Raw genomic sequence first — 143187 nt, 5'->3', positions numbered from 1 at the left:
CCTCTGCCTTCAAGGTGGGTAGCACCTGAAAGGCTAAGCTTCAGAATTCATAATTACTCCCCATCTGCTTCAGGCTAAACACCCCCCAATGCACAGTGTTCCTACCCACCTCTGAAAAAGCCGTGTGGTTGATGACTGAACGGTTGAGGGCTCCCAAATAGGACCCACATTCCCAGGTGGCTTGAGCAGCGTGGAGCCCCTGTGGGCCCATCACCTCCTCCCTTAGGACTCTCCATCTCTATTCCTGCCCTTGGGTATGTCCATGCCTCTGACACCATGGTGCCTGTGCTCCTCCCTCCCAGTAATTTGAGTATTCAGAACCTCTTTAGGCTTCCTTTGAGCTCCTGGAGAGTAGGCATCTCACCAAGAAACAGCCTGCATGCACAGAAAACCTCCCTATATTAAGTGGGCTTCAAGGATGCCAATTCCTGAAAATTCAATTTATCAGCAGTATAAACAGGATATCGAGCCTGGAGAGGGCAGGCTCTGAGGAGAACATCTGAAGGGGAAGAAAGGAGGCAGCAACCTGCAGAGTTAACAGTAATGTGGCCACATTCCTAGGCAGCATTAAAACCTGCTGCTAATCACAAACAGATCCCTGCACACCCAGGGCTTTTCTTTGTTCACTAGAATCTCTCTCGCCAAACACTCATACAGAGGCCACTAGGTTTCTTCTCAGTGTGCCTCAGTTTCCCTGTCTGCCATATAAAAGGATTAAACTTAGGGCTGACCAAAGGTCCTTTCTGTTGGTCTAATATCCCAGATTCCAAACTCCTCTGATCTGAAGCCCCCAAAAGTTTAGAATTCCAGAATCATAAAATGCTTGGATTTTATGAATGTAGAATTTGATAAGTTGATGATGGTGGGTTCTAAAGTACTATGACTTTAATATCCAGTGGTTCTAAGGGTCTGTCTTTAAAACTTTCTATGATTCTGAAATTCCGAGTCTCAATGATTTTAAGTGTCTGAGGCAGTGCAGTGTGCCCTAAAGCCAGATGGCCTGGGTTTGTCTACTGCCAGCCCCACCCCCACTAACCGGGTGACTTTAGGCAAATTATATGACCTTATAGTGCCTTGATTTTCACTTCTGTAAAGTAAGGATCATAACAGTTACTACCTCATACATAGAGTGGTTGTAAAGATTAAACGAGTTAATATTTGTGAATAGTGCCTGGAGCATAGTAAACAATAACTGTTTTGCTCCTGCCATTATTTTAGATTGGAAAGTTTCTATAGCCACAGAGTCTGAGATGGGTGTTTCTGGGCTGCCAAGACTTCAGGGTTAAAAGTTTCAAAGAAGCCGTTGTTCAAAGATTCAACGAAGCACCGATTCTGAAGCTGGCTGTGGACCTATGTGTTTGGTGTCCCTGTCCCAGGATCATGTGCATTTGGCAGGGCAGGCTGAGGAGCCTGGCTGACTGACCTGATCATGGCTCTCTCAGTCATCAACCCAAACAGCACGACAAGCTTGGGGCTCACAACCTCTGAGAAATGCCCTCCCCTGCCCTCAACACACATGCTCATAGAGATAACTTGACCTTCTGGCCAAAGGCTCACTGACCATTGACTAACTCCTGGAACCCATGGAGATGCAGAAAGACAGTTACCCCCATAGCTTAGAACTCCCCTTCTCAAGAACCTCCTGTGGCTCCCTACTGTCCTTCAAATCAAGTCCTATTCCTCAGGCCGGCCTTGTCCACTTCAAGGTAAGATGAGGTCATCTGGAATGGGAAAGGGAGAACTGGGATGGTTCCTTTGAAAGTTACTTTTAGGTCCATATACTTTTGTTCATTCATTTATTCACTCCACAAATATTTATTAAACATTTACTATATGCTAAGCTCTGTTCTAGGTCCTAGGGGCACAAAAGTGAATCAGGCAGACAATGTCTTTTCTCTTGGGAGCTCAGGCCCCACTCACTGTAGATAATTATGCTCAGAGGATAAGAACACAGGCCATCTTCTGGCTGTGAAACTGTAGCTATGGACCGATGCCCTGTGCTCATTTTTAAAATGGGCCAATAACACCACCTACTATATAGGGTTATTGTAAAAATTAAAAGAGAGAGCGATGGCGAAGAACTCGGCACAATGTCTGTCACACAGCAAGTCTGCAATCTATGGAAGCTACTATTAGCATTGTTATAATTTGATTTTTTATCCCCACTCCCTTCAGAGCACAGAATATATGGGTTAAAAGCAAATAGGTCTGGGCTCAAGTCCTAGGATGTAAAAAAAGATATAATCATAGTGCCTCTTCCCAGAACTAACTGCCTGGCATCTTGAGCATACCCAGCCAGGGCTCAGATAGTCACAAGAATGTATTCTCACTTCCTTCCAGCTCTCTCCGAGAACTCATCCCAACCTGCCTCACTACCTGCATCCGTTCTCACACATTCTAAAACCTCACAACTTCCTTTCTCTTCCACATAGAACCTGAGGAAAATAAGCTCTAAGACATAGGCTGAGACTTTGGGACATGATACAGAAGGCAATAGGGAGCCAAGTCTAGCTCTGGAGAGAGAAAGTCTCCAGATGAAGAGCCCTGTCTTCCAGTGGCTCCTCTGTACCCTTTGCATTTTGTCCTCATAGCTGCCAGGGCCTCCCACCAACTGATGGCCATGAGTCCCTACTGTGTCTTGGGGTTAGGTTATTTTTTCATTAAGTTTACAATTATTAAAAAAATGCAAGTCAAATTGTGACATGCTGAGCTGAGCAGGCTGGAGGTTAAAGCTTTTTCCCTGCCTGCGGCCCGCTGGGCCCCCACCCTATTCTGAGTAAAGGGGAACATTTTCGGGGAAATAAACAAGGAGGCCTTGATCATTTGGGGACTTTATGAACTTGACCCTACCCTCACTCTATACCCCACCCCGTTAACAGGCTTGGGTCCTCTCCCTGTTAATTAAAGGGAAGACTAGTTTCCAGGGCAATTTCAGCTCTGGCCAGGACTGTGCCCACATCCTTGACAGGGAGGCCATGGTGATTGGGTGGCTGGTGGCCTCAGAGGTAACAATTTGCCCCGAGATGGAATTCACTCCCCAAAATAAAGGGACTTTGTATTCTCTTTGTTTCTCATAGCCCCCTGGATTTCAAGGAGGGAGTTATTAGAGAGGAAACAGCTGTGGTTCCCCAAGAAAAAGGACTATCATGGTAGGCAGCTTGAGACCCGCTGCCTGGACCAGCAAGACTCTATCACTGCCCCTTAGCCTCCATCTGTGTCCTCAGAGCTCCTGCCTTCTCAAAGAAACTTGTGCATTCATGCAATCACTCATTCATTCACTTGTTCATGCAACACCTCTTTATTGAGCATCTAATGTACCAGGCAATATTCTAGGCACTGGGCATAGAGAATAGAAAAAGGAAAACTCCCATCATGGAGCTTACATTCTAGTGAGTAGACAGACACTAAAGATGAATTAGTCAATAGATGATCCATTGCTAGGCAGTCAGGTGACGACAAATAAAGCAAAGGTAGTAGGTAGGAGATGGCAGGTGGTCGTGTCCTCTCTGAGGAGTGATGTCTGAGCAGAGACCTGCAGATAGGGAGGAGCTGTGGGGACAGTGTTACATGTGGCCAGGGACAGACTGGCCTTGCACATCCACCTTTCTTTTCCACCTCCAGGCTTTTGCTAAGACTTCCTGGATTGCCCTTCTCTCTGCTCTTCTTAATGCAATGACTTATCTAGATTTTCCTTAATATAATTTGTTATTTCATTAACTGTGTCAAATACACTTGTAAAAGCAGAACCCAAAGCCATCTGGGTTATTATACAGACTGTCCAGCAAGTTATGAAACCCACATTGCTGACACACTTCTGATCAATATCATGATGCTTTTACCATTTAAAACTCTAATGAGAGGGTATTTTTAAGATGGCAGACTATAGACATTTTTACTCTCTGTCTCTTGTTTAAAAATGTTCCCCAAAACAAGAAACAGGAACACAAACTCTTTGAGAAAACTTGGTAGATATTGTAACCCTGAACCACAATATACAAACAAAATAAATGAGTAAAGAAATAGTCAGTTACTTAGCAAAGAAGAATAAAGTCAAACCTACATACCTGGAATAGATAGTGTCTATGTGGATGGATTGCTCCAAAGATACAGGCTGATTTGCCTGAAAGCCTCAAAAAGTGGAGATGCCAAGTATCATGGAAGGTGCTAGTGAGGCAGGGATTGAAAGCAGGGGAATAGTTTGGAATTCTGTACAAGGAGCATCAATTCCCTGGGTCATAACCCCTGCCCTTCCCAGCCAACCAATAGCCCCTCTCACATCCAGGCCAGCAAAAGGAGGTTTATTACTTGGAGAAAGGGAACCAAAGAGGCTCTGAAGGCAGAAACTCCTGGACCAGAGAAGATGAGATCCTTAGCTCCGTTCATCTGTCTAGTTCCAGAATGTCATTGGGTGGGCTTATGCCCTCCCTTTACCTCCAGGCAAAAAATTATCTAGAGAACCACTTCTAAGACAAAGACCTACAGATATGACAATTTGGGGGAGAGGGAGAACAGTCTACAAAATTAACTAGCAAGCCACCTGATCACACAGATGCCCACCAGTCCATCATCCCCGCTCACAACTTCCAATCAGATTGTTAATACCAATGGACAGCCAAGAATCACTATGTATTTAAAGGAATTTCCAACACGAAAGACCAAAGCGAACCATGGGGGTGAAGGGAAAAAACTTAAAAAGGGAATGCAGAATACAAAACAAAACTTAAAAATACATCCTACAATTAATATCCTTTGAGAGATGAAGATATTGCATCCATAAAACATGAACTGAAAACTATTAAAAAGGAACAGATAATACAGTGGAATTAAAAATATATGTGGTAGATTGTACAAATGGCCTCAAGTTCCTTTCATCTCAGAAAGCCTGCCCCTTTGCCCCTCAGGAGATGGAGTCTGATTACCTATTGTATTGCTGTGGGCTAAAGTTAGCTAATTTTGTAGGTTAGAAACTCAGAGAGGGCTGGCCTGGGTGATTATTCTGTTCTACCTTGTGCTGATGGAGGTCACTTGTGTTTTTCAACTGGTGGATAGGCTGGTCTCTGGCATTCAGGATGGTGGCATTCAGGATGGCTGGAGGGCTGAGCTCAATTGGTACTGTTGACTGGTTACACGTGGCCTTTCCAGAGGAGAAATGGGTTTAATAGAATTAAAATCCTTCCTCTTTTATAACAGACAATCAACGTCTGTCTAAAATCAATACGTCAAGGGATAGCTGTATATTTTTAAGATTTAGAAATATGGAAATCAATACCAGAAGACATAGCTAAATACATTTGGATCAAGTGAGGTAATGGTTACATCCTGAAAAAAAGAGAGGTAAACTTAGAATTTCACTACATCGCTCAAGGGCCCTGTAGATGCCAGACTCCTGATTGTGCCACCCTGTGCAGTGCTCAGACTTTTAGAACCGCCTTGGTCCTCCATTCTTGAGCAGGATTAAAGACATCCCATGTGTTCCCAATGGCTCCCATATGGGCTTTATGAAGGACAATTACATCTTCATCACTGTATTTTGGGGTCCGCCTAAACTGAGTTGAATTTAGTCTACCCTTCAGTTTCACACAAGAGACTAGAGCTCTGAGAACGTATTTGATCAAGGGGATGGTGAGGCCCTGGTGTGGTACGGTTGACAGAGAGAAGTGCCGGGCCCACCAGTCTTGAGTTCTAGTCCCTGCTTTGCTGCTTACTTGGTTGTGTGGCCTGGAACCCCTAACCTCTGTGAGACTCAGTTTCTTCATCTGTGACATGGGATAATACATGTGGTCCATAGGGTTATTGTGAAGGTTAAATAAATATATCAATATATTTAATATATTATAAAGTAAAAACATAGATCACTGTGCCAACATATCATTACTTTATACCCATAAAAGGAAAAATTTTTTAAAAGATAAGATTTTTGAAAATTACTAATTATTTAGTAATAAATAATGAGTAGTACATAACAGGGGCTTCTGTTCAAGTTTTGCCCCCAACTTTTAAAAAATTAGGTTCTTTATCATTGATATATTCGATATATGAGTCTTTTATCAGAGAGCTTTTTTCAAATATCTTGTTCCAGTACATGAGTTTAGTTTTTGTTCTCTTGATGATATCTTTGGATAATTAGAATTCTTAACTTTGATGTGATCTATCACTTTCTTCTTTTGTGATCATGTTTTCTGTGTTCTGTGTAAGATATATTGCAATTGCCAAAGTTATTAAAATATTTGCTTATGTTTTCTTCTAGAAAAAGTTCATTAGGTCCAAGGGGATTTATTATTATCACACCTATAAGTAATCTGTGGTCCCAGGGTGGGTTCGGAGGGTCAATAATATCATTGAATTCTCAGGCTCCTTTGATCTTTCAATTTACCACCCTCAGCATGTAGTGAGGATGTTCTCTCATGGACACAGGATGGCTGCCATAGCTCCAAACATTATATCCTCACATGACAATATCCAAAAGCAGGGATAAGGGGAGTTAGGGAGATAAGACAGAAACCCTCACAGCTTTACTCATCTTTTTGTCTCATTGGCCAAAACTGGGGCATAAGGGAGGCTGAGAAGTATCTGCATTTCCAGCCTTGAAAGACGAGCTCAACCAACATAAGAGAAGGGGAGCGGGGAGAAGAATAATGTCTGATTGGCAATTACAATATCTGCTACAGAGAATCAGTAACAAAGAGTATCCAGATTTTTCATTCAAAGTAGGGTAACCAATTATCCTGGTTTGCCCTGGACATGAGACTTTTACAGCTAAAACCAAGAAAGTCCCAAGCAAACTAGGACATGTTAGTCACCCTACCTCAAGGAGCTTTCACTTAGCCTGAAGTCAGGGGTAGACTAGACCTTGTCTCAAACTTGGATGGAGAGAGTTATTCAGATAAGGTGCTAGGAAGGGTGTGAAGCTTGTCTGCTTTAAGTTTCCTCCAACCTTAGACTCAAGCCCCTGACACTCCACCATTGCTAAACTTTAGCCAGTCATTCTGGTTAAAAACCTTTATGAGTACCTGCAACATGCTGGGCTCTGTGCTAAGTGCCGGCAATTCTGAGATGCATTAAACACGGTTACTGTCCAGAACTCTCAGACCAATGAGAAAGATGGTCAAATAAAATCATAAATTAGGGCTGCATTGGAGGGGGCATGATGGGAGGATTGTGTAGCCTGGCAGTGCTTTCTGGAGGAGACATAGCGCCCTTGGGGAGGTGCAGGAGCCTGCCAGATAGAGAAGTGAAGAGGTCATCCCAGGCATGAGCCCTGTTCTCTCTCCGGTCTTCTTTGAACAATGCTGGGCAGCTCCTTCTTGAAAATTTTATTTTTCCCTTAATAAAATTTTATTTCCTCCTTAAAAAGAATGGCCACTCCATTTGCACAGGACTCCCTGCAAAGCCCTTTCACATCCACTCTTAGTTGACCTTCACAATGGCATTATGTGGGTGCAGGGCTGCAAAGATGGCTATTATCATTTTATTAAGGAGGAAAACCAATCCCCACCCGAAGAGGAGGAGTCATGTGGCTGCTGCCTAAGGTCACGTGACTATGAAGTGCCAGAGTGGACATTTCATCTCAGTTCCATTTCCCTCCAGCTGCCTGCCTCTGGCCAGGGCCAAGGTTGCCCTAGTACTTGGGAGGAGAAGTCAGATCTCCTCATGGCAGATACCTCCCAGAGTTCTGTGGTGTCCCCTAGCAGGAGTATCATTAGAGAAGATGGGGGCCAATGTATAGATGTGGCCCCAGGACCTTCCCACTCAACACCAGCTAGCCATAGGGGAGGCCTGCCTTGTCCCCACCCCTGGAGCCCAGTTTAGCATGCTTGGAAATGGAGTCTTCCTCCCACTCTCAGAAATATGGTGGGTTTGAGGGTCCAGGAGAGAGGGCAGTGAAGTCCCATGGGACCTGGCAGAGTTGCTGAAGTGACTAGTCACTTTACCAGATAACATAAAAATAAACACCCTCAGGGAGGGATGAGGTGGCTCCAGGCTGTCCCTGATCTCATGAGAGTGGCTCCTAGTACCAGCAGGGTCTGTGACGTGGGGACAGAGGCCTGCTCTTTTCTCCAAAATCCAAACCCTGAAAGCCCCCCAATCAGCTCTGCAAATGGAGCATCATCACCCTCAGATCTCATAAGGAGCTAGCATAGATTCACTCATTCACTTACTCATTCATTCATTCCTTCATCTATCCAAAAGCAATTTTTTGAGCGCACTTCGCCTCAAGGGGCCTCTTAATTTTAATGTAGCCCAGTGTATCTTTGCTTTTATGATAGTGTCCTATTTATGGAGCTTGGGAGACAATGTGGATCAGGCTACCTCACGGAGGTGATGGTTGAGGGAGAGGGACCTTAAACAGTTATTGCCATCGGTAAAATGCAATTTGGGTGTAATACTAAAAGGAGCAATGTACAGACATACAAAACCAGATGGTCATGCTTTATTTGGGAGGTGGGGGAGGGTAGCTCACTATGAGCCCCTGGTACTCTTATTTTAAAAAACAAATCAAATTATATCAAATATTTTTAAATGCACCCACATTAAATATATTTTTAGCTACAAAGTTATTTGCAATTTTTCAAAATTTACCTTATAAATATTGCCTATGAGTAGTTTAATAAACAATTGTCTAGACTTCATGCCAATTGGCATGCATCCTTGTGAATGCTTGCAAAATGAAAAAAAATAGAACCCACTGAAGGTTTTCACTTCTACCTTGAGATGTTGAATGGACTGGGCTTCTGAGTAGGATTTTATTTGAGCAGAATTCTGTGTCTAAAATACTTTAGAACCTCTTCTTCCCGGGGTCCACCCCATGCACCAGGATTATAGGATTGGGCTGGGTGGGAAAGTTGGTATAAGACAGTCTAGAGTGGTGGGGACAGCACTAGAAGCCTGAGGCCAGTGTGACTGAGTGTGGGGGAGCAGGGGAAGGGTCTCCGTAGTTCTAGAGCAAGGTTCAGCATCCAGGGGATGCAATGGGCAAAAGGGGCTCCTCTGGGCTGGGGAATGGAGAAATGCTGAGGGAGTAGTAACTGTAGGACTAGGGCTGGCTCTCTGAGCAGGCCACAGTCTTGGCCTGGGTCACCTCCGACCTGCAGCCTATGACAACAGCTGCAGGCCCCTGGGAGCAACAGGAGGCATTTTTCTGCCCCCTCCTGCAGCAAAGACTGTGAGGGGTAGGCCTCTGGCTACCATCAGAGAGGGCATCCCAAACCCTGAGACCCAGATGAGTTTTGGGAAGCAATCCTCCTGAAAGTGCGAAAGACATCAGGATTTTTTTTTTTAAAATCATTATCATTGTGATCAAGAGCTACAGGGCTAAACTTAAACCATTCAGTTATTTAAAAAAATAAACTTCCAAATTTGTTTAAGGAAAGAAAATCATTATCAAAATTTAATAAAAAGGAAACCCAATGACTCTTAAACATAGTAGCAAATGCTTCCCATCACTCACAATTAAATTCGCATTTTAACTGTACGATGGATTTGACAAGGACAGATACTTAATAGGTAAAGATATTAAAGTATATCCCTAAAAATTAACTATGAAAGGAAAAGTAATAACTTTATAGAGGAGTAATTGCATTCCACCTTACCTAAGTGATCAAAATTAACACTATTAAAGGGACAAACCAACATCATGTGCCTCCTGATCTAATGCACTGAGAAGGACTCAGCGTCATTTCTAAGGCATTTCTGGCAAAAGGGCATTACCCAAGTTTAATCATTAGAGATCATCACACAAACCCAAATTGAAGAACGTGACATTCTATAAAACAACATATATATATTCTTTAAAAAATATCAGTGTCACAAGGGAAACAAAAGAAAAAAATAAACAAATGAGATTACATCAAACTAAAAAAGTTTTTGTACAGCAAGGGAAACCATCAACAAAACAAAAAGATAACTGACTGTCTAGAAGAAGATATTCAATAATGATACATCTGATAAGGGATTAATATTCAAAATTTATAAATAACTTATACAACTCAACAGCAAAAAAACCCCAGACAATCCAATTAAAAAATGAGCAGAATACCTGAACAGATACGTCTCCAAAGAGGAAATACAGATGCCTAACAGATATATAAAAAGATTCTCAAGATCGCTACTCATCAGAGAAATGCAAATTAAAACCACAATGAGATAACACCCCACACATGTCAGAATGGCTATCATCAATAAATCAAAAAACAAGTGTTGGCGAGGATGCAGAGAAAAGGGAGCCCTCATATCTTGTTGGTGGGATTGCAAATTGGTATAGCCGCTATGGAAAACAGTATGGAGGTTCCTCAAAAAATTAAAAATGGATATACCTTTGACCCAGCAATTGCACTCCTGGGTATTTATCTGAAGAAAACCAAAACAATAATTCGTAAAGATCTATGCACTCTAATATTCATGGCAGCACAATTTACAATAGCCAAGACATAGAAGCAACCTAAATGCCCATCAACAGATGATTGGATAAAGAAATTATAGTTCATATATACAATGGAATATTATTCAGCCATTAAAAAAAAATGAAATCCTACCCTTTGCAATGACATGGATGGACCTAGAGATTCTTATGCTGAGTGAAATATGTCAGACCGAGAAAGATAAATACCATATGATTTCACTTATAAGTAGTATCTAAGGAACAAAAAGAACAAACTAATCAAAGACAGACTCACAAATATAGTGGACAATTTGGTGACTAACAGAGGGGAGGGGATTAGGAGGCTGAGAGAATGGGGTGAAGGGTTAAAGAAGTACAAATTAGTAGTTGATAGTTGGTCACAGGGATGGGGAGCATGGCAGAGGGAATGCAGTTAGCATTAACATGATAGTTAAGTGGAGGGCTAGTGGAGGGAGGGAGCAACTGGGGAGATCATTTTATGAACATTATAGATGCCTAACCAATGTACTGTATACTTGAAACTAATTTAAACAAATAAATTTATTTTTTAAAAAATCAGTGTCATGAAGGACAAGGAAAGGTCACAAACTGTTCTAGGTTGAAGGAAACTAAAGAAACAGGACAGATGATGCCATATGTGATCCTGGACTGCATTCTGCACTGGAAAAAAAAATTCTGTAAGGGACATTGTTGGAATAGTTGAAAAATTGGAATATAGACAGCAGATTAGATGAAGTACTAAGTGGCTGGCCAGTGGGGAATAGGCTTTCTGTTGTACTGGTTGGAGTATCGGGCCATTTGGTACTATCTACCTGGTTACAGACACATATCTCTTTTGCCCACTAATTCTACTTTTAGGCATTTATTCTGCACATATACATATTTGCAAAACAACATCTGCATAAGACCAGGCATTGCAGCCTTGTGGTGATAGCAAATGGCAGGAAACAACCTAATCACCCATCAACAGCACATCAATTAAATGTGATGGCACATCTAAACCATGGTGAAGAATAATGTCCCAAGTTGTGTTGCAATAGTTAAGTGCATAACACTGAGTACTGTGCCATCATTTGGCAAAGAAAAAAAGGGAAAGAGAGAATGTATGTGCATGTGCTTTAAATGCATAAACCACTTCTGAGTTGCTGCTTCCTTGAAGGGGAGCTGGGTAGCTGGGGGACTGGTGGGAGGGAGAATTGCCTTCCCCAGTATACAGTTTTGGACTATTTGTGTTTGCACAATATATGTCAATTATCTGTTCCTTTAAAAGAAGAAGAAAGGAAGGAGAAAGAGGAAGAGGAAGAAGTAGAATAAAGGGAGGAGGAGAAGGAAGGAGAGAAAGAGGAACGGAAAAGAAGGAAGAGAAGAAATAATAAGAGAGGGAAAGAAAGAAATAGAAAAGGTGAGGGGGAGGGAGGAAAGAAGAATTCTTTAACAAAAATGTTTAACTATTGTCGGTTTATACCTGCTGTCCTGAAGCAACGTTGGAAACACAAAAAAGAGACAGGTGAAATGGGGCTGTTCAATCCATCTTCCACTGACTAAAGGCGGAGACCCCTTCACTCCCAGAGGAGGAAGCAGAAAGGCCTGGAAGTCCTAAGAGGAGCACCCAGGCTTCCTGACCCCTGCTGCCCACCGAGCTACCACCACCCCAGCAGGCAGGTTTTTCATTTGCACTGTGCTTCAGTGTCCCCAAACTCCAGTTATCCCATTCTGCCCCCCACCACGTCCACCCATGTTCCGGGGTGTAGATTTCTATGCTTGTGTCTTGGTTAGTATGTTTTCATCATTTCCTTAGCTGTCTGTTTCACCACCAAACTGTAAAATACTGGTTCAGAATCTGAAATCAGACAGACCTGAGTTCGGCCCCCCATGCACCAAGTTTCTTCTCTCTGGGTCGTAGGAGCAGGAGCTGATGCCTGCAAACGCTATGCAAGGTGGTGGCGGTGGTGGGAGAGTCGCACCACGGAAGCTGCATTTTCATGGAACATGAGCGCTATCTGCCAAACCCCCAACTCCCATAAAAGCCTCAGCCAAAGCCTGAAGAAACCCAAAAACACAGATGGGACACGGAGTCTGAAACAGCAGCATGCAACCTGCTCAGCAATCCTCTTTCTTTCATCTTATCTTGTGAAACTCCCTGGGTACACGGTGAAGGCAAGGCGTTTGTTCACACACACTGGCTATGTTGATTTATTTTAAAATTATAATTATCCAACTCACATATGTAGAATACAAATGATACATTCTCTTTGAAATTAGTTGAACTATACAGAAATATATCGAAAAAGTAAAAATAATGAAACGCATAAACAGAACGTTGCATGAAAACAGCCAAACACAAATTTGTGTTTACCTTGTGATCCCATTTACATCAAGTTCAAAAACTGGCCCAATGAATCTAAGGTGATAAAGGTGATAGAAAGGAGGTGACAACTATCTTTGAGAGTGTAATGAACAGGCTACTGGTATACTGGCAATATTCTCTTCATTCGAGCGCTGGTTGCAAGGGTGTATACAGTTTGTGAAAATTTATTAACTTTTGTACCTATCTGTGTTCATTTTAAATGTACGTTATACTTCAATGGAATCTGGAAGTAAAAATAGCCCTTTGCACACTTCCTTGTTTATTATTTCCTTCAGAACCTACCACTATCAACAGTTCGGTGTTTTCCTCCAAAATGTTTTTCTATTTGTTTACATTGATAGATTGATATAAATGGATGGATGGATGGATGGATGGATGGATGGATTAGACAGACGACGGACGAACGGACAGACAGACAAATATCTATTACATACTGTTGTTCTGTGACTTGTTATTTTCTTTTATACGTTTTAGAGATCGAACCGTATCGGTATCATAGATTTGTTCTTGTTCTTTTTAAGAAGCACACGTAATATTCCATTCTGAAGGTAACCAACCCTTACTTAATCACTTCAGTATTGTTGGGCTTTTAGATTATTTCCAAACTTTACCACTTAAACAATGCTGCAATGAACATTCTTCTATCCCTTTCTTTGAGATTTGTGTATTTCTTCTGAGTAGATGGCTAAAAGAGAGATTTCTAACTTAGTGAATGTGCATTTAAAATTCTAATGGATGTTGCCAAATCACCTGCCAAAAAATGTGACACCATTTTACGTGCTATCTCTTTGTTCATTCACTCAATCATGCTCTTAATAAATATTTGTTGTGAACTTACTCTGTGTTGAGCACAGTGTTCTAGGTGCTGGTAATTCCACAGTGAGCAGAAGATAGTTCTTACCCTCATGATAGTAATAAAAATAGCCCCAAACAAATAAATACATCAACATATACATATTATAAGAATATATATACACATATGTGTGTGTGTGTGTGTGTATACTATAGCAGGTGATGAGAAGTTCTAAAAGAAGTAAAGGTGTCTGAACATGCCTATTTCCCCATACTTTCACCAATACTGGCATTACTCATTCTTTTGATATTTTGCTGATTTGATAGCTATTTCATCTCTTGTGAATTCTAATGTGAATTGTGTCTTTATTTCTCTTTGCCCACTTTCTGATGGAGCGCTTTATCTTTTTCTCATTGACTTGTATGAGCTCTTGATTTATTATGGACTTTAATCCTCTGATTTATATACATTGCAACTATTTTCTCCAGTCTGTTCCTTATCTTTTGTCTTTGCCACCGGTGTTTCTTATGATGGAGAACCACAGGGAATTTATTTTGGACTTTTATTCTAGGAAAAGTTGAGTTTCTTCTCAGGAACCGGTTTGTGGTCCCTTGCCCCACGCCTTAACACCCCCACTGCCCCCTCCACCCCCCTCCCCCATGAATCCATGTAATTGTGTTTCTTTTTCTTGCAGTGGCTGCAAGGAAGCTCAAAACAAACTTTTCTTTTCAAGTCTAGCAACAGTCCAGAACCTCTCAGCAGGCATTTAGTAACCTGATCTCATCTTTGAATTCACATTCTTTTCCTTTCTCACAATTTCATTGTATTTCTTTTCTTATTCTCTGGTTTTATAATGTCTGTAAGCTACCTAAAATCATTTTTGCAACAACATGGAGCATACATAAATGACTATTTCCTGTTCATAGCAGCCCATTTCACAGACGATGAAACTAAAGTCCACAGAGGGGCAATGACCTGAACCAGGGCTACAGAGTCAGCAGAGAAGCCCAGACTCCCACTCAGCCTTTCCACAACTGCTACACTCCTTCCCTGTTCTGTCTGTTTCTAAAGAGGAAGACTGTCTCTAATTTGCTGACTGTATTAATCATAATTCTTTCAGTTGCCTATGACAGAAATCCTGTTAAACAAAGAAAATTTATTGATTCACATGAATTGCAAATCCAATAGTCCGCAGGTATGGCTGGATCCGGGAACACAGGCAATATTTGGAGGCCTCCCTCCACACTCAAATTTGTTTTTCTCTGTCTCTCTGCTTGGTAGCATCATCCTTTCCTGCTTCAGAAAGCTTCACACATGTGGCATAAATATAGCACTAACAGTCCCAAGATTACATTCTGATAGCCCAAAGAGGGAAACCCTCCCCCATAGCTTTGACCAAAAGAAAAGAGTCCGAGTGATCCCACCTGAAAAGCATATTCTCCTTATAGCCAGGGTGACAGGCATCTTGATTGACACCTCCATCCAGGCTCCTGGAATTAGGGCAGAGTTCCCCAGAGACAGAGTAAAAGGGAAAAGAAAGTGTGTTGGACAAACAAACTCTGTGCTGACCAATACCAGTTGCCTCAGGGAAGCAGAGATTTCCCCAGTGAGGGAGGAAAGAGATGCTCACCCCAAGAACAAATCAGCCAATAAGTGACTTTTGTCTTTCTTTAATGGAAAATCATGTTTTCCCCTCCTGCTCTTGAGGTCCCAGTGGCTTTGGGGACTGATCTACCACCATAACCTCCAACCACAGCATCTTTCAGGTCAGTCCTGACTACACGCACTGGATTTTGCTGTTTCTACCTCCTGAATGCCCACCTCTTACCATCTAACCAAATCTTAGCCCCTTTTTTTCTAGGGATCGTTCCTTGAAGACCCCACCCCAGGAGATGTCTCTCTCTTCTGAACATCCCACCCCATTCAAAGACATGTTTTTACAGCAATGGCTTTGCGCTTAGCCTAATGTGGAGAGACAAAGATGTGCCAGAGTAATAGAGTGTATCCAATTTGACCTAAAATATTATTTCAGAGAGGTGACTAGATGGTTTGTAAAAGACTGTAGAGTTTATGCTGGAGAAAGTGAGCAACACTCCTACCATGGTCCCCAAGGTTGTTTTGGAGACTAAGCAAGAAATGGGAAGAGAAGGCAGTGAACACATGCTATGGCAGGTTTTTTATATAGATGATCTAGTTGAGATCTTCCTAAATCTCTGCCAGGTAAATGTTAATTTACAGCTAAGGAAACTGGTGCTCAGAGAGGTAAAGTGACACACTCAAGATCGTACAACCAGTAAATGACTTGCGCAACTCAGATTTGAATAGTCCAACTGTTCTGTCCTTTTTCCACCATTCTCTAATAAATACCCCCCCCCCTTATTAACTGATGACTAACACTATAGAAACATCTCCTAATTAAATCTGAAAATAGAAAAAGCATTTGGAAAGTACTCTGAGGAGGCTAGCCTTAGCAGAATTACTTCCATACCATGAATTCGTTCCCCAGCTATGTAGCAGCTGGATTTTTTTTTTGCATTTCTTAATGTTTCCAATGATTGGAATGTAAGAAGTGCAGAAAATGACAATTTCCACCCCTCACTTTCTTCCTAAGTTGTTTCAAATCCTTTGTACAATAGAAATGTAGAAGTCAACCAATTACTCAATTAAGAAACCTATTGATGAATTAATAAATTCCCACTTTTACCAGATATGCTTGTTTAGGGACAGTTATTGACTCAGAGTGGACACAGTGAAGTCTTAGGCTCCATCCCCCCAAAACACAATGACAATCAGTGGAGAAAGTCAGTTGTTTTACAGCCAATAATCTGAGAACACACATGTTGTCAAGCTCCAAGTCAAGTCACCAGAATTGTGGGGGATATTATGGGCTCTTTCCCTATCCTACCCTGAAGAGCAGTAGTAAAACATAAGCTGAGTTTGACTATCTCCGCTTCATTCTCTCCAAGCCAAGTGACCTGAAGGACGAACCTTCTCAGAGCCTCTGTTTTCTCACCAATAGAATGGCGGGTTGTGCCAGGTCATTGTGAAGGTTTCCTCCAGAATTAGCCAAGAATCTCTCACACTGAGTCCAGCACCCAGCAGGAAATCAAACAACTTTTTGAAAGATTTAATTGAATAGAACGAAAAGGTAGAATATGGGCAAATCTGGTGCCACCTTATGACCTCTCTGAGCTTTGACTTCCTCTTCTGTATAATGGAGTTGAGGATGCCAGCTTTAGAAAGTGATGAAGATGGAATGGGCTAAAGTATGTGGACAGTGCTTAATAATGTTTGGCGCTTTTCCTTTTTTACCTGGCAAACAACAGACCTATCTTCTATGGGAGATACAGACTCAGCCTCCTAAGCCTCCATCCCCTGCACCAGCTTCAATTGCAGTAGTGAAAGCCACTGCACTGGGTAGTTGAAGAAGAGATCAGGGAGTACTGATACTCAGAGCTCTGTGGCTCCTTCCCTGGAAGATGAGAGATCCCTCTACTATTGGGGAAACTGTTGGCCGACTCACTTGAAATAAAATCCATTTATGGTGACCAATAAGGCCTGATGTCATCTGGCCCTATTTGGCCTCTTCATCTTCTATTTTCCTTTCCTCCCACTGCTTCATTCACACCAGCCTGCTCGCTGATCCTCAGGACCTTTGCATAGTCATTCCCCCTGCCTGGGATGCTCTTCTCCCATGTTGTCACAGGGCTTGCTTCCTCAGTTTCTTTAGGGTTCTGCTCAAATGTCATCTTGTCAGAGAGGACTTCTCTGGCTACCATCTTGCCTTAGTTAATTCTCTATTTTGCTTTTCTTCACAGCATTTATGCCTCATGTACAGTGTGCATTTATTTGTTTGTTGTCTGCCTCCCACAAGCAAAATGTGAGCTCTGTGGAGCAGGACTTAATTTAGCTCAAAGTCACATCTCAGTCCCTGGAAGTATGACTGAGTCTGGTATGCTCTCGTAACTATCAAATAAATGGTAGTTGGATGGACACATAGACAGACAGACAGATGGACAGACAGATGGACGGACAGACGGACAAATGGATGGATGGATGGATGGATGGATGGATGGATGGATGGATGGATGAATGGATGGATGGATGGTTGAGAGGATGGGTGGATAAGAGGATAGATGGATCAGAGGATGGCTGAATGGGAGTATGGGAGGATGGGTTATTATAGGATGGTGGATGGGAGGATGGGTCTATGGATCACTGGATCAACGGGTCAATGGGTCAATAAGTAGAGTGGAAAGAACACTGTCTTTGGGAAATAACCTAGATTTTTCTCAATCTTCTTCCCACTCCCTAGGTAACCTTAACTGAGTTACTCATGCCTTCCACATTTGCAAAATATACAAAATGAATTCTGCCTCACTGCACTTCTGCAAAAACCAAGTAATAAAATGAATTTTTTCTTTGGTTCTTGAGTTGTTCACTATTTCATTAAAATAAGAGCATTTCATTTGATAATCTTAAGGCCATGTTAGCCACGACATTCTATAATTTTGAACATCTTTTCCTTGCTTCTCTTACAGCAATGGTATTGAATGCTCTTTGCATCATGTGGCTTGCAATTACTATATACGAAGTTCAATGCCAAATACCTTACAACACAATGTCCTTTAACCCCCTCAATGGCCCAGAGATGAGGAGGCTGAGGCCAAAGGAAAAAGACCTGAGCTTACCATGGACACATGTCAGCAAAGACCAAGCAGGAACTCAAGCAGTTCACCTGACATCAAGATCCAGATGTATGTGAATGTAGAAAACTGAATAAAGGAGATTATATCTTTATTTGTTGATTATTAGGAAAAGGACTTGACCAGGAATTGTCATTATGATGCTTTGAGGTGCTTTTGGGGCCTTCCTATGGCTCTGGGATTATCCTTTGCATCTCTAACTTCCAAAAGAATGACCAGAGGAGAGCTGAGGGCACACCAGGTGGGTAAAATCAAGGAACATTAGCAGAAAGCATTGCTCCCTCTGACTTTGTCTCCAGGTGGGAGACCAGATGGCAAAGATAAGACTGAAGCAGCAGGGATGGAAGGGAGGCGAGGAAGGCAGTAAAAATGTTGGGAGGAGGCTAGATAGGACCAGTTACTCACTTGGTAGAGAGTGTAAGAAAGGATGGAGCCTTCACATAGATCTGGCAACTGGGGGAAAGGTTAGAGGAGGTCTAAATCAAGCCAAAATGATTCTGGGTCCCTAGCCATAGATCATTCGCTGGAGTGCTGTGATGATTCCAAGAGGCATCCCACTAGTTAGGAGTAAAGCTTTGGAACCAGAGGGACCTGAGTTCAAGTTCTATCTCTGTCCCTGACTTGCGCAACTTGCTTCCTCTTTCTGAGCTCTGGTTTTCTCAGCATTTCTGAGCTGATGCATGTGAAGAACTTAGCACTGCACTGTTAAGTACTTGGTGGTAGTATCATTGGCTTCATTATCACTCTTTTAGGTGCATTTTATAGGGGTTTATGTAAATCACCCATATGTCAAGTCTGCAAATAAAAATTCATTTAAGTAGTTAATGTATGTTTTCAACCCAGTTTTGCAGATAAGGTTATTGAGGCTCAGCGAGGTGAAGCAACCTTGCTTCTGTTCTGCCTGACTGCAAAGTCCACATTATATGCTTTCAATGGGTGGTGAAGTTTCACACAGAACATCAGGATGAGTGTCTAGCAGGGAGGGAGGTTGCAGAGAAAAAGTAGATCTCATGACAGAGAAGGACTGGTCCCTGCTGAGTGAACTAAGAGCAGGGAGTGGAGAGGCCACATCTCTAAAGGGGATGAAGAGAGAAGAGAATGAGAAAGCAGCCACACATGTAGGCAGAACTTCTAAAATGTTTCCTAATGAAAGGTAGAAATGGAGTGAAGATCAGAGCAAAGGAGAGATGGAGAAGACAGAGACTGTACGCAGATGGAAGGAGGAGACAGGGAAGGCCTGGCTGGACACTCTGAAGGAAGGAGGGTACTAACGGAGAGTGTGGGTCCTAACGGTGGAATTCAGGATCATTCAGAACTATGATAAGCCATCCCTCTGCCTCACACAAAGAAGAACCAAGAAAGGGACATGCAGAAAACAGGGAAGTGGAGCCAGTGGCTTCCCAGTGACACCTGAGGCAATGACCACTGAGCATCCCCTATATACAAACTCCCTTTCTCTTGGATAGAGGATTTCCTCTGACTTTTAGCTGAGCACATGGCTTCCCTGAAGAATATCATATGTCTCAGCTCCCCTTGTGGTTGTATGTGGCCATGTGGTTTTGAGCTATCCAATCCCATCAGATGGAATATGCATCTGTTGGGGGCTACCTCAGGCAGCACCCATAGGAGCTGTGGGGCTACCAGATGAGAAGAGTCCTGTGCTGTGCAGACATTCCACTAGGCTGCTGTAGTCACATCTGGGCTGCTGTGGGAGAGTTAAACCTGCACCTTTTTAAAAATCAACCTCATCCCAGTTTTCTGTTCTTAAACAAAACATAGTCACTCAAGTGAGCATGGCTTCTCACTTCCACCGGCTGGTCACTCTCTTCCCCAGTGCTTTTCCTTTGTGGCATTTTCCACAATTGGTCCACTATCTACCTTCCTCCCTCAGCCCCTGTCCAACCAGGCTATCAACTCCAGCTAAACACTGATGAGAAGTGGGATGTTTGGATTGTGTGGTCAAGGAAGGCCTCTCTGAGGAGGTAACATTCCAGCTGAGAACAGGAAGACAAGAATGAGCTCAACAGGGAGATCTGGGGAGTGCTCCAGGCAGAGGTAACAGCAAATGCAAAGGCCCCAAGAGAGTAATGAGCAGGTGTGTTTGAAGAACAGGAAGGTGACCAGTATGGCCTGTGGCAGAGACGTGAATGGGGCAACAGAGCCAGATCCTGTAAACCTTGTGGGCGATGATAAGGGGTAACAAGGCAAACACCGACAGGTTTTAAACAGGGGAAATAGATGACCCAGGTTTCTTTACATCAAGATCCCTTTGGCTTCTTGTGGTGGGTAAGAATGAGGAGCTTGTACTAAGCAGGCAGTCACAGAAGTCATGGAGAGAAAGGGCTTCATTTGAGAGCTATTTTGCAGGTGAAATTGACTAGGTGTGGTGATTATCTTAGCAGATGTGGAAATAAGAATTCAAGTCCAAACTGGTTACTTAGGAGCGGATTCCAAAAAGCACCAGAAAGCAAGGAAGTAAAGAAAGACAAAAAAGAAAGAAAAAAGCAAGTATAATGAGCGGTGAGAATCAAGTTAGGCAACTGGGCTTCCATCCCACTGGGAACTCTGGAGACAGTGTTGTCGCACCAAGGGGTGAGGGAGCTGAGGAGCTCATCCACCAGCTTCCAGCATCAACGGTTGGGGGCTGCTCCTGGGGGTTGTTAACTCACCAGCACTCCCAGCCTACTCCGAGGGTGGTTGGAGCCTTGGGTTCTGGCCAGCAAGTGTCCAAATGGTGAATACCAAGTTGGATGTGAGCAGGGTACCTACTGATAATGCTGGAGAAATGACAAGAGGGGGAGACGTGGGACTGAACACTTTTGGCAGGAACTCTTATGAGCTGAACTGATCAGAAGTTATGAGGGATTAGAAGAAGGTAGTGGGGGCTCCCAAGAAGGGACTGGTCCTGGGATTAAGAGACTGAAGAGGACTAGAGGGTTGGTGCCTATCACTTCCTCTTTAGTCCAATTTTGGCTGAGTTGTCCAGGAAGAAGGCGGCTGTGGACTTGGTGAGCTGGGGGAGGCTGTGGGTCCTGAGAGGTCTTCAGCACTGGGAGGCAGAGACAAGAGAAGATGGGGAGGAGTTCAGGGAGCCAGGGTTTGGGAGCTGGAGGCAGCCATATCTGTGTCCTCTCAGTGTGACTCTCTGGGACATCCATGTCCTCACCCGTGAAACAGGTTGTTGTAAGAACTAAGGAGAGAGTGCGGAAGGACCCAGAACCCCAGCCTTTCTAATACTGGGATCTCATCTTGTCCCTCCCCTGTCAGATATTTTACTCAATGGCTTTCAGAAAAGATTGGAAACCCCAACCTTTCCCTAGGCAAGAAGGGTCCCTTCCCATCCATCCTGGCCCAGCTCTCTGGAATCAGCCCCATAGTCGTCTGAGCACCTACACCTTCCTACCTCCTTAGGAATGCACTCAGACAAGGCCATATATGCCCCAACCCTACCACCTCTACTGTGGCTCTGCTCCTGTTCCTACACACCTCCTCACTTCCTTCACTCCAGCCACTCTACTTCCCTTCACTGCCATGACCCAAGTTCATGCCTACCTCTGGGCCTTTGCATCTGCTGTTCCTGCTGCCTGGCTTGGTCTCTCCTGATTTCCACACCATTCGCTCCTTCAGTGCACTCAGGTCTCTGTTTAGCATCACCTCTCAGAGAAGCCTTCTCTGACCACCTTCATCATTCTCTATCCCCTCACCCAGTTCTAGTTCTCTTCTCAGCACTCACCATCACCAATGTTATATTCTATGTGTACATGTTTCTTTATTGTTCCTTGTCTCCCCCACTGGACTGTCAGCTCCAGGAGGGCCAGAGTTGGACCTGTTGTGTTGTTAGTTGAGTCCTTGGCTGTGGACTCAACCAACTCAGTAAATATTTGTTGAATGAATGAGTATTTAACTCCTGTGAGTCCTTCAGGACTTGGCTCAGACATCAGTTCCTGGCCTCTCTCCAGCACCTCCCTTGGACTCCTACAGCCCCTCCTACAAGCCTAGATTTCAGAATTTATTCAACTTTATTGTGATCTCCCGCTTTCCTTCTGTCTCCTCAATGGGCTGTGAGGGCTTTGTGTCTTTTAACTTTCACCACTTCCTGGCGCACAGTTGGTATTTGGCAATAAATAAATTTAATGGATTAATCAATTAATTCACTGCTAATGGCCAGAATTGGGATGGGGCAAGAAAATGTGGGGGCTTAGGGTCCTGTACTGCACCTCATGTGAGGTAATTTTTCTATTCTGCAACCTGAACATAGTAGGAATGCACAAAATATTTTTGAACAAATAATAATAGATAACACTTGTTAGGCACTTACTATGTGCCAGACACAGTTCTCAGTGCTTTCCATGTATTAACTCATTCAATCCACACAATAACTTGATTACCATCCTCATTTTACATATGAGGAAACTGAGACTCAGAGAGGTTCAGCAACTTGCCTGAGGTTACATAAATAGTAATGGTAGGGCCAGGGTTTGAACCCAGACAAACTGACTCTGATCTCCATGTACCAGGAAGCTCTACTGCCTCTCAGCTGACAAACACAGATACAAACAACAATGGCAGCAACTACTGTTACTTACACCTGCTCAGTGTGCGGCCTTGTGCTGGGTGCTTTGCAGCCACCTTGTCTTTTGATCTCCAATGCCCTCCTTGGACAGGCATTATTGTCTCCATTTCATAGATGAGAAAAGTAAGGCTCGGCGTTAAGGGTGCACAGCAAATAAGAGGCTCCAGGTCTTGGCTCCTTCCAGAGTGGAAACCTTTGGCAGCCTGAACCTTGGCTTTTCTCCTCCACCTTCCTGCACTCAGTTCTCCATTTCTGCACCTCCATTGCCACTCCAATGTAGACACAGAGCTTAAGCTGGCCCCCAAACCCCTACCCCCAGCCCACCAGAGACCTGCTGTCCTCTCACTATGCAAACTTCTCTTCTTCCCTCCCTTCTCTCCTCCAGCCAATTATCACGAGATCAACATGATTGTGAACATATTTTGGAAATATTTTTACTGTTGTTTTTAAATTTTTTCCTTTGTTTGAAAGAGTGTTATAACTTCAACCACAAGGGGAAGAAAATCCGTACTCCAGCCGACCAAGACTACGATTCTAAAACCATAAATGACTATATTAAATAATCAGAACTGAAAAGCACCCAAACAATAAAATTCCTCAGAGTTCTGGTATCATGAGGATTTGGGTCTTTGAGGCTGCCCTAGGTTGGGGTTGGGGGTTTGCAAACATAGGAGAGGAAATGAGATTTTGCTCCCTGTAAGGGGTTGTAAATCCTGCTCCGATACCTGAGCCTTCTCCAAAGGCTGCTGAGAAGTTTTCTTTTCTACCATTTTCTGGGTGATAAACTAAAACTTGGGGAAAATGGACAACTGGGTAGATGTAGCAGATCCAGGACAAGGCTAGAGGTGGAGTTCTAAATTAATGGCCCCATTGTGGGCTCCATCTGAGGCCAGAGCTAAGGCTTAGTATGGAACCAGGATCATGAGTTGATATGGGACCAGGATTCTGACTCAGTCTATAACAAGGATCAGAGCTTAATATGCCACAGGGTCAGGATCATGGCTCAGTATGAGGTTGGAGTCAGGGCCTAGTTTGAAACAACATTCAGAGTTCTGATTGAAACCAAAATGGTGGCTTAGTCTTGGGTTCAGTCTACAATCAAAAACGGGGTCAGAGCCCCACCTGGGACAAGGATTATGAGTTGGTCTAAGATCAGGGTCAAATTTCAGTGCATGATGAAGGATCAGGGCTCAGTCTATGATGGGAATTAGAGTTCAGTTTGTTACCATGATCCAGATTCATCCTGAGTCCTCAAATCACCAAAAACGAGTCTATCACTTTCTGAGACCATGGATGAGTCAGTTTACCTACTAGGCCTCAGTTTCCTCTTCTGTTAGCTAGGGATAATCATAACCCCTGTCGCAAATTTTCCATAGTTAAATGTCAGGCCAAATGAAATAACAAATGCCAGCAAGCTTTGCAAACTGCATGGTGTTGGGCAGATGTTTTTATGAACACCCCACAAAAAAACCCAAAGGAGGCTCATTGTGGAAAGTCCAAATGTCACTAAGCCTCCTACTCCATCTTCTTTCCTAGTTTCTCTTCCGCCTGTAAAACTAATAATAGCTAACAGTTACACAGCAGGGCCTTGTGCCAGGCACTGTTCTAAGAGCTTCATGTAAATTTAATTTAATACTCAAACAGCCTTATGAAGTAGATACTAATATTATTTCTTTTTTCAGAGGGAAAAACTGAGGCAGAGATTGGTTAAGTAATTCGCTTGAAGCCACATTCAATACATAGGAAATCTCCGATTCTGATTCAAATGCAAGAGGTTTGACTCCAAAGTCTACACTCAGTGTAGAAACTAGGGGTGGAGAATGAGTCTGGGGGATTCTTCATGGAGCAGCCAGACAGAGGTGAAAAGTACAGGTAAGTGATGGACCTAGAGATATTCCCATGGCTCCCAGCAGCCAGCCTTTGCCCAGGAGGCCAAGTCTCTCAGCAGATCCCACTCCTACCCAGGGATGGACATAAAAGCCTAGGGGAGGAATTGGCGGAGGCATTAAGGCATCTCTTTAAACTTGTTTGTTTATGGAAAGAAATTTCAGGCCAGCTGCTGAAAACCTGTATTTTATGGGTAATTTTTCAATTTATTTCACGCTGGCATTAAAAACAATAACCTAACCCACCATGGAGGCTGTGATTCCACTGGGATTACTGAGGGAGGGGTAGCTGGCTTGAAGCAGCTCCTTTGTTTGTCTGAGCATCCAGGGACAAGGCTGCTCTCCTTCCCTTGGGAAAAAACAGACAAAGCAAAGAATGGAGACAGGGTTGCAGACATTGTGCTTTAAGAAAACAAGATGAAGCCCAGTAGAGAAAGGTGTGTGTGTGGGGTGGGGGGCAGGGATCAGTACCTCCCTTTTATAGATGACAAAACTGAGGCACAGACAATGAAAATTATTAGTGAGAATTTACTCTGAATTAGGCATTGTTTTTTCACCTATACAACCTCATAGAGGGTCATGATAACTAATAAAATACTGTCTTGGTTTGGGGTTGCTAAGAAGCAGACTCTGAGACAAAGATTTAAGTTCAAGAAGGTTATTTGAGAATTGATCCTGGGAAACATGGGGCTGAATATACAGTGTGAAACAGGATGGGAAGGCAGTCCATGATGGATGGGTCACTGGGACAGTTACCACTAGAGACAACTGGAGCTCAATCTTGCTAGGGGTTCTGGGAGACGGTAAACAAACCTCAAGCTCTCCCACTGACTGAAGAAGGGAGTTGAGATATTTGTCCATCACTGGATATCTTCATTCTTCTATTAAGTCCATCAACAAGTTTTTTTGTCTTCGATTAATTATTGTATTAGAAAGTTTTATAATTTATATTTGGTGCTTTTTTTAACTCATGTTTTTGCTGTGATTTTCTATGTTTCCACTTGTTTTCAGAGAATTTTAATTTCTTGTCAAAGCATTTTTATGATGGCTGCTTTAAAACCTTTTTCAGATAATTCCAACATCTGAATCATCTAGATATTAGCATTGGTTGGTTGTCCTTTTTCATCAAAATTATGGTTTTCTGGTTCTTGGTGTGACAGGTAATTTCCTATATACCCTCAAAATTTGGGCTATTATATTAGGAAACTTCAGGTCTTAGTTAAAGCTTTCATTTCAGCAGGCAGTCTCACTTGTTTAGGTGTAAAGTATAGGTTCTCACCTACTTTGGGTGGCTGTGGTTGCAATGACAGTTTAGTTTTTAGAGTCCTCACAATGACATGTTGGTTTGCTTTGTTCTTCTTGTGCTAATATTATCCTGATACCAAAACCAGACAAAGGCAATACAAAAAAATTAGAGAGACCAATATCCTTCATGACTATAGATGCCAAAATTCTTAACAAAATATCATCAAATATAATTCAACAAATATAAAAAGAATTATATTCCATGGCCACACAGGACTTATTCTAAGGAGAGAAGGTTGGTTCCATATTTGAAAATCAATCAATGTGATGCATCGTATCAACAAGCTAAAGAAGAAAAATCACATGATTTTATCAATAGATGCAAAAGAAAGTATATGACGAAATTCAATGCCCATTCATAATAAAAAAAGAAACCTTCTGAAAAATAGCAATAGAGAGGAACTTCTTCAACTTGACAAAGGGCAAAAAACCTATAGCTAACATCCTACTTAATGGTGAAAAACTGAACGCGTCCCACTAAGATTGAGAACAAGGCAAGGGCATCTGCTGTCATCACTGTTATTCTGCATAATGTTGGAAGTTCTAGCCAAAGGAAATAAAAGGCACATAAATAAGAAAGTAAATAAGGAAGGAAGGAAGGAAGGGAGGGAGGGAGGGAGGGAGGGAGGGAGGGAGGGAGAGAGGGAGGAAGGAAAGAAGGAAGAAAGGAAGAAAAATAAAAAAAGAAAATTGTCTCTCTACTTGCAGGTGACATGATTGTCTCTGTTGGAAAACCCTCAAAATCTACATAAACTCTTCTAGAACTAATAAGTGAAATTAGCAAGGTGGCAGGATACAAGATCAGTACAAAAAATCAGTTATATTTTTATATACTAGGAATGAACACATAGGCAGCAAAATTAAAAACACAATACCATTTATAATTGTTTTTTTTAAAAAGTAAAAAGAAGAAATACTTAGTTGCAAATTTAATTTTAAAAAAATATACAGTACTTGTATGCTAGAAATGAAAAAACACTGATTAAAAAAAATCAAAGAAGATCTAAATAAATGGAGGGGCATACCATGTTCATGGATTGGAAGGCGCAATATAATTAAGATGTCAATTCTCCCCAAGCTGATATACACATTTAATGCAATTCTGATCAGATTCCCAGCAAGATATTTTTAGATATAGACAAAATTATTATAAAATTTATATTGAAAGGCAAAGAAGCTAGTTAAACCAATTTTGAAAATATAAAGTGTGAAGGGTCAATCAATCAAGAGTGATTATAGAGCTGCAGTAATCAAGACAGTATGGAATTGGCGAACAGAACAATACATAGTCCATGGAGCAGAATAGATAACCCAGAAATAGATGCACACGAATATGCCCAATTGATTTTTGACAAAGAAATAAATGTAATTCTATGGAGGTAGGATAGCCTTTTCAGCCAATCATACTGGAGCAATTGAATATCCATAGACAAAAACAAACCTTGACCTACAGCTCAGCCTTTATATAAAAGTTAATTCAAAATGGATCATGGACTTGAATGTAAAATTATATAACTTCTAGAAAAAAATAAGAGAAGATCTTAGAGATTTAGGACTAGGCAAATGTTATACAACTTGACACCAAAAACACAATCCATAAAGGAAGATATTGATAAAGTGGACCTCTTCAAAATTAATAACCTTCACTCTGTGAAAGATGCTAGTAAGAGGCTGAAAGGACAAAATACAGACCAGGAGAAAATATGAGCTAGTCACATACCCAATAAAAGACTTCTGCGTGGAATAAAGAACTCTTAAAATGCAAAAGTAAAACAAAAAAAATACAATTAAAATGTGCAAAAGACATGCACAGACATTTTGTCAAAGAGGATTTACAGAAACTTGTACACAAATGTCCATAGTGGCTCTATTCTTAACAGCCAAAATCTGGAAATTATCCAAATGTCTTTCAATGGGTGAATGGCTAAATAAACTATAGCACATCCCTACTGTGGAATACTTACTCAGCAGTAGAAAGCAACTATTAACACATACAACTTGGATGAATCTCAAGGAAATTATGGTTAAAAAAAAAAAAAGCCAACCTCAAAAGAATACATACTGCATGATTTCATTATATAATATTTGTGTAACAACATTAATTATAGAGATGGAGAACTGATTAGTGTTTGCCAGGGGTTAAGGTAGAGGGAAGGGTGTGAGTGAAATAAAGAGGTAGCATAAGGGAGTCTTGTGGTGGTTCAGTTAAATGTCTTAATGTGACCGTGGTTACACAAAGCTATACACAAGATAAAATTGCATCCCAGGAAACTCTTCAATCCCTGGCAAACCAGGACAGTTGGTTACTCTAGTAGGGTCCATCCTGCAACCTTTGCAGCTCTGAGGAGTTTGAAATTCACTTAGAAGAAAATCCAGGTCTTCTATCTCCTTAGGAAGAAGAGCTTGTAGGCATCAGAGCCAACATAGGAAGGAGCTACTGCATCGTGTGGGGCAAGAATGAGAGCGGCCCAATGTGGCAGACTGGCCAGATAGTCACCAAACGTTTTGGTTTTCTTCCCTGAGCACATGGCTAGACTAACTTTCCCAGCTGCCCTTACAGGTAAATGTGACTGAGCTCTGGCTAATGGGATTGGGGGGGACACGCTCTGTCCAGCCCACAGGTGATCCTACATGACTGGTCTTTTCCACAGTGAATTTTAAGCCATGTACTGAAGAATGTAGAGCACAAGCTGTAGAGGACCTGATTTCCTGCTATCCTGATAGGAGGATTTACTGATCAGGAATACACACTGTAAGCATAACGTATTGCGGCCATTATACCCGTTTTCATCTATGCTGGTGCCCAGTGGTTCTTTAACTGATGCCCCTAATGTGCATTCTACCTGGAGAGACCATCAGTACCACTGGCCTCATTGTCCTCCCTGGGTACCCATATCAGGGGAGGAGAATCAGAACATACTGGGATTCCCGGACAGCCCCTTATGGCTACACAGAACCCAAGACCCTCTGAGTATCTCGAGGTTGCCTGGGGTTCTGAGTTCTGGACTTTAGCACCCTAGAAATATCAGATTCTGAAAGGATTGGAAGGGCTCTCAGACAACACAAAATCTTATCTGTGCCATTGAACAAATGGAGAAAATGAGCCCACGAGAGCAGGTAGTACTTAAGGTGCTACAATGAATCAAGGGATGAGTGAGTGATCATTCATTCATTCTTTTGTTCATTCCACAAATATTTATTAAGCACCTTATGTGTCAGACACGAGGATAAAATAGAAGATTACTGCCCTCGTGGAACTCACAAACGAGTTACAAACATGAAGAAGCTGGGTGGTGCTTGGTACTAGGGAGAATAAAGCAGATTAAGGGACACTGGGAAATGGGTGTTCTATTTTATGCGAAGTGGTCAGAGAGGGCTTCTCTCGTAGCTGGAGCAGAGGGAGTGAGGGAAGAAGGAAGGAGAGACTACAGCCTGCAGAGCTGGGGAGCTGTCAAATAGCCCTTGCCTCCGCATGACTCCCGATGTACATTACTCTTCCTCGGCTCTGCTCACCTGGGGGCTGTCCTGCTCTGGACTTTGGAGACTTTGGAATCGGGGGTAGTTGGGTAGGATCTGACTTCTAACTTTCTAAAGCTTGATCTTCTAGGGTCACTCCAAGTACCTGAATTTCAAATATAAACGAGGAGACTCCAGTACCTAGAGAACTCATTCATTCATTCAACAAACATGCTGAGCACCTGTTCTGTGTTTGGCATGTGTTAGACTCTAGGGACCCAGATATGACCTCATCCTGGTCCCAGAGAGTTGACAATTTGGTGGAAGGGACAGACATGCCCCAAGTTACCACCTGGTGGATCAAAGCTATGATAAAGAGATTGTGGGAGCCCAGAGAAGGCACTGGATTTGGACTGAGAATCAGGGAAGTCTTCCTGGGTGAGGACATATCCAAGGCTGGGTCCTGAACGAGTCAGTGGAGACGGGGGATATGATGTTGGCGGGCATTCCATGGAGAGGTCACACATGAAAGGCTCAGAAGTATGAGACGCCTGGAGATATTTGTAAAAAACTGCAAGGAGTTGAGATCTCTGAGATTTAAAGGGGTGTGGGGCAGGAGTAGTGGGGAAGACTGGGATCAGAGAAGTCAGGACAAGGCCTTTTAGGCCATGGTGGAGGGGATCATGCTGAGGCCCCAGAGCCCCACCGCACCTCTGTCCTAGGCTCCCTGGCCTGCCTGAACTGGGCACTCCAAGTCCAGAGACCTCAGTGGCCCCATCTGTGAAATGGAGCCATTTGGGTGGGATGGCTCTTTAGAATGTCGTCTGCCAGTGTTTGTGGAGCCCCACAGAAGAATAGCCAGGCCAGAGCTACCTCATTCTCCGTGTGTTTCCCGCCCCGTGACATGTCCTTAAATGTCCTCATCGTACTGGGGTACTTGCTAAGGATGAGGAGAAGTGGCTGTAGAAGGAGACACCAGCATTTACCTTCCTTTTCTTTCATATCAAACTACACACATAAGAAAAAGGAAAGACAATTGTTCAGCAAGAGCATGTCAAGGATAAGTTTTTCTGTGTCCCAAGTAGTGGCTAAGAGGGCAGGCAGGCACTGAACCTAAATAGACTGCTGACCTGCTGTGTGGCCTTAGGGAAGTCACTGGGCCTCTCTGAACTTCTCTTTCCTCTTCCCGTAAAGTGAAGCTAATCAGGCTAGAACCACTCTGAGTTGTTTTGAAGATTATATTATGTGCAAAGCGCTTAACATAAAGCCAAGCACATAGGCCTCAAAAATGATAGTTAACATTATTATTACTGGTATTGTTTTTAGTAGGTAAGGCAACAGGAGACAGGAGGAGTGTACTGTTTGTTGGGTGGGAGGAGGGATTTGGATCTGAAAGGGTTAAAATCAGACTAACTTCTCCTAGTCCCATAGATAAGGTTGGAGGAAACACAGTCCAGGTCCCCAGCCCCTTCACTATAGAATTTATGAGGTGCTGGTTACTCTGAGTCAAAGATTAGAGGATTCCACCAGGCTGTGCAGGAAAAATTCAGGGTCAGTGGTCAGAAAGGACTCAGGACTCTGTTGAAAGAGACAGAGCAGAGAGAAACAGGGCTTGGCTGCAGGGAGCCCCCCACACACCTCCACCCTGCGAGTGGACAGCAGAGAGATGGGTGCGAAGAAAGAGACAGAAAAAGGCAGCGCCAGAGGCCAGCCAAGTGGAAACAGAGAGACAGTGAGCCCAAGTAAAGAGAGCGTTAGCAGGAGAGAAATTAAGGAACAGACAGGGGGATGGGGGTGGGAGGGGGGCCTGTATGTGTGTGAGCGCGCGCGCGCGGTTGGGAGGGAGGCTTGAGAGAAGAGGCTGCAGAGATGGAGAAAATGAGACAGACAGACAGAAAAACAGAGGAAGTACAGGAGTGGCTTTAACGGGCCAGGAGCAGGAGAAAGAAAGAAAATTAGAGGCGGGGAGTGAGGCGGGAGGAGGTGCTAAGAGCGAAGGGATGGGGGCCACTGGGCGTCCGTGTGTCTGTACCTGTGCATGTGTGTTCCCGTGTCTGGCTGCCAGTAGGTACGTGAGTAGGGCAGTAAAGGGGGCGGGAACGACGCCAGACTGTGGACTACGGGACGGACCGACCTCCTGGACCCTGGCCTGGCGCCCCCCGCTCCCCGCCCCCCCCCGCCGCCCCCCACCGAGCGCGCGAGCCGGGAGCGGGTTCATGCACCGCCCCGCCGTCGGCTCCTCCCCGCCGGGGCAGTGTCCCGGTTCTGCCGACGCCTTCACTCGACCTGGAGGCCGGCCCCTGGGCTGACGGTGGGTCCCTGGCGGTGGGACCGACCCCGTGTCCTGCGGATGCGCCAGGAGAGTCCAGAGAAGCCCCCGCGCGCGCCGCGCCGCCGGGTCGCCGCTGGGCCGTCAAGCCTGGGTGCCAGGAGCCCCGCTCCCGCCCGGACCAGGCTGCCCAGATGCGGGTGCCACTCTGCCTGTTGCTGCTCGTCTGCCATGCCGCGGACATGCTCCCCCTGAACCGAAGGAAAAAGCAAGGTGCGAGAGAGACGGTGGGGCGGGGTAGCCTGGCGGGCGCAGCCAGCGGGGCAGATAGGAAGGCAGCCCTCGGGGCATCAGCGGGGCAGATAGGAAGGCGGCCTTCGGGGCATCGGGTGGGTGCCCTGGGCCATTGACCCCTCCAGACAACTGTTAATCCCATTTTAAAGTTGGGAGACTGAAGCCCCAGGGCACCTGTTGCATGAAGCTGGACCAAGGAGGCTCTCCAGAGAGGGAAGCCACTGCCAGGGCTCTCTCACTGCCTCCACTCCCTGTAGTAGGAGCATCGCTAGAAGGAAAGAGGGGGGCTCATGCAAAGACCCGAAGCCTGGGTGCCAGGCTAGAGGGCACTGGGACTAGGGGATGGAGTTGGTTGCTTAGAAGCCATCCCAAGCATCCACAATGTGCCAGGAGGTGACATAAAGAGCCCTGGGCGGGGAGTCCAGATGTCCCCAATCCCATCACCTACCCTGACTTACGGTCACCTCCGAGAATTCAATGAATCTTGGTGGGCCCCCTTCAGTAGAGCTGCGTGAGCTCAGGGAGACTTGAGACCTGAGTTTGAGTCCGTTTATTCTGGGGATGACTTGGAAGAAGTCAAACCCTTCCAAGAGCTTCAGTTTTTCCATCTGGACCTCCTAGGGTCACTAGGAAGATGAACCAAGGTTCTGACTAAAAATATTCGTGTGGCACAAAACCAGGGGCCCCTTGCACACCCACCTCAGGGTCCTGTGCCATCACTCCTCACTGCAAGAGTTAGAACATCCTCAGGAGGTGGATTTGAGGCTGACCCTGCAAACCCGTGTTGGCAGAGGCCATGAGTGGAGGAGGGCAAGCAAACCAGCAAGCTTATGCCTGAGCCAGGCACTCCTTGAACCTCCTGCTGCCAGTCTGAGAATCAAAAGTCAAATGCCAGGTATTTTCCACACATCAGGGAAATCCTACTACATCCTCACAACATACATAGCCATCATCCCACTTTTAAAAGCTGGATGCCAAGTTTCAAACAGGTTAAGTAACTTTGCTAAGTTGTCCAGCAGGTGAGTGGAAGACCCAATGTCTTCTTCCTTTCCAGCTCTGGTGTTAGGTCTGAGCAAGCCTACAAGAGTAAGAGAACTAGAGTCTGCCTCTAGGGGCATCTTATCTGTTTGAGTGAACTGCCCTACATATGGACAGGATCACTTCTGGAGTGGAGCAGGAAGCAAGGAGGAGCCATGGGAGAACTGGGAGGTGGGATTAGGTGGGGCAGGGATATTGTGATCCAAGGTTTCCAACCCTTAGTGTGACCCAAGGAGTGGAAGGACCCAAGGAGTGGAGAGGTGAGTGGGCTTCTGGTGAGCTGGGGATATTAGAGATCTCCTGGGGACACTCCTCTGTAAATTTTCCTGATATTGTTGTTAAGTGCATGGGCTCTGAAGTCATTCCACCTAGGTTCAAAACCCAGCTTCCCCAGTAACCATCTGCGTGACCTTGGAGAAGTTATCTTGCCTCTCCGAGCCTTGGTTTACCCTCTGAAGGTCTTTTAGGAGATCTCTAAGATCTTTCTCAGTTCTAGAAGAGAGCAAAAAAATAACTTTCTCTTCATTGACTCCTCTTTAAAATAGGAATCGATGTTAAGTACGCAACTGACAGGGCAGATGTGGGTAAGACTAAATGAGTTAGTGAGTATGTCAGGTGAGTAGCTGAGTGCACAGACTTTTAGTGGACACTTGTAAGTATTAGTCATTCTCATTTCCTGCCCATTGTGTCCTTGGCTACTCACGAAAGCCTGGCAGAGGGGGAGGGAGATGCTTAATTTCTGGATGAGGAAACTGAGATTTAGAGAGGGAAACCAAGGTTGCACGGCAGGTAAGCAGAATGGCAGGCTAGAATCTCAATCCATTTGACAGGACGTTGAGATGTCCCCTGAACCATGTTGGTCTCCTCTTCTCAGAGCCTCAGTTTCCCCTTCTGAAGAGCTGGTTTAGATCTTTAAGATCCTTCTCAGCTCTAAAAAGACACACTAAAAAAGTGAATAAAGAAAAATTCTAATCCTTCTCTATTCCTAGTTTGCTCAGTGAGGAGGTCGGGCATGGCTCCTCCTGACTGCCCTGGTTTGGTGACAGGGCTCCTAGTAGCCCTCTCCACGGTAGTTGATCTCTTGTGTCTGGGACACATGCATGCCCAGCCCAGCATCTTCAGAGAAAGGCTGTGACTCCACTTATAAGCCAGGTGCAATGGAGATAGCCTTAGATTTCAATCCCATCCCTGAACCCTTTGTAATGGGTGACCTTGAATGTGTGGATTCTTCCCATCACCCACAGCTTCATTTTCCCCATTGGCACCAGAGTCGGGGTGGGAGGTAAAGAACCCTTCCTGTAGTATGGACCGCATTGTGGTAATAGGAATCCTGGCCAAATAGGTTTGGAAAATGTTAAGTTTAGCAGGTATCTTGACTGTGGGACTTATCAGAGCATTCATGGTGAAGAGGTGAAGATAAAGTGTAGTTTCCCAAACAAATTACACCTCAGATACCATTTTCTATAAGACAGAGACTTGGAAATTCCCACACGAGATCCCTGAGGATCTTACCAGCTTTGACATTCTGGTTTAACTGGCAAGAGAATGTGTCCTGAAGACACCTGGGTATTGGCAGTGCTTCATTCATTCATTCATTCATCCATTCATTACTTGTTCATTCAGCAAATGTTATAGAGCAGCCTCTGTGCCAGGCTCTCTGTTGAGACTCTTGAGGATGCCAATGTGAACAGACCTGGCCTTGAGGAGCTGCCAATGTGCCTCTCCCCTACCTTTCCCCAGCCTCCCATCCATGCTGAATCCTTGGCTCCAGCCTTCTGCCCATTCTACAAGATCAGGAGGAATGACTCGCTGGGCCCAGCAGCTAATCAGTCTGAGCCGTCACCCTCCGAGCTGGCTCCCACAGACCCACACTTTCTCAGGCTTCGCCGTCACTGTTTCTTGATGAAACCCGATTTTTCTGTTTCTAAGACAAGAAAGAATGAAAGAGAAGCCTTGAGAAAGTTTCTTGGATCTCAAGTGTCTATTACAAAACAACATTTCGATTAATTAAATATAAACGAATCAGAACCAGATGCGGAGATTTCTCTTGAAACATGCTTGGGCGTCCTGGCAATAGGACAATTAGACAGGGGGTGGGGGCTCTGGTCTGCACCCCCAACCCTGACACAGGCGATGAGGAGACCACAGACTGTGACCGACTTTCCCGAATGTCCAAGGTCTGCTAGGGAGGGGGCTTGGTGGAGGTGAGAGTTCCCAACATGCTCGTTGTGCTTTTAGATCCTTCTAGACCTGAGGCAGCAAGGGGCAGAGTAGGAGCTCTGAAAGTCAGATAGCTCTGGGTTCAAATCCTGAGCCTTTTCTGCCCTAATGTGTGACCTTGAGCAGGCCATGTGCCTTCTCCTACCCAGAGTTCCCCATCTGTGAAATGGGAAATTGTACCTAGCTCTTCAGCAGTTGGGAAGATTCACCACAGTCCCAGAGGGAAGATGCTTGAAGATGCTTCATAAGGATTCAACCACTTCCCCCTCTCATTTTTCAGCAGACAGGATGTTTTCTTGACTGGGGGAAAGGAGTCTTTTGTGGGTTGAATATCATCTCCGACCCTTCTCTTCTCTGAGCTTCTTTTCCTTTATTTGTAAAAGAACTGTACCAGCACCCATTCTTGTTAGGTGGACTGAATAGAATACTTTGTAAACTTCAAAGCTCTATCTGGATGGCCAGGCCACCCATTTCTTGTCTCCAGATCAGGGCCATGACTGAGCACAGAATAAGAACTGTCCCACTACATGCTGGCATCCAGGTGAAACCAAGTGAAGATGCATGTCAGGGGCAGTTCTGGAAGAAGGAAACAGACTCCTACAGGGCAGAGTGAAGGGTGATAACTGCACATGGCCGTGCGTGCGTCAGTAGAATGCTATCTGGGCAAGTCCCTCTGCACCTCTGGGCATGATTTTCCTCGCAAAATAGGGGCTGGTTGAGAAAAGCAGAATACTTGGCACAGAGCAGGTGCTCAATAAACTGAGCTCTGCTCACCTGCCCTCTTCCCCTGCAGCCAGTTCTGAGGGCAAGAAACTTAGGGCTCAAGGGAGATGCCATTTTCACCTCGCCTGGCCTCCAAAGGAGACTCTTGAGACCACTTAGTGGGGGCCTGCCATGTGTGGGAGCTCTGCATATGGGTTGTGAATCTTCATCACAAGACTGCCTGTACTATACCTATTTCCTAAACAAGAAAACTGAGTCTCAGAAAGAGGCAGTGACCTTCCCAGGAGCTTCCAACAGCTGAGATGAGAAGCAGAAGTATTGGAAGCTCCAAAGCCTATGCATAGAAATAGAAATGAATCCTGTTAGTTACTTGCCATGGGCTGCGCAGCAAAGACATCCGAAAAGGAGCCTCATCAGAGGGACAGGATTGAGCATTTTGTCAGGCAAAGGTGGCAGCAGGGTAGGGACTGGGGACACAAGAGGAGGGGTGGCTCTGGCTAGGTGGAAAGCGTTCAAGGAGCTGCGTGGCCAGAGAAAGTAGAGGTTGGATTGCAGTGAGGGCCAGAGTCAACCACGAAGGGCCAAGAATGCCACTCTCTTGTCACCATCATCACAAAGAAAGATTTCTTGAGCCTTTCCTCTGGGCCGGGCCCTGGACTAGGTGTTGATAAGGACAGCAGAGATATGCTCCACCATCTCTGCTGTCAGAGTGCCTAGTGTCTCTTTGAGATGCTAGGAAAGGATCCATCAGAAAGAATGACATGGAAAGGATCCTGCTGCTCCTCAGCCCAGCCTAAAAGGCAGGTGGGTGGTGGTCCCAGTCTCAACTGAGGAATCTGAGACTCAAAGATGGGACATTGCTTGCCTTAGATGCCACGTGGATAAAGTGACCTTATTCATTTTGTTACCCTGCCTCTTCTTGTCTATCAGTCCACTGTTTATTCATCTGTCTTTCCATCCTTCCATCAAGGGAAAAAACAGAAGCTTGCATTAATTCAGTTTTTCAAACTGAGGTTTGTAACCCATCAGCAGATCAGAGAAATAAATTTAGTAAAGCACAGCCAGCATTTTTTAATGAAATGGAGTGGAATGGAATGAAACAGAACAGAACAGAATAGAATAGAATAAAACGGAGTGGGATTGGAAAACATTTTTGTAAAGGGCCAAATACTTAAGATCTTAGGCTTTGAAACCGCATGTGATCTGTCACATTCTTTTCTTCCTTTTTTTTTTTTTTTTAACAATACTTTGAAAATATTAAACCATTAGCTTACAGGCTATACAAAAACAGTCTGTGGGCCATATTTGGCCCGTGGGCTATAGTTTTAAGAATCCTTTTTAAGAATATGCCAGAGTACATTGCAAGTGTTAAGATGAATTAGTATTTTGAGAATGTGTTAGAGTTCACATACATATGTGAATGTGTGTGCAAGTGTGGATGTGTGAATGAATGTGTGTGTGCTCTGTGTACTGTGTTAACTGCTATAAAAATGTAAAATTTCACCACCGTCAAAAAAGTATGGAGGCTACTGTACCAGCTGAGCCAATGCAGTCCTCACGGCATCTGGAGGAGTCAGGTTCTAGGGAGATCCCGATGTTGTCGATGGGGATACTAAGGCCAAGTGGGTCACACAGCAATAGGTGTGTGACCTCATGAGGCCTGGCTCTGGAGCAACAAAGCTGATGTCCAAGTTGCAGAAATTGCCCCCAACACATTTTGCAAGTCCTTAGTTCATGTGCTTGTTTCTAATGGCCCTGAATCTGGAGGCCCCATCTTTCCAAAGGTATGTAGATTTTTAGCCCTGGAAGGTGTAACATCTTCCTGCATCAGATACCCCTGAGCAGCCAGCAAGCACTAGCCACTGTCCGCTTCTTCCCCACTGATTCTCACCAAACCTGTTGGGGGTTGTTCGGGGTGGGGGGTGGGAATGGGGGACAGGGTGGGGAGGGCATTGTTGAGGAAGAGGAGGGTTGGTGCAGAGAGGGGAACTAGCTTGTCCAAGGTCACCTAGCACATGTGTGTGAGTGTGACCAGGGTCTGCCAGATTCCAGAATCACAGAAAGAAATTCTGCCTACCATAGACTTCTCCAGGAAACCCATCTAACGCTGCCGTTAACCAGCCTCTTGTTTATATAGCACTTTACAGTTTACAGTGCAGTTCAGCTTTCATTTTCTCTCTGGAGTTCTGGGAAAAGGTTATGAATAATGGAATAATAGAATAATGGTTGGGGCCAAAAAGGCCAATTGAGACCCTTGAGACCAACCAACACTTATAAATTGGAGCCTTGAGGGCAATAGCGCCTCAGCCAAGGCCCACCAGCTGAGGTGGAACTGAGGGTGCAAGAGAGATAGGGGTGAGGGTGGCTTTGGGAAGGAAGAGGAAGGCAGCTTGACCCAGGCATGGAAAGTTTGGTTTAGAACTTCTCAGAACCTCAGTTTCCCCAGGCATGACTTGGGAGTGCCTGAGTACTTTGCCTTTCTCCCAGATCTAAGGACAAATGTCAGCTGAGAAGATGGAATCAAGAGACAGTTCTTAAGAACCAGAGGCCAGCCCAGGGCCAGGAGCCTCAAAGGGCCTCTGGAGTCCCCTGAGTGCCGCGTAGGGTCTGTGGCTTGGTTGCGTGGTTCCGTGAGAGGGGTCTGGAGGAGGTCATGGCCTTGGATCAGTCCTTCCCTCAGAGCCTTGGGTCATGGGCAGTGTAGGACACAGAATGGCTGTGGGCTTGGATGACACCCAGGAGCACAATCCTCACCTATATATCCAAGCACACACGTATATTCCTAAAAACATACTGTTTTTCTTTAAAAATACTTGATTTTCACTGGCATCAAAGATTTAGAAAAGTTTTTTTTTGGTTTGGTTTTCTGGTCGGGCATTTATCTAAGCTAGATGTTACCTGTGTTATTTTATTTAACAATGTCAAGCACTGTTCTAAATACTTTATACATATGAATTGATTAAATTCTCCCAATAAATCTGTGAGGTGGGTACTATTATTATCCCTATTTTACAGATGAGAAAACTTAGGCCCAGAGAGGTTAAGTAACTTACCCATGTCACACAGCCGAGGTTCAAATCCTGCCCCCTCTCAGAGCCCAAGCTCTAACTACTGAGCTCAGTAGCCTCCTAGCCTTATTTAATCCTCACAGCAACTTATAAGAGAACTGTTATTATTATTCACATCTTACAGAGGATGAAACTACATTGAGAAGAGCATTAGTTAAAAGATATGAAATTGCCATTGTTGTAGGTCAAAAATAGCCAAATATTAGCAATTTCATATGATTCAGTCCAATAGCTTGGTAAGTAAGTTTGGCAAAGCCAGGATTTAAACCCGGATAATTAATTCTGAAGCTTGGCTGCATAGTCATCTTGCCAGGGCTTCTCCCAGTTCGCCCACATGATAGCCTATGAGTTTGTTTGATCTTATTATTCTACAAAGGAGGCCCTCCAAGCTCAGAGAGGAGAGTCGACTTGCCAAAGGCACACAGTCAGGATGGAGAGAGGTTGGGATGTGCCCCCACGTCTCCAAGGCCAGAGCCCCCTTCTTAGCCCTATAAGGCAGACATCACCCTCCAGGACACACACATCCTCAGCTCTACCCTTGGGGATTCCTCCAGGTCCCACAGAGAATGGTCTGGTCCCCATGAAGCTAACTCCTCTTGGGAACTGCTACCTCCAGCCGGGCCATCACCGCCTGTCCTGGAATGAGTTTTTTGTAGTAATGCCATGTGCTTCATAGGACCCTGCTCCGCGGCCCATGGGCGGGGGGTGGGGGGGGACGGGGGCGGAGCGGCTACGGTGTACCATTGCAGAGGAGGATGGCAGGGGTCTGTTTCACCAGCTCAAAAGAAAGGCATTGCCGAGCCTGGGGGACCCAGACCACATGCGGAAACCACTCCCTTTCACCAGAAGCCTCCACTTTCCCTGAAGCCTGGCAGTGGTGCCCACATCTGCAGGGGTGGAGACGAATGAGAAAGAATGTCACGAGTGCCCTTCCGGAGCCTGCTCTGGGGTTGGCAAATGGGCAAGCTGTCTCTAGCAAGCCCCAGATGAGCAGCGGAGGCCGGCAGGTTGTCATGAAGGCCACGGGCTCTGCCGCTCACTAGCTAAGTGATCTTGGGCAGGTCATCTCTCTCCTCTATGCCTCTGTTGGGTCATAAAACACATTCCTAGCACATAGGGAGTGCTCAGTTAATGACTATGAAGAGTGTCCAGTGCCAGGCATGAGGGGTGGGATTTGGACTGTGACAGTCCTGGGCTCAGCTCCCAACTCTGCTACCGCCATGCTTGGGTGAAAATATTTCCCTCCTGAGTCTCAGTGTTGTCTATTGGTACAATGAGGACAAAAATAGCATCTACATCATATAGTTGTTTTAAAGATGAAGATTATGCATGTAACCCACCTGGGAGACAGGTGCCTAATAAATGATAATGGTCATGTGTCACGGGGGTTGGCTTATTCTAGTGTTCAGAATGGTCCAATCTCATGTTAGATACGTCTCTGCCTCTGTCTTAAAGTCCTTGGCAGATCTAACTCATCACAGAAAGGTTACTTTGAGGAGCCCAGATTCAGAGGGTAGGGTGGTCCTAAGTGCTGTGTGTCTACGGCACAGACTCACCCTCTCTGAGCCTCTGCTCACTCCTCTGTTAAAGCAGACCTCAGAGGACAGCAGTAAGAAAGGAAACATATGTGAGTGTGTGTGTATGTGTGTGTATGTATGTGAGTGTGTGTGTATGGTGCCAGCACATCATCAATGTATAAATGATGACGTTTTGTGGATGAGGCCGTGGTGAGGCCTGTCGGCCTACCCCCTGCGCACAGCAGGCTGAAAAAACCCCAGTCAGATGCTGCCTTTCAGACATGTTTTTCCTTTCTCCTCCCTTCTTGCCCGCCTTCTGGCAGACATTCGAGTCATTCAGACTCCTTAATTCGGAGCACATTATCAGCATCAGTCATGCAAGACCCTGTTCTTGTTTTGTATTTTATTTTTCTCCTATTTTTTTTAAATTGTTACAAACTTCTGATTTTTTTGTTTCACTCGTAAAATTTATTTTATTTATTTTTAAATTTTCTATTTGTATTTTATTTAAACACTTTATTTTTAAAGTTTTTAGTTTTAATTTTAATGTAATTTGTTCCACTTGCAAACTTTTCATTTTATTCTGACATTTTATCTTTCTGTTTTTTATCTTATCATTTAATTTAGTTTTAAATTGCTATTTTATTTTAAATTTTAAAATTAATTTTAGTTAATTTATTCAATTTTATTCTCTTTATTTTAAATTTTTTATTTTACTTTTTAGTTTTTTTCAGTTTTTTATTAGGTTGTATTTTTATTTCCCCCACTTTTTTATTGGATTTCCTGAATTTTTCTTGTCAATTTACAGGACTTCCTTATATTACCTAGATTAATATCCGCTGCTGATTTTGACGTGGAAGATATTTTTCTTTAGTCTGACACTTATCTGTTAACTTCGCATGTCCTTTAGAGAATAGAAATCATTTATGATGATATCGTTTATGTGATCAAATCTATTTAGGGTTTTTGGAGAGGAGCGGGTCCTCATGCTTCATGGTCTGGTCTTTTTGGTCTTACAAAAAGTCCTATACAAAAGTCTCATAGGAAGGGCATGAACGCCCAATTCTCTGCCCTTGAGCAGACCATCCTTACACCTTCACAGACCACCTTCCTGTGAGCGATTCTTCCATAACAAGTGTGGCAAGTCCAGATGCAGCAGTCCTCAGCCCTTCCCGAGGACAGTACTGGAACTCTCAAATGCAGGTGACACATCTCTGTTCACCTTTGTTCCTGAATGTTCCCTGGGTCACTGCAATCCAGTCAGCACACAACTATTGAACACTTGCTGTCAGCAAGATCCTATCTTTGGAGGCCCCAGACTGATGGAGGAGGCAGGTCCAATAGAGTGAGTCTCAATGTAAGGGTAGGAGAGATGTCAGCTGGAGCTCCTGCCCCGGGGCCAGGTGAAGCTGGCTTGAAGTCCTTCCCACAGACTGAGCATCCCCTGCCAATGGTGGACATTTTCCCAGGGCTTCATTTTGTGCATCATCTTATTCTCTTGCGTCGACAACCTCCCCTGCCTTTCTACCCCAAGGAAAAAGCAGACACTCAAGACATTTGTGTATAAAGCTAACTTTGTTGAAGGTCTGGGGTGTGTTGCTAGGGGCAGACAGTTGCAGATAGGAAATGATCAAGTTATTCTTACAGCCTCCTCTCTCCTCCTGTCTGGAGTAACTCTTTTTGCTCCTGTGTGTCCCCACAAACAGCTCAGGGCCCTTCTCTGGGAGGTCCTGGGCTCTGAGACATATGGCTTTCAATAGCATTTCTCTGCTTTTGGAGAATCACTGGCTAAGAGTCAGCAGGGAAGGGCCAATAGGCCACCAAGGAGTCGTGGCCCCCCAGCAATTAGGAGCTTGGGTTCTGGTTTTCCTCCTACCTAACTCCTCACCGTAAGTTTCTAGGTCAACCATTTCATTTCTCTGAGCCTCAGTTTTCTCATCCACAGAACTGCAGGTAGGTAAAGTATAGCCTAGCTTCGTAGGCCTGTGGTGGGTGTGAAATGATTTTACACAAGGACGTGGGTGGCACAGGGTCCTGCATGTGACAGACACTCAGTCAGTGTTAGCCTGGCTCTGCCCATTTGCAGTCCTGGTCCCTGTAAGGATCTGATGACGCCCAGAAAGACCTCATCTCCAGTTGTGGCTGCCCATCTTGGTTCCAGCCCTTAATCCTGGTTTTAACTAGACAAGAAGGATATGGTTCCCATTTTGTAGATGAGGAAACTGAGGCCCACTGACAGTGGGTGTAGAATTTCCAAGCCCGAGAAGCCTAGGTCCCTCCAACTGCCTGGGTTTCTGTTTGATGGAGACAGTGCCCAGAGACCAGGCAATTACTTACTCTGCCAGGTCCTAGGACATAAACAAGCAGAAACAGGCTTGCCTTGGGGAAATTGGATTTGTGCATGTGTGTGTGTGTGCATGCGCGCGCACCTGAGCTAAGATCTCTTGAGTGCCTACTATGTACCAGGCACTGTTTTGAACATAATGTATTTGATCCTTAAAATAGCTCCATGAGGTAGATACAGAAGAAAAAACTAAGACACAGGATATTTCAAGGCCACACAAATACACAGCAAACCTAGCCCAATAACACAAAAAGTAAAAGAACTGCCTTCTCAATACTATTTTTGAAAGAATGGCAATGTCACATACCCAACAATTTCATGACAGTTTCACTTATAGGACAATTGCAAGACAATTTCTTACAGAATTTCACGTACTTGACAACCTCATGACACTTTCACCACAAGACAGTTTTGTGCCAATTCCAACAGAGACAGATTTGGTGATAGTTTTGCACTCAGGGAAACTTTGTGACAATTCTGGGTTCGTCAATAACAGGAACCTGAGCTCCTGGGAGTTGGGTCCCTGAGAAGCCAGCTGGAGAATGACTTCCTCCCCCCGCCCTTCATCCCGGCCTCAGCCGGCTGCTCCTACCCCTAGTGTAGCCTGCCTAATGATAAGAGATCCAATAACAATTCTTATCTTTAAAAAAACTACGATTTTCTGAAGGTGTCTGGAGGTGTCTCCAGGCTGCTCAGCATCCCCAGGGCTCCCACCAGGAACACCAATGTGACTGCTCTTAATGAATGGCTAACAAAAGGGAGAACACATCTGGTGCGTCCAGAATGGGACATTAACGGGCAGGGAAGCAGAGACTTGGTGTGGTGGGGGAAGGATGACTGTTCTGGACTGTGTCCACCCCCACCCCCACCCCCCACCTAGCAGGAGGGCCAGGCTGGGTCAGCATGGGGTAAGGCCTTCTTCATGCTTCAGCCCCTAGGCACTAGAATCCTTTGGATGTGGGTCTCATCTGTCAACACACACCCGCCGCTGTCCCAGAGGCACACACAAGCCCAGCCCCTTCCCTCTCCGGCATTCAGAGTTTAGCAGAGACTATTTCCAACTTGGGCCATTTGGGAAAATACCCCTCCTATGAGTGGTGAGCAGTAGAGTTTGGGACTCGGTCTAGCTCTGCCACTTACAGTTGCTGGCCCTTGGGCCTTTGTTTTCTCACCTGTAAAATGAAGAGTGATAATAGCACTCATCCTCCTGCTTCTTAAAATGAGGCCTGGGAACCAGCATCATCAGTATCCTCCGGGCAGCTTTGTAGAAAAGCAGAATCTCAGGCCCCACACAAACCTTTAGCATCAAAATCTACTTTGAAACCTAGATCCCTGGGCACTGTGTGTGCACAGTACAGTTTGGGAAGCCCTGGTTTTGAAGATCACACAGGTTCATACACGGACGACACCAGGCACACCATAATATTGAGAGGTGGGTGCTACTTCAGGTATGGTAGTCGGGGAGGCCTCGCAAGGAAGGGGACGTTCCAGCTGAGAACTGAGGGGGTGAGCTTTATGGATGAATGCGGGAAGGGATTCCATGTAGAGGGAAGAGTGAGAGCAAAGGCCCTGGGGTAGGAGTGGTCTTGGCGTGTTTGAGGTACAGCAAGGATGAGGCCAGCATGGCTGGAGCAGGGTGAGTGATTGGGAGGGGAGGGGAGAAGGTGTCAGTGCCGGGTCGGTGCAGGAGCATTACAGGGTGATGGTGGCATGGACGGGAGGAGGGTGACAGCGTCGGAAGTGGGGAGAAGTGGTCGGATCGTAGACATATCGCAGAGTTGGAACTGACCGATTTCTGATAGATTGCACATGGGATATGAGGGAAAGAGAACAGGCAGGACAACTTCGAGGCTTTTGACTGTAAATGGACTAGCCATTGACTAAGGAGATGTATATATGGAGGGCAAAGGGCAAAATGTGTCCATTTTGGATGTGTGCCTATTATCATATTCTGAGGATCTTATCCATGAACCCCTTAGAGGTCGTATATTGACACCTTAGCAGAGGTTTGCTATCTGCTCCTTGCCTAAGCTCCCTCTCTGCCGCCAACTCACATATCATCTTGTACTCACCTCTCTCAAAAACCTTTCCTCCGCCTCTACAAACTGGTCCTGCTCCTGTCTCCACATCCGCCTCTCCAGAAAATATCCCTGCTGAATCCAGTCTCTGAGCCCAGCCTCACTCTCCTGGGTCCTTCACTTAGCTCTGAGCTCCGCTGGGCAGACACCATCGGGTTTCTTTGCACTATAAGATCCTGGTCCTCCCGACTACACTGCAGGCTTTCTAAGAATGGTTTTTGAGAACATGTATTAAGCCACCATTCATTCATTCATTCATTTAAGAAATAGTGGCCACCTACAATATTCAAGGCTATGGACATTTGAAGGAGAACAAGCCAAGCTGGGCCCCAGCCCTTGAGGGAGCATTTCAGTGTGACCCCCAAGCATCTACCATGAATTGAGTAGTAAAATAGTGCTCATTCATCTGCCACGAGCTGTACAAAACACTTTACATGGATGAGCTCACATCATCCTCACAGGTGCCTGGGAGGTGATTGCTACTGTGGTCTCCATTTTGCCGAAGAAAAGACTGAGGTTCAGAGTAGTGAAGGCATTTGCCTTAGATCACCCAGTCAGGAAGTGCTGGTTTGTCAGGTCCCAAAGCCAAGACCACCTCAACATTCTGCTGAACGTGAGATGCTCCAGGTTCTCTCCTGGGTACTGAGAAGGGTCTGGTGGGCTGCGCACCTCTAGCCTGGCAGTCCCCTGGAGTCTCGAAGCCAGGAGCCATCTCCAGGGCTCATCCCTTGCTGAGGATGGTGCAGTCTTCTGCCCAGGCTGTAAAGTGGTGGGGGCTCCTCTGAGCCATCCACTAGTGTCAGTGACTGCCTCCCATATGTGGCGGCTAAGTGGGCAGGCAGGAGCCCATGTGTTGTTTATTTCCTCTGGTCATCAGTGACATGTGTCCCCCACTGCAAGGCAGAGATCAAAGGATGCACTACCCAGCACTCTCTGTGTGGGGTACCCCCTACATGTTTTTGGATCCTTCCCAAGGACAGAGCAGGCCCAGAGCAGGGCCTGGACCTCCTCGGGTTTCACTGCCTCGGAGCAGAGGGCAGTGGTCTCTTTCTTTCCTTCTCCATTCTTCTCACCACCAGGGGATCCTTCAGGACAGCTGTGTTAAATCCTCTGTCCACTGTGACACATGATGTTCTCATGCAAGACACACTTCTCTGGGCACACCCCAATTGTGAAGAAACTCTACCTCCCCAAAAATGTTGACATCAAAATAAAAAGTTCTGCACTGGCTGCCGAAGCAAGTCCAGGATCGCAAACACCCATGGAGACGTGGCAGGTGGTGATAGTAATGTTACTGAGACCCTGGAAAGTGTCAGGCTTGCCCAGGTCCTGATAGTATTATCTGTGAGGTCAGCCAGTATGATTCCTATTACACAGATGGGAAAACTGCAGCACTGAGAGGTTAAGGCATTAGTTCAAGGCCACGTGGGCAAGGATAAGGAGTGGAGCTGGGATTTGAACCTAAGTAGTCTGGCTCTTAACCCGAGCCCACTCTTAAAATGTGGTCCCAGGGCCAGCAGGCTCAGTGTCACCTGGGAACCCTTTAGTAATGCACAGTCTCAGACCCTGTCCAGACTCACTGAATCAGCAACTCTAAGGGGAGGCCCAGCCACCTGTGTGTTAACAAGCCCTCCAGGTGACTCTAATGCCTGCCCAAGAGTGAGAACCCCTGCTCTACATGGTCTTCTAACATGGGAAAGTGATGTGGATGTAAGAGAAAGAGCAGCTCAAGGATAATAATACACAGCAGCTGATCTTTGCCCTCAGTGTAAGGGATTAATACTAAGGGAGTGGTGGGGACTATGGCAAACTGGGGCTCATGTGCCCCATCTATGTAACTCCAACCTATCATTGCCCTGGGAATGCAGGCCCAGTGTTGGCAAATAGTCTGACTTTTTCCAGAGAAGCCCCGATTCCAGTGTTTTATGTGAAATTTGATTTTGATTTTTTAAATGTTGGCAATCTATCCAAATTATTGAGGGGGAGGTGTTTTGTTTTTTGTTTGTTTGTTTGTTTTTAAGTGTGAGGCAAAAGTTCTTTACTTGAGTTTTTAGGATTTTTCAGTGACAGACTCGCTATGGCAATGAACCTGTCCAGGAGCATGTATACTTTTCGGGGTCTTGGATGTCACCCTGTGCCTTTTGACCCCCTCAAGGAAAGCTCTCAGAGTGAAGGTGGGTGGGAGGCACGATATTGCAGAAATGACCCTGAATCCACCCCAAATCCCCAAATGGAACAAATATAGAGATCACTTGCAAACACTGAGCCACTGACTCCTATCACAACAAGGTGCTTGGGGTGTTCTCAGGATGTAGGTCACCGTGAGGTTGGGAACCCTGGTTTGAAGAACAGGTCATTCCCCGATCCCAACAGAAGAAATAAACAGCCCTCCACCCAAGACCAAAGCTGCCTCCTCATGTCTCTGCCCTGAGCTCTTCACCATCTCGAGGGAGAAAGACCATCTCCCTGGAGGTGGTAGTTGGTAGTTGCTGTCTAGCAAAGCCTCTGGCCTCCGTTTTCTCACCTGTGAAAGGAAAGGAGGCTAAATATGGGTTTACAATCCCCCCATGTGTCGTGACAGTGGGGGAAGAGGAAAGAAACTTACATTTATGGAGAAGCACTTACTATGTGCCAACTGTTTACTGTTTCTTCACACACACCTCAAAACCAGGCCCAAGGGGGTAGGAATTGTGGCCACAATTTTTCAGATGGGAAAACTCAGGCCCAAAAAGATGACAATACTGTCTACGGTCACTCAGTAAGAGCCAGGATTTGGGCATCTGCACCATAGCACGTGTCCTTAGATATCTGAGGGCAGAAAACATGTCATCTGCTTTAATTTAATAACATTACTTCGGCTTATCGAGGGCCTGCTCTGTGCCAGGCTCTAAGCTAAAAGATTTTTATGCACCATCTCAACAACACTGCAAGATAAGCTTCATTACGCCTTTTCACAGCTAGAATAACTGGGGCTCAGAAAGTTAAAGTACTTTGCCCCCCAGTCATAATCATCAAGCTCCTAGTACTGGACCTGATGCAAACTAAGGGCTCAGTAACTACTTGTTGAATGAATAGATGGATGAATGAATGAATGAATGAATGAATGAATCACTCAATCCTGGATAATGCATGCATTCAGAGTTGTTTTAAGCCTGCATCCCTTTGTAAACTGCCAAACCCAACATAATGAATTCCACTGTCATTTTCCATAAATCGGACACCTAAGTTGCAACTCATTTCCTGGGTAGTAGGAATGGCAAAGTGACTCAGATATTATTTCAAGCCTCGCCACCCCCCACCCCTAGCTGCTGGAGTAACACAGGGCCATATTTCTTGGGCCAACTGGCATTTTGGCTGGGGAAGAATGGTCTCTATTACGAGAAACTGTTGTTAAGGGAAATCACAAGTGGTGACTCAAGAAAACTTGGGGAGGTTGCGATTAGAGCTCCAATACTTTCAGTTAGAAACATGCACCTGAGCTGGGAGAGGGCAGCGATGAAGGCCAGAATCCAGTTGAAGTGTAAAGGAATTTTCAAAGTGTGCTCCCTGGAACCCCAGGGCCCTTGGGGCACTAGGCTGGGTGGGTGGTACTCCAGGCCCCTCATCCACAGCTGCTCTATCATGATCTGTTGCCTATCTGGCGAGCTACATCATTTTGATTATAAGTTGACAGGAAGAGGGCTAGCTCGGGTGAAAGAGCCACTTTCTTTGGAGCTATGGGGTGAGCCAAGCCTTAGGGGGACTAGAATCTGGATATGGAAGATAGTCAAAAATTCTATCTTTTGGAGCCCATGAGGTTTATGGTTTCTGTTCTCTCTCTGCATCTGATTTGTTCATTTTTCTCTTTCTGCTTCTGTATTGGTCAGGAGTCTTGTGGTTGCAAGTGACAGAAAAACTAATTCAAAGTGACTTGAGGAAAGAAGAAAATTTATGGACCCCTCCCCCCACACACACAAGAGATTGCACAGACTGTCTCTTGGTTCTGCCACCACTGCGTGACCTTTATTCTTGGGAAATTCTCCCCTCATGTGGTGCCCACCAGTTCTGGTCTACATCTTTTCAAATCCAAGTAGAGCAGACCGAACACACACACACACACACACACACACACACACATGACAACTCAAAAAAAAATTTTAAGACTAACTCTTGTGTCTGAACCCATCATGTAGTCGAGGGGACTTGATGCTCTATTGGCCAATCCCAGGTTAAATACATCTGGGTGGAGATGGCTCCACATGAACCTCAGACTCAGAAAGTGCAGAGGGATGGGACGTCCCTCTGTTAGCAAATAGAAGGTCACGGATGCTAGTGACCTTGAAAGCTTGTCACACATGTACATCAGAACAGGCTACTCTGCCCTCCTGCAAATGTTCTTAGGTTAAGAATGCATCCTAGACCATCATCTGTCCATCCAGAGTCCAAATTCTCAAGAGAGACAGTCTAATTGGCCCACTTTGCCTGAGCTGTTTATCTTGGTTCAGTTGTCCACCAGGGAACAGGGTCATGCAGTACAAATATGGTTGTCAGAGCCAGTTCTCAGGGAAAGGAGATTGTGATCAAGGAAGACATTTCCAAAATGCCTATTACATTTATTTTGAACTTGTTAAAATGTATATTCCTGGGCCCACACCAGACACTTTACAAGACTCCCTGGCGATTCTTATGTGCTGGCAAATTTAAAAACCATCAAGTTCGTATCTTTCAAAAGCAGCATTATATAAACTCTAGTTGTCCACTTATTATTCATAAAATTATCATTTGCATCTCTACACCTATGACCTTGGAGATGGAGGAAAATAGTATTGCTGTTTTTAACGAGTTACAGAGATGTGATGAAAAGCCAGAGAGACCATCAGAAGTCAAAAAGTCAGAGGTGCCATTACAATATGGAGGCACTAGAGGGCACCCTAGCCAACTGCCAGGACCAAAGCAGAGCTACCTCTCTTCAAAGACCTGGGATTAAAAGATGCTAGTTGAGCTCCACCGCGTGCTCTTGTACACATACACACATGTGGGCGCCTGCGCGCGCGCGCGCACACACACACCACACACACACACACACACACACACACACACACACACACACACACACACAGTCCCAGGTCATTGTCAGGTTCTTCTGTCTTCGGGATGTTGAAATATCACTCTACAAATATAACTGCTATAGCTCTAATTGGGGCTTCTTTGCCATTGTCTGTCTGACCTTGAAGAAAGTTCCATCCCTCTGGCCTCAGGGTCCCCTGTGAGACTGCAGGGGTTTGGCTGAATGATCTCTAAGCTCTTCCAAGAGACAATGGTTAGTAAGAATTTTGCTGTATCCCCATCTGTGTTGCTATCAGTCACTTCTGCAGGCTTCATTTGTCCCATGAGGTCCTGTAATGGCAGGGCCATGTGTGGTTCACGCCAGGCTCTGCCTGACACAGAGGAGGCCCTAAACAAATGCTCCAAGAGGACAGTGTAGGGTCTACTACTCTGGTCCCTCCCCCCATTGATTCTGCGGGACCCTGACAGTGTCATTTCACCTCTCTGCACCTGTTTTCTCAGCTGCAAAATGGGTGACGATGCCCATGCTGGAGTGTGAGTCCCAGTCCACGAACTCAGTTTACAGGAAATATCATTTTGTTTTTCTGTAAGAGAATATAACTACTAATTTGAACTTCTGTTCTGCCAGATGACCGAGATAACCTCAAGCCAACTGAGGGTCCCTTTGCCCTTAGTTGGCAGAGTGGCATCTCAAGTCCAGTGGGCTTACATAGTGCTGAGGCACCGAAGAGGGGCATCCAGGTCTCCACTGACATCACTCTGTGCCCACCCACATGACTGAAGATCCGACATCAGCAGTCGTTATCATGTAGGCACCCCTATCTGTCAGAAAGCCTCAGTGGCCTCAATGAGAGGGATGACACATTCCTCTCTCTCCTATAAAAGAATCTCAGGTAGACAGTCCTGGGTTAGTGGTATGTGGTATAGTATGGCCATACCACAGTGTCTGTCAGTTCCTTCTGCTACCTATCCCTCAAAGAAAGAAGGAGAGAAGAATCACCTTGCATTTCTTTTGAAGGGTATTTCCTGGGTGTGGCACAGGACACTCTCACTTAAATCCATTGGACGGAACTTAGACACATGACCAGATACAGCTGCAAAGTAGCCTGGGAAATGTTGTTGTTATTCTTGGAAGACAAAAACTCTGCTATAATTTAAGGTTCCAACACTGAGGAGGTGGGGGACAATGCTCAGGTGGGCAATTAGCATAGTGCTCAGACTCAGGTCTCCACTGCTTTGAGAATTATTGTCACCTACCCCTGCCCAAGACCTCATCTGGGAGAATAGAAAGAATATAGTCCCTTCCCCTTCCTCCATCCCTCAGGACACCATAGAAGCTAAATCCTTTTTTTTCTTTAAATATATTTTCACTGTGAAATATTTAAAATCTACAATCAAGAATAAAAACATGATGTAATGAACATTTGTGTACCTGCCAGCCACCTTTATCATATCTTACCACTTTCATATTTGCTTCAGATTTTAAGAAATAAAATATCACAGATACAAATTAAGTCCCCAGTCTTCTTCCCCAATTCCTTTTCCCATTTCTCACCTCAGAAGTATTACATCCCAAATTCAGTGTTTATCAGTCCCTTACATGTCTTTTAACACAAATTTATGTATCATAAATGTTACCAAGTATTATTTTGAAGGTTAATATAAATGGCTTCTTACACCTTCTTATGATTCATTTTGCAACTTGCATTGTCTTTGAGCTGTAGCCACAATGACAACTGTAACCCCACCTCTATCATTCATCATGGCTGGGTCATATGTTTGGTTCCTGGCTCTGTTGTATGACGATACCACAATATGTTTACCTAGTCTTTGAGAGATGGTTACTTTTCGGAATTGTTTGTTATTGAATAATGCTGCAATAAGCCACTTTGTGAATGTCTCTTTTTGCACATACACAAGAATTTCTCTAAGCCAGTGTTTCTGACACTGTGTGTCCTGGACCAGCAGCATCTCAGCATCACCTGCACACCTATTAGAAAATCAAACTCTCATGCCCCCACCTCGGACCTACAGAATCAGATACCCCTAGGTGTAACTCAGCAATCTGTTGTTACAAGGAGATGCTGGTACCTGCTAGAGTTTGAGAGCCACTGCTCTATGGTTTATACCAGAAGCCAAATTGCTGTGTTCAGAAAAGGTACATCTTTATGCCTTAAACTAATACAATGTTATATATCACTTATGTTTCAATAAAACTGTGAAAAATATAGATAGATAGATAGATAGATAGATAGATAGATAGATAGATAGATAGATATAGACAGACAGGCAGATAGATGATAGGTAGATGACAGATAGATGAAAGACAGACAGAAAGATAGATACAATTTAAGAAAGAAAAGGCCCGTCTTCAAATTTACTAGATGCTGCCAGATTTTTCTCCAAAGTTTACACTCCTATCAGAAGGGAAAGTTTCCTCTCATTCTTGCAAACCCTTGGTATATCAGAACTTAAATTTTTCTACCAATTGGGCAGGAAGTTTGAACTCTGTTCACTTCTTAGTCGATATTTCTCTGGCCCTGAAATCCATCACACTTTCTCCCTGACCCCAGGTCCCTGCCTGGTCTACAGCTTTGGAAACACACAAACCTTTACTCTGCTCCCTGTGGCAGTTTCTCTTCCCAGGGGCATCGTTATGAGCCCACTGAGCCCACTGGATGAGTCAAGGGTCTCAGTTGTAAGCAACAGCAATGAGAGGTATCAGCAGGATATGCGGGGCTTGCAGAGTCCAGAGAGCTGAGAGCGGGCTTGGTACTCATCCCAGAGCAGGAGGGAAGGAAAGGAGGCATCTTTGCCGAGGCTGTTCTGGGCAGAGTCAGCTGTGCCTCCGCTATGAACCTCATCCCCTCATTCTTTGTGTCCAACTCCCAGGACCAACGTTACAAGAGTATCTGATTGGCCAGGTTTTGATAGATGCCCACTTACTGCTGACTCGAAGAAGGCTGGGCCTCCTTGATTTCTGTTCCAGGGAGCAGGCACCATGATCTGCCCTTCCCCAGAACTTCACACAATGGGGAATTCCTCTAACAGCAAAATGGGGTACCAATAGGAAAGGGTGAGGGCAGCAGGGGCTGGGAGCTGAAGAGTCGAGAATGGGTGAGCTGAGTAGTCATGGGCTCAGGTAAGCCAAGATGTTAACTGGCTTATTAACAGTCTGACCTTGAGGGGTCATAACATATGAAACAGTTTAATGTTTCCCTGATCCCTGCCTCTAAAAATCTGTCCAGCTCTTTCTTGTCCCTCAATCACACTGGGTCACTTACTGACTGACTCTCCGCAGCTCCGACCCCCAATGGTTTAGCTTGCTGCCTCTTGCTGGGGCACCTGCCAACATCTAGCCTTCTTGAGTGAGGCAGCAGCAACAGTGCTTAAGACTGGCTACTTCTAGGGGGCCATTGCTACTGATGCTTGCCGTGAAGGATGTGCAGATTTCTCTGCTGCCCTGCCCCCTCGCAGCTTTGCCTTCTCTCTTCTGGTCTCTTTTCTGTGCTCAGAGAAAAGGGGCCAATCTGCAGGGCCGCAACACAAGTTAATGTCTGACCAGGACTTGAAATGCCCGTCACCCCTTCTTTCAGGGACCCCTGTATCTGTGAGGGGTAGCCTTGCACCTCCCCTTATTTGATTTTTTTGGGTGTTGGAAACAGAAAGACACAGCACCGCCCCGCTTCTCCAGTCCGACAACTCCTAATTCCCATGAGTCCTTCTCTCTAAGCAGTCGACTTAAGCGGGTGATGTTCAGGTTGGCAGAGACTGCCTACACGCCTTAGAGAGGCTCTCTTTGGATTCTAAGGTATTCTCCCCCTCTTTTATTCCAGCTTTGGGGTCCTGGTTGCCAGTTCTGGGGCAGCAATAAAGTTCCTTTTCCTCAACTTGCTATAGTTAATGATACTGGGAACCCTTCATGGTAGTGACAGTGAGGAAGGGGATATTGTTCAGAAACCAAGCAGGAAGGTGAGGGTTCCCCATACTCTTACCTGTAACATGCACGTGTGCTTCATACACACTCAGAAATACTCACTATTTTAGTAAATATTAAGTTTGTGAGCAATAGAGAATTCTAAATAATAGTGGTTTAAACAAAATAAATATAGATTTCTCTTTCATATAACAGCCCACACAAGCTGACCAGGGTTGGTACAGCAGTTCTATCTTCCTCAGGGACCAGGGCTCTTTTTAATCTTATTTCTTTACCATCCTAAACACACAGTTTCTACCTCATGATACAAAATCACTGCTTGTGTTCCAGCCATCATGCTCACATTCCACCCAACAGGAAGGATGAGGAGATGGCAAAGGGTACACCCTCTCCCTTTAAGGTAGCTTTCTTGAAGTTGCACACACTGCTTTACCTCATACCCCTTGGCCAGATTTTAGTCACATTACCATATCTAATTGCAAGGGAAGCTGGGAAATATAGTCATTTGTCTGGTGGCCATGTGTTCGGTTAATATCTGGATGAGACAATCTGACCTGCTCACACACGTGGTTTTGACCATCTCTCTCCCTTTCCTCCATCTTGATCTGGCTGACAGTGGGCATTGGTCTGGGGGAAAACTGCACAGGCTGTGTCATCTGCTCAGAAGAAAACGGCTGCTCCACCTGCCAGCAGAGGCTCTTCCTGTTTATCCGCCGAGAAGGTATCCGCCAGTACGGCAAGTGTATGCATGACTGTCCCCCCGGCTATTTCGGCGTCCGTGGCCAGGAGGTCAACAGGTGCAAAAGTACGTGGCTTCTCCCTTGTCCTGTGTTACTTCTGGGCTCCTGGGCACCTCTGCCCCATATCCCACCTCTTACTCCAACATGGTCACAGGGATTGAGTATATGAACCAGGCTCAGACACTTACTTGGTTTCAGTCTGGCTCTGAAGCCCTAGGCAAATCGGTGCCTTCTCTGGGCTCAGCAGGGACCCTTCACCTCCATCCCAGTTTGCTGTGTGGCTGTGGGCATGATACGCATCCTCTCTGAGCCTAGCTCAAATGGGAAAAGGAGTCCTAACTCCTAACTCTAATTTTCACTATGACCTGGGGTGAATCCTGACCATCTCTGGGCCTGGATAGCAATGGAACAGGAAGCCCTCTTTCCCAGCCAGATTTGCCCTGTGACCTCAGTCAAATCACCTGCCCTTTCTGAGTCTCAGCTCAAATGAGAATGGCGATCTTGAGCTTTAAATCCATATAACCATGGATTTAACCTTGGACATGTCCCCTTCCCCCAGCAAGCCTCGGTTGAAATGAGAAAGGGAGTTCTTCTTGAATGCAGCCCAGTTTGATCCTGGAGAAGTCCGGTCTTCACAGGAGACACAGAATTGTGACCCCAGTGCTCTAGAACTTGGGACTGCTCCAAGGCCCTCCCACCTCCAGCAGGCCCAGAGGTCCCCTTGCCAGGGTAGCTGCCCTCACCGAGGGTGGCCCTGGCTGTGTTATAGAATGTGGGGCTACATGCGAGAGCTGCTTCAGCCAGGACTTCTGCATCCAGTGCAAGAGGCGGTTTTACCTGTACAAAGGAAAGTGTCTGCCCACCTGCCCACCAGGCACCGCGGCCCAGCAGAGCACACGGGAGTGCCAAGGTGAGTGAGGGCCTGCTCGCCCTGCCCTTTCCCATCTCTCCCAGAAGCAGGGTTTGGTGAGGGGTGTCAGGAGACCTAGAAGAAATCATAGTAACATGTCACGTGGTAATGGGAGGCCCAACACCACCATGTCAGGTACACATTATAACTCTTCAGTATGCTAGAACCATTGTAAACACCGTTATTGTGATAACTATTACAGCGAGCACTGGCATCATTATTATTACCAAGGAAGGAAGCTGAGTACAGAAGAGCCCTGATTTCGAAATAAAACAGACTTGGGTTTAAATCTTAGCTCTAAAATTTCCATTAGTGACCTCGAACAAGTTACTTAAGCTCTCTGTTTCTCAGTTTCTCCAAATGGAGAAAAAATAAAAAGTTACCATGGAACATAGAACCTACCTCATGGAGGAGGCTTGTTATGAGGATTAAATTAATGAATACAATTTAAAGTACTTAATACAGTAACTAGCACACAGTAAGTGCCCAACACATGTCATTATTTCACATGTTATATCAGCTGTCAATCACTGCTGTTTTCCCACTACTATTTTTCAGACTCCTGTGTGAGCTCCTCTTCTGTGATCTGTCCTTACATGAGGCTGTTCTGTTGTGTTCTCACCTGAATCATGTATCTCTGCCCACACATTCTGCCTGGTCTCACATTCACGATCATTCCAAAATCTGATTGCTCGTGACTCACTGTCCCTGGCCAAATCCCTCCCTGGACAGCAGACCACATCCCCGCCTGCCCTCAGGATGCCTCATTCCCTCCCTCCCGGTCCCCAGCCTGGTGCATCCCCTCGGTAACCAGCTCCACGGCCCATGCTGGCCATGCTGGAAACATGGGCATCACTGCTCACTCTTCTCTCTCGTCCTCCATCCAGTCCAATCTGCTTGTTCATTCACCAAGAAATATTTGCTAGAGCATCCGCAATGCACCAGGCAATTTCCAAGGTGCCAGAGACATATTAGTGAACAAAACGAACAAAACCTCTGCCCTTGTGGATGTGACGTTTTCCCGGGGAGATGGAAGAAACACACAAGAGCAAATACAGGTGTCAGGTGGCAAAAAGAACTTTGGGGAGAAAAATGAAGCGGAAGAAAGCTCCCAAATTCACCCCACCCCTGCCTTCCTCTTTCTCCCCATCCCGGGCCTACACATCCCTTTTCCCCCACACTCTGCCAATCACTGGGATCACGGCCACAGCCTTCTGCCTGTCTACTTGCCTCAGGTCTCACTACCTCCAGCCCATGTGGCTCTCATCCCAGGAGCCAGAGTGATTATTTCAAAATGACAATCTTATCAGGTTTCTCTTCTACTCAGTCTGGTTTCCACCTACCCATCTGTCCCATCATTTTTTTCCTCCCCATTTGAGTTCGTACCCCAGTTTCCCCAGTTCTGGGTCAGTGTCAAGGCCAAATCCTCCCAAGGAGGACTTGGGTTAGTTCTTCCATCCCGAGCACTTCTCTCTCCTGCCCCTTGCTGAGCCTGGCTGACCTCCCAACCCCACTTTGAGATTCAGATCAGAGTCTACTCTATGAGGAAGCCTTCCTAGTCCCCACGGCTGGGACCCACGCCTCCTCTGGGATCCCACAGCTGCCTATGCTCCCCCTCATTACTGCGTGAGCACCCTTCCCTTCCAGCCTGGCACCTCAGCATGGTGAGCTCCGGGAGGCAGCCTTGCACCTCAGCACCCATCACAGCATCTGGCATGCAGTAGGTGCTCAGTTGTTGCTTGTCAGATGAATGCATCTAGCAGGAGGATCATTGCTCTAAGGTCTAGAGATCAGTTTCTGGACCCAACTGGATCTTAAACCTGCTGTGTTCTGTGTTCCTTGTGAGCCCCTTCTCTGTTCTCTTAGCAGGCCCTGCTCTAAACCTCGGTGTTCTAATCTGCAAAATGGGGGTGTTGATAGCTGCCCTATTCTCAGGGACTCTTAAAAGCATGAAACAGGAAAGAATTCATATATATTTATATATTTTTTAGTTACTTCCTAGTAAGAACTTTAATGTCCATGACCTCATTTTTTCTCACAACAGCCCTGGGTAGTTTCTGCCTTCTGTAGCTGATCAAAGACACAAGATCAAGTTCAAAACCTGCGTTCAGGCCCTGAGGGCCATTCAGCTAGACTTCTGGCCCTCCCCTCACAGATCTTCACACCTGCCTCACACTAGCTGCCCTGCCCCTCAAGCGCAGTGTGCGGGGCCCCAGGGCTGTGCCTGCCTGCCCGGAGTGTGCTTCCTTCCCTCTCTTCCCAGTGAATTCCTCTCTCTCCCCTTAGCGCCTGTGTCTTCTGCCCCTTTAAAAACAAAAAGTTGGTCATCCTGGCTTCTGGCTCACAGCAGCTTGTCCATGCTTTAGATAGCTATCATTCCAGGCTTTCATAAGCAGCTATTTAAATGTCACCCCTCTGCTCCTGGTATAGCCTGAGTCCCTTACATGTAGAGATGGAGTCTTCAGGGAACTGAACCCTTCAGACCCTGCCTTCAGATCTGAAGGACACTCCAAGCTGACCCACCTGTCTATCTGTCCGTCTCTCCCTCCTCCCCACAGAGGAGTGTGAGCTGGGACCCTGGGGCAGCTGGAGCCCCTGCACACACAACGGGAAGACTTGCGGCTCGGCCTGGGGTCTGGAGACCCGGGTCCGAGAGGCTGGCCGGACTGGGCAGGAGGAAGGAGCAACCTGCCAGGTGCTCTCCGAGTCAAGGAAATGTCCCATGCAGAGGCCCTGCCCAGGAGGTGAGCACCAGGCCAGGCATGTGGGGCTACGGCGGGCAGAGCCCATGGGTTGTTTAGAGTGGCCTCAGGACACAGGCCGCATAAAGAGTCATGTTAGGCTGCCTGAAAGCCCACCACAGCCATACCTTCATGTGGGTTAAGCACTGCCCTCCATGGTGTCCTTTCAAAGGGGTCTCCCTTGCTGGGGTCAGTCCTAGACAGTCAGGAAGATTGAGCTGTACTTTAGGTTCTCTATGCCTTCACACTCACTACCTCCCTTTTAATCACAAGGATTTTGGAACGCCTTCTTTATTACTCAAATAAAATCCATGCCTTTTGTAACCTACTTGCACAGGTCATTAAAAAACAAACAAAAACAAAAAACAAAAAACACCAGCATAGCGTCCTAACCATAATATAAAAGAGAAACAAAATAAATTTCATTATGGCAGTGTTCAGGCCCAAAACACCAGAGACTACCCAGTGAGGGAGAATCGTGGCAAAGATGATGGCCAAGGTCAGGGCTCAGGTGCATGACTGCGTTGCTGTTGGAGTTCTGATTTCCCTAATGATAACCAGCTCTTAGTAAAGTCAACAAAACGGTCTGACCTCTTGAGTGACACCACACTGGCAGCCCAAGACTAGTCCGTGAACATGACAAGTGTTCGAATGCCCTTGGCATTCACATGCGAGAGGGAGTTCAGCTCTGAGTAAGCAGATTTCTTAGCTACATGAGGATTGGATGGTATGTGAACAACTCTTCTTTGTAAGGGACTGTCCCACGCTGCATCCCCGATCCCTGTCCACTGAATGCCACTGAGACCCCCTTCTTTGTGACAGATAAGATCACCATGCAGATTTCCAAAACACCCCTGGGGGCTCTTAAGAAACACTGGTGTATAAAAGAGAGGCCGCAGAGTGTAGTCAGTAAGATGAGAATGGTGAACAGTAATAAGATGGAATTAGCTAACGTGAACTGTGCAGGACACTATGCTAATTCTTTGTGCTCACTGAGTCATTTAATCTGCACAATGACATACTTGCTAGGTAAGTATTGTTATTTATTCCCATTTTACAGATATGGATATTGAGCCCCAGAAAGGTTAAGTCACTTGCCCAAAGTTCACACAGCTAGGGAAGTGTGGACCTGGAATTTAAATGTAGGTCTGTGAACAAATAAGGGTCTAAAGTCATGCTGAAGGGTGAGGGGCGTGAGGCCAGGTGACTTGGGGCATACAGTCGGGACATGGTAGAGCCAAGGCTTGAACCCAGGGATACCCCTGGATTCAGAAGGACTTGTGATGTGTGGATTGAGAGTGCAGATAACAGAGATAGGGACCTCTGGGAGTCATGGTGGGTAGTTAGGGACAGAGGGTTAGACCAGAGACACTAAGAGAGCCCAGATCCAGAGAATACCCAGACAGTTTCCTATAGCCCTTGTTACTGCGGCCACACCTCTTATGGCATCTGAAAGCTGGTGGCTGATTGGTTATAGAGACATCAAGAGAAGAAAGCTCTTACCCTCAGCTAATAATAATAATAAGAAGAAAAACAATAGCAGTGGCAAACATTCATAAAGCACTTACCATGTGCTAAGTGCCTAGCAATTATAACTTCTTTAATTCTCACAGCAACCCTACTGTGGGCTCCTTGAATCATTCAAGTCTCAGCTCGAATGTCTCCTCAGGGCTTCCATGAGCTTCCCCCTACCGAGAGTCCCTTTCCATCACACCACATCACAGCGCTTACATCGTTCTGCAAGGATGGTGCTCATTCTTGTGTGTGCTTATTCAGTGTCTGTGGTCTCCAGTTAAAGCAGGCTCTTCGTCTGCCTTGTTCATGGCTGACTCTTTAGTGCCTAGAACAGGTTCTGGCACATAGTAGGTGCTCAGTTAACATTTGTTGGATATGTGGATGGGTGGGGGGATGGGAGGGTAGGTAGGTAGGTGGCTGGGTAGGTGGCGAATAGGTGTGTGGGTGGATAGGCAGACATCAGGCAGACATACTTCCACCTCCAAAGCTAGCAAGGACCACTCCTCCTGTCCCCCAGATGCTGATGCAGTCAGCCCCAGAGCTTAGAGTGGGACCCTGGCCTCGGTCCCCTCCGAGGGCTTAAGAGTGGGCATAGGGAGACCCAGAAGTGGGCAGCCTGGTCTGAAGGGATGATCCTGAACCTTCCCTGAGCAGAAAGGAGCCCCGACTCCTAAGGAGATGGGCACACAGTTGACATTCAAGAAATTAAATTGCCTTCCCCTTGCCGCTCCCAGCTCTCTCATTCCTTGCTGTGCGACCTTGGGAAACGACTTCCTGAGCCTTCGTTTCTTCACGTACATGCAGGGGACACAGCTCCCTTTGGAGAACAGTGTGAGGGCCAACAATGTATAAAAAAGGCCTGGATGTGGAGACACGCTGTGAACCAAAAATTTAGGGCTGGCCTTGCTCCCAACCACACCTGTCTTCTCATCTGTTGATCATAACAACAAGTGGGAAGAGCATCCCAGGTGGAGGGCACAGGCAGTGCAGAGAGGTGGAGGTGGCGTCGACCCATCTGTGTGGGAGGGAGGGCGAGGAGGCCAGTGACTAGGGCCACATGAGCAAGGAGGAGGGATGAGAGGGGGCAGGCAGTTCAAAGAGAGGACTCGGTCTTCTCCTCCAAGAATTCTGGGAGCCACTTGAAAATGACTCCAGGAACCCCAGCCCAAGCTGTGCCCCTGAGCAAGTGAGGCCCCTGCTGGGCTTCAGACATCTCCTCTGAGACACAGAACTAGTCAGGTGTTTGTCTTAGGAAGTCACCCCAGCTCCACAGGTGTGGTGAGCACAATGAGGTCAAGATTCTGATTCAGGTCTGGGCTTTGTATCTCAGCCCTGCTCTCCCCACAGTGGGAACTAGGTGGGGTACAGGCCCAGCGATACCCGTCATACGTGCCTGCCTTCCACAGCTATAGAGCATTCAGAACATGCCCTAGCTAAATACTGCTGTTTTTGTTGTCGTTTTGAGAGACAGAGCTGGGGCCAGGAAGTGAGTGGGGAAGTTGGTGCAGGGACCTGAGTAAAACATGAGTCTCCAGAAAAGAGCTCTGTACACCAGGAAATGAGTGCCCAGGGGAGGGTCATGAACAAGGCCACCCAAATCCATGCTGGAGAGACCGTGTGAACCTCCAGACCCTGGGGTGCCCTCAGCAAGTCAGTGCGTCTCCTCGCCTGCTAAGAACTAGAAGCATTCTGCTGGGCTAAGTTATCCCGCAGTCCAGACTCTGAAAAGGAGTGATGGATTGCCAGGTCAGCACCCAAATGTTACTCTGGGCCCTGCCGTGGGGTGGGGTGGGGGGGACCACCTTTCCTTTCAGGATCGAGGGGCCTCCCAGAGCCCATCTGGCCTCAGAAATAACACCCTATGCTCCCGTTGCAGAGAGAAACCCCAGCCAGAAGAAGGGCCGGAGAGACCGGCGGCCACGCAAGGACAGGAAACTGGACCGAAAGCTGGATGTGAGGCCCCGCCGGCCACAGCCCTGAGGAGCCGGGGCAGGCGGCCCCGGCACACTCTTCCAAGCCGGCTTGCTTAACTCCTCATCCCTTCGCTTTCTTGCTTCTGCTGCTGCTTTTTTTTTGTTCCCCTGTGATCTTTCTCTCCTTGTCTCCCACCTCTTCCCTCTTTTTCCTGTGTCAATCTACCTTTTTCTCTCCTTTATTTCCTGTATTTCTTCCATCTCTATTTCCCTCTCCTTCCTCCTCCCCTTCTGTCCTCCCTCTCTCTCTCTTTTCCTTTCTCTTCTTTCTTGCTTTCCTTTTATTTATCTCTTTTCCTTTCCTCCCGTTTTTCCTCCTATTCTTCACTGTGTTTGCTCCCTCCCGGCCCTCCCTCTCCACACACACACACTTTAAATGACCAAATGCCTGTGCCCTGTCTCCCAGCTACTCTTTATCTACTCCTTAAAGAAACCAAACATCTTTTCCTAGGCCTTTCCCCGATCCTGTCCTGACCCCACCTTGCAGAGACAGAGTGTGCAAGGGCGGGGCCTGGGCCACAGCACAGCCAGGCTTGTTGGGTCTGGAGAGCCCTCTTTTGTTCTAGAGGAAACCCCAGACCCCAGACCCCAGGGCTGCGAGCACCTCCTTCTCTGGCCAGTATCTGGAGGCCATTTCCACAGCCCTCTGCCACCAGCTCCCCTAGGAAGCCTTGGGAAGAGGCCCTGGGGCCTCTTGTTGCCCAGTTGGCTGCGAGAAAGGCATGATTGGGCCTCCAGTCTGGTGTCCACCCATGGCAGCTGGGTCCGCCCTCCTGGAAGCTGCTGCTGCACCCTCAACACCCTTCTCTTCCCAAGCCGACTACACGCCTATGTTCTTCAAGAAGCCAAGTGCTGCATCAGGTGGGGCTGTCGCCCCTGAGGGAACAGGCTCAGCCCAGAAGAGACAAATGAAGCTGAAAGGAACGTGGAGATTATCCAGACCACTCTGTTCCCCACTCTGAAGCCTCCTGCCCGTTGTATCCATGGGGAAACTGAGGCCTGAGAAAAAAGGGACTGGCCTAAGGTCACGCAGGAAACCCAGGGACTGTGCCTTCCGCCCGTCAGTTGCCCTGCTCAGCATGTCCACAGCTGAGAGATTTCAGGGGACTTTCGGGAGGCAATGAAGGAAGTTGTTGGTTTAGGAGCAAGAGAAGATTTCCTGACACACACACCGCCGCTGGCACCCTGGGCATTGTGTTTCACCGTTCTACCCCACATGCCAGGCAGGAAGAACCGTGGGAGGAGTCTCAGGCTAGAGCCAGCTTAGAAGTAGGTTTGTTCTCACTGGCTGTCGCTCCATCATCATGAGATCCCCCTCCTTCTTTGTTCCCCTGAATCCTCAGGAAGGGGTGCCCCTGATTGCATTGGCATTACTGGCTGGCTTGAACTCAGAGGATTCAGCAGCTAGGAGCAGGAAGAATCTGAGAACTGAGGGGTCCAGGGCGGCTGGGGAAAGAAGTGTCAGCAGGCTAGGGGAGGCTAGGTGATAAAATATCACTCCTCCATCCCGAGAGTGGCCAGCCTCAGGCCTCCTTATGCCTGGCACGTGGAGATCCCCTGACCCTCTAAAGCCCACCCTCACCTGCTCACTTTCCCCTCTAGCCTTTCTAAGGACAACTAGAGCCCCCCGCCCTTCGCCTGGCCAGACCACCAGCTTCTGCAAAAACTTTGTGCTTTTGAAATGCTCTGTTGTTGTTTCAAGACTCCAACTTTTTTTTTTTTTTAATAAAAGGAAAAGAAAAAAGAAACTTGCAAATGCTTCTTGGGCATCCAAAGAGTATTACAAAACCATGATGCTGATGAGTTTGGAGTAGCTGAATCTAAACCATGTGGGTGGTTTTCACTGGAATGCTCAGGGCTGAGCGAGCCAGGGTGTGTCAGGGACTGGGGGAGGAGGGGCTTCAGCCCTCAGCCCCTCCAGACCCTTCTCAAGAAGGGGCATCCTCCAGAGACAGAAGAGAAAAATGCTGTGCTCCCCTCGCCCACGGTGCCTCTCAGCCCAATGACCACAGAAGTAGCCCTAGGAACCCATCTGTGCTCTGCTCAAGTCTGAGGGGCCAGGGACACCTAAGAGGTGTGACAATCCCACGGAACCATCTAAACGCTGTGGGTTACTGATGAGAGTCCGCTCAGCAGTTGGAGGCACAGGTTCGAGTCCCAATCTGTCATCAGCAGCCTATAAGGCCAAAGCCAAATCATTTCCTCTTTCTGGACATCAGTTTCCCCACTTGATAGATGAAGAGAAGGTACAACTGGATTAAATCCATTGCCCAAATCTGGGTAGCAAAACAGCATTTTCTGAGGTGCTTTTTAAAAATTCGGATTCCAGGGCCCTATCCTAGACTTACTAAATATGAGGAAGTTTAGGAGAAGTCAGCTTACTCACTCCAGGACAAGCTCAGGGGAGAGGGCGGCTCTCACATGACCTCCGGCCCCAGAATGCTGGAGTCTAAATTGGAGGGGCCGCAATGCTGATTCTGATCTCAAGACTCAACAGTCTGATTCTATAGTTTAGTATATGTGTTCTACACAGAGTTTTGCAATAAGATTCAAACGCTAGGACACTGAAGTTTCTAAATTCCACAATTCTAAGAGACCAAGATAGGAACAGAAGTTTCCCACCTTGCAGTCCCCTGGCCATGTTCTTTCCCTCAGAGGAACTGATCAGCTGTCCCCAACTGGGGTCCTCAGACAAAACTATTCTTTAGGAGTTGAGGTCTCTTCAGGGCCTAAGCCCATTCCTTCCCCTCCAGCTCCTTCCTAATCCTTTCAAGTCCCACCCTCTCCCACATTTCTCTGGAAGACTGAGACGTTTCACTGGAAAGGAGAGCCTCCCATGTAACTGCCCCTTACATGAGAAGCTCAGAGAGAAGCTCAGAATCTGGCCCAGGTCACCCAGCCAGAGAGGGCTGTGGACAGAGCCCAGAGGGAGGTTCCGGCTGCCAGCCACTTGGATGCTATTCCAGTGCCAGAGGACAAAGGTTTGGCCCGAGTAGAGTGGACTCTGCCCAATTCCCCCCTCTCCCACCTCAGAAGGGGCCACACCGGAGCCCCACTGGAGTCCCCACCGGAGCCCCCTTCGCAGCCCTTTCCCCACCCTGCGCTCACTAGGTCTCCATCCATCCTAGCTGAACTCCAAGGCCCTTGTGTGGTTCTGGCCTCTTATCAGTAGAGGGCGCCGCTCACCCAGAAACAGGGCAACAGCTCAGCTTGTACTGGACGCTTTTCTGAAAGCCACGGATCTGTTTAACTTTTCTCTCCTGGCAGGACCTGGAAGGAGTGGGGAGGCTGTCTCCTGCCTCAGGCTAAAAGACCTGAGCTGTGATGGTGGCTTGGCTGATGGCATCAGAGGACCTGAGCCCAACATTCCACAGCCAGTAATCATGACTGTGCCAGGTACTGACCTCCTGCCAAGACATCATGGGCAGGGCACAGGCCCAGGGGCTCCTGGAGCATTATTTCTCCATTAACACAGGAAAATTTCAAACCAACCTATGTGATCTTTCTGACTCAGAAAATATGCAGTCTTATAATAACAAAAATAATGGTAATCATGATAATGATGATTAATAACAATGCTGTATATGAATTGAGCACCTACTATGTGCCAGATGGTGCTAAATGTTTTAGAGGCAATATTTCATTTCTTTTGCTTTTCTCTACTCAATATAACTCCTGTTTTGCTGACTTCCTTTCATGTGTGAGCATTTTCACATCCTTTTCTCCCACCACCCTCGCAGAAACCCTGCAAGCAACTCAGAAGAGAGAACTGAGGCTCGAGTTAAGAGGATTCGAAATTCATCAATCTCAATTCCCCAATCTTTCAATAAATATACGAAGTGCCTGCTGTGTGCCCGGTACTGTGCTGAGTGCTGGTGACAGAGACCCAGGTGTTGTCCCTGGAGCTGGCAATCTATAGACGAGTTGGTTACCGTGATGTGATAAGGCCTTCCACAGAGGACAGGATCTTGGAGGAGGAACAGCACATCCATCGACAGCCTACAGCCAGATACCCAGGCTGACAACCGAAAAATGAGGCGGCTTTAATGAGATGGGTGGGGAGGGATCTCAGCTATAGATCACAGCATTGCAAAGCCTTGGAGAAGCGGCTCATGGGGGTGCCAACTCCAGAATTTCCAAGCCTCCTGGGCTGCCAGATTCTGGAACACAGGGACTCACCTCTGGGGACTGCTGGCTCCCCTACCTCCACCCTATCCTTCAGGATTCCCAGCCTCACCTATAGTCTTGCATGCAACCTGCCTCAAACAAGGTAGAATAGATAGGCCAGCCAGACCCGCGACTAAAGAAGCCATATCGGTCCTCCAGTTCCAGCTTCTCCAGCCCCCAGCTGTAGAGTTTTCCCAGCTAAGGACCCAGCAAAGATGAGTTCGCTCCACTCAGCCCCGTCTGAACTCATGTTCCTAAAACCCACTAGCATAATAAAATGGTTTTTGCCTTGTGTTTCTCCTATTAGGGAGGTTTGTTTTGCAGCTATAGACCATAGGAAAAGGGGTTTCTAGGGGTTAGAAGTGGCACAGCTCTTCTAGGGTAGAGGGGCAGGAAAGTGGGGCAGGTAAGATCCAGACAGCAAGGCCACAAAGCCCATCTCCTAGTCAGGATACAGTACTCTCTGCCTCAGTTTCCTCCTCTGTAAAGGGGATAATGAGATTATCCCTCATGGTGTCGCTGTGAAGTTTAAATAAGTACATGAGAAACGGTTTAGATACACAAAAAGTGCTCAATAATAGTTTTTATTATATATATTTCATTTATTTATTCAACAACCATTTCTTAAGCACTAACTCTAAGACAGGAGGAACTGTACCAGGCACTTCCCATTAACATTTTAAACCCATCCTCCCCGGAGCCCTCTGAAGTGCATTTTATTATTATTCCTACTTTTCAGACAAGTCTGAGGCTCAGAAAGTAAGTACAATAAGGAAGTAAGTGGGAACTCAAAACTCTGCCCTCCCCCAGGCGGCCACTGGGTGCACAGGTGCCTTCGGGGCTCCTCCCACTCAGCGTGGGGAGATGAGCGTCACATGGAGGAAACGTACCCAGAGCTCCACTGCTGTCTCCCACGCAGCATTTAGAAAAGAAACTCTAAATGGTTTTTACACACCGGAAAAGAAGCCAGCCTCACTCAAACTAAATGATAATAATGTCACCCGGAATTACCATTTTTCACCTCCCTGATTGGCAAGGAGTCAAAATTCTAAACTTCAGGGGCTTGGCCGGGCTGTAGGTGAGCTGACGCTCCCTCCTACCTTCCTAGGGGAAGGGACGTGGCCCAGCCTTTATGGAAGGCTAGTTGGCAACATCTGTCAAAGTTACAGTGCATGTGTTTCCTGACCAGCAATCCATTTCTAGGGATTTAGCTTCTCCCATTTACGAGATGACAAGTATACATGGTACCTGGCTGTTCCCTGCAGCCTGCGTGTGATTAAAAAAAAAAAAAAAACTGAAAATGTCCCAAATGTCTGTAGGAGATCTAGTTACCTTGATCATCTTAAAGGTCTCAGCTCTGACTCTCCCTGCTCCTGGGAGCCTTCCTTGGCAGGTGCCTTCTCACTACCTTTGCACCGACATGCCTGTGTTGCCCCGGACTCTATGCGTCTGTCTCGCCCCTAGACTGGGAGCCTCATGAGGGTAAGGCCTGGGTCTGACTGGTCTCTGGGTCCCAGTGCCCGCTCCCAGTCTGGCACAAGGGTGGGACCCAGTCACTGTTGAATGGTTGAACGATTGGCCCCAAAGTGGCTCTGGGTAAGAGTGATAAATGATATTACCTGGCCAGCAGTAGCCACTGCCCATGCCATCCAATAAGCATCAGATCAGCGTCCAGCCACTGCCCCAAGACTACAGCAAACAGCCTCCAGTCTGGTCATCTAACACCCACTTTCCACTCCCCACTCACCCTTCGAAGTCCTGCCCTCACTCTCACACTATAAGGGTGAACTAATAAACCAGTACAACCTCTATCTCTGTGGGCATTTGGAAAGAGCTATCAGTCAGGTAAACACCACCACGATCACGATCTAGAACAGTTCCAGCGCCCCCAAAAGTTTCATGCCCCTCGGCAGTTGATCTCATCTCCCTCCTCCCTCTGGCAAACGCTAACAGGTTGCTTTCTGCCATGTGGCTTTGCCTCTTCCAGAAGGTCATGTAGGTGGAATATACAGGATGCAGCCTTTTGAGTCTGGCGTCTTTCGCTCTACCTTGTCCCTTCAAGATGTTTCTGTATTTTTGTGTGTATCTATAGTTCATTCTTTTTTATTGGCAAATAGTATTCCAAAATTTATCCATTCACTTGTTGGATGACTATTGTTTCCAGTTTTTGATAATTATGAGAAAAGCTGCTACGAACATTTGTGCACGGTTTTTCACAATTGTCACTGCTCTTAGGTAAATAAATAGCAGTAGGATTGCTAGGCCGTATGGTAAGGATATGTATAATTTTATTTTTAAAAATGACCAGATTGTTTTCCCCAGTTTCAGTTGCTACGTCCCCTCACCATCACTTGGTATTATCGGTTGTTTTTAGTTAGGCATTCTAATAGGTGTGTAGTGATATCTCACTGTGGCTCTCATTAGCATTTGCAGATAATACTGAGTAGCTTTTCTTGGGCTTATTTGCCATCAATATCTATATTTTAGCAAAGTATCATTTTAAATCTTTTGTCCATTTTCACTGGATTATTTTTCTTATTATTGAATTATGAAGTCTCTTTAAACACACTCTGAATGCCAGCCTTTGATCAGATATGACTTTTGCAAGTATTTTCTCCCAGTCTGCGCTTTGTCTTTTCATTTTCTTAACAAAGTCATTAGGAGAGTTTTTAATTCTGATTCAGTCAAATTTATCATTTATTTTCCTCTATGGTCATACTTTTGTGTCTTGTCTGAAATATCTTCACCCGACCAAAGATCAAAAAGATTTTCTCCTATGTTTTATCTGGATGTCTTATAGGTTAAGGTTTGACATTTAGATCTATGGTCCATTTAAAGTTAATTTTTGTGTATTGTGTGAGGTATGGGTTCAAGTATTTTCTTTTTACATATTGATGTTGAATGCAATTTCACCTCTAGAAAATTATCCTATTTCTATCCTCCCACATATGTACAAAACAGATATTCATTGCAACCTTGACCGAAAAAGTAAAACATTAGGAAGAGCCTAAGCGCCAGCACTTGAAGACGGATTAAGTACCTGCGGGCACATCCACGCACTGAAAACCCTGCGCAGACGCAGAGCTGGCGCCAGCCCTGGCACCCGACAGCTGAAGGGGTTATGCACGCGCTGGTCAGTGTCCACGCCGAACAGCTGTGTGATGTTTTGAATGTCATATTGTTCAGGTGTCAAAAAGAATTGGGTGCTCTTTATGGAACTATCTCTAAAGTCTGTTGTTAAATCATAAAAGGACAGTGCAGAATAGTGGGCGAGGTTTGCCATCACTGGGTAAAGAACTATGTGGATTTTCTTGCATGTGGTGACAGAGGTTGCCTTGGGGAAGGGGGCTCTGGTGTCTGGAGGACAGGAGCGAGAGAGAGAGGGAGACTCACTTTCACTAGCCCCTCTTTTGTACCTTTGACATGTTGTGCTATGGATATGTATTATGCATTCAGAAAATAAATACAGAGAGAATTAAAGCAAACAAACAGAAAAGTTCTATTTCCGCAGGGGCTCCTGGGAGATTCCGTTCGGCGCACGCAGCCCTCCGCAGTTTGAGAGACCCTCTCGGGTTCCTCCCCAGGCTTCCTGGCACACAGCAGTCCTGCCAGGCCAGCTTGATGGAGCGTGCCTGTTTTTCAGATGGGGAAACTGAGGCTCTGAGCAAGGCTGACGTGCTCGAGGTCACCTGGCCCAAACTCAGGTACCTTCTTAGGTATTTACTAGGGCCAGAGGAGTTGAGGGGTTGAGAGCCAGGGAAACGGCCTGCAGTCCTGCCCTGCTGGGACCCAGGCTGAGTCGCTTAAGGTACCAAGAGCCCATCTGGAAGCTATCGCTGCGCCCCGCCTGTCCCCCCAGACTGGAGGAGGGGTGTGTGGATGGAAGTCCCGACTCTGTGTAGGTCTGTTTTTCATCAAGGCTCATGCTCTAGACCAGGCTCTAGCCCTGAAATCCCATTTCCCAGCCAGGCCAAGCCACCCTCACACCAGCCACCCTCCCCACTGGGACCTGAACATGTCAGGAGAATATGTCAGGGGGAACAGACCTGAGATCCAGACTGGAATGTCTCTTTACCTCTCAGAACTTCAGTTATAAGGATTAAATAAACTAATTCATGCAAAACACTCAGCACCGTCAGTGTTCAACAAATAATAGCTATTCCTGTCTCTCTCCTGTGAGCCTTCTCTTTCTCATTATCATACTGTAGGTGCCCAAGTAATAATGCCAACAGTTAATGTGCCCAGCACTGTTTAAGCACTGAATACATACTAACTCATCCAAACATTCTAACAGCCTTCTGGGCTAAATGCTCCTACTTAGCTCGGCTTTCCTTATGACCCAGCTGATGCTCAGAGATGCTGAATAACTTGCCCAAAGTCATACAGCCAGCAAAGGACATAGTGAGGATTCGAACCTGGGCCAGAACCTCAACTCCAAAGCTCTCCCTGCATTGCCTCAGTGGACCGGAACCTCTTCCCCATTGATCCCTGATTCCTGCAGGTGCCTGCGGCATTGTCCTCTGAGACAGATCTCAACCAGTGTTGGTTGGCTGAGAGACAAACACCAACAGCACAGCCAGGAGACTTAGCTCCCTAGTCGCCATGAATGAGACAAGAAAACTAGGTAGGCAAGCAGGCTGGGGACTGCCGGGATGGAAGATTGGGAGTAACAGCCACCCTCAAACAAGAGCTGGGGGCACTGAGTGTGCAAGTCTAGAACAGCCTGCTGGGGAGGTGGGATTTGGCGACACCCCCACACAGGAAGAGCACATACCCACCATCGGCCTCACGTGCAGGGATCTGCCTTAGAGAGACAGTGGCTTTCCCTACAGCCCTGTAAGAAACAGAAGAAACTGGGCAGCCCAGAGGTCCAGCAAGGGCCCTGGCTCCACAGACAGGGTGGCCCAGCCAGGAGATGGTAAATTATGCAGTGATGAAAAAGCCTGAGGCAGGCCTCATGAGCAGATGGGGCTCCAGCCAAACCCCACTATGCAGAGGACAAAGGGAGCTACAAGGTCACTTGTGCAGGGGCACCCTGGGGAGCTGTCTGTGCGTAGAGAGCCCAGGGAGGGGCTGGAAGGGAGCCCAGACACAATTTTAACTCTTTAGATTTTCTTTCACTGAATCGTGATTGTTTTATCAGAAAAAGAAAAGAAAGCAGCACGCAGCACTGTGCCCAGCACATAGAGGGGGCGCACCTGAATTTGATAAAGGCATTTTGAACTCCTGTGACTGCTTTGTGCCAGCGTAGCGCTCTGAGGGCGCAGTCAGGGACCCCTTCCCTGGGCTGTGACTTCAGGTGCCTGACTGAGGGCAGTTTCAGAGGGGGGAGCTGAGATGAAGGAACAGCGGGAGCCTGAGAGCTAACGTCTTAGAGAGGATTTATCAAGCGCCTATAGTGGGCCAGCCACCATTCTAAGCACAAAATCTTCCCTTATCATTCCCATGGTGCAGATGAGGAAACTGACGCCTGGGATGTGACCAAGGGGTCTCCCACCTCGCCCTCCACTCCTGCTTCTCTCGCACAGTCTGAGCACTGCAGCAGGAGCCTGAAGCCCAGCTTGTGATTCCCTCCGGCTACTGCTCCCTCATCCCGGAATCCCGTCCAGTGTTGAATAAGGGCAGCCAGCAGCCATGTGCACTCAGCCAAGGAGGCTGAAAGTGATTAGGGCTTAGCCATGTTTCTTGGACAGAGGTGCCTTCTGCATTTTAATCAAACGGGGCAAGAAAAGAGCAGCCCAAGTTGCTGCTCTCCAGTGGGGCTGTGGCAGGACTAGGGGAGAAGGGGCATCCTCTCAGGAAAGGGGTTCTGAAGTGCTGGGGGGTGGGCCTGGAACCAGCATGGGTGAGGAAGCATAAAGAGTGTGGGAGAACCCTGTCCCCAGCATGCAGCCCCATCTTCTTGGAGGTAGTAAATGCTTGAGGCTCCATTTCCTCCCTCATTCCTTCGTCCTCCCTCTAGTCTGTCTCTCTGTCTGTCTGTCTGTCTCTCTCTCCCCACCCGCCCCTCAAAAAAAAAAAATCCGTTTAGATCTAAGGATGATTTCTGGTCCTGGCTTCTCCACCTGGTGGACATGATCTTTTTCAGGGGAGTAAAGCTTGGGTTCCTGCAGAAAGGAGTGAGACAAGGAGAGCTGCAAGGCTGGACCAGGCAGGGCGAAGTGGGGTCCATCTTAGGGAGGGGAGCTCAGCCCCATTCCCCACCTCCGCTCTGGACAGAGCATCAGCAGGTAGGTGGATACTGCCCCTCCACACTGGCAGAGGGGCGGAGGGACAGGCAACAACCAAACCGATCTGAAAGCCAGAAAAGACCTCGGGAATCTGCAAAAGTAACAATAGCAGATGAATGGTAAAATAATAATAATAACAGCAATTCCTAGCAGTTACTGAGTACTGGTCACTGTACATCTAATTCTCACCATAACCCTGTGGACTGGGCCATCCCCATTGTGCCAATATGCAGATGAGGAAATCGAGGCACAGAGAGGTCAAATAACTTGTCAAAGGACAGACAGCTGGAAAACAGTGGAGCCAGACCAGCACCTCCTCCTTAAATGGAGGAAAAAGAGAGGCCCAGAGATAGATAGACAGTGGCCTGCCCCAGGTTACACAGCAAGTTGGAGGCAGAGCAGGGGCTGTGAGGGCCTTACCTCTCAGGGCCGTCTGTCCCTTTCCTCCATAATACCGCAGGCTCTTCAGGATCCAGGAATGTGCCAGGTCATTCCAAGGGCCTGTGCATTCAAGCTTGGGCCTCATTCTCCCAAGGGATCCAGCCTCTTCTTGTGCCAAGAAGGGGGATGGGGGAGAGAGAGAGAGAGAGAGAGAGAGAGAGAGAGAGAGAGAGAGAGAGAATTAGTTCAGGTGGAGGGGGTAGATAAATTTGGACTGAGATCCCTGTCTTCTCTCCTGCTCAGTTTTGCAATTTACCACAGAAACAAAGCCCAGTGTCCAAGAACAGCAAATCAGTTAAGAAAATCCCAGCAGGGCCCCAGCAGAGGCTTTTGCCACCATTAAACATGTGCTTCTAGCAGACTCTCCTGCTGAGAAAAGTAATTCATAATATAGTGTGAAGTAGAAAAATCAGACTATAAAATACACGTACTGTTTCACAGCCATCGAATTGCCACCAAAGGAAAGCGAACAATAATACCAGGGACCGCAGGACGTGGAACAATGGAAATGCAGGGCTCTGACGGTGGGAGGCAACTGGTCACTTGGAAGCACGACTGGGCTGAGGAGCCTGGCACGGCACATACTCCCCGTCCCGGGAGGAGGGCTCCTCCGTTTAGTACCCAAGGGAGAACTCTGGACATGGGCACAAGGGCACACGTGTAAGACAGCCACAGCAGCCTTGTCAGGAATAACAGCAGAAGGGAAGCAGCTCAAACGTCCATTCTCTGGGGGCTGGATAAAGAGGGGTGTAAGAGGCAACGCCGCACAGCAGTGGAAAGAAAAGGACCCTTGTCACAAAATCTACATCTGGAATTTGGATAAACCTGAAAAACATTCTGCGCAAGCAGGACATTGCTTACAGCTTAATGGCATATATTTAAGTAAACGCAAAAATAATATACATTATTTATCAAAACATACATGTACATAGGGGCCTATGGGCAGGAAGGGAGAGAAAGTGAGACTGACTGGAAAGGAGGGTGTGAGAGATGCCAACCTTACCTCTAATAAGATTTCATGTCGTTAAAAATCTGGGACAAATTTACAAAATGTTAACATGCAAGATGTTGACATGTGCTCATTTGGAGTGATGGGTATGTGAGGTTATATTATATTATCCTGTGCACTTTTCTGTTTCCTTTTCTTCAAAAGGTAAATCTGAAATAAGTAAAAATTTTTAAGTTTAGAGAACATTCTTTCAGTTTTTCTAGAAAACTCATCTCAAAATATATGCCTCTGTATAGAGAGGGACGTGATTGGGAAGAAAATACTCCAAAATATTAGCTGTGGATTTTGCCTCCGGCTAATGAGAGCACAAGCAATATTTATTTTTTCCCTCTTGCTAATGTTTCTTTTCTGACTTTTCTATGAGGGGCATGCTATGTTTGTTTAATAAAAACAAATAAAATAAAGAGGGGCCTGTTAGTCTTCTGGGCCTCCGTGAGGTCCCAGGTTCCAAAATAGATCTGTCCTCTGACCTGGCAGGTTTATTCTTCATGTTCTGGAATGAGTGCCAAATGTGGGCTCGGAGTCAGCTGGGCTCCCGAAGCCTGAGAAAAGACGGGCATGGCTGGCGGCTCAGGCTGAGCAGTGCAGCAGAGGGTACATGCTCTCCACTCTGGTCCTCTCAGCCGCTGGAGCAGCAGACTGCGAACTCGCCCATTTTTCAGAGGGGAAGCTGAGGCCAGCTGGATACCCCTGGGAAAGAGTAACAAATGTTGCTAGCAGGGGCAGCTGTGTCCAAGGTCTGTCTGGCTGAGAATGCACTGGATGCTAACATGCTGGGTAACTTTGGACAAGTCCCAGAGTGCCTCTGGGCCAATTTCTCTGGCAGCCCCAATGAAAAAAACACCCACTTCCTGCTGTACCTTTAGCTATCACCGGAGAGCCTGAAGGACATCGTTACACAAAGACATACTCGATAATAACAGCTACCAACTATTGAGCACTGACTGCTAAATACTTAAATGGCATTTTCTCATTCTCCCCTTCTCTGGAAACTGTAATTTCCAGCAATATGTCCCACCCCACATGCTCTTCTGAAACCTTGCAACTTCTCATTAAGAGGTAGTCTATTCCTCCTCCTCCTGAACTTGGGTGAGACTTTGTGACTGCCTCTATGAATAGGGTGTAGAAGAGTTGACCCTGTATAACTCTTGAGGCTAGGTCATAAAAGGTCATATGCCTTTTTGCTGGACTCTCTGGAGATCCTCACCTTTGGAATGCAGCCACCATGTTGTGAGGAAGTCCCGGCCACATGAAGAGGCCACATGTAGTCCCTCTGGCTGACAGCTCCAGCCGAGGCTTTCGAATGCCTCTAGGCTCTCTAGCCTGCAAGCTGCTCCAGCTGATTCCAAATGGAGCTGAGTCAAACCATGCCCACGGAACCTGACCGAAACTGCACATTGATGGGTAAAATAGGTGTTGCCAATGTTTTAAACCACTAAGTGTTGCAGTACCTTGTTACACAGCTCTGGTAACTGAAAGACCTTTCTGTACACTTATGAGGGACTGTTCTCTTCATTTTATAGATGAGGAAACTGAGTCTCATCTACTAAAGTGGAATCAAGATTCAGTGTCAGGAGTGCGGGGCTCTTAATCACTAGACCTGGGTCATAGGAGTGACCTCAAAATTCAGCCTTGGGTCCTTTATGGTCTGTCAATTGTGTTGTGTCTCTGCATTTGGGGTGGAGGAAAATGGAGGAGGGAAACAGTTGGCAGACTGTGGTCTAGATGGCAAGTATCATGGAGATAAAAAGATTCTTGCTCCACAGATTCACGCCTTAACCTCCTGGGGACACTGATGGATCATCCCCAAGGTTGTCAGCATTCCAGAGGTTCCTGCCAGGCCCTCACTACATGGCCAGTGGCCTGGAGAGATGACCAGGTCATGTCCTCAGTGATGTGAACAGCACAGTCAAGAGGCTTTGTGTGTGCCTTAAGCTGCCCAGCTTGCAACCCGCATTTATCACCTTGGGTATTGAAATGCAGGGAGCCGTAAAAGGAGGGGAGGTATGGTTCTGGAGTGCTGGGTTCTGGAGCTAGGCCAGGAGTGGGAGATTCAGACTGGTGACTTAATCCTCTTCTATGGATCCAAATACTTAAGAAACTCCAAATTGCCAAGTGACCTCCAGGAATGATCTCTTTTCCCGGACTTCGCTCCTAGGAGCAAAAAGATCAGTTCTTCCAAGAAAGAATAAACCTGGAGGTGCATGGCTTGGAACTGCATAAGGAAAACTGGCTCAGCCACCAGACTGGCCCTGGAGCCCAACGCACTCTTTTCTAACTTATTTATCAGCTGGGGATTTAGAGCTAGCAGCCTCTGATTCCAGGGCTGCACCTCCACCTCTTCTCCTCACCATTGGCCTCCCCACTCCAGCCAAAGGCAGCCCCAGAACGATCTGCCCCAGGAAAGGACAACCTCTCATTACCATCACAGGGACCTAGCCAGGGCCACCCTAGGGCGCGACATCCCCCTGACCAGGCCCCAAGGGAGAAGGGAGGATGGGAGCTGACTCCCAGCTGTGGCGCCTACTTCCCCCGCCTTGCAAGGATTTTCTGTTTCCTGAAATAAACTGGACTGGCTGCTTCCTCCCCAGCCTCACCCCTCTCCCCCCTCCCTTTGCTCTCTCCAGGGGTCACTTCACTTGTGCTAAAATGGAACCAGAGGGGGAAAGTGGAGGGGGGAGAGAAGGGGAAGGCGTGGCGGGGGTGGGGGGACTGAAATTTGAGATCATAGCTTTGGTGGTGGGGGAGGTTGGCGAGAGAGAGACAGAGAGACAGAGACAGGAAGAGAGAGGTCAGTTGCGTTTGGTTTTCCGAAGCAGGCAGCACTGGGGGTGTGGTGTTTGAGTCTGAGTGTGTGCGCGCGTGTGTCTGTGTGCATTGTTTTCTTTCCTCCCTCTGGCAGCGAGGCCAGGCCCCCACTGGATAATAAAAGGGCTCTAAGGCCTGGGGCAGAGCAAGGCCAGCGCATGGACAAGGCAGGATGGGCAAGAGAGGAAAAAGGAAGGGAAAGGGGGAAGAATAGAGGTGAAAAGGTGTCTAGAGATGGGAGCAGGAGGCAATGGGAGGAGGCTGAGCAGCTGTGGTATCTAGAACAAGTATAAATAGCCGCCTAGCGGTGAGCGTGGCCAGACAGGGGTTTGCAGCTGCAGCAGCTCTGCTGGCAGGCCTGTCCACTGCTGGCCACAGTAGTTAGTTACATCCTGGGCACGGAGCGGGGTGGTGGGCAGACAAAGCTCCTGCGGGCGCTGACCAGACACCCTCCAGCATTGCTACATCTCTGGATGCTCTCCCGGACAGCCATGCTACTGGGCGGACTCCTCCTCACTGTGGCCACGGTGACTGTGGCACAGCAGAGAGGGCAGGAGGCGGGCGGGCGCCGCCGGGCACACCGAGTCCAGCATGGCCAGTGCAGCTACACCTTCGTGCTACCCGAGCCCGAGTCCTGCCCGCCAGAGCCTGAGACTTTCAGGGGCTCCAACAGCCTGCAGAGAGACTCACCAGCCACTGCACTGAACCTGGGGGACTGGCCCGCCCAGAGGGTACAGCAGCTGGAGAAGGTGCTGGAGAACAACACGCAGTGGCTGCAGAAGGTAAGCGCTGGGCCTGCACAGGTGGGTAGTGGGCAGTGATTGGCAGCTGGAGCATCCACCCCAGAGGCCTTCCCTGGGTACAGAGGGCTGAGCCGATGGGACCTTTGTCTCTGAATTGTACAGATTGAGATAACAAGGTCCAGAGAGGGGCAGGAGTAGGCCTCAGGCCACACAACAAGATTGGGCGGGTCGGAACTGGAAATCTGACTCCCTAACTGCCATTCATTCATTCATTCTTCTAATAGAAACTAGTTGAGCGCCACCTTGGGCCAGGCCCTTCCTAGGTGCTGGGGATACAATAGTAAATAGAACACAGTAGGTTCTCTTCTGGGCTAGTGGAAGCAAGCGTCGTAAAGAGATGAACAATAAAAATCTACTATGTCAAATAGTGAAGCAAAATGAAGGAGGGGAAAAAAGGCAAAGAGTGACCAGCTGGACCTCTCCGTGCGTCTCTGCCTCTCTCTCTTTCCGTCTGTGCCTCTCTGACTCTTGTGGGTCTCTTTCCTAGGGCTCTCGCAGTAGCCCTGTGATTTCTAACTCTGTGCGTGCCTCTGTCACTCTCGGATTCTCTCTCCTGTCTGGCTGGCATCTCCCTGAGCCTCTTCCTGTCACTCTCTCAGGTTCTCCTTTAACCACCAGACCCTCTCCCCCACCCACTTGCCTCTACCTTCCTGGATGTCCACACGCTCTGTCCGCACTGGAGGACATACCAACCTGATGGCCAGTGCTCACCCCTCAGCCAGGCTACTTGGCTAGAGCCTTTTTAATTCCCCTTCTGCACCCAAAGCTAAGGGGGAGGGTTCAGGGACTCGGTGGGAGCCTCCCGACCCAGCTCTGCCCCCAACCTCTGCTGTTCGCTCCAGGTCCCTGACATCAAACCTCAGAATAACCTGGCTCCTCAGCCTAGCCTGGCTGGATGTGGGTCAAAAGCACATCCAGTGGGAGCGCAGCATGGGGTTCTGGCCAAGCCTGAAACCCTCCCACACTGGCCCACGGCTCCCAGCTGTCCTTGCTGCCCCAAGCTGCCTGTAAATTCTTGGCATTTTCAGCCTTTGGTTATCCAAACAAGAAACATTGCCAAACCAAATCTCTTGGGGCTTGATTTCCTAACCCCCTGGCTGGCTGCTTTTTGTTTCGGGCTGGGAGATGGTATGGTAAGAACAGCATCTGCTTCTTGGAGAAATAAGGTTATTTTTCCAAGAAGAGAGCCTAGAAATAGCTGGCACAGATGCCCTCAGCCTTGGGATGGTCCAGGAGCAGCAGCCACAGAGGGCCCTCACAAGGCTTTCTCCAGAGGGACAGGTTTATTTGTTTAAGCATCTTGGCCCAGCCCTCCCACAGGGGCAGGGGCATGTGTTTCTGGTTTTTCCCTTCCACGCCCCAGAGCTAGGCTAGGCTGGAATGTACACAAACCCTATCCCTCTCTCTTTGGGCGGGAAATGTGAGAAGACAGGCCCTAGGTCTGTCCCCTGAGCTTGCACCTCTGGCCTCTGAGCGTTTGCCTAACTGCAGAGCCAGCTCTGAAATGTCTGGAATGGATCCTGGAACCTGCTGTAGAATCTGAGGTGGGCTGAGCTGGCAACAAGGGGTCATGTCCCAGTGGTGCCACTGACTAGCTGTGGGGCCCTGGGCAGCCACCTGCATTATTTGGTTCTTCTGCCTCCCAGAGAGAGCAAAAAATAAAGATAACCAGATGTACTGAGCACTTACTATGTGCCAGACACTGTCTGTCCTTTTTTCCTTGAGGGTATTATTGCATTTAATTCTTACAATAAACCTATGAAGCAATATTGTTTGGCCATTAATGGATGGGGAAACTGAGGCACCATGCGGTGAGGTGACTTACCCAAGACCACATGGCCAGGAAAAATGAAGTCAGAGTCACACTCAAATACAGCAGACACACTCTTGCCTCAGAGCCTTTGCGCTTGCCTTTCCCTCTGTCGGGAGTTTCTTTCCTCTTGACTTTCCCACAGCTGGCCCCTTCTCATCCTCTCGGCTCAGATGGCCCCCTTTGGTAAGGGTTTTCCTATCACTCTGGCTAAACTTGCCCTTGACCCCGCTCATTACCCTATCTTATTTTTTTTCATAGCACTCATCACTATTGGAATTTAACTGATGGATTTAGTGGAAGTGCATTGGAATCAGAAAACTTGACAATTTTGTTTATTCCTGATTCCCTAATACCTAGGACAGCACCTAGGCCATGGTAAGTGCTCAAGAAATAATTCTTGAGTCAATACTTGAATGAAGCACAGAGGGTGAGAGATTAGATTGAGGAAACATTTATTAAATGATATATATTTATATTATATCTGGGATGCTTCATAAAACCTCGTGTTTGTAGGTTTGTTTTTTATTGTATTTTATTCCACACAGAGTGAAATTCACCCTTTAACATATAGTTCTATGAGTTTTGACAAATGTATACAGTCCTGTAACCACCGCTACAATCATGATATAGAACATTGCCAAAAACCCCCACATTCTCACGTCCTTTTATAATCAGTCCTCACCTTCCCCCTGGTCCAGCCCTTAGCAACCACAGATTCTGACTTTTCCAGAAAGTCATGTAAATGAATCCTACAAGACGTAGCCTTTTGAGTCTTGCTTTTTTTCATACAGCATAATACATCTGAGATTCAACTATGTGGCTGCCTGCATCAGTAGTTTGTTCCTTTTTATTGCTGAGTAGAGTCCATTGGATGGATAGACCAAAGTTGTTTATCTGCTCGCCAGTTGAAGTTTTTTTAATTTAAATAATGCAGAAGAGAAGCAGGTTTAAGAAGAGCTCCTTGTCTACTAAGACTGCTCATTCATAGATGTTCATCTGCTGTCTTTCTGAAATACCTTTCTTCCCTCCCCATCCCCTGGCTGTCAAAACTCCTTCCTTTTCCTTCGAGGCCTTTTTCAAATGCCTTCTCCACAGCAAAGAGCAGGATTTACTCCTCAGATTTCACAGATTGGTAAGTGAGACTCAAATAAATGTAGCCCTCAACCACTAGAGGCCCACAGCTAGAGTGGAGTAGAGCCAGAACTCAAACCCAGGGCTCAGGGGAAAGTGGAGCAGCCCAAGGGCCAAAGATCAGTCTCTTTGCAGGTTTAGGGTACTGGGAGGCCAGACCCCCATTACTCATCTCAGCCCTGATAATTTACCAGCATGAGGGTGACAGAGAAAGAGTAGGTCCAATGGAGGCGGAGGAGAAGCTGTGGCAGATCCCAACCCAGGTCGGTTTCTCCATTGGGATTCTTTCCCTACCCTTCTAACTGGCTCGTCAGTTAGACCCCACCCCCACCACACAGACCATTAGTCACCAGAGCCCCAGCCTGGCCATACGGGGCCATCTGGTCTGGATTACCCATCCCAGGGCCCGTGGTAGTAGGCAAGTGTAGCAAATTGGGTGATGGGCCCCAGCTGTGGGTGGCCTTTGCCCCACCCAGCCACTTGCAGCTACGAGACAAGAGACCAATGAGGGTGCTGGGGGAGCGACCCTGTCACTCAAAATGACCCCAAGCTACCCTGAGAGCCCATCCAGCTCTGCAGACCTAAAGAAGCCCCTGAGAAAGGAGTCTTTGAACCTAGCACACCTGGTCATGACCTTGGGCAAGTCTTCTAGGCCTCAGTTTGTCCATTTTCAAATGAGAGGCCCGGAGGAGATGCCTGAGAAGGGCTCACTGCAGAAGCTCTGGGCCTGGGAGTCTGCATTTTAAGCTAAGTCCCAGGAGGTTCATGATTCATGGGAAAGTGCAGGAGTGGCCTTGCTATACCTCTGCTTACCTTTATCCATCCTGGTGCATGCTGGCCAACCACATGTTAGAATCCTGGGGAGCTGACAGAGGCATGGTGGGGAAGAGTCTGACTAGTGGGGTGAAGGTAGCATGGCCCAGGGCAGAGGGAAATGAACTGAATCAAAACTCCCATTGGAATCATATTGGCCAGAACTTACTAGTGGATTGAGCAGCAGGTAAGAAAAAGAACAGTCAAAGATAACATCTGGGTTCGGGGATTAAGAACTGGGTGGGGCCATTTACTGAGAGGAGAAAGACTGAGGGATAACAGGATGGAGATGCAGGGACCAGGACGGTGGGAGCTGGGAAATCGAGGGTTCCATGTTGGAAGCTTTTGCTTGAGACACTTGTTGGAAACCCACTTGGAGGTTGCCAGTGGGTGGGACATTCAGAGGAGAATTCCAGGTGGGAGACGGAGATGGCACCATCAGCGTGGAAAGGAGTATGAAAGTCCTAGGAACACCTGTGGAGGGCCCCCATGCATTTGGGGCTTTGGATATCTGATATCTGATCCTGGGTGAAGCTCTTGGATCTCTTTACAGAATAATGCTTTTAAATACCAAAATGAACGCATAAGAACACCCAGTGATATTGTAATCATAATCAAAATATTAAAATTAAATCTGTGTTTTAGCTGTATCATTGTCTAGTGGTTGGTTTCAGAATGTTCATACTGTCGAAGTCATAATGAGCAAAAACAGTATTTTAAGACACTTGTGTTATGATATGAAATTATGCGAGATTTCTATTTGGTAATGAAGTCACGGGATGGGCGAATAGTGCTTTGATTTTCGGCCTGTGCTCATAATTCAAGGAAATGCCTAACTTTAATTACAGACAAGTGAACAGAGATATAATTTTTTCCTCACCCAAGTTCATGGACCCCCTGAATTCTCTTCACACATCCCATTTTTCCCCATAAGGACCCTTGACCTAGGGAAAGAATGTACAGAGATGAGGGTCCAGGACTGGGCCATGACAGCCCCCACTGTGTGGGAGCCTGGTTAAGGAGGACTCAGAGAGAAAGCAATGGGGGAGGGAGGAGAAAATCTAGGAGAAGGACAGTGCTTCCAGAAAGAGGGAGTAGCCGTCTGTGTTGACTGCTGCTGAGATGGAGAGTCAGATGAGAACACAGAAGTGTCCCTTGGCCTGGCTCATCAAGGAGGCCAAATTAAAGAGTGAAAGGGCTCCTGGAGCTGGAGAGCCAGACCAACAGGGTGCACAGGATTTGTTGGGATGCGTTATATTTTTTTCTTGAGCATGAAAAATACACAACTTTCATTATATTATTATTTATGCTTTTTTTTTTGTATGTATAAGTACACCACAATAATGTTATTAAATTTTCTTTAAGGGGAGGGTGGGGATGGAAGTGAGAAGATGGAGGCAACTTGTTCAAGAAGCTGCATTGTTGATGGGAAGCATAGAGATTGGAGATGCCCCTGGAGGGGGCTGTGGGGTCAAGGGTAATTTTTCTTTAATTTTTAGTTGAGAGCTATCAGAGTATGTTTGCATTGTTACAGGGGACAGTGGGTGGGGGGCTGAGGATGCAGGAGAAGAAGGAAGGGGCCACAGGGACAGAGGCTCAAGATGCTTGAATGTGCTCATGCCCCTGGTCCTAGTTTCCCTTTGTGACCTCTACACCTGAAGTTCCCATACTTATTTGAGCATTAGATTCACCTGGAGAGCTTGGCACCACCCTTGAGTTTCTGATTCAGTAGGTCTAGGGTGAGACCTCGAAATGTGCATTTCTAACAAGCTCCTGGTGATGCTGCTCTCAGGATCACACTTTGAGAACCACTGCTTTAATAGATACCAACACCCTTCACATGCGCCCCCTTCAAGATTTGATCTTGCACTACAATGGGAAGTGCCCCTTCAAAAACACTCTGGGTGGAAGGGGTGGAAGCAGACAGTTGAGATGGAAGAGAGAACGGACACAGAAGGAAGCAGACAGAGCCTGGTCCCTCAGCAAGGTCATCACCTCTCCCTGGGGAGCACCAATCTGCCCTATGGGACCTCCTGGAAGACTGAGCAATTGGGCAAGAGAAGAAGCCAGGGCCAGAGAGTAGAGGTGGTGGTGACTGGCCAGCATGTGTACAGAATGGAGAGGGAATGGAGGAGGGGAACTGAGCCCTGAGAACACACTGTTCACCTTCGCAATTTGATCCTGCCAGACCAGCTTCTCCTGCTCTTGGGGGAAAAAAAAAGCAGCCCTGTCAAATAAATAAACATTAGCTTATAGAGTCCCAGAATATTAGAGCTGGGAGAACCCTTGGAGACTGGCCAGATCAGCTCTGTTTTGCAGATGGAGAGAGCCAGAAAAAGAAAAAGTCCAGCTTGGCAGATGGACCTGCAAACTCTTATACTGAGAAAGATATATCGCCGCACTTAGCTGCTGGCTCTCCTCTAGGAAGCTGGGTAATGGGCATGAATTTGGGGGTTAAGCTCTGACCATTTGCTGTTCCCCTTTTTCTATTAGTTCATTGAATGCATTTCTATTGAGCACCCACTGCGAATTGAGCATTGTGCTAGACGTGGACATAAAGTGATGAGCAAGACCCAGTCACTGGTTGCATGGATCTGACATTGCAAGGAAAAAACAATCGACAGATAAATATGCAATATAGAGTTGGGGATTGATAAGTGGTAGGAAAAGACCTCAAGTCATGTGAGAGAGTGAGCCATGCCAATGGGGATGGTGAGGAGGAAAGTTTCCAGACACAAAGAATGGCACGTGCAAAGGCCCTGGGGTGGGCACATGCTTGCTGTGTTGGAGGGATGTCATAGAGGCCAATGCCTTTGAAGCAGAGTGAGGGAGGGAGGACAAAGAGAGGAAATCAGGAGAGGAAGGATATGATTTGACTTAGGTTTAACAGGATCCCTCTGGCTGCTGAGTGGAGGATGCACTGGGCAGAGACGAACAGGAGTAGGGGCGGAGAAGCCAGGGAGAAAGCTACTGGAATAGTCCAGGTGAGCGGTGACGGTGGCTTGGCCTGGAAGGCAGGCCTGTCCTGGTTGTTCTATGTCCTTCATGGAAACACATGGAAGGGACAGGAGCTTTCCCCCAGCCCCTACCTATAACTTTAGCCCATGGTCTCCCCACAGCTAGAAAGGTACATCCAGATGAACTTGAGGTCGGAGCTGGCGCAGGTACAGCAGCACATGGTCCAGAACCAGACGGCCACCATGCTGGAGCTAGGCACCAGCCTCTTGAACCAGACCACCACCCAGACCCGCAAGCTGACCGATTTGGAGGCTCAGGTACCAGAGGGTGATCACACGAAATGGAGGGACTGTGGCTGGCTGGGCTCTCTCATAGCCCAGGTCTTCTTCCCTTGACCCCTGTCCCTGGGTGAGGTCATGGCTTCCTCTGAGCCTGTATCCCCCTAGGGTCCCTCCCTGATGACCCTGCCTGTCACAGGGCCAGAGTGGGAGCTGTGAAGGGCAAGGGAAGTAGAAGTGTTCCCATCTGGATGACAGAGCTGATGAAACTTGCTGATGGATTGGATGTGGGGGTCAAAAGTGACTTTTCCTGGAGCCTGAGAAGCAGGAGGAATGGAACTGCCATGTGCAGTGATGGGAAGAGTAAATTTAGGAAGCCAATCATGAGCTCGGTTTAGGGCCTGTGAGTGAGAGAGTGAATGAATGAATGAATGAATGAGCAACCACAGGAACTAACTACCAGGAGGGTAGAAACAGGTCAGCACATTTCTGAAATGGCAGAGCTTGTGGGCAGGTGGGCAGCTACTGAGCAGGGCTCCTTCAGGGCTTATGTAGCCCCCACCCCTTCCTACTTCCTGAGGCAGGTCCTGAACCAGACGTCGCGAATGGAGATCCAGCTGCTGGAGACCTCTCTGTCTACCAACAAGCTGGAGAAGCAGCTGCTGCTGCAGGGCCATGAACTCCACCAGCTGCAGGGCCACAACAGGTAGGCCAGTACTGGCACCCTGACACTGGGCTGAGACAGGGGCTAGGGCCAGGCTGGGACCCGAGTGAGCATAAGAGCCAGGACCAGGCTGGGGCCAGGGTGGGAAGCTGGATATGGGCTAGTGCCTGGGACAGGGGCTGATACAGAGGCAGAGGCCTGAATTAAGACAGGAGTGAGGAAACATTTGTGGACTAGGGCTGGAGCTAAAGCTGGGACTAGGCCAGGGCAGGGCTAAAAACTAAAATCAGGGTTGGAGACCAGACTGAAGCTTAAATTGAACATGAACACTGGGGCTGGGCTGAGGCTGGGGCTGGGAGCCAGGCAGGCACAGGGCCTGGCCACCCAGCACTACCCAGGCAGGAGGCATTTCCCAGAGATCAGGCACTCCATTTTTTCCTTCCCCCTTCTTCCCTTTTATCTTTTTTTCCTTCCTTCCTTTTTCTTTTTTCTGATTTATTTATTTTATAAATTTTAACAGCTTTATTGAGCTACAAGTTACGTACCATACAATTCGCCCTGTAAATTTTAATTTGATTTACTTATTTGTAAATAAATAAATCTGATCTCATCCACCAATTTTCCTTCCCAGAAGTAATTACAGTTACCAGTTTCTTGTCTGCACTGGTGGAGAGTCTTTGTATGTATAAGCAAATACACATGAGAAGAACACCCTTCAAATTACAAAGGAAGAAAGGGTCGTTGGTATAGCTAAGGCAGAGAAACAGACATCGAAGGCTGATTTCTTCTCAGGTTCAAGCCCAGTGGAGAAAACACCCCCAAAGCTGGAGGAGGCAAAACCCACACAGGGAGGCAGCCACAGGCTTGTGTACAGGGTGAGATGTTCTTGTTGCTCATGTGCTGGGTCAAGTAAGGCTACAGGGATCACCCAGCCCCTTCAGATCTGGGTGCAGTTCATGACAGTTTGTCACCTTCTCATTCTTATCCCCAAGGTAGGGGAGAGCAAGGACTGGGACACTTTCCGTCATGATGAACTGGCACCAAGTGCCTAGAAATCAGTGAAGATGTAGGATTTCATCAGTAAGTTCTCGGCCCTTGGAGACGGCTAACATTCTAGGATCCGAATGTGCCCAAATTTTCTCTCTTCTGCACCATAATTTGGGGTTCAGGGGACATTCTTTCTACTCTGGCTGGACTTAACTTTGTTAGTCTGGAGAATGGATCAGCACGACCTCCACATATAGGAAAATCTCTCCCTCCTATGCCTTTCTATCAGCCGCCGCCCACCCACAGCAAAGGTGGCTGCTATGCCTAGTTTCTTGTATGTCCTTCAGTCAAATGAACCAATATTTTTTTTAAAAAAAGAGAATTTGTGTTTAAGCTCTTACCTTGTGTCAAGGCACTATTATAGACACAGGAGTAACAGAAGTGAAAAAATAAACAAAAGTCCCTGTTCTGGTGGAGATGACATTTTATAAGCTGATATTCCAGATTTCTTATAAACAGCCCCCTTTTGCCCTTTTAAACCCCAAATTTAGTATTCAACTGCACCTTGATTTTTTTCCAGTCATCTTGGAAATGGTTCCACAAGTGCATGACACCCTTGCTCATTCTCGTCCCCAACTGCATAATGTTTGCTGTATGGCTGTCCGTGCATTTATTTCTGCATCCCCAATTAATGGGTATTGAGGTTGTTTCCAGTTTTTTAGTGTTGCAATCACTAATATGACGAATGATGTTCCATGTCTCATTGCACACACATGTGAGTAAATCTGTGGGATAAAATGCCAAACGTGGAAGAGTTGAATCAAACAAATGCTTCTTTCTTGTTAAAATCTCTTCTTTTTCTTTAACTCATTACAAAAATGCCTCATGCTTATTATTTCATCGGACAATAGAGACCTGTGTCAAATAAAAGGGAAAGTCAGTGGCCTTGACCTGCCCCCTCCTCCATCCACTGAGACCTGCTCTGCAGAAGTAACAGCACATAATGGATTTTCTTCCACTTTTTCTACAATCACAGGCACCACTGTGTCCCTCCATGTGTCTTGTCATGCCCTTCCCGTAAGTTCACCGGCAGCTCTCTACTTTTACACTAATACCTTTTTTCTTTCACTCTTTTTCATTTTCCCACATGTGGGGTTAGACTAGAAGCATTGACGTGCCAGGGTCCTTCCACTCCACGTCTTGGACATCTTTCCAATTCTGTGCAAATGACTCTGCCTCCTTCCTACTCCTGGCTCCAGAACATTTCCAGGGACACCCAACAGAAGATTCAGCTGTTGGGCTTTTAGACTGTTTTGTTTGTTCCCTATTACAACCAATCCCCCAGTTGGCATTCTTGCCCATGCTCCCTGGAGGCTACCTCCTGAGAGTGGACTCCTGGGTCAAAGGAGGAGCCGAGCTGGGATTTGATCATGGCTACCTGGTTGCTGACATGGTCCTCCCACCCCCAGTTCTTGCCTCTGCTGGACCAGAATCCACCAGATTCCTGGGCCGAGTCTCTCTTTTCTCCACTTCTTGTTCTGTGTCACGGACCTCTGGATTGTGTAGCTCTGGGCTGGATGCTCTCTGCCCCTCTGAGCCTCAGCGCCGGTCTGTGTCGTGGACTCACCCCGGGTGAAAGCGTAGAAGTGTGGCTGCTTTGTGGGACGGTGGGCTCACCTCTGTGCGCCCCGCCCCTCAGCGCGCTGGAGACGAGGGTGCAAGCCCTGGAGACTCAGCAGCAGGCAGAGCGAGCCAGCCTCCGCGGCGAGAAGGAGCGGCTGAGGCGCCTCCTGGGCCGCCAGAGCGGCGCCCTCGCCGGCCTCGAGCGAAGCCTGCGCGCAGCCAGAAGCAACTCCAGTCTCCTGCAGCGCCAGCAGCGCCAGCTGCTGGAGTCTGTGCAGCGCCTGGTGCGGATTGTGGCCCAGGGCCTAGGTGAGCTATCGGAGGGCATGGGGTGGGGGCAGGGGAAGACCCTCCCTGTTTTCTCTGGCGCCTGGAAGCCTCCCACCACCTGTGATATAGAAATAACAACAAACAGTAATAATAATGGTAACAACAATAATCCCAACAGGAGACAGCCCAGACTCTTCTTCCTGACTCCATGAGTGACCTTGGACGCGTCCCTATCTGTCTGTTGGCCTGATTCTCCATCTGTTTAATGGGGGTGATGATGATAACAAGACCACTATTGGCTCAGACTGACAGTTTTGGGGTCAGGGATCCACCCTCATCTCCACTTGTTTGGGCTGGCCCCAAAGCTCCGGTGGGCCTCAGCTTCCCCATCTACAGAAAGGGGAGGTTGTACACAATGTTTCTCCAAGGAGTCTTTCACCCTAATGTCCCTGCCCATAAGCCCAAAAGAGCCAAACAGAAATGAGGACACATTCCTGGCCCTGGCTTCCGAGAAGGGAGAACAATGCCTGGGCAGCTCGCCAGCCCCCACTGGCTCCTTCTAATGGGGCTCACTGAGGGTGGCCAAAGCACTCCTGGTTCCAGCTTCAATCATTCAGTCAACAAGTATTTACTGAGCACCCACTGTGTGTCAGGTCCAGTGCTGGGGATACAGCAATGAACAGCATCACTGTGGACCATGTCTTGTAAAAATGCCCAACTCCCTTTCTGTGTGTCACAGAGGGAAAGATAGAAATGAATATTTGTTAAGTGCCTACTGTATGCCAGATTCCCTGCTAGGACTGTTCCCGAAGTTTCCAGACTGTGGAAGGCCTTAAAGGCTGTGCTAAGGAAAGGGGACTTTAACCTGAGGGCCGTGGAGAGCCACTTGGGGACTTTGAATGGGGTAGAACAGTTTTAGGAAGTTCAGTTGGAACCATGGAGTAAAGGATGGCTTGGTAAGAAAGACTGAGGAAGGGATTCCTATTGCTGCAGATCATCACAGGGGAGGCTGGAAAGCCTTTACAACGCAAGGAATCAAGCAGTGGTGATGGATGCCAGCCACTGTGGCTGGCAGCACTTTGGGAGCAGAGAACGGTACCACGACTCCATCTAAGTCAGGCAGACCCTGCAGAGTAGGGGTTTAAGGCCCAAAGAAGCCATGGGCAGGAGAGGTGAATGCATTTCAAACCATGAGATCCAGCATGACCCAAACCCCTCACCAGCTGGTGCATCGCCCAATGGGGAAGCTGCCTAAATTAATCCCATGTGTGGATTTCTTGTAGCTCAGCCCAGTCCATGGGGACCTGGCATGATGCCTCTCCCCACAGGCTCACCCTAACTCATTCTCCAGCTGTGGTCCAATGTCTGCTCTCCATTCTGGGTGGGAGGTTGTGTTGGACATTTCACTTTAGGCACCCTTTGCCCAAAGACCCTACCTTCCTGTCACGCTATCACCAAGGAAGGACAGTATGAAATTCTTTCTCCTCCCTCTCTAGATGGAGAAACTGAAAGAGGATTTGTCACCAGATGTAGAACAAGATTAGACAAAGACAGGCATAGGAACCAGGCATCCTAAGGCTTACCAGGAAGCCTGCACCCTTCTCTGCATTGCTTTCTCCTAGGCAGATAGAGGCTGGCAATGGATGGAGAACTCAGGGAGTTCAGAAGGTTAGAAGGACAGGCACAGGTGAAGAAAGCCTAGCCCGTGCACAATATCAGGAGTGGCATTCGTTAGCATGGTCTGTTTGCTCAGCCTTATATAAGCTCAGTGGTGACGACCCAAGGGGAGGTAGGTAGTAGGAAGGGCACGGGCTTTGTAGTCAGATGGATGAGAGTTTGAGCTCCGGCTTCTTAACTACTGGCACTGGGACTGTGCCCAAGTCATTTAACGTCTCAGAGCCTCAATGGTCCTCACTTATATAATGAAAATAATAATAGCACCTATCTCACAGAGTTCCTGCACAGAGGACCAGATAAGTTCATGCACATGAAGGAGCTGAGCACAGCGCCTGTGGCCAAAAGGTGACAAAACTATACAAGCCACCAGCCCAGGAATTCAGAGGGGCCCAGTCGGGGCCAAACTGTTGTTTGTCAATACCAGTCCATCCTTACAGTTAAGCCCCCAAAAGATGTTTTTCCTGGCCCTAAACTGCTCCTGGCAGTACCTGGCTGTGAAATATACAATACATGGTGGATAGTCCATTTTTATTGTTATTACTGTTGTTCTTATTATCGCTATGTTGCTGCCTAAGGAAAGCAATAGTGGACAGAGTCTTGGGAAGGCTGGCTGGAAATCTGAGACCAACTCCCAGCTCCACCCTCACCTGGCCAGGTAAAGTTGGGCCTGTCCCTGCTCACGTCTAGGTCAGCACTTTTCCCAGGCTTGGCAATTCCCCAAGGACAAGGGAGCTGACAGCTGGAGTCATGGAGACCCTGCCCAGGGAGGGTTTGTGCACAAGCTTGGATGGATTGGGGGCCTTAGTCACTTTATTTATGATCTGGGAACAACAGCTTCCTACCAACGGGTGCCTAAGTTTCAGGACCTGGGATCCAGGTTCAAGTATGAGGCCAATACAGGAAGTCCTGCCCACCTGGTAGCCTCCTGGTTCCTCGTTGGGGAAGATAGCTATCCATCTAGAACTTTAGCCCCATTCTTGAATAACAACCTACCTAGAGATTGGATTCTGGTGAACTCACTTCTCAAACTTCTAATTAAATCCCACTAAAAGGAAACAGAGTGGGAATTTGAAACTCCTATAGTTTATTTGTCAACAGTCGCTTTTTCAGGCCAGGCCTGGAGGCCCCCATGTCCCTAGTGAGATTCGATAATTAATATTCTCCCAAAGGAAGAAACATGGGCTCTTCAGGCCAGTGGTCAGTTCCTAGTAGGGGCATAATGAGAGGCCCGCCTCCAGGGCTGCAGGGATGTGCAGCTGGAGGGGTGGGCTGTGGAGAAGATCCTGGTCCCTAGCTCCATGAACAAATCCATGGAGGGAGGGGAGTCTCTATCACCCAGCTTTGTGCCCTTGATCCACTTACCTTACTCTTGGGCCTGTTTTCTGGTCTGTGGAATGAGGGAGTACCTCGTGGAGTTCAGGCCCCAGTGACCCTCCCCCAGAAGACTCTAGCAACCTTATGTCTGGCCTCCCTGATTTGAGTCTTATCCGCTCTAGTCTCTGTTCCACAATCTGGCCAGAGTGCTCTTCCTCAGCATAGTCTGAGCTCTGCAGCCTGACAATCAAGGCTGCCCCGGCCTCTGCTGAAATCTCAACTTCATGTGTCCCTCATTGGTAACCCTCTCTGGGATAGTCTTACCCTATTCCTCTCAGGTTCATCAAACAGCTAGAGCTCTCTCTGGCCTCAATCCTGTTTTCACGGCGTGAGTCATTTCCCCTCCTGGCCTCAGTCAGTTTCTGTCACCTAACCCTGTTCCCTGCACACACTTGGACGGTTCCCACCTCAGAGCCTTTGCATATGCTGTTCATTCTACCTGGAACACCCTCTCCTTTCTCCATCTGGGCAACTTCTGCTCCTTATCCAGGTTCCAGCTCACGATCACCTCCTCTAGAAAAGCTTCCCAGATCTGATTCATCTTCTTGTCTGCAACACCTCCCAACTCAGAACCTGGCACAGAGAAGGCAGGAGTGCCCACCTGGCCCTCTTCTCCTTAGCTCACCTCCAATTGTTTTTGCTTTTTGTCATTGTAGCCTCCATGAGGTCATCTGAGCAGGTGTTCCAGGACTGTGCAGAGATCCAGCGCTTTGGGGCCAATACCAGTGGCGTCTACACCATCCATGTGGCCAATATGACAGAGCCCAGGAAGGTTAGGAGGCTCCATGAGGGCTGAGGCTTTCAAAGGGTCCCGAGCCAAAGCCTTTGCAGACATATCCCTACCCCATTAGCTTATTGCCTTGTTCACCATTTGAGATTCCAAAGAAGGGATAGCCCTACCTTCTGGAGTCCGCACCCAAACAGGGGGAAGATCATAGGATTAAAGCAGAAGTTCCCAAAGCTGGAATTGCACGTTCCCTGCCATCTTGTCCAGAGATGCCTTTAGATTGGAGTAGCAGGAAACAGTTCTATATTGTTTAAGGTAATGGTAGCTGATATAACGAATAAACTCTGAAATTCCAGAAGTTTAACAGAAAGAAATGTATTTCTAGTTTACATGTGGTCTAGTTGAAGGCAGGCGTGGAGGCTTTGCTCCACGTGGGAAATTAGGGACCAGGGCTGACGGAGGCCACACCATCTTCAGTGAGTGGCTCCCAAGGTTGCTCTGAGCTCCAAGATCCAGTTTTCAGATGGAGAAGAGAGTCAAGGGAAAGTGTAGCTGTCAGGAGAGAGGGTTTGGGGCCCAGACCCAGACGCTGAAGGGTGTGGGGAACAACTAGCCAGTCTTCCCACTCCGTACTTCCCTTTCTGACTTCCTTTCAACCCTTCTGAATATATTGAGGAGAATGTCTCAGTCTGTTTCCACATTATCTTTACCACTTCTCACACACCTGCCAAACTCCCTTTTAACAAAGAGAGATCAAGTTTTCCATTTTTAGCTAGCATTTCATAATACTATTTTGTTTTTATTATATTTAGTTTTATAATTATCTAAATAAAGGCTAGTGTTATTAGTTTTCCACTTATGGTACTGATAAGATGTCCTTTTAAAGTACATTGAGTATAAGTATGTAAATAAAAAAATGGGGATGCCATTTTTTAAGTAATTATTCTCTATTAAGCAAATTCGGCTATGGTGGAATTCAAGAAGGTTTGCTAATGGCTTAAATTTGGGAATACTGATAAAGAAGGAAGAGCTGGCCCAGGAGTCAGTAGATCTGAACTCAAACCTCAGCTTTACTTTAGACTCACATGCCTTAAACAAGTCCCTTCCCCTCTCTGAGCCTCAGTTTCCCTTCCTGCACCATCTCCTACCCTCTTAACAGATGCCACTGTCTCCTTTCACTGAGCAGGCCTTTACCTTCTCGGAGCCTCTACTCCTGCTGCTCGCACCACTAGAAATGTCATTCCCACTCATCTCTACCTAGCAGGCACATTATCGACCAAGGCTCTATTCCAATGTCACTTCCTCTGGGAAGCCTTCCAGGGTTTTCCAGTGGCTCTGTCTTGGGGGCTTTCCTTGTAGCTACCCATATATTCATAATCGGTCATAGCCTACACTATCATAGCCTCTTCCAAATCAGCCCCAAAGGTTGATTTATCTCTGATATGTCTCTGACTCTTCTCAGCCAGGGCCAGACCAAGTCTGTCCTCATTGAACATTGAATATGTAATGAACTAGCTGGAAATATAATATGTGAACAAAGGTTAGCCTGAAAGATGTGATTGTGATGGATATAAGCTCTTTGAGAGAAAGAACTCTGTTTTATCCTTAGTTTTGCCAGTGCCTCAAATGGAGACTGGCACATATAAAACATTTGTCCACTAAATGGAATAGCATTTCCTGAGTTTACACTGTGTGCCAAGCACTTTACACCTATACTCATTTAACCTATACAGCAACCCTGCGATAATAGGAAGTGGTAAGCCTAGATTTATTTAGTTCCTAGTGTGTGCCAGGCTCTATTTTTTAGAAGACTCATTTCATTTAATTATCACAACAAACCCAGTTTGCAGATGAGAACGTAATGCATAAGGAAGTTAAGGTATTAATATCCCCATCTTCTACATGAGGAATTGAAGGGTGAGAGGGCATCATTTGCCACCACTTTGGGGAAAAAAAGATGACAATGAGTGGGGAATTTGAACGTAGATCTTTTGGATGCCCTCGACCACCAGGCTAACCTGTTATTCTGTGAAGTTCTGTCAGTCAAATCACACTTAGGATGGCACAGACCTGGCTCTGGTTGCCTCCAAGGGCTGCCAGCTCACCCCACCACCACCACCAATTCCTTCAGGTTTTCTGTGACATGGAGTCCAATGGAGGCGGGTGGACCCTCATCCAGCGCCGTGAGAATGGCAGCGTAAATTTCCAGCGGAACTGGAAGGATTATAAAGAGGTAACATTGCTGCCCTGTGGAGGAGTTTTTCAGCCCTGAAACCTAGTTAGAAGGTGGGCCATGCACAGGAGACTAGTTTACTATCAATCCTTCCTAGAAAAAATCAGCCCACCCGAACCAACTACTTTCAAACAAATTTGCCCAGTGCATATTTACTTTAGGGACTCTATCCTCTAAAATTGAACCTTCTTTTTACAAGTTCTGATATATACCCTAAGATAAAAGTTTAACTTTATTTTTTGTTTTAATTTTTAGAAGATAATGCATATACATTGTTTAAAATTTTTGAGAAGCAGAAAATAAGTAATCTCCCCATCAACCCCTGACTGCATTGTTTAAATGAAATTCCTTGCATTTGCACACATATATGGCTGCACCTGCGGCAGAGATTCTTCAATGTGGGATTGCTGGCTCAAAGACCATGTTCATTCTACAAGATGAGAAACAGTACCCTATTGTCTTCTTTTCCGTATCTCCTTGCTGTTCATTTGATAAATACTTAAAAATAAATACCAAATTAAGCAAGGAGTGTCCTTGAGCCAACTGGGTTTAAAACAATCGTTAAAATAGCAAAGAGATGTAAGGTGCTCAGATGCTACACTAAAGAGAGCGGAATATTAACGATTAAGCTTATCAGCAGCTCAGCGTGACTAAAATGGGTAGTGGGGCTTAGGTGTGACCCTGTCCTTGGTGCTGAATTGCTGTTCTGGCCGAGGGCGTTGATATCTTGTCAGCAGAGGACACCACCAGTGACTCTCAACGCTCTTAGCTTTACATTGCTATGCTGCTGAAATTTTGCAGTGACTTTCATGTCATTAAAGCTTCCCCTACCATTTATGCAGCTGATGAAAATCTTTAATTCTAAAATTGAGATTTAACATACAAGCACTAAGTGCACAAATCTTAACCGTAAGACCCAGTTAAGTTTTACATATGTATAACCCATCTGACCGCTATTTAGAGCTAAATATAAGACACTTCCAGCACGCCAGGTGCCCTCCTTGTGCCCCTCCCAGTCAATACTTCACCAAGGAGGTCGCCGTTATGACTTCTATCAACACACATTAGTTTTGCCTATTCTTGAGCTTCATAGAAATGTGATTTAGTTATTGAAACAGGCTTTTATAGTTGCAAAAGTCTTAGTCTTTTTGCTCTAGGAGAGAGCTCCTCTTTCCCCAGCCTGCCCGCTCTGTACTTTATGAACTCGATCATTAGGCAAAATGGTTTTGGATGAGTAGCCCCAGTCCCTGAACCAGGCCAGCTCCTCTGCCAGGGGCATGCCTCCCTCCTTGGCTTGCAGCCCACCCTCACTCTCCCCTCCGCCATAGGGCTTTGGTGACCCAGCTGGAGAGCACTGGCTGGGCAACGAGGTGGTCCATCAGCTGACCAGCAGGGCGGCCTACTCTCTGCGTGTGGAGCTGCAAGACTGGGAAGGCAATGAGGCCTACGCCCAGTATGAGCATTTCCAGCTGGGCAGCGAGGGGCAGCTGTATAGGTGAGCTTGGGGCCCCAGCTGGTGGGTGGGCTGGGGTCCCTGGGCTAGTGGACACAGAGTCTGCACCAAGGGTCAGTCTCTGGGCGTCTCCTCTTTCTACCATCTGTCCACCATTTGGGCACACGTCACGGGATCTGGAGGCAGCTAGTTAGCACTCAGCACCTCCTGGCCACTGGGTGGGGTGGAGAGAATGTTGATGCTTCCATCCTGGGAATGGGAAGCGGCCTTCCAAGGTCAATCACCCCAAAGCGGTCATTTTACAGAGGCCCAGAAGAGAGTGGTGACTTCCCCAGCCTGTTTTTTGCTGCAGGGTAAGGTAGAAAGGTCTCTGGGCTGGGAATCAGGGGACCTGGGCTCCTTCTGTCTCTGCTTCAGCTAACTTTATGAACTTAGGTGAGTCAAGGCTCTGGCTTCTCTATACCTCTGCTTCTTAACAGCAAGATGAGCTTATATATGAACATGTTATAAAATCATCAAGGTCTCTCACCCTTCATCAGCCTGGCTCTTGGCTCTGTTTAAGAAAAGGAATTAGCATTTATTGAGCACCTATTATGTTCCAAGCACGGTACTCTATTTAATCCTCTGAGGTAAGCATTGCTGTACCTGTTTTAGTGATATGAAAAATGGGGCACTAAGCTTATGTCTCATGCCTAAAGTTACACGTTAGGTAGAACCTAGATTGGAACTCAAATCTGCCTGCTGCCAAAACTCATGGTGTTCCCACTACATGATGTTACCTTTCTGAGAAACTCAGGGATCTTGAAGATAAGCCTGAGTCTTGGCTATCTTTGAATCAAAACAGAATTAAATTCACAGACTCATGTTCACATGATGCAAAGGACCTCACATGTCATCTGGTTCTTCATATGATGCTAGAATCCCCTTCACAGCCACAGTCATCATCCAGCTGAGCTGGATTGCCTCCACTGATGAGGAGGTTACTTCCTCCCAAGGGATCTCTAATGACTCTCTGTCCCCCTATACTTTATTCCTAATTCTTCCTCTGAGAGCTTTTCAATGATATGCCCCACCCCCTCCCTCTCTTATTAATAAATGTCCCTGGTTTCTCCAGCTAGATTATTCTGATATTCCTTCTTTGGAACCCAGCTCTATCTGATAATATTCCTCCTTAAAGGTCTAGAACTAAATGAAACATCCCCTGGGTCTGGGCTAGGCAAACCTGAGCTGGATGCCCTCCCTAGTCCTCTAGCCACAACACCCTGCTGACTCCTATTTAAACCACTGACCACCAAAGTCCTGATTCCATCCCTATCTCCGAGACTGACCCCGATCGAGTTCCTCCATCTTCTCATTATAAAATGGGTGCCCTATGTGTACCTACCCTATTCTGGGTGTGTTGAAGCTTGAATGAGATACTGCACATAGAGGATTAACACAGCGCTGGGCACCAAGTAAGTGCTCAGCAAATAATATGATCGTTGTCCCCAAGGCAGCCTTTCACACCCATGACTGTTCCACTCTGCGTGAGTGGGAACCAGGCCCATTTTCTTCACTGTTATCTCCATCCCCAGAGTCGGGTACATGGTAAGTGCATAAAGGGAAAGCTGGGAGAGTCTCCCAAGTCTTTCCTACGCATGTAGCAGTTAAGCCTGATCTCCCTGGCCCAATTTTTGAGCAGCAACTTCTATGGCCCTAAGTCCAGGATTTGCATTTTTCTTGGAGAAGAAATATTGGGAGAAGTATCTCATTACACTAAGGACATGGCCTTGGAGCCAGACCACCTGGGTTTGAATTTCTATCACTTATTAGCTTCGTGACCTTAGGTCTCTCTGTGCCTCTGTTTCCTCATCTGTAAAGTATAGCATTGATGTCATAATTAAGATAATCCGTACAAAGACACCCTCAATTTCGTGTTTATAAATGTTAGAGATGTACGAACAATATTTTTAGAGACAGAAATATAGTATTTCTGCATCTATGCATATATCTCTGTTATCTGGGTCTAACTATGCAAATATATATGTCAAATTTTGAACCCTTTGCTTTGCTCGCCTATGTGCATTTGATGTGCTGCCACTGGCTTTTTATCTGAGCCATGGAAAGCTCCCTGCCCACAGATTCAGACCCCTAGGCCCAGGCCTCAAAGAGCCCAGACTCACTTGATCTTCTGCAGAGCCCTAAATACTAATGACAATATACTGAACACTTGCCCCGTGCCAGGCATGGGCTGGCACTGGTCATTTGGGGATGAATCAGACCTAGGCCCCACCCCCTCATAATTGTTCATAGTCCAATGTGTTGTGTGTGTATGGGGGTCAGCACGTCCACATGCAATCCCACACCTTCAAGGAGACAAAAGCTACCTAAGGGGAAAACATAGGAGCATAGACATGCTTATGCAATCAGGGAGGACTCTCTGGAGGAGGTGATACCTATAATGTGTGGGTGTTCTCCAGACAAAGAGGATAGGAAGGACATCCCAGCCAGCAGGAATGTTCGGGGGGAAAAAAACAGAGAGAGAATTGACATTCAGCTGGCCACAGATAACTGAAACTCGAGCAAGCCTCTTTCAAGGGCTGCTGGGATCATAAGGAAGAGTCCCCACTCATTCAGGAAAAGCAAGGTGGCTAGGAATGGAGATCTTAGAAAACACAGTGGGGCCTAGAAACTGTCAAAGGAAAGCCAGGGAAACAGAACACACCTTGGTCCCTGAACCATACAGGAGGTTGATGAGGTTGGGAGAATCCCCATAGAGAAGTCTAGGGGTGGCCATGGTGGGCAGTCAGCAGCTGGGGTATGAGCATCAGGGGTGGGAGGGGCACTCCTAATAGGCCTCTGGAGCCCTACTAGGGTGCATGCATAAGCCTGCGGAGGAAGTGGCCCACAGGCAGGGATGGAGGAGGCACAGGCAAGACACCAGGCACACACAGATACCAGGCATTTGCCTCCCAGAGGCTCCCACACACCTGATGCAAAATACACAGATACGTGTGCCCATGTGGAGGAGCTTGGCACTCCCCTGGGGTACATGCAGAACACGAACTCACACAGGTTCATAGCTACACAAACAAACACACACACACACCCAGACATGCATGCAAACCTCCCTCACAGGAGTCCTCACAAGTGAACATACACAATCCCAGGGACAAAAGCTGATTTCAGAGCACACCCTTGGACTCAAAATAGATATTCCAGCACAAACTCAAAAAACACATGTACACACACAGGCAGGAAGATAGTATCCAAATGGTCACACTACAGACACATAGACTCACACAGATCCACAGACACATGGAAGACATATCTTGTGTGTCTAACTTGGGGATCCCCAGAAACTCATGTGCTTGTTTGGGTCCCCAGGCCTGAGCCATGAACATGTTCAAAATACATCTGAACAATCAGGCAAGCGGAGTTTCATGGTCCATGACTTGGGGATCCCCCAGAGGTCACAGATCCCCATTCAGACTCCCAAAGAGGAAGGGATGAGAAGCAGAGCCTGAGCTGAGGACTTGGGGACAGTAGAAGAGCCAGTGCCACTGAGGTGACGCCAGGAGACCAACTGCCTTTGTCTAAACCTGATGCTATGAAGCCCCAGACTGAAAGTGACCTCAAACCTCAGCCTGAGCCCAGAGCCCAGCCTCGAATTAATATCACTGAGCCCTCCAGGGGAGCCCTCAATGACCACAAGGAGAAGCTGGGACCATATGGGCAGGTGGGCTAGTCAGCCTATCTCCAACACAGGGTATCCCTGGCCAGATGGGTCTCTTAGCAGGGCAGTTTGCAATACCAGTCATGAGAGCTTGGAGGGCATGTTTAAGGGCACAGTTAAGGTTTTATAGCCGGACACAGCCATTTGGAGCCACGGCCATGCCCCTGCCTTGCCACAGACAGAACCCGTCAGTGGGAGGTGCAGGGACCTAGCTAGGCCACATACCCAGGCCCCACAATCCCGAATGACCTCACTGGGGGCATATCCCAGGCCCTGTCCTGGCAGAATCCGAGCTGCCCTGAGCTGCCCTGGCTGCATCTGGTATCTATGCCTCCACCCATAGGACCTTCATAATTGCTCCCAAACTGGCTCCCCACCTCAGCCACCAGTGCAGCCCCGCCCCTGCTACAAGCACTCAATACTCTCCAACCAGGCTCAGCAGAAGCCTGTTCCAGCCATGTGCCAAGGACTGGGAACACAGGGGCAAATAATAAGCAGCACTACGTGTGCTGAGCATTTACCATATGCCAACACCACACACGCAGAAGTCATCGAATCACAATAACCAAACCTAGTCATCGCTGTTCATATACTATTGTTACCATTTTAACAGAGGAAGAAATTGAGGCTAAGAAGTGCAGCAGTCTCCCTAAGGTCACGCAGCTGACGAATAGCAGAGCTGGGGTTTAACAATATGGGTGGTGTGCCCCCAGAGCTCAGGGTCACAGTCTCCTAACAGGCTTGGATGTGCCCACCAGAGCCTCACAGTCTGACAGAAAAATATCAACCCTCCCCTGCTAGCTACAGATAACAGATGTCGCAGGGCTGGGGGTCATCCGAACACAGGTCCAGGTGGGCTGGGATGGTCAGGGAAGTCTTCCCGGAGGAGATAGGTGGATTTGAGGTGTGATGGGGCTGGGGTTGCAGATGGCCAGCTGGGGAGGAAAATGCACACAGTTCCCAAGTCAGACCCCCTGGACTAGGATTCGGCTCTCACCCCCATTTATTCTGAGGCCTTAAGCATGCTCCTTTGGTTCTTGGGATCTCTGTTTCCTCATCCGTAAAATGGGAATAACTGGCTGTTGTGAGAATTAAACAAAATGAGTTAATCCAAGTAAAGCTCTTTGAACAATGCCTCGCTCATAGTAGATGTTTTTAAAAATGTTAACCATTGTTCTCACTATTGTTATTACCATGATCATGCTCACTCTTTTGCAAGACAGGCTCAGCAAAATGAGGGAGACCTGGCACACAGTGGGTGCTTGGTCCCTGAGAGGGAGCAGACAGAGAATGCAATCCAGGAGGGGAGATGGCCCAAGTACCCCAGGCTGGGGCTCCCCCTCCCAGAACAACCAGAGCAGAGCCCTTTCCTCAACCAGCCCCAACCTGACTCTGGGCCTCTCTCCCATCACCACCTCCGGGTGGCCTCCAGGCTTTCTCTGAGTGGGTACAGCGGGTCGGCGGGGCACCAGAGCAGCCTGGTCCTCCAGGGCACCAACTTCAGCACCCGTGATGCAGACAACGACAACTGCCTCTGCAAATGCGCCCAGATGCTGTCTGCAGGTGGGTGCGGGGCGGGGTGAAGCCCCACCCACCCACAAGCAGGAGTTTGGAAAGACCTCCTGAGACAACAGAGACAGGAACAGATAGAGACAGAAACACTGGAACTCACAGAGCGACAGAACTCACCGAGAGCCACACGCGGACAGAAGTACAAAAGGAGAAATGGAGAGGGAAACGCAGACTGGGGAAAGACGGAGTAACAGTGTGTGAGAGACAGAGAGACCCAGAAAGACAGAGACAGAGACCATCAGAGAGAAATGGGCATGGTTTCAGAGAGACGCGCAAAGTGACCTACAAGCACAGAGATCGACAGAGAGAGAATGAGACACCCCCCAGGTGTGAGAGACTCAGAATGACGGAACATCAGAAACCATGGAGAGAGGGAGATGGAGGCTTGTGAGGCAGCGGGAAAAAAGACAGTGACGGAGGGAGACAGGACGGAGGTGGGGAGAGTGTTAGGAGGTGGGAGGGCAGAGGCAGCCTGAGTCCAGTCCGACCCTCCAGAGGCCCCGAGCTGGCCAGACAGTCTAGGAGTCTCCCTCCCACCTCCCCTGCCCACTCCTACGCAGCCCCATCTACCCGTGAGCTGGGTTCCTGGAGGAGGCAAAAGCCTGATTCATTTTGGAGGTAGAGATCTGCCCTCACTCCACTGGTGGACCTCCAGCTCATTAAAGCCTCCTCCTCCCCTCCGCCAGGGTGGTGGTTTGACGCCTGCGGCCTCTCAAACCTCAACGGCATCTACTACCCAGCTCGCCACCACGTGCGCAAGCTCAATGGCATCCGCTGGCACTACTTCCAGGGCCCCGGCTACTCACTGCGAGCCACGCGCATGATGATGCGTCCCGTGGGCATCTAACAGCAGCCACACCTGGAGCCTGGACCCACAGGAGGAGACAGGACTTGGTATCCCCTGGACAAACTGGACCCAAACAAAGGACACAGTGCCAGGGCCTGGTCCTGGACACCTGGGTCTCCTGAGCCAGCCTTCCTTGGCCCAGGAGTTCCAAAGAGTCTGCTGCCTTCCTATTCCCCTAAAGTTGTGAAATGGTGGGTGGGCTTTTGGGGGTTCCTGCCTCTGTAGTATTGCTCTTTCCTCTTTCTTCCAATCTCCTGCCGGGCCCCCTGCCAACCTGAAGGTTACAACACCCTGAATGAGCTGAGAACAGACCAAACTTGGCTCCTCAAAGGAATACCTGGCTAATGGTGGAATCTCAGGCATGTGAGAAGGTATTTTCAGGCAGGAAACTGCTCAGATGGAGACCCAGATTCTGCCCCCTGGGTTGGTGGGAAGATCATCTCCTGTTCCAAGTTTTCTCAGCTTTTAGATGTCCTTGAACTTCTTGTTCAAGGCTGAAGGGGCTACATCCACCCCAAAATAGGAATCATTATTTCCATCCCACACTGTCCACCACTCCGAGGCCTCAGCATCTGCAGCTCAGACATGGTCACTTCAGGAGATCTAAGAGAGATTTCTTTTCCACCAGCAGGTCCCAGAATGTGTTCCACAAAAAGTAACTCAGACTCACCTCTCAAAGTACCTATAGTCAATTGAGAGGGGGAAGTACCAGGCTAAATCAATGAGAACAGGCATTCTTAGCTGCAGGACTTGTCAGAGCCTTTAATGTGCTTTGTGACTGCCCATGAAGGGCTAAAGTGGGCAGCAGTGTGTGACAGACAGAGAGACCCAGAAAAACAGAGACAGAGACCATCAGAGAGAAATGGGCGTGGTTTCAGAGAGATGCGCAAAGTGACCGACAAGCTTTCTCCAAATTTACTTATTTGAAAACGGGGGCTGCGGGTGCCCTTGGAAAAAGCTGGTCCTTAAGCATCATGAGGAGGAGCCCCAGGGCCCCATCCCCTACCCTTAGCTGCACTCACCCTTTCTGGCTACAAAAGCCGCAGTGAAGATCTCAAACAGCTTCTAAAAATGACTGGAAGGAAACTGGGTTAAAATAGACACACACCGTCCCTGAAGAAAGTTCTAGAACTAAGTTACCTATCTGTGCTATAGGCCAGTGTCCTCCAAGGCTCCTTCTGGCCCCAGGAAGCCAGCTTTCTGCCTGGGGCTGCCCTCAGCACACCCTGTAAGCCCAACTCACCCTGACTCAAGTACAGGGACTCCTGGGGACTGTGCATGCCTTGGGCAGGACACTAATCCCCGTGTCCAGACACTAATCCCCGTGTCCAGATCCTTCTAGGTCTAAGGAACCCCTAGCCCCCTCCTCCTGTCCCAACCAACATGATGCTACAGCTGTGCTTCTGGGAGACGGAGCCTTTGCCTAACTCTGAGAAAAATGGGCTCCTCGTGAGCTTTCAGGAGACAGGGTCAGAGAGAGGCCACAGCCCCTTAGCCACCCACTCCACATCACTGTGTCATGCTCCTCGGTCCCAGTGAGGCCACCACAGTCCTGTCATCAGCAACACCCAGGTCCAGCTAAGAACGACCTGCCCAGGATGTGTGCCTCTGTCTTCGGGATGTTTTCTTCTGGATAAGGCTGGGGCAGTGGAAACGGGCATCTTCATCCCACCCTTCTCCAGCCAGCCTCAGAGCCCCACTCTTAGTCTATCCCCTGAGTAAGCCTAGAAGGGATTAATGCAGATCTTCGGGAAAACAAAGGCTATGGTTGCTAATGGCAGCATTGCAGGCAGGAGGGGGAAGTCCTTAGGGACAGATTGCTGCCCAAAGGCTAACATAGCCTAACACTGCATTTGCTCAGCAGGCCTTTATTTAGTACCTACTGTGTGCAGTGTGGCACCATGGGCAGGGCTTGGAGTCAGACAAATCTAACTTGAACTTGAGGCCAGTGGCTCAGCTTCTCAAGCCTTCAATTGTCTCATTTGTGAAATGGAGATGACACTCCCTCCTCACAAGGAGATGAGACCATGTATGTCTGCTTCTGAACAGAACCTGGCATGAAGCAGGTACCTGATAAGTGTTTGTTCCCAAAGAGGTGAATGGGGTGGGAAATTGACCCCCAGTGCATGCCACTACTTCTCCTGGACCCAGATAAGGTAAGCATTTATTATTGGACCCAAAGAGTTAATTTTTATGCTGCTGGGTGCTGGAGAGGAGGAGGGCAAAGCTGTGAGCTCCCAAGAACAGATTCCTGGGTGGGGTGAAGGCCTAAATCTTTGTCTACACTTCAGTTCTTTAAAAAGGCCAAGAAGCTGATTTGGGTTACCCTCAGACACCTGTTCTTAAATATTCACCCTTCCCTCTTACATTCCTGCTTCCTCCATGCCAGGACTCTCTAGCATAAGGCATAGAAACCCTGTCCTAAGGAATGGATTGGCTCATATACCAGGAAGTCTCCAGGTTAAATACAGGTGATTTAGGGGCTCAAATGATGTCCCTCTCCATCTCTCAGCCCTGCCATCTGCTATGTTGACTTAATTCTCAATTATGTTCTCTTCTGACAAGACGACCCCACCGGCCCCAGCTCATTACTCTCAGCTCAACATCCCTAAGACAGAGAGCTCCCCAGTCCCAGTGATTCCAGCAAAGGCATGATTCTCTCCGGCTAGGACTGGTCCTATGCCCGTTGCTGCACTTATCACTGTGATTCTGACTGACCAGATGTGGTTCGAACGCTTGGAAGCAGGGGGTGTGGTCAGTCTCACCCGAGCCATGTGGAAGAGCAGTGGGAAACAGGTACTGTTTCAGGAAGCCTCGATGTCGGGCAGGCAAGAACCAGTGACCGCTTTTTCTCCATCCATCTCTTTGACTCCCATCTTTTATTTCTCCATCTCTACTCCTTTCACAGCCTCCCTGCCCTTGAGGTCTGGCCCCACGCTCTAGCCCATCCCCAGGTTGCCCTAGACTATCAAAGACACAGCTGCTTTCTGTCCAGGAGATGTCAGACCCTGGTTCACAGTACTGGATCTATCCTAGAACAATGACACTGACTCATGATGACTGCAGGCAACACCAGACATAGGACTGTGAGCAGCACCGGGCTTCATGGGATGCATGACTGGTGCAACCTTGGCCCTGGCCAAGTCTCCCGGGGGCCGCTGCTCATCGGAACTGTCTTCTGGGATACCTGTATTTGTAGGTACCTATACAGAATCCTTGTTACCTCTCCCTACATCAGACCAGTGTTCTCTCCATTTTAATTATGAAGAAATTAGAGCTCAGAGAGGGAAGGAATTTTATATAAGGAAGCACAGCAAAACACCACTTCCAATGCACTTGCATCTGTAAGCTGCCTCCCTAGCCCAGAGATACCAGAGGCGTCTTAGGAATAATATCCCCTCCACCAATATCAAAGGCTGAAGGAAGTTTCTGGAAAGCTCTCCAAGACCTGTCTGTCTTTCCCACTGGCATCTGGTAGGTCCTGATAAAACCAGATGGACAAACACATTGTTCCAGAGTTCTCTGCATGTTCCCAGCAAAAGCTGAGGGAGAGAGTTCATTCCAGAGATGACAATCATAGGCAAGGTAGAAGGTGGCCCTTTGCAAGGAGCAGGGGAGCAGCCAGCATAAGTATGGATTGTCGTGGTGGCTGGGGCATTTGACCCTTTTTTCCACATTTTCCTTCCTTTCAGTGTCTGTGTGAGAATTCACCTCCCATTTAAAGATGCTGCAGAAAGTAGCATCATCTTTTGGTGGAGGAGGCCTTCGGAGCATGGAGTCTGGCCCAGGCCATGTTCAGCATCAATGAGTTACCTTCTTGCGTTAGACTAATGTGGGAAAGTGCAGCTGATATTCTCGTTTCCTAAAAGCAGGGAAGCCAAAGACCTTTCATGGATGACACATTCCTGCCCTACCGGGTGAGACCACTCTGAGCCTTCCTTTCCGTGTCCGTACAATAAGGAGACTGGGATCTAGTTCATAGGAAAGTTGTGCAAGTTCAACGTGATAGTGGACATCCAGGCCTGGCAGTCATTCATACACACATTCATTTATTCAAATAACAAGTACGTATTGAGTACCAGCCTGGGCCAAGGCATGGCTGGGTGACAGGGATGGAGCAGTGAACAAGATACCCATCCACAATCCTGTACTCATAGAGCTTAACAGGCTAGAGGAAGAGACTGGCCCAAATCAATTTGTAAAATGTTTAACTAAATTAACAAATTAATATTTTGCAAATGAGAAAAATAAACAGGAGGTAGAGATAAGAGATTATGGAGGGTCTAACAGGGTAATTAGGGAAAGCCTCTCAGAAGTGATGCTTAAATCAAGGACTAATAAGGTGTGGAAGGAGCAGCCAGGAGAAGAGCTGAGGGAAGAGTAGGCCCACTAGAGGAACAGCAAGTGCAAAAGCCCTGAGGTAGTCATGAGGAGCTACAAGGAGAGCAGTGTGGCTGAGAGCAAGGGGAAATGTGGTAAGAGAATGCGCCCTCCAAGCACCCACATCAGAGATTGACTCCCCACACCAAAGGCTGGATCTAGTCACCACTCTGCCTGGGCCACTGTGAAGATGGGACAAATTCCTGCCCCTCTCTAAACCTCAGTTTTTTAATCAGTAAAATGTAGGAGAGGGATCACCTCTGTCTGGAAGTCATCCAGATCCTGTTAGTGTATAACTCTAGTTCCAGGACTGTGTTGTGTCCACTGCCCGAGCTGGGTGCCATTGGAGGAGTCAGATAGAGGAAGAATCTTGCCCTCAGGCTAAATGAGGAATTCAAAGTCTCTCCCACACGAGGTCAGCCAGGGGTACTTGGACATTGACTGTACGCCTCCTCCAAGCTAGTTCGACAGGCACCGTCTCTGAATCCTAGTGGGTTCTATCATTATCCCATTTTACAAATGTGGAAACAGAGGCACAGAGAAGTAAAGTGCCTTATCTAAGGTCACACAGTGTCTTATGGTACAAGCTAAGTTGCTGTAGCTAAACAACCCCAAAACTCAGTGGGTTAAACATTTCTCTTCCATGTAAGTCTGGAGCTGAGCAGTCCACGGCTGATGGGTGGTTCCGCCATCCTCAACCACAGCTTCCCTTTCTGAGGCCAGGATAGCTGTACCCAAAGGTGCTATTTCCCAGCTCGCACAGAAGGACACAGGGCACCCAGCACTGCTTCCCTTCCAGCACCCTCCTCTCACCCTGGCTTCATCTTTTGTCTAGAAGATCCCAGCAGCCTCAAGATTCTTGGCCTAGTCAAGTTACTTCCCTGCCTAGAGCCTTCAGTGGCTCCCCAGTATCCTGAGAATAAATCTAACACTCAGCTTGCAATCAGGGCTCTTCGCCTAGCTCAGTCTTTCTCCAGCTCCACCTCTGCTCCAGGGGTTCTTAATCCGGAGTTCAGAGGCTTCAGGCCTGAAATATTCCTTCTGAAAAAAGGGTCCCAGATGGCCAGTTGTCCTGGAAGAATTGCCCATTTCTACTTGCACTTTATGTCCCTATGGCATGGAACACAGGGCCCAACATTTATTTACCCTTTGACACAGTAATTCTCATTTCTAGAAATCTGCCCTAAATATACATAATATACACAGTTATTCATTGCAGCTTCATTTGTATTAACAAAAGATGGGGATCGAACCAAATAAATAAACTATGTATATTTATTTCTGCATATCAAACTACGCAATCACAGTGGCAAAAAACAACCACCACATATTTGATTTTGCTCATGGATTCTGTAGGTCAGGAACTGTGGGGATGGCTTGTCTTTACGAGGGCTGGGTCTCCGCTGGAAGACCCAGATGGATCAAGGTGTCTGGAAATTGGAGTGTGGTTGGAGGAAGCCTGGGGGAGGTGAGAATGGAATCATCTGGTGGTTTTATTCCTGTCACCTGGTCTGGGAAGACTCAAAGGTTGGGCTCGGGTAGGACTGTTGACTGGACCACCTACCCGTGCCCTCTCCATTTGGCTCGGGCTTCCTTGCACAACGTGGGTTCTGAGAAGAAGCATCCTGACAGCAAGCGTCCCCAGCAGGGCCAGTAACAATTTTCAGGGCCCAGTGCAAAATAAAAATGTAGGACCCCTTGTTCAAAAAGTACAGAAAATATGACAATGGGGGTACTAAAATATAAAACTTTTTCCCTTCTTCTAGTCTCTCTCTCATGTGTCATGGTTTTTTATTTACTACTAAACATCGTTCTAAGTAAAGAAAAATTAAAAATTCAAATTATTTGCATGAATTTTACCATTCATCTTTATATTGTGCAATGATTGGCTTTAACTTCAGATGCAAGAGCATTTGACTCATATGTGGAATCCCTGAAATTACACCATTGGTAATTCTTAGCTCATATACATGTGTGTATTTCATTCTTAAAGGACAGTGGAAATGTTGCACCAAACTAACTGAACTGCTTTTATTTCACTTCCTCACATGCATACATTCTGCCAACATTCTCCACTTCCTGCTTACTGATGAGTAAGGAAGACTGAAAGGAAAGGAAGAGGAACAATGGGATGCACTATCTTTCCCTTTCTTTCTATGTCACCATTTTCGGTGTAAGTGGTTGACTAATACAAGGAAGTAACATGAATAATAAAGGATTTGGTAAGGTTACCTGGTTGTCTGTTTCTTAAAATGCAGCTGCCTTTTTCTGTGATCAAAGGACTTCTAATGGAAGTTTTTTGTTTGAACAAAAAGCATGGCCTCTTTGGGCCGTGCCCCAGCTTAATCATAGACATCACATTCTTCCCTTGTATTCACTTCGAGTGTCTCTGAATGTGGATTCACCAGGATTCTATGTTCATGGGGCATTATGAACACTATGTGACGCTCACATGCGTGATCCATTGTCCCATCAGGCTTCACTTTCAATACACAAGTTCAAAGATAAAATTAAGAATTTCAAAATACTGGTAGCAAATCATTATGACACAAGAGAAGCTCTTCTGAGCATGGGCCCAGCATACAAGGTAAGCATGTTAATGGAAGCCATGTAGCAGGCATTGCAAACACATGTACTAATAGGGTAGCAAGAATCTAGTATCCATATATCCTCTTTATAGGCACATGCTCCATTGTCCCACTAGACTTCTCTTACAAAACACAAGTTCAAAGATAAAATCATTAAGAATTTCAAGACTATAGGAGAGTATTCAAATAAGTGAATGACCCTTCTGAGCATAGGGCACTGTGCAGATAAATAGGTTACACACCCATGAAGCTGGTCCTAGTTCCAAGCCAAACAGACAGAAACCGTATGGCCTTTTATAACCTAGCATGGAAAAATCATAGTATAGAAGCTTCACTTCCACCTTATTCTACTGAGTCTCAGTCCACAGAATTCACAGAGCCCCAGCCCAGATTTGGAGGAATAGTGGGAAGGGGGAAAGGAATAGTCAATAGACCCCCCTACCTGATGGGAATAGTGTCAAAGAATATGCAGCCTTTTAAAAACCACACAAACACACACACACACACACACACACACACACACACACACACACACACCATTTGGGTGGTAACGTGGCTATACAAAGGTCACATTTCCCAGACTTACTTGATATTAATGTATGGTATGTGACCAGGTTCTAGGCAATGATATGTAAGAAGAAATATCATGTCAGGAAATTAGGAAAGCTGACCTGACCAGGAGGTGGACCCCTTTGCTCTCCTCCTGTCCTTTTACAGGCACCAGCAGCTTGGACTGTGAGGTGAGCTTGAGGACTGAAGCTACCAACTGGGCTGGTGGGGCAAGACAATAAAAGGAGCCTGGGTTTCTTTTGATCATGGAGCTGCAACACCAGCCCTGGACCACCTTAAACAAGAGAGATGTAAACTTTTATCTGATTTAAGCCACTGTTGTTCGGGACTGAAAATCTTAACTGATACACATTTTTCTCAGGGACTTGTGCAAGGACAAGAGATCACAAGAAAGGAGTCCAGAATGCTGCCTGGTGCTAACTCTACTGGGATTCTTTTAAAAGAAAAGATTTTTAAAGCAAGAATTTTTTTTAATTACCATTGTGGCTCTGCACCTTTGCTGGTGTGATCTTCTCAGAACTCTAATCAGGTCATTCTCATGCTTACAATCCTTTTCAAGGCTGCCCACTGCCACTTGACTCCAGAATAAACAGGAAAGCCCCAGGGGTCTGACTCTTCCCTATCTTTCCAGCTTCAGCTCACACCTTGCTTGGGACTGCTGCTGCCCTTTTGTTTTCCTGAAGAAAGCCTGCAGCATGGGTAAGAACAAAGAGAAAAGCAGGGCCTAGAGGTGATGTCTGGAGGCCTGAATTGAGCTGTACCTGAGGCCAGATCCACTGTGGACTTTTCAGCTCCTTGAATCAATAAAAGTTCTGTTTTGCTCCAACAACTCTGAGTTAGGTTTCTGTCACCTGCAAGTTAAAGAACACCAAATGGAGTGAGGGCATGGTTGTAAGGAGTTTCAGAAGTCATCAGAAGTTGCCCAGGTGTTTGATGTGGTCTTTTCTAGGCTTAGCAATGGAGCCATGATGTGGTGACATGTACTGGACAACTATTCTCATCTTTTCCAAAAATCACAGATAAACAAGAGCTCCCTGAGCCTCTGCCCTCCTCTAAATTATACAGGTGGAAATGTTTATGGGGTGATGAACATGTTTATTATCTTGACTGTGGTAATGGTTCTGCAGGTATATACGTAGGTTAAAACTTTTATGGTTCACCTTAAATATGTGGTTTATCGCATATCAATTTTACTTCAATAAAAGCTGTTTAAATAAAACAATAAAGTTACTAAATTAGATAAATGATATACAAGTCATCATTTTCTTTTCATGCCCAGATTTCCTCAGACATAGGTTAAACGAGACATAGAGGCTACCAACTGGAATTGAGGAAATACAATTTTTTATTAAATCCTCACAACTCAGTGAGTAATTGTCCCTGTTCTTTAAATGAGAAATGAGATGACGTGATTACTGTCACTTCCATTCTGCCCCTGTTCCTTATAAAGTGCATCACAAAGCTGTAATATATGATCCAGTGTGACACAGGTATGAGGACTAGCAAATAACCACAAATAATTCATGTGATGGATATGTATTTTATTACTGATATCACTTAACCTTGGTGAAGAAAACAATTAACCAGACTTGGCATTTTGGAAGGACATATTAAGAGGCACACCTGGGGAGAAGTGGGTATATTCAGGGAGAAGGAAGTTGCCATCAAAGGACCCTTCTGGGGGCACTCCTGTCCCAGTGGCCATGTGGTGGGAAGAGCCTTTAGCTCTGTGGGTGACCCACATCCAAAAATTCTGGGACTCACTCTCCTCAGGCTATGGACCTCCAGGACGCTGCGTGGGAAGGAGCCAGGCTTTTCTAGGCTCCTGTGGTAGTGTGATTTGTAATAAGAAATATATAGATTTGGTCTTCGTCCCCCTTTCTGGCTCAGAGCTCCCAAAACCCTTGAAATTTCCTAAGCAAAAGGAGCAATGAAAGCATCTTTTGTTATATTTGGTATTCTGTTATTGGTTCCTGAAAATGCTCAAGAGCCATAAAGGAGAAAGGAATGTCTTGTTATGCACCTGAGTTGATGTCAATGAGGTGATTTTTTTGGAAGTCCCAAAGGATGGTAACCAGTGCTGGTAACCTGTGATTAAAGGACTGGAACTTCCAGCCTCACCTCATAACTTCCAGGGCAGGAAGATAGGTTGGAGATTGGATCAATCATTAATAGACAACGAGTTCATTAATCATGCCCAGGTAATGAAGCCTCCATAAAACCCCAAATGGACAGGCTTTCGGAGAGAATCTGGGTTGACGAACACGTGGAGATGAGGGAAGAGGGGTGCACTCAGAGAGAGCATGGACGCTCCACGCCCCTGCCCACGCACCTTGCCCTGTGCATCTCTCCGTCTGGCTGTTCCTGCGCTGTACCCTTTTATCATAAACCAGCGATCTAGTATGTAAACTGTTTTCCTGATTCTGTGAGCAGTTCCAGCAAATAAATCAAATCTGAGAAGAGTGATCATGGGAACCTCCTACTTATAGCCAGTTGTCAGAAGTACAGGTGATGACCTGGACTTGAGACTGGTATCTAAATTGAAGGGAGCTCAGTCTTGTGGTATCTGACACTAACTCTGGTTAAATAGATTTCAACCTGAGTTCAATCGTAGGACACCCAGCCGATGTCGGTGTAGCAGAACTGCTTAATGTGTGGCACACCCACATTATGGCCTCAAAAGTGAAATGCGTAGTGTTGTAGTGGAGTATTGAGAGGAGATGAGCCCCAGGAGTTTTTTATTGACAGCTCCCACCCCTGCCCATCTCCCACCTCCTAACCTCCCTACCCCTGCCCCCTCGCCCCCCAACACTCCCACCCACTACGGGCAGCCTGGCCCAGGGACTGTGCTATCAGATATTCTTCATTCACAAGTCCCCGGGGAAGGACTCAATTTGGTAACTGCATTCTCTGTCCTCCAGATTCCCCTTCCTCCCAAGCTGTCCCAGGTCACACGTCTAGCCTCAGGCCAGAGGCTGAGCTCTGAGGTTATGCTCGTCCTCCCACCACTCCTTATCCTGCTGCCTCCTCTCCCCGGCCTGGCCTCTTCTTTCTCCCCCAGCTGAGCCCTTAATCCCCAGCGCCTAAGGGATGTCAGGATGCAGTTAATTAAGGTGATTGAGGAAGTCAGACAGAGACCCACAGAGGACAAGGGCTGTGGTTCCCTTTTCTACACATGTGCACCACACATACCCACACCCAGAAACAGAGATCCATGCATGCATATGCCTCACACCTGCCTGGTGATATTCACATGCATATGCACAATACAGAGAAGCTGCCCACAGCAGCCCACAGGCCAAAAGACAGCTGACAGAGTTAATGCACAACCACTGATACCTGTGTGACCTTAAGCTAACTACACACCCCTTCTGTGCCTCATGTCCTTTCTGTAACAAGCTGGTATAAGAGCTGCTTATAGGGTCATTGGAAGACTGAATATTTGTTGTGCCATGCATCCCTTTGGCATCTAGAGAAGCCATGGGGCTCTTCTCAGAATGATATTTTTAAATGCTTGACATAAAATGCATTAGATCATGAAAGGAACAAATTATATCTAAAACATGGTCATCAAAATATTTTTAAAGAACACAACTGTGATATAGTAATACATATGCTTCTTTGTTAACACTTAAATAATAAGATCTAGTGGTGGATCTCATAAGTACTGTAATTTCAAAGTAACGATGAATTAATATTTTGAGATATCTATAACCACTGATAGACTATGAAAGTAGCTATGATTTCTAATGGTGACAAATTTGCAGGCACTGTTGATACCACAGTGGCTTGTGCCCTATGTTCATAACTGAAGAAAGTACTGAACTTAATTAATGGTGAGTGAAGAAAAAATCCATCCAGGAACCCCAATAAGACCCAGGTTAAGAATCCTTAAATTAAAACATATAAAATGCTTAGAACCGTATCTGGTACATAGCAAGTTCTAGATAAATATTATGATTAATAGATCTAATTAGTAATATAATTTATTTATGTATAATTAAAACTATAACAATCTGATTAAGCTCTTGTTACTAAAAATGTAAATGAGAAAGAAAAACTTTCAGGAGAAGAAAAGCACATAAAGATGCCTGCCCAATTTGAGACACATTAAGCTTGTTGCTCCAACTTGAGTAGTATCTTGAGATCTTTAAAAGGCGGAAGGAATCCTCCCAGACCCCCCAATGTGAACTTAAATTGAGAAAGAGAAAAACAGCCCTGCTGTCCAGGAGTTGCCTGGATACTGAGCAGCTAGGCCTGGGTGTTGCTACCAATTGTCTGACACAGGTAGTAGGCGATGTCCTGTTAAACATAAACAATTTTGTAGAACACCAATGTCAGACAAAACGCTCTGTGACTCATGAATCAAAACAAAAACAACACCACTCTGTAATTGTGTCTGAATACAAAACAAGAATGCTTTCAGGCCATGAAAATAAGAAACACCCCCTGTCTTGGCTCAAACAGTGACTGCTGCTTCTCTACCACTGTACCAGCTTAGCCTTACTCTGGTCTGCCATCTCTATAGAGAAGATTTACCAAGATTTCGATCATGTAATTACTTCCACTGCCTGACAGCATCCATTCTAGAGAAAAACCCCACTTATGTGAACTCTCCTCAAAATCACCCAACACAAACCCAAATCCTATCAAAAGCCCTTTCTAACACCCTCTTACTGAGACACCCAGATTTCCCCACGGCCTGCATTGAGAAATGAACTTAACTTCAATAACTACAGGTGTGGTCCTAGTGGTCTTACGCTTGAGGGCATGGACAGAAAATTACTAATTTTATATGCTTATGAAATGAGGCCTCAGCTCCTTAAGCTTATCATTCTCAAATAACTAAAAACTGAAATAAAACTATAAATTAAATATTAATATACTATATAACTAATAAGATTATTGTTATAAATAATATGATTACTAATTATTAATAAGTAATCCACCCAGGCACTACTATGTACTGTCCCTTCCTCCTTTATTCACTTCTCACAGCCTCCCTGTCAAATAAATTCTGTATCTGTTTAGGATTAGGTTTGAGTTTTCTGTTACTTCATGTAACAGAAAACTCAAATAATAGACTTGCAAAAGAAAGTGGCTTGTGTACCAGTTAGCTTTTGCTACCTAACAAATTACCTCGTAATTTAGTTGCTTAAACTAATAATTGATTTTTGCTCAGGACTCTGTGGGTTGGCAGTTTGAATTGGGCTCAGTGGAGACCACTTGTCTCTGGGTCCATCATCCATTTGCAGTCAACTATGGTTGAAGGTCCCATGTGCATGACTGTTATCTGGCTGTAGCAAGTGTAGTGGAGGTAAGTGGGCTACATGGCCATATTCTTCGGCAGGCTAGCCAATGCTGGCTCACGTGGTGGTCTCAGGGCCCCAGACACAAGCCCTTTTCAAACTTTGGCCTTTTCCCACTGGCCAAAGCAAGACAAATGGCCCAGCCCAGATTCCAGGGATGGAGAAAGAGATTCAAGTCTTGATGAGAGAAGCCATAGTTATACTGCAAATGGTTGGGCTTGGATTCTGGTTCTGCTATGAACTTGTGGTATGACGGACAAGTACCTGTCCCTCACTAAGTTCAGTTTTCTCAGCCCCAAAATATGACTGTGATACTACTACCAGGCCAAACATGACAATTGTTTGGGAAAAGAATTTATGATCATTGACGGTCTTGGGGACCTAGGGTTCATCTGGGGGAAACGTCCTGTTACTAATTAGAGATGTGCTTCCTACTCCAGGAACCACTCCCTCAGGGCTGGGATTTAAGGGACCCAGGAGCTCTCCAGAGTCTGTCCTAAACCTGCTGTGTGATTTTAAGTAAAGCCCTCATCACGGCCTCAGTTTCTCATCCCACTGAACCACACGAACCACATGAAGAGGCTCAGTGACTTGCTCAAGGTCACACAGATAATAAGTCATAGAGAACCAGACTCCAAGTCCAACATGCTTTCTGCACAGAAGCACCCTACAGCTGCCTTTGTGGACCAGAGAGGCCACTGCTCCATTCCACAGTCTGCCCTCAACCCCCAACAATGCTGTGTTCCCCCAGTCATCACATCAGCCAAGGAGAGTTGGATGGCAGATACCAGAAAGCCCCTAACCTAGGAGTCCAGCAGTGGATTTATGGGAAGGGGTTCTCGGGATGGGAGAAGAGCAAACCCCCAGCATGAGTACACCTCAGGGGTCTCTGAGGGCTCAGAGCCTATGGCTGCCCTCTTTAAAGTACTGGCCGGGGATAACACATCTCCAAACACCCTTGGCCTACATTAATTTAGTGTAGAACATTTATTTCTGTTCCCAAGTCTAGGAACTACCTCCCATTTTTCTCTACAGGGAGGGCAATAGCTTGTGCAAACACCCAGGGATGGGAATGTGTGTCAGATGCAAACTGTGGTAGGCATCGCCACAATGTCCCCTCTGGCCATGTTTGACTTATACATGGTATCCTCTGACCGTAACTGATTCCCTGGTGTTAACAAACACCTGGCTGCAGGTTGGGCGGGCAAGAATCTCTCCTGGGAATTTGAAACCTGAACAGAAGGCACATAGTAGGTAATTAATGGATACTGGATGGATGGCTGGATGGATGGATGGCTGGATGGATGGATGGATGGATGGATGGATGGATGGATGGATGGATGGGTGAAATAATGGATTAATAGATGGATGAATAGATGGATGGGTTCAGTGCCTGAAGGCTCAGAGCTAGCTTATGGGATGACTGTTTGAAGTGTTTATAGACCTACCTGGAGGATGCAAGAAAAACACCAGACCAGCAAGGCCTGTGAGACTGTGGGAAGTGTCATCATTCCATCCAGGGGCTGCGTCATCACTCAGGCATTTGGACAACGCCATTCCTGGGGCTGTGTCATGCCCACCACCAACCTTGGCAGGCATCCCAGCCAGGAACCTGACCCACATTGGCTGGGGTTTCCCATGGGTGCTGTGCATGTGAAAACCAAAATATTACCGTAGAGGGTGGAACCACAAAAACAAGCTAGACAAAAACCCAGAATGTGGCCTGTAGTTGCCCCAGAGGTGGGGGAGGGGGAGCTGACTGGGACTGTAGGCCTAGTGTTTGTCTGTTTCAGGTGTCCTGTGGTCTATTTATTTCATTTTATTTTACATTTATTTTTTTCTGCATAGATAATATAGTCACATGGTTCAAAACTCAAAAGGTACAAAAAGTAAGGAGTCTCCCTCACACCCCAGGCTCCAGCCAGCTCTTCCCCCTACAGGCAGCCAATGTGCGCCGGTTCTCTGTGTAACTCTCCAGGGAGGATTTCTTGCGTATGGGGAGTATTTGAGATCTTGCTTCTCAGCATGTCGTCAGTTTGGCTCAAATAAACTCATAAAAATTCAAAAAAAAAAAAAAATGCAGGCCCCACACTGCAGATGGCTGGTGGGGGGGGTGGCGGCGGTTGTTTTATGAATAGGCGACACATGGATTCCCCTCCTCCCATTCCCACCTCACCCTACCTTCCCCTTAGTGGGGAAAAATGTATACGAACATAGATTCAAGTTTCCACATAGCACACCGTGGATGCCTTTCCACATCAAGCATACGCACGGTGTCTTTTCAATGGCTACGTGGAATTCCGTTGCATGATAAGGCTGGAGCTGACTTAACCACTTCTAAGGGATGGACATTTACAGCCTTTTGTTATTACAAACAATGGTGTAACAAATAACATTATACTCTTCACAAAGGGGTATTTTTACATTAAACAGTTACTTGCCTACATTTAAACAGTGAGAATAACATACTAAACTTTTTTTGAGATCTTTATTCTCCTGAGAACTCATAAGCTTTGGCCCCACTGAGCCCACAATCCTGGGAGGTGATGATTGGCTGAGACGGGGATCCCACTGCCCCTCGAGCCAGGCAAGCCCTCTCCATTCACCACTGCCCTCCCTGTTTGCTAGGAGAGACACCTAGACGCAGTCAGGGAGTGACACACTTGCCTGTATAAATGCCGCTGGGTCTCAAGGAGTCCAGAAGGAAGAGTGCTGGGGTCTCAGCCACCCCAAAACCCACCTCCTTCCCTGCTTCTGTCATCTCTGGAAGTGTGACATTGGGCACATGGCTTCACCTTTCTAATAATGTCCAAGATTAAGGGATTTGTCCTATTGGCAGACACAGAGATGGAGAGACAATGGGTACCCAACAGTTCACCCAGTTAGGAAGTAACAAAGGTGGGATTTGAACCCAGGTAGCCTAGTTCTAGGTGCTACTACCTGCCACATCATATAGGGATCAGAGACTCAGAGGGCTGGCAGTAAAGGGAGGGCATTGGTAGTAGGAGGTTTGAGGTTACGCCAACACACATACACACACACACACACACACACACACACACACACACACACACACACGGGCAGGGCAGGCCTGGGCCAGACCTTGGTTCCAGCAGTAACTGCACTATATATGTATATGTCCTAGCTATGTAACCTCCAATAAGGCAACTGTCCTCTCTGAGCTTCAATGTCCCAGCCAGTAAAGCAGCTATCAAGCAGGGTGAAATTAGACACGGACTGAGAAAGAGCTTTGCAAGCAGCAAAGGTTATGGGCATGTAGGGGATTAAGGGATTTATATCACCAGTGGATGACACTGAGGGAGGAGGGAAAGGTTGGGAGGGAGGTTGGGGACATCCGACCAGCCCAGTTTGCCCTTAAGAACTTCCCAGGGCTTCCAGGCCCAGCTGTCAGGTGGCCTCTATCCCAACCCAGCGCCAGGCTGGCAGGCTCCACACAGAGCCCCCTGGCTCCAGCTGGGTGCCGCAGTGAGGTGGGGGCCTACCTAGGGCCTGGGCTAGGCTATTTTCATCCCCAGGAGGGTCAATGACAGGGCCCCAGCTCCCTTTCTCCCTAGAGGAGACAAGAGTGTCTCCTCTACAGGCTGGAATCTTCCTTTCCAAATCCAGAACCAATCTGGAGAACAAAGATGCCTCAGCTGTGGAAAACAAGGAACAGAAAGGCAAACAATTCATCTCAGTGGCCCAGCTGGGGCTTGGACCCAGACCTTCCAATTTCCAGGAGACAGTTCCTGCCGGCATGCCATTTTCTCACTCGTTTTCACTTATTCCTTCATCCAACAAATGTTATGGAACACCTACTGTTCCCCAAGGCATGGGGACGCAGCCTAGAGCAAAGTAAAGTCCCTACCTACTGGAGCCGCAGTCTAGTGAGAAACAAAGGCGAGAAACAGAAATGCAGCCTCTGTTTACTGTAAGCCAGGGGATGATGTGTATTTTCCTGGCAAGGAATATAAACCAAGATAGGGAACTAGTGACTGTTGGATGGTTTAGCTGGGGAAAGCGGTGAGTGGGTGGGTCGGAGAAGACCTCTCTGAGGAGGTGACATACAGGCAGAGACCTAAATGAAGAGAGAGAATGGGTCTTGTGGATATCTAGGGCAGGATAGATACTGGCAATGGAAAGAGCAAGTGCAAAGGCACTGAGGAAGAAATGCATCAGGTATGTTCCTGGGACGTTAAGGAAGCAGCTTGGCTGCACCAGTGTATGTAGGTAAAGGTGAAGTGGGAGGAGTAATAGGGATCTGGGTCATCAGGGCCTCACAGAGCAGTTAAACCTCTGGGTTTTATTTCAGGCTGCTAGGCAAGATAGATTCTTATGTTGTTCAGAGGTTCCCATAACCTCTCATGGCCTGGCCCTTATGGTCCTGGCCCCACCCATCTTCTCTCTCTGTTCCTAGAATCTGCTCCTCCCACCACAGGATCTTTGCACATGCTGTTCCTTTAATTTCACATCCTTTTCCAATTCTATCCCCGCTTCTCCTGGTTAACTTCTACCTATCCATCATATCTTAGCTCAGATATCTCAGGATTCCAGACCTCCCTGGCCAGGTCAGCAACACTTCCTTTTTACCAGGACCCAATCTTAGGGACCACAAAATTGAGATGATCAGTTAGTGTCTATCTACAACCTAGACTGAGCTTCCCAAGGGCAGCTGTTTTGGTTCTTTTTGTTCACTGCTATATCCCCAGGGTGTGGCTAGTGCTTGGCACATAGTAGGCCCTAAGAACTGTGTTGCATTAATGAACATCATAGGCATTTTATAAAGATTGTCTCATTTCCTTCAATGTTATCCAGTTTACAGAGCACACAGAGGTGAGGCAACTTGACTAAGGTCAAACAGCAAGTAAGTGGTAGTACCAAGAGGTCCAGGTTTTTCTGATTTCAAAGCTGGGACTTTTCCTCAATGCTTTTCCTGGCACACACAGGCTTTGGTCAATCGGAAACCGGCTGCAATCTTTCCTCTATGTCTGTCCTCCTGCCCTTTCACAATATGACTAAGAGATGGAGGTTATTTCTCCTTCTCTTGAATCTGACTCAGCCATATTACTCTGTCTGGGACACTAGTGATCAGGACATAAGCAGAGGCATTGGAGCTGGTCCTCTCTTGCTGAACATGGAACCCTACGATTACCATGTGAATGAGCCCAGGCTAGCTTCTGGGAAATGAACAGACGCACCCCCAGCAAACAGCCTGAAAACTGCCAGACATGTGAAGGAGGCCCTCCAAGACTACCCAGGATGCACTGCCTGCAACTACGTGAGTGAGCCTACGTAAGACCGAAAGAACTGCCCAGACGAGGCAGAATTGCCAATTCATAGAATAATAAGTTGTTGTTTTAGGCCACTGGGTTAAGTATGGTTTGTTACACAGCACAGACTGATACACATGCCTAGTGGATACACACTGTGCAGACAATACCTATTAACCTATGCATATGCACATAGATGTACACAAAAGGCCTTCCATTGAAAATCTGTCAGCACCAACACACACTCACATGCCCCTTACAGGTCACATACACACACACCAGCCATCACCCAGCCCCACACACACCTCAATTCAAACCACTCTCCTGACTGCTAACATGTTAATAAAAGTGCCAGCCTGGAGATGGGTGGGTTGACATGGCCCAAGTTCTATGTCCCTGGCACTGGCCAGCACAGTGCAGGGCATGGAGAAGGACCCAGCAGACTTTTGTTGAATGAATGGATGAATAAAGCAAAGGGCATAGAATGGGCCAAAGGTTGGCAGCAGCGAGCAGATGGTGCTGAGGGTTTCCTGGGGACAGGCTTGGCAGTAGGGGCCATACCTTCAGTTTTTATCCCCCTTGGAGACCCACGTGGGCAGGGGCATAGCATGGGAGCTCACAAATGCTTATCTTACAAATTGTACTTGTGCTTGAGATCTATTTTTAGAATTGGTTCCACTGTTTGTTTCCAATAACTTATCCCCTATGTGTAACTATGGGGAAATTAAAAATGTCTGAGAATTAAAGATGAGTTAAGAGGAAACTAAGGGTATGAAAAACAAAGCCGGTAGTAATTCCAGGAAACAGAAAAAAAGTTTCATAAGAAAGGAAATGTAACCATAACATTTGGCTTGGCAGGAAACAATTTTGATATAGTTGTAATATAAATAATACTGAATATTCATTTAATGGAAAATTGCGATAAATGTAGATTAAAAGGAGAGGAGGGTGAGAACAGTTAAATCTTCCTTAATAATAATTTTTTTAAAGTTTTGACTACTCACTGGGTAATGTGCATTATTCTCGGCACTTTACATGTCGAATCCTCACAACAATCCAATAATTTAAATTTCTTATTACTCTCATTTTATAAATGAGAAAGCTGAGGCATAAGAAGTTTAAGTCACTTGCCCAAGGTCATATGGTCAGTCAGGGCAAGGGGCTGGGATTCGAACCCAGGCAGTCAGGCTGCAGAAGCCACACTGTGAAGACATCAGACTGGAAAGTCGGTCAACATTTGTCTAGAATTAATCAAGCAACCAACAGGAAAGGCATGCATGCTACTTAGAAATGTGAGGAGAAGCACCAAAGGAAACAGTTAAAAGAGTTGAATGTGCCTGCTTTTGGGGAACAGGGTTGGGAGTGAGAATGACAAGGCAAGAGAATGCTTTTAATTAGTATTATTTAATGTTTATAGATATAGAGATATACCCACGAGGTGGGGACAGGAACCGGCAAGGAAGAAACATGAGGGAACTTTCTGTGTAGATGGTGTTGCACTATTTCCTGACTGGGATTTGAGGTACAGTATGCACTTGTCTGAACTCAGCCAAGGGTATCTTTAAGATCTGTGTATTTCACTGTGTGTAAATTCTACCTCCCCCTCCCAAACAAAAAGGAAAAAGAATTGTGAACAAATAGTATTGAACTGTAGCTAATTAAACTAAAGCTAATGATATGCATGCTGAAGTGCCTTTAAGGGGAAGTGTACTGATGTTTGCAATTTACTTTGAAAACCTTCCAAAAAATAAGCTGTCTTAATAGATGGATAAAGAGGTGGATAGATGAATAGATGCTCGATAAAGCAAATCTAGCAAAATATTAAGAATTGTGCATCTAGTGAGTAGGTAAATGTGTTCACTGTATAATTCTTTCAAATTTTCTTTAAGTTTGAAGTTTTTCTTAATAAAGTGTTAGAGGAAATATGACTATTATCTGAAAAATAATAAATTTTTTAAAACCTAAATGGGTTTTTGTCTTGGCCAAGTATTCCAAACCCATGAGAGGTTTTGTCTTGGGCCCACAGAACTCTAAGCCCTCTTATGTGCACATCTATCTTGGTGACAGTTGTCGCCATGATCTCATCTATGTCCCCACCCTACCCTGGGATCCTATAATCGAAAGGACCTATAGCCTAATTTTTCAGTCCCTCCCAGCTCCCCCTGGATGTCAGGCAAGATGGGTGTCTCCTACCCCTGTTCCTCTTGAATGCTTCAGTAGCAGAACCAAAACCATTTCACCAGGGACAGAAACAGGGCCTTCTAGCTACATCCCATCCTCTTCCAAGATGGTTAACTGGACTCTGGCAGGTAAGGTCGGGTGTCTTTCCCAGGGGCCCATCACACATTCATCACAGAAGTGAGCAGCCAGGTTGCTGATCTCCCAAGCCTGCACGTATATAATTAGCTAGTGGGAAACAGATCAGGGGGCAGATCTCATCTCCGCCTAATTAGGGGCTAGGCAGCTGGACCCAGTCTGGCCTGAGAGCTGCTATAGGGGCCAGGCAGCCTCAGGGGACAGGGCAGCAGCTGCAGGCCCTCAGAGGGGCTGAAACACAGAGGCTGCCACTCACTGCCCCTCACACTCCAACTGGAAGCAGAACAATAGAGGGGCTGTTCTGCAGATCCCCGAGGCTGGCAGGCTGGTAAGGGGGAGTGGCAGAAGCCCCCAACCACTCAGTCCACAGATCTCCACATGGGAGTGTGGTAAACTGCAAAATCCTGCCAGAGGGGAAGCCCTCCTGAATGAGGAAACTTCTGTTGGAGAAGACAGGCTCAAACTGGAACTATCCCCACTTTTAAGAATGCCTCCCTGCTCTCTTCCCAACAGATCCTACCGCACTCCTGGAACAGCTCTGATCTTAGGGCAGAAGTCTCTAAACATATCTGCTCCACATCATATGACTATGTGCTTACTGCTTAGCTACTCATCCCCTCCTTACCCCAAGACTAGGGCAGGGCCCACGACTGGCTAGGCACCCAGTAGATAGATGCTCAATAAAATAACCAGGAGGAAAGTTCACCAGGATGAGAAAGAGGTGAGGCATGTGTCAGGATAACGAGGGAGCCAGAGTGCTGCTGAGTTTGGGGTGTCCACAGGCCAGGGTATGATCCCAGGCTGGAGAGCAGATCTGCTCTGGACGGCCCACAAGCCACTATCCCTCCTGCTCTAAGACAAAAGATTTTCTAAAGTGATCCTCAAAAGATCACCTTGAAGATTCAGTGATGGGATGAGTGTGAAAGTCTGAGCCCAGCACTTAAGACTCTTCCAGGAACAGAGGGCCTTCCGGCCCTTCACCCACCAGTCCTATGTCCTGAACCTCAATTTTTCACATGTCAAATGCGGTCAATCTTCTTGTTTCTACAGGCTGGCAGGTCCCGGCAAGGAGCAACACTTAGCATAGAATTGTGGTCAGGTTGCCCAGAAGGGCTGGTCTTTGACACCTCGGAGGACACCACCTCTGCAGAGCCTATCCAGATTATCCCTCTGACCCTATCACTCCTTTAACATGGGGACCAGGAGACCCAGCTTCTGGGTGCCAGTGGGCAGGTCATCACCCTCTCTGTGCCTCACCTGTATCACGAAGGGATGAATTTCATTATCATGGGCTCAAATAGCATCTTCTTCTATAACCCAATTTCACCTTTTTTTCCTGAACTGCCCAGGCCTAGCCCAATCCCCTGGAGGCTGATTGTAGACTGTCAGACAGACAGACAGCTGGGCTGACCTGGATGTTTGTCAACAGCCCAACGGAAATCTCCTCTTTATGCTTAAAATAAAACCTACATCAAACCTGTCACCGGGCCCCCATTAGGGCTTCCTGTTTCTGAGTGCTGCAGCCAAGGCAGCCTTCAGAAAGGAAGCACCACCCAGCCCTGCCCCCTCCAAACCCAGGGGCCAGCAGAGGCCACCCAGGCTTTCATCCTTTGTGTCCGCAGCCCTAGCACTGGCTGCTCCACCAGCCAAGGTAGGGTCTTGTAACAGGTAACTAACCTGGAAGGAGATGGGAAAGAGTTGAGACCTCAAAGCCCAGTGCCAACTCTCTCCTTCCCGTTCCCATAGCCCGAAGAGGACTGTGCTGTCCAACCCATCCACTGAGACCCAGAAAGGGAGACTGCCTTGTCCAGGGTCACCTTGATTTGGAGGCAAGTCCACTCATTTGGTGCTGTCCACCCCAAGTTCCTCTTCCTCCAAGAACTCAGACTTCCAGCCCCCCACTCTGTGGTCTGTTGTGACCTCAAGTTCAGGGTTTGCCCTCTCTGAGCGTCCCGCCCCCTTGGGAATTGGGCCGGGGGTTGGGGAGATCAGAACACTCATGATCAGGAGGGTCCATGACCTACTCAGTCTTTCCCCTGCAGTTCCCCTTCCTGACTCAGGGGAAAGGCCCCAGTCCCAGCTCTATCCCAGCTCACTTGGTGACTGGACCCAGTTTCCTCCTCTATGAAAGAGGCCTACCGGTCTCCCAGAGGGGTTGTGAGGATCCCTCAGGCCAGACCAACGACTGTCCTCATACCCCCACCTCAGCTGAACAATTACTAGGTTTGGAAGGCCCCACCCCAAGACCTTTCCCATCTCTTCCCCTTATGAACATAGAAGAGTCTGATGACCCAACCCTTGAAAAACAAGCTTTTGTGTTTATTAATCAAAGGGAGGGAAGTCAGAGAGAGCAGTGCAAACTCCTACCAGTCTCTCCAGTAGTCTACCCACCTAGGCCAGGCTGCCAAGGCCTGGGAAAAACAGGCATAGACTTCCCTTCCCCCTCCCTGAGGTGAGTTCCCAGAGAACCAGGGCCCACTGGGTAAGGAAGAGGAAGTCAGCAAAGGACAGAGGCCAAAGAAGGAAGAAAGAAATAGAGCTACTGGGTAGACAGACCTGGTGAGATCCTTGCCCCTTCATTCTCAGTGGGGGAGGGCCAAGTACCCCAAACCCATGAGAGGAACCAAGCAAGGTACACTTATGCTAAAAAAAAAAAAAAACAAAAAAACAAAAAAAACCCTACATGAGGAGTAGGGAGTGGTCCAAGGTCAAGAGACAACTCTCTCCAAGGTCAGTCCTTGCCAGATCCATGCTGGTCCAGCCTCTGAGGCTTTGCCTCCACACCAAGTTCACACAGGCAGTAACCTCTAGTCTGCCCCAAACCAAAGAATGGATGCAGGAGGGGCCGAGGGGCCAGTTGCCTCTCTGAGATCTGTCCTGTGAGGAGTGCCGAGTCCAGTGAAGGCCTAGCCCTCAGCCGCTGGGGTCTCCAGTGCTTGCCGCAACCCATACAGCCACTTGATCACCCGGGCGTTGCGCTCGACCACGGACACGCCATAGGGGTTGCGCTCCCGGGCCCGCTCCTCAACAGTGGCAGAGCTGCGACGGGAACATTCCCCCTCGGAGCTGCCTGGCCCAGCACTGGGCCCTGCCAGAGACACGATGTCTGAGCTGGCCCGTGCCAGGTGGGCCACACCCAAGCCCCGTGCCTCCTCTGGGTCCAGGCCACAGAAGTTAAAAAATCGCTCCAAGTCAGCCGCTGCCCGTGAGAAGCGCTCACTCAGGTCCGACTTGGAGCGTTGCAAACCAGAGGGCCGGGTAGGACTGGAGGCGGTAGCAATGCCTGGTGATGGGCAGGGCTGGGCAGGTGAGGCCGGTAGGGGACGGACATCCACTCGGCGGACTGCAGTTGTACTGGGCGGCGGGCGTGGAGGGGTGGCTGGGGAGGCTTGGAGAGCTCCCTCTGCCCGTCCAGGGGTACGGCTGGCCTCGGCAGGAGACACAGGACTATCACACAAGTCAATGAGGCTGCTAAGGATGTCCAGGTCCAGTTGGGGCCGGCGGCCCGGGCCAGGCAGGGCTCGACGGCTAGAAGTGAGCACTGTGCGGCGAGTCCCGGGGCTGAAGAGTGGCTGCTTGGACAGCAGTGGTTGCACAGGTTCCTGACGTGTGTTGGCCACATGCAGGCTCTTGACATACTTGGCCTTGTCTGCCTCCAGGCGTTCCACAGCACTCGGTTTCCGAGCTCCACCATCTGCTGGTCTCCGTAGCAGGTAGCCGGGGACCTTGGTCCGCAGACGGAAAGGTAGGGAAGGGGTGTCCCTGGCTCCGGGAGACAGCGTGTCCACAGGCATGGCTGTTACATACCCCCAAAGGCTTCTGTATGAAGAGACTGGAGAAATGAGGAGACAGAGATCCAGGCAGAAAGTTGGCAGCTGGGCGCAGGCAACGAACGGCTGCAGGGGAGGAAAGAAAGAGAGGAGCTGAGCACGCTCAGACAAAGGCTCAGCAAAGACTGGAAGGAGCTGAAGACGCCCTTCCTATTAAAAGTGAAGGCCACGCCCCTGATTCACAGGGAGCCAATCAGAAGGCAGAAAGCGCCAGCTGAAGGGCTTGTGGCTCTGCTCACATCCCCGCCCCTTCGAGGACCCAGCCCAGCTAAGGCAGAGAAAAAAAGGTGTCAAAGAAAGACATGAACAGCCTGAGCAGAAGACAGGGCAAGGCACTTTAAAGGAAGCAAAGCGGGCTCCGAGCTGTGTGCTCCAGACCAGGTGGCTCAACTTCAGTGGGTCCTCTTAACAGCTCCATTTTACAGATGGGGAAACTGAAACCCAGGGAGGACACAAACTTAATTAAGTTAATTCAGCAAGTTGCCTCCAAGCAAGGAGATGCTGGTACAGGGATCTTAGGGTTAAGTGACCAAGAGAAAAGGCTCCAACTCCACTCTGATTGCCTATATGGAATCTGGTACCACCTCAATCCCTCACCCACTATGGCAGGAAGCTGCCCTGTGCCATCCACCGGTTTAGACATGCCAGGCCCCAGGCACAGCAGCACAGCTTATGGAGGAGGAGTGTAGAAAATCGCCACCACCACCACCCCCACCACCCCTGGTGGAGTCCAGACACCATCAGCTTCCAGTATGGGTCTCCTATGCCAGGCCGACGGTGATCCACGGATGCCTGTCACAAGGAAGCTATGCTGCTCCAAGAGTGGCCGAAAACACCCAAGATCACACAGCCTTGTTTGGGGGCATCCAGCAGACTCTGTATCTGCCAGAAGCCATAACATGGGATTGGGTACCCATCTATCCATATGGTCACCAAGACATCGGGGCCTGGTTCCTTTCTCCAAGGAAGGGCTGGGGCCACAAAGTGCCCCTGCAAGTCTCACTAGAGATGAGCCAGAAAAAATCCTGTAGACCAAGTCCTGAACTTTCTCATTTGTGTTAACTGGGGAAGGAAGACTTCATCCCAAAGAGGACTTGTAGTACAGGCCATCTAGAGCTGTACTGTCTAATTTAATAGCCACTAGCCACAAACATAACTTTAAATTCAAATTAAATAAAATCTTACAATTAAGTTTCTGAATCACACTAGCCACATTTCTAGTGCTCGATAGCCACATTGAGGCTAGTGGTCACTACAATAGGCAGCACAGATTATTAGTGCATCTCCATCCATAAGCAGAAGGCTATCCTGGAAAGTCCCACCTAAAAATCTGGAATCCCAGTAGGGAGCATCTGGATTGGGGTAGGGAGGCAGGGATCTCTATTCTGTGCTAGACATTTGACACCATCCTCTCCTGCAATCTTCCAACAAGCCCTTGAGATGGATCCCTGTCCTCATTTTACAGATGGAGAAACAGACTCAGAGAAGTGACCAACCTAGGTCCCAGAGCAGATAAATAATTTGCTCATCTACTATGTTTATAGTAGTTTTACTCTTTGTTGTTCCCATTCCTCTAAAATATCAGCTCCCCAGTGGAGGGGGAGGGGGAGGTGTCTGGTTTGCTCACTGTATCTCAGTTTCAAGATATTGTTCTTAACACATAATAAGTATTCAATATCTTTTTATTGACTTAAAATGCCTATGGGGGCCAAACGTGAATGGGCAGACCTGGGATAAATTGGAGAAGGGCATACTCAGCCTACTGCAAGCAATGGTTCCAAGGTAGTAAGTGTAGAATATTCTAGGAAGCTGCAAATCCGGAAGAGCAGGAAAACTCTAGATTCTTAAATGTTAGCATATTCAGTAATAATTTTAAAAACACTACACGTATGGAGCAAACAAAACATGTTTGCAGACATACCTGCCATACCCTCCCCTCCATCTATCTGGCCCCTCGCCCCAGTTTGAGACCTCTGCTGCAATGACAAGTTGAGAACAGAAACAAGAGCCAGAGCTGTTCTAAAAGTAGGGATGGAGTAGTCGGGAAAGGAAGGCTGCCCCCACTCAGTGAGGACCCCCAGGAGACCTCAGGAGGGAAGGGTCTGGCAGGAAAGGCAGTCCTGCTGAGCCTTATCGAGGTAGCTAGACTCTGCCGCACCCCCAGCGCCGCCGCCTCCCAAACCAGTCCAACCCGTCGACAGAGGTTGTTCCCTCCCAGACACCATCCGGGGAAACTGGGAGGAAGGAGGTCAGATGGGCAGGGCCAGGGCAAAAGCCCCGCGTGCCCCCAGGTCGGGCTCCTAACCCCTCTGGCCCGACCTGCAGGTCCCAGGGTCTCCAGAGACCAATGCGAGGAGCGGTGCCGGGTTTTGGAGCCGCTGGCACACCTGCCTGGGGCTCACCCACCAGCCCGCTGTGCGCCTTTTACAAGCAGCCGCGCCTCTTCCAGATTCCGTTTCCTTATCTGTGAAATGCTGTTAAAAATAGACCTCCCTGAGCCTCCAGGTCATCGAAAGGATGGAAAGAGAAAACAGGTCGAGGATATTCTTCAGCACCTGGCAAAAGGCGGCGCTCCATGAAAAGGGCTCCTTGTTTATCTTAGGACTTTGACCCAACTCCGCAGACAGTGCCCCTGTCAGGGGTCTCTAAGCACTCCCCGGAAGGGTCTGCCCGAGCCGGGGCGTGGACAAAAGAGGCACAGGATAGAGGCTTAATCCGGTTGCTGATCTAAACAAGCTCCATTTCACAGGTGGACAAATGAAGGTGCGGCAGCTTCTGCGAGTTGAAATCAAGGTCCCTGTCCCCAGGTGGGATTCGTCCTGTCTGTCTACGAAGACTCCTTTCATCGCACAACGCCCCACCCACGGATTTCAAACTACCCACAAATGGCCCCATATGCAGGAGCCCTTTCCCGTTGGGCCTTTCTCTTTGACATCCCCAGGGCCTTCAGTCCCACCTTGGCCCTCCCCACCGGCTTCCCTGGAGGTAGCTTCTGGAGGCTGAGAGGGAGTAAGGGCAGCTCGGATCCTCAGTCTGCTTTCTGCCCTTCTCCACTTCGGGGCAATCCTGGGGACTCCCAGCAGCAGAGGAGGCCGCAAGCCCGGAGTTACGCTGTGTGATTTTGGCTGCTCGCCGCCCCTCTCTGAGCCCGCATCGGCTTGCCCCTTAAATGAGAGGGCTGACAGCAAGACTCATGCGGTCTCATCCAGGCTGGAAGATGAGCCCCTACCCCGTCCCCGCCTCCCCGGGGAAGGAGGAGTGCCCGGGCCGCTCCCCAACCAGGCCAGGCGCCCCTGGCCCGCGCCCGCACATACCTGGTTGCGCCCGCGCCGCTACACTGAACTCCTCTGGCCCGGCCCACCTGGGGCTCAGGTAACACGCGTTTGCGTAACTTCCGGCGGCCGGCAGCAGGCAGGTGAACCCGCCGGCCCAGGTATTACCTGAAAAGAACGAAAATAAGGCAGCGGCCAGCACCCGAGCCCAGATGAGCTGGCAGTCGGCATAACAACGCCAGGACCCTGTCCCAGCCGTTCCCCCTCACCCTCCGCCCCGCCCATCCCACGAAGCTCTTCCGCGAGCCATGGCGGTTCCATTCCACAGCCGCACCCGCCGCATCTGGTGCATGGAGTCCCCGTGGCCCACTCCGGCAAGTGCACTCATCTTGGAGGTGGGAAAACTGAGTCCCTGTCCCTCACAGCCACAATGACTACCAGTTAATACTCACTATGTCAGGCATGAGAAAGTGCTTTGCCTGGTATTAATTAATTCGTTTTAATATTCCCAACGACCCCTATGAGGTAAGATCTATTATTATCCCTTGACTAATGGAATATTGAGGCTGGGACAGGCTGAGTCAGTTACCCAAAGTCACCCCGAGGAATCCAAACTGAGCACTTTCCCTCCTAAGCCTTAATGCCACTGCTTTCTAGCTGTGTGTCCCTGAGCAGCTTGCTGAACCTCTCTGGCCCCCTACTCTGTCAAGTGAAAAGCATCCCACCTTCCAGGCCAGGTCAGTGTGAGTTCTTAAGGGCCTGAGAGTGCCTGTAGCAGCTTTGAGCAAGCTGTCAACATTAGTAACAAGAGCAATAATAGTAACGATAATACCTACAATTTCTGAGTGCCAGGCTCTGTCCTTATTTAAATCTCTGGACTCCCGCCTCCAAGAGAGGAACTATTTAATCCCCATTTATGAGGAGAGACAGTAGCCCTGCAGGAAGGAATCCCCAAGAGGATGGTGATTGTCTCCTCTGCCACCTCAAGCCTTGGTATGTCACTTCAGGTGGCACATTTGATTAGGTCAGTTTACACCAGGATCCTGAGCCCAGAGAAGGAAGCACCCCCAGCTCTAGACCCTAGAGAGGTGGAAGAGGGCCCACTTCCATATCAGTGCCTGGGGGGGGGAGCTGCATCATGATTGGGATGGAGGGCATGAGGAAACGGGAAGTGACTCAGAACAGCTCTCTTCCCACTGGGAGTGAGTCAACTTTGAGGCTTCCTCCAGGCCCTGAGGCCTGATTTTAGGGGAATGAGGTAGGCTTCACGACCATCATTCTCCACAGTGGCCAGCTGTATCCCCACCTGAGGCAACAATGTGCCGTGATTGGGAAAGGGGGGAGGGGAGACTGTTAGGCACCCAGAGTAGTACAAGCAAAGCAACAATAACAATTTTCATAATAAAATAGGTAAGAACTCTTGAGTGCTTTCTTTGTACCTGGCATGTTCTACAATCTTTATATATGTTAACTCATTTAACCCTCACACCCAACCTTTGAGGTACGTGACACTATTATGCCTATTTTATAATTGAGAAAACTGAGGCACAGAGCGTTGGGGCCACTTGCCAGAAGTCACACAGCTGATAAATGGCAGAGCCAAGATCTAAATACAGGTATAGGGCAGAGAGGGGAACATAGGATCAAGTCTCCAGTGTTGGGCTTTGGCCACTCACCAAGGGATTCCTAAGGAATCTACAGCCTCCCTCTCTTGACTCCAGAGGGAGATCAGCCGGATAGCACTCCCTGGCTATGGTTCTGGGTCTCAGTTTCCTCAGCTATAAAATGGGGGCGATGATGGCAATATCTTCCCAACAGAAACCAGGGCTCACCCCTTGTGGCCATCCAACACTTTAAAATAAAATCCAGACCCTCCACTCAGCCTTCAGCCCCTCCAGGATCTAGCCCCTACCCTCCTCTCCCACCTCATCTCCAACCTTTTCTGCTCTGGCCACATAGCCCTCTCTGCTGTTCCTGAAACACCGTCTTTCCTGCCTCAGGGCCTTTGTACTATCTGTTTCCTGCCTAGAACCTCTTCCCTCACCTCCTTTAGGTCTGTCTCATTTCAAATGTCGCCTACTCAGAGAGGCCTCCCTGAATACTCTGAGGCGCCTGCCAGCGATCTCACCCAATGTGTTCCCTTCCAAGCATTCATCACACCCTGTCATTTTAGATATTCACTTACCTGTCACTTGTTTCCCATCTCCCCACTGGGCTGGGAGCTCTACCATGCTCTTCCATACTTTCTTCCTCCAGGGACCAAACAAAAGAGGGGACACCACCGACCAAGTAGCAGGACTAGAACTAGGCCACCTCAAAAGCCAAGGCCCCTTAGCACCAAGCCTCCTCCCTGACCCTGCCCCAGGCCTTCCCCAACCTGCTCCATGCCTCCTCCAGCTGAGCCCTGTTCTGTCTGACTGTACTGCAGTGCCCTTTTCCACACTATCTCCCTGACCACCACTGTAGCAAGGACTGTGAAATTTGAACCCTTCCTGGGTTCAAATCCCAGCTCCATCAGTGATCAGCTATGAGACCTTGGGTAAGATACTCAACTTCTCCATGCCTTGGTTTTCTCAACTGTGAAACAGGGTTCTTGACAGTGCCTCCCTCCCAGCATGAGGCCTATGCATGACAAATGCCACCAAAGCGTGAGCTGTGAAGTTCCACTTCTCAGGGAACATTCAAGAATCACTTGAATAGACATTTCTCCAAAGAAGGTATACGAATGGAAAATAAGCACATGAAAAAAAACTCAACATTACTAATCATTAGGGATATATCAATCAAAACCACAATAAGATACCATGTCATTAAGATGGGCATTATCAAAAAAATAAATAAATACATAATAACAAGTGTTGGTGAGGGTATGGAAAAATTAGAACCCTTGTACACTGTTGGGAATATAAAATGGTACAGCCATCATGGAAAGAGTATGACAGTTATGCAAAAAAATTTTAATGGAGTTACCATAATATTCAGGAATTCCACTTCTGGGTATATACCCAAAATAACTGAAAGCAGGGACTTGACCAAATATTTGTATACCCATGTTCACAGTAGCATTATTCACAATAGCAAAAAGGTGGGAATAAACCAAGAGTCCATTAACGGATAAATAAGTGAATATGGTACAAACATACAATGGAATGTTACTGAGCCTTAAAGAAAGGAAATCCTGATACAAGTTACAACATAAGTCAAACTTGAAGGCATTATGCTAAGTGAAGTAAGCGAATCACTTATTTCAAAAGGACAAAAATTGTATGATTACATTTATATCAGGTACCTAGAGTAGTCAAATTCACAGAGACAGTAGACTTGTGGATACTAGGGGCTGGGGGAAGGGAGTATAGGGAGTTAGTGTTTCATGGGTATGGAGTTTCTATTTGGGAAGATGAAAAAGTTCTAGAAACAGATGGTGGTGATGGTTGCACAACAATGTAATTGTACTTAACATCATTGAACTGCACACTTAAAATGGTTAAAATAGTAAATTTTATTTTATATACATTTTACCAAAAGAAAAAAGAAAGAGGGAGTATAGAGTCTGGAACTAGACTCCATGAATTCGAATTCCAGCTCTGGGTGACCTTATACAAATTACTAAAGCTCTCTTGTCCTCGGTTTCCCTTTGTAAGTTGGAAATGCTAATAGTGATAACTACCTGACATCATAATATTGAGGAAATTAAGTGAGTTCATACTTATAAAGTACTTAGCACACAGTGAATGTTCAAGATGCGTTAGTGATTTTCGTTCTTTGTTGAGAGGGCAGGAGGTATGGTTTCTGATGTTTATAATTTTCAGGACATTCTACACCCCTACCCTCACTCCTTCCTTCCACCTGCTTCTCTCCTTCTCTTCAGCAGAAGCGTATCCAGACTTGGGTGAGACGGGGATGCCCTCACCTGCCCTAGAAGAGGATCAGGAAGGCTCCAGCCAGTAGGGAGGGAGCTAGCCAGTAGGGTGGCCCCAGCTCAATTTCAGCCCAGCTGTCCAGGTCAGAGACACCCCTCTAGGGACACATCAAGCCCCACGCTATTTCTGGAGTCACCCCAGACGTGCCCTGGCCTGCCTGCCGTCAGCCTTGCCCAGAGTCAGCCTTGCCCAGGGGAGCCTTGCACAAACCTCAGGAAGGGAGAGGTAAATAGGATGCAGGAGGGATGTGAGGCAGACACCTAAAGCAGCAACCTCTTATTTGGCCGAAGGAAGGCCCACCCCCACCAACTCAATTCTCTGCGCCTCTTTTTGCACCTGAGGGACAAGGGGCTTGCAGTGGAGATTGTGAGAGATACCACAGCAAAGCCTTAGGGCCTGGTACACAGGATGGAGAAGGTGGGGGTTGTGGCAGACCTACAACCAAGACTACTTCCTGTCCTGTATTGCCCTCTGCTCAGGCCTGAGCTCACCATCATGGCTTCTTATCTTAGCCCAGAGATGTGAAGAAATTTTCCCAAAGTAACATAGCAAGTCAGTTATAGATCAGACAGGGTAGTAGTCTTATGATTAAATATGTAATCTAATATATATATAGTTATATATATAATCTAATATATATAATATTTCTTTTTTTGTACTTTAAAGAGCTTTATTAGTGCAATAAATTAATTTTGTACATATTTTTTATATATAAAAAACTAGCGAGTGATTTCGGAATGTTGTAGACCTCATTAGAGCTTGGTCTCCAAAACCCTGTTTGAAAAAAGCAACATGTTCTTCACAGTGTTCTCCTGGTGTGAAATTAGGGTTCCCTCACAAACACTTGTTTTGCTGCTCAAAACACCAGAAAATGGTATAGAAAAACATGTTGTCTTCAGTCTGCTTAGCGGCATCTAAAAATTTTCGTGCAGAAATGTTATCATGGCCACCAGTGCCCTGGATAAACCTTAAGGTGACTAATTTTTCAACCAGGTGACATTTGCATATGGCTCAAAATTCAAAAGTTATAAAGGGAATGAAGTAAAAATAAACTTCCCACTCTTGTTCCCTGCCACCCAGCTCCCCTCCCTGCAGGCACCACTGTAACCAAACAGTTGTGAATCCTACCAGGGAGATTTTAGGCAGATACAAGCAATATATGCTTCCTAGTTTTTATACATATGGCAACATGATGAGTGTTGTTTTCACCTTTCTCTTTTTATTCAATAATATATGTTGTTCTCAATAATATGTTATTAATGTATGATTAATTATAATATGCTATTAATATACTTAATATATGCTATTGACTAATATATGTTGTGCCACCTCAGTATATAAAGAGCTCATCAGCCCCTACTAAGTAACTACTGGTGGGGACTGGGCTCCACAGAGGCCATATGAGTTGATCTCCCACCAGCAGAACGCACTGCGAATGGTCAAAAAATGTCAACTTTAGTTACTTCAATTACAGATGGCTTTGGAACCCCTCAATTTTACACTGGAGGTGAGTACCACATCTTAGCCCCTCCTTGTATCACATTCCAGTTGGGAAAGATAATAAACTCATAAGAAGTAAAATATACTGATGGAGTAAATGCTACTGAGAAAAACAAAATAGAGAAGGGAGAGGGCAAGGCATATGAAGTCAGTAAATATTTGTCGAAAGAATGAATGAAAGAGTTGTTTTCTTTCTGAGTTCCCAGAGCTCCTTTCCCCAGAGCCAGGAGGGGGATTCCTAGGAAAGAGGATAAGTAACTCCCCTTGAAGAAATCCAAGATTCTCAGATGCTGAGTGTCTAGGATTCTAAGAGTAAAGCCAGACTGACTGGGAGCCAACCGCAGCAGTGCCAAGTCTGGCTGTGTGATTTTGGGCAAGGGGCTTATCTTCTTAGAATCTCAGTTTCCCCACCAACAGAAGGAAACCCACAAGAGAAAACTGAGGGGTTGGAGGGAGGAAGGGGGCATCACCAGGAGGCAGGACCTGGTCTAGGTCAAATGCCCTACCAGCAACTCCCAAGTCTCTTGTGGCTTCCGTTGAAGGGCTGCCTCTATCCTTTCCCCCAATCTGGGCCAGATTCTCAAAAGTCCAACAGCGACTCCAGGAGTCAGAGCACCTGTTTCCCACCTGGGATCTAGCCCAGAAATGTCAGTCCAGCCAGATCACCCCAGAGCGGCCCTCTGAGAGGGACAGCACTGCAATTCAGAACCCCGTAGGCAGAAGGACTCCAAATGAGCCCGGAGTCCAACTCTTAGCATTCTGAAGAAGAGAAGACCGATGCAGAAAGGGCACCAGGAGGGCGGTGTCGGGGAGGGGGAGAACGGAGGTGATCCAGCCAAGGCTCCATGGGCCATGTCCCTGCTGCTGGGAAGCTGAAAAAGTGACTACCAGTTGCCCAATTAAACCTCTGAGGCAAATCTAGATCTACCTAGATTAGAGACCGCGAGGCGGAGCAGAAAGACCCGAACTGGATTTTCTGCCAGACCTCGCCGGGCTAGGACACTTGCCCCTCAGATCCTCAGCGTTCTCATCTATAAAATGTAGTAACACCGCCTCCTCAGAGGTACGACCGTGGAGGCGCACACAGTAGGCGGTTGGTTAACATACCCCTTATAGCCCCCTTCCCTGCCCTCACTCCCACCTCCCCACCCCCTCCCCCGACCAGGGCTCGCGCCCCAGACCAGCCGCGCTCTCACCTGGAGCCTGTTAGGCCAGTCCTGGTTTCTCCACTGCGGGTCTGGGAGAGGCTGACAGCTCTGACCCGAGCGGGGAATGGCCGCGTCCAACGCTACTCGGGGGGCTCACCCCAACGTGGGAACTCGCAGGGACATTTTTAGAGCTGCCCTCTGCACCCGAGTTGAGCAGTGGTATCTGACTGTCCCAAGGCCTCCACCGGGGTGAAGTTCCCGGGGCAAAGAGGAAGGGGAAGTGGGCATGCACTTCCCCCCCCCCCGTCATTGGGATGGTTTGCCCCGGACATCCTGATTGGTTCCTCGCTTCCGTTCGAATGCCGCGCCGCCCGGGTTGCCAGGCGACCGTTTAGCTTCAGTTCCGCAGGTGAGCGCCGCGGGTGGATCCCGTGGTTTGGCCACCTCGCTGCGTCCCGCCCCGCCTCGCCCCGCCCCGCCGCATCCCTTCGCGCAAGCCTCCGGTTCTTGCGGTGACCGCTTTAGTCCTGGTGCCTAGTTTAGTCGGCCAGGACTTTTCTCTCGGTCCCCGGCTGGTGAGCCACCTCTTAGGGTCACTGGGACAGTTCCTAGTCCCAACTTTGCAGCTAACTCGCTATATAAGCCCGGGCAAGCCCCCTTGCCTTTTTATTCCCCTAACAGCACAACGATGAGTGGATTAGTTTTAAAATGTGCGTATCCAGCAGTCCCGAAATTTACTAAGGAAATGATCGAAGATATGAACAAAGATTAGTATAACCCAGTGTTATTTATCATAGCAAAATTATGGAAATAGCCTCAATGCCCAGCGAAAAGGGATTGATTATATAAATATATTCTGCGTCGGAGCTAAATTTATTGAGCTTTTTACATGCCAGGTAGCTTTACATGACATACCTCTTGTCATTGCTCATAACATACCCCTTTGAGATGGGTACCTTTATTTATCCCCACTCTCTGTTGAGGAATATTATGTAGCTGTTAAAAATGATGTAGTTAAAAGATATTTAAAGTATGGGAGAAATGCTAAGGAAGTATTAGATTTTTTTAAAGTGTGTTTCAATACACTATGTACACCATAAATTTGTATTAAATATATAATTGTAATATCACATGTATATATATATAATCATGTATAATAACAGCAGTTAATTTTTTCATTGTGCTTTTGTGGATTTTCCAAATTTCCAATATTTAAATATGTCTAGAAAAAAATCATTCTCTAAGAGGATTAGAATAAATTAACTTGGAGGGCTCTTTGATATGAGGAAATTTCATCACTGTGAGTCACTGTTTGGGTCCAGGGCATTGCTCAATTTAGAACCAGTCTATTTTCTATTCATCTAGTGTCTTTAAAATTCTTGGATTGGATTGCCAATGATTAAGCACTTACTGCGTACATGCTTTCGGCAGACAGGGAGGGAGACTAATAATATACCAATAGCTAATAATGACTGTGCATCTGACATGGGCACCAACCAAATCAAAACAGACATAGTCATGAACAGGGAGTCTGGTTATATCTGCAAGGGCCAGCTAAATATCAAACCTGTCACTAACTGTATCCTCTGCTAGATTGTACTCAAGGCCTTACATACATTTTCTCATTGACTTCATTGCTATCTGAGAAGAGAGATTTTAATATTCCTATTTACTAGATGAGAAAACAAAGGTTTGTCTGGATCCAGCAGGAGTCCTCTCAACCACTCTGTCATATCTCCTTGTAAATGTACAAGACCTGTTTGGCAGTAGCAGTGAGGAAAGGCAAGGAGGAGTCTATGATCCTAAAAGACACGTAGAAAGCTCAACAGCAGCAGATGCAGACTTTGTACTTGCTGAGGCTTATACAATTTAGGGAGACTTATTTAAGAAAAGAACTACAAAATTACAAAGATAAAATTAGGTAATAAAAATAAAATTTTCTTGGTTAGGAAGATTAAAAAACACAACAAATGACAAGTTCCACAAATGTTACAAAATTCAGAAAAATAAAATTTCTTTTATGAATTATCTGTTTGACATACCTCCATAATACTTTCCACAAACAAGTAAGGTCCCTCATATCTATCGAGATATGACCTGTGATTCTACACCTTCATATCACTGTGCCAGTGGAGCCAGCTCTGTGTGCCAGGTAGGAGTATTTCTGGAAGCCATTCCTATACCAGGTCAGTTGGTAATAATTTATTCACAAAGGTGACTGAAAACAACATAATTAAAACCACTAAACCCAAACTAAATGTCAAGGTCCTCTTAGCCAGATCCCCAAAATGCTAGCCTTACTCCGTCATTGTCTGACACAATGGGAAGTAAGAGTGGAAGGAGATGGTGGTTTGAACAGATTGCAGTTAAAATACCTTGATTTGGTAGAGTTTGCAGAAGCATATGACCATGTGAACACATTGCTAGGGTGCCTCTCAGACCTCAGCTTCTCCACGTTAATGTCAGGCATGACGACAGTGGCATGGTGGTCAGATTCTTCTCTGAGATCTATACCTGCAATCAAGGGTTAGGAGATATTTGAGATGCCTGGGTAAAGGGCCTGCTGATCCTTAAGTCTTCAAAGCTCTCCTTTGCCCTGCATGCCCTAGAGTTTAAAACAAACCAGCATAAAAACGCTGCGACTCATTTCAGATTAGGAAAGTGAGGCAGAGGGCAGAAGGAACTTCCCCTGGACTCCAAATGAGGCCACACGAAGAGAAATCATTTGGGCACACATTCAGATTATAGAACTCAGAGAATCTTCATCTGCCGACAGCATATTGGTGATGCCCCTTATCTTCGAGGGTTATAAGTACCTGATGCCAATCAATTAGAGTGATTGAAAGCATTTTAGTCACTTCCCTTACTCACTGTGTAAGGGTGGGGAGGGAGAGCCCATAAGAATAAGCAGATGGGCCTTGCAAATTGGTACAACCTTTTTAGAGTATAAAGTTGGCAATATCAATTAAAATTCAAAATATCCTTGGTTTGGACCGGGAACTTCTACTTCTAGAAATTAATCCTAAACAGAGAGATGGATTCAAGTATTGTTGTACTCTTTTTTTAAAACTTGAAAATAGCCCAAATGTTGATCAATAAATAACTAATTGAAATGAGGAGGAAGGAAGAGGAGGAGGAGGAGGAGGAGGAGGAGGAGGAGGAGGAGGAGGAGGAGGAGGAGGAGGAGAAAGTGGACAAGTTGTCATTAGCGTGCTCACAACAGAGGGAGTTGGGCAATCCTCATGACCTTTCCTGACTCAGCACATGAGCAACAATAACGTCTCGCCCTGTACACAGGCCTGAGGCTGTTTCAGTGCCTCCTCCAGCATCCTGACCTTGACAATGTTTTCTGCACTCAGCTCGAAACCAAGATGAAATCAGCTTCAGATGCCAGTTCCCTATCTTCTGTGCACCCCATGGCCGTATTATTTTGTTTCATTTCATTTAAAGGATGTTGTCTCTCTACATATTTGCTTGCATCTGGACTTTTCTGAAAGGACCTACCAGAAACATGTTCCAGTGGTGGCCATTGGGCTGACTGAGGGACAGGGGAAGAAGAAAAGCTTTTTAGAAAATATTTTTTATAGCTTTGGATTCTTTACATTATAAGTGTATTATCTATTTTAAAAAATAAATAACACTTTTAAGGATATTCTATGCAAGAACAAAATAAAGCAGTGAATTCAAAGACAACTCAGCTCAAATATGTCCCTTTAAACATGGCAGATGAGAAGGCCAATTGGAATATTTTTTAGGAAGGAAACGGTCACATTTCTTTAAAACTTTGGAGACATTTTGTGCTGTATCTTTTTAGAAATTGACCCTAACTATATAATGAAGGAGACTCAGAAAGATTTAAAGAGAATATTTACTACAGCATTGCTACAAATAGCAAAAAAAAGAAAAGAAAAAAGAAAAGAAAACAACCACGACCCAATTTCCTGGCAACAGGGCAATGATACATGGCAGTGGAATGGAATACTATACAGCCATTAAACTGATGTTGTTGAAAAATATTAAGTGATAGGGAAAGGTTTTTTTAATATTGTATTTTAATAATGGTATCTCTCAATTCATTTATTTGTTCCAGGAATATTTTTGAAATCTACTATGTAGATGCAAGCCTCAGTTTCCTTATCTGTAAAATGGGATTTAACCAGGCTTGTGAGAGGCACGGCACCCTGACTGACCCTGAGCATCTATGGCTCTTTCCCTTTGCTTACTCTGCTATCTCCCAAACATGTTCAACCCTAAAGCCCTATGTCCTCACAACACTTACTAAACAGCCCACGGAATACAGTGAAAACACTGTCCCCAGACAGTGGGTCTCCAGGATGTAACATGGGACATTTCTTCCTTTGCTAGCACCCCGTTTAAAATACAGGGTACCTCCCCTGGAACCAGACTGTCCAGACACAGAAACTGTCTTCAATCTCCAGTTCCCCATAGTGCATGCCTCCCAAACCACCTTGACGCCTCCAGAGGGCCAGGTTCCACCTGCCAAAGAATCAGGCCAAGCTTCCTATAGCCATAACCCAGGTCTGAGGTCATACCCTGCTGGCTCAGTCACATGGTGAGCCACCCACCAGTTGCCAGGCTATGTGACCCTGGGCTGGGCCCTTTGTATCTCTGAGCCTCAGTTTCTCCATTTGTACATAGAGGCAGTAACACTTACTTTGCATGGACTCAGGAAGATGCCCCAAACACACAGCCCACGGGAGATTCTGGGTTTCTGTCCTTAGAAAGAATTTGATTCTAAACCAGGCAGAATCAGAGCAACCACAAGGCCCAAGACGTAGCTGCTGACACCTTGAGATCATGGGCCACTCTCCCTGGATTTCCAAGAAGAAGCCAGGAGACACAGCAGGGGAGGGCTCGGCTCAGAAGTCACAGCAAGAGAGGCCAGCCTGTGGAGGAGAAATTGTTCTGTGATGTGACTGCTATTTGTTCCAAAAGCTGGACCCAGGCCAGAATAGAGGTTGCTTTCTACAAACCCATCTTAAAGACAGTCTGATCATAATTGATGTTCATTCTGACATAAATCCGCACCCTTCCATTGCCTCTTCCTATGCACTGTTCTTAGAGCAGATTGTTGTCCTGACCTGGTAAAGCATGAAATTTCTGTAGCATTTATGTACCCATGACTATCCCCTCCTTTAAGTGAGGATCCTTTTGTCCTGCAGCCACCCAAGACATGTCTCTTAGGTAAATTTTCTTAATAAACTCTATTAATTACCAGACTGGAGTAGCCAACCTCTTTCTTCAGTCGTTCCCTGCCCTCTGCTTAGGGAGGTAGATTTTCAGTAGCGGGGCTTTTCCTCGGGTCTGCATGTATGAACAGCCCTTGCAGTCTCCATGCCCCTACTCCCTGCCCTACGCAGCCACCCCAGCAACATCTGGCTTCTAGAAGCTGCCCCACCCCCACCACCACCATCCCATCGCTCCCTTCAGCACCCACTGCCTGATAGTTCTTCCTGCACCTTCTTCTCCTGGATCACTTCACCATGTCCTATGGAAGTCACTTTCCCAGAGCTAAGCTGGGGGACCCTTTTCTGTGTTCCCACAGTCTCCTGGGTTTCTCCAGTCATATCAAATTGTGTTGCACCTGTCCGTTTACAGATCTTCTCTCCCCATACAGGTGACAGTGAGCATGTTAGGGATGGGTAAGATTGGCCTGCCCTATTTCCAACGCCCCAGTGCCCAGCCCAGCACATGAGGCAGGCGCTCAATCAGCACTTGAGAACAGAGAACCAAGAAAGAGCCCACAGAATGTCTCCTATGTAACTCTCCCCTCCCCTCCATCCTTTTGGCTTCTCTCCTCCCAAGAGGCTTTCAGAAGGGCGACCCGGTGTGGGTTGGCAGCCCGGATGGACATGTGTTCGAATGCTGGTTCTACACCCTCCTGGCTGTGCAATCCTGAAAAAGTGGCTCCACCTCTCTGAGCTATATCTCCTCCACTTCAAACTGGGAATGGTGACACCACTTCCCAGGGATGTTTTGAGAATCAAAATGAAATAATGGGCACCAAGCGTTCTGCATGGGGCTTGTCACGTGGTAAGTAATCAACAAACATTATGATTACTATCACTGCTACTATTAGAATCATCGTTATTATAGTTCAGAGTGAAATTCCCATCTAGTTCCCCTACAAAGTTCCTGCTTGGAATCCTGGGCTGCCCCATCTGAGTAAAGCCCCACCTGTGACTGGATCAGTCTTGACCCTCTTACTATTATGTTGGGGGGTAGTATGGAGGCAGATTCTGTTTTTCTCTTTTTCACCCTCCTGCCCCAGCAAAGGATGAGAGTGAAGCCAGCATCCTACACAGAGACAGTAAACCTGGGATCCCCCTGTTCTACCACAACAGAGCACCAACTTCTGTGGCAAGTCTCCTGACCCTGAGGCTGCAAGGTTTTCATCGGGCAAACAGAGTTGTTGATAGCTCCAAGCCAACCTCCTAGGTGCACCCAGGGTAACCATCCAAGAAAGGGTTTGGGAAATATAAAAACAGGGCTCTCCAAGTTGGGCTGTTACCACTGAGCTGCTGTGGGAGCTGAGCATTCTTCTGCCTCTGGATTTTTTCTGAGCCTCAGCTTTCAGACTGGACAATTAGGAGACAGACACCACCAGTTTGGAGAGAGGACTCTGGCATGCCTTCCTATTCCTGCAGACTTCCCTTCTTCATCTCCTCTTGGCTTGAGATGGGAACGCAAGGAGCTGCCTTCTAGTGAGAGAGACAGAACAATAGGTGAGTAAATGAATCAAAACGTGAGAAAAGTTATAAATAAAAATAAGGCAGATGAAGGGAACGGGCATGATGGAAAGGGGCTGCTTTATAAAGCATGACAGGGAGGCCTCTCCTCTGAGGTGAGATGTGAAGGGTGAGAAAGAGCAGCCACGAAGAAATCCAGAGGAAGGCCGAGAGGGCACAGCATGGGCGAAGGTCCTGAGGCAAGCATAAGCTTGGTATATTTGAACCAAAAAGCCAGCAGCTGGAAGAGAGGGACAGGAAAATACTGATGTTAAATAGCTAAGATTCTGTAAGCCTCAAGGAGGAGTTTAGATTTTAAAGCTAAAAAGCAGCAGTTTAAGGTCAGTTTCGGGAATTTCAAGGTCAGCTTGGCAGGGTTCCAATCCCAGCTCTACCACCCACCAGCTGCTTGACTTGGGAAAGTTCCTTAAACTTTGAACTTTTGGTTCTCTCATCTTTAATGCGAAGAATGATTTCACCTACCTCATAAATTATTACCTTGAGTCCCCGGGATGAGGCCAGCAAATCCCTTAGCACAGGATCTGGCCACCCAGCCATGGGGGCTCCTGATAGACCTCAAATCCTGGCAGAGAGCACACACCTTTGTGCCCCAGATGCCAGCACAGAGCGACTGGGGACAACTGGCAGTCTTCTGAAGGTGAAGGAAGCAGAGGGGGAGCAGACAAGCCTGCGGATCAGGCTAGATTTGGCCCCGGCTGGGCCCCATGAGGTCTTCACTCCCAAAGCCTTCAGGCCCCAAAACAGACACAAGTGTTGAATCAGAAAATTCCAGAATCTTTTAATCCTGATGTCTGCAAATCCTTAGGATCCCATAAGTCTAAA

General features: G+C 47.2%; 3 protein-coding genes and 1 long non-coding RNA gene across 10 annotated transcripts; 2 read left to right on the top strand and 2 right to left on the bottom strand.

Moving 5' to 3' along the window:
• The first annotated feature begins 31949 nt into the window (after positions 1 to 31949).
• RSPO4 (R-spondin 4) lies at positions 31950 to 61960 on the top strand. Of its 2 annotated transcripts, XM_016148896.2 has the most exons (5): positions 31950 to 32028; positions 54637 to 54825; positions 55530 to 55670; positions 58229 to 58414; positions 61803 to 61960. In XM_016148896.2, exons 1-5 carry the CDS (start codon positions 31950 to 31952, stop codon positions 61904 to 61906), a joined length of 699 nt encoding a protein of 232 aa, XP_016004382.2. In that variant the 3' UTR covers positions 61907 to 61960. The 2 variants fall into 2 exon arrangements, with proteins under 2 accessions (XP_016004382.2, XP_016004383.2); XM_016148897.2 differs by lacking the exon at positions 58229 to 58414.
• Positions 61961 to 70485: 8525 nt separating this feature from the next.
• LOC107512913 lies at positions 70486 to 74471 on the bottom strand. 2 transcript variants are annotated; one of them, XR_001597435.2, is made up of 4 exons: positions 74217 to 74471; positions 73741 to 73896; positions 72717 to 72842; positions 70486 to 72387 (listed from the first exon to the last, which is right to left on the bottom strand). It is a non-coding gene; the product is annotated as an uncharacterized LOC107512913 (long non-coding RNA). The 2 variants fall into 2 exon arrangements; XR_001597436.2 differs by having other exon boundaries at positions 70486 to 72842.
• A 2028-nt stretch (positions 74472 to 76499) lies between these two features.
• Positions 76500 to 102232, top strand: ANGPT4 (angiopoietin 4). 2 transcript variants are annotated; one of them, XM_016148893.2, is made up of 9 exons: positions 76500 to 77336; positions 84234 to 84389; positions 84935 to 85056; positions 87701 to 87933; positions 91602 to 91717; positions 93804 to 93905; positions 95234 to 95400; positions 100506 to 100636; positions 101332 to 102232. In XM_016148893.2, the coding sequence occupies exons 1-9, from the start codon at positions 77028 to 77030 to the stop codon at positions 101490 to 101492; spliced, it is 1497 nt and encodes a 498-aa protein (XP_016004379.2). In that variant the 5' UTR covers positions 76500 to 77027; the 3' UTR covers positions 101493 to 102232. The 2 variants fall into 2 exon arrangements, with proteins under 2 accessions (XP_016004379.2, XP_036085452.1); XM_036229559.1 differs by lacking the exon at positions 100506 to 100636 and having other exon boundaries at positions 76501 to 77336; positions 101332 to 101464.
• On the bottom strand, positions 87904 to 135883 carry FAM110A (family with sequence similarity 110 member A). Of its 4 annotated transcripts, none has more exons than XR_001597433.2 (4): positions 135644 to 135882; positions 129070 to 129195; positions 109792 to 109881; positions 87904 to 88012 (listed from the first exon to the last, which is right to left on the bottom strand). XR_001597433.2 is itself a non-coding variant. In XM_016148894.2 (3 exons), the coding sequence occupies exon 3, from the start codon at positions 125717 to 125719 to the stop codon at positions 124832 to 124834; it is 888 nt and encodes a 295-aa protein (XP_016004380.2). In that variant the 5' UTR covers positions 125720 to 125821; positions 129070 to 129195; positions 135644 to 135875; the 3' UTR covers positions 124224 to 124831. The 4 variants fall into 4 exon arrangements, 2 of the variants coding, with proteins under 2 accessions (XP_016004380.2, XP_016004381.2); XR_001597434.2 differs by lacking the exons at positions 87904 to 88012; positions 109792 to 109881 and adding exons at positions 102819 to 107331; positions 109509 to 109718 and having other exon boundaries at positions 135644 to 135883; XM_016148894.2 differs by lacking the exons at positions 87904 to 88012; positions 109792 to 109881 and adding an exon at positions 124224 to 125821 and having other exon boundaries at positions 135644 to 135875.
• Positions 135884 to 143187: the final 7304 nt, after the last annotated feature.

This window comes from Rousettus aegyptiacus, unplaced genomic scaffold, assembly GCF_014176215.1.
Source record: "Rousettus aegyptiacus isolate mRouAeg1 unplaced genomic scaffold, mRouAeg1.p scaffold_m13_p_12, whole genome shotgun sequence".
NCBI lineage: Eukaryota > Metazoa > Chordata > Mammalia > Chiroptera > Pteropodidae > Rousettus > Rousettus aegyptiacus.
The sequence above is the reverse complement of the archived record's forward strand: the minus strand, read 5'-3'. Positions and strand labels throughout refer to the sequence as shown.

Coding starts and splice junctions, on each gene's coding strand:
- ANGPT4 (XM_016148893.2), top strand. CDS start 77,028: ATGCTCTCCCGGACAGCCATGCTACTGGGCGGACTCCTCCTCACTGTG. Junction 84,390..84,934: donor TGACCGATTTGGAGGCTCAG/GTACCAGAGGGT, acceptor TTCCTGAGGCAG/GTCCTGAACCAGACGTCGCG. Junction 95,401..100,505: donor AGCGAGGGGCAGCTGTATAG/GTGAGCTTGGGG, acceptor GGTGGCCTCCAG/GCTTTCTCTGAGTGGGTACA.
- RSPO4 (XM_016148896.2), top strand. CDS start 31,950: ATGCGGGTGCCACTCTGCCTGTTGCTGCTCGTCTGCCATGCCGCGGAC. Junction 54,826..55,529: donor GGAGGTCAACAGGTGCAAAA/GTACGTGGCTTC, acceptor GCTGTGTTATAG/AATGTGGGGCTACATGCGAG. Junction 55,671..58,228: donor GAGCACACGGGAGTGCCAAG/GTGAGTGAGGGC, acceptor TCCTCCCCACAG/AGGAGTGTGAGCTGGGACCC.
- FAM110A (XM_016148894.2), bottom strand. CDS start 125,719: ATGCCTGTGGACACGCTGTCTCCCGGAGCCAGGGACACCCCTTCCCTA.